This window comes from Salvia splendens, chromosome 5, assembly GCF_004379255.2.
Source record: "Salvia splendens isolate huo1 chromosome 5, SspV2, whole genome shotgun sequence".
NCBI classification, from domain to species: Eukaryota; Viridiplantae; Streptophyta; class Magnoliopsida; order Lamiales; family Lamiaceae; genus Salvia; species Salvia splendens.
The window spans coordinates 130,610-251,762 of record NC_056036.1 but is presented as its reverse complement, the minus strand read 5'-3'; the positions used below and the strand labels follow the sequence as shown (position 1 = coordinate 251,762).

The 121,153-nt window shown below is 38.3% G+C and overlaps 14 protein-coding genes and 1 pseudogene across 18 annotated transcripts; 8 read left to right on the top strand and 7 right to left on the bottom strand.

The window, feature by feature from the left end:
• Window positions 1-3,693: 3,693 nt before the first annotated feature.
• Window positions 3,694-4,775, top strand: LOC121803328 (cyclin-dependent kinase inhibitor 7-like). Its single transcript, XM_042203009.1, has 4 exons — window positions 3,694-3,942; window positions 4,037-4,089; window positions 4,185-4,346; window positions 4,509-4,775. The coding sequence occupies exons 1-4, from the start codon at window positions 3,739-3,741 to the stop codon at window positions 4,576-4,578; spliced, it is 489 nt and encodes a 162-aa protein (XP_042058943.1). The 5' UTR covers window positions 3,694-3,738; the 3' UTR covers window positions 4,579-4,775.
• Window positions 4,776-20,997: 16,222 nt separating this feature from the next.
• On the top strand, window positions 20,998-22,733 carry LOC121803311. Of its 2 annotated transcripts, none has more exons than XM_042202990.1 (4): window positions 20,998-21,488; window positions 21,879-21,914; window positions 21,993-22,183; window positions 22,373-22,733. In XM_042202990.1, the coding sequence occupies exons 1-4, from the start codon at window positions 21,267-21,269 to the stop codon at window positions 22,377-22,379; spliced, it is 456 nt and encodes a 151-aa protein (XP_042058924.1). In that variant the 5' UTR covers window positions 20,998-21,266; the 3' UTR covers window positions 22,380-22,733. The 2 variants fall into 2 exon arrangements, with proteins under 2 accessions (XP_042058924.1, XP_042058925.1); XM_042202991.1 differs by having other exon boundaries at window positions 20,998-21,551.
• Window positions 22,734-23,096: 363 nt separating this feature from the next.
• LOC121802424 (probable carboxylesterase 2) lies at window positions 23,097-24,002 on the bottom strand. The gene has a single exon (XM_042202097.1). It carries the CDS (start codon window positions 24,000-24,002, stop codon window positions 23,097-23,099), a length of 906 nt encoding a protein of 301 aa, XP_042058031.1.
• Window positions 24,003-25,208: 1,206 nt separating this feature from the next.
• Window positions 25,209-28,828, top strand: LOC121802303. Its single transcript, XM_042201941.1, has 6 exons — window positions 25,209-25,566; window positions 26,546-26,781; window positions 26,859-27,117; window positions 27,873-28,052; window positions 28,136-28,291; window positions 28,376-28,828. The coding sequence occupies exons 1-6, from the start codon at window positions 25,537-25,539 to the stop codon at window positions 28,547-28,549; spliced, it is 1,035 nt and encodes a 344-aa protein (XP_042057875.1). The 5' UTR covers window positions 25,209-25,536; the 3' UTR covers window positions 28,550-28,828.
• An 8,938-nt stretch (window positions 28,829-37,766) lies between these two features.
• Window positions 37,767-41,316, top strand: LOC121804793 (polyadenylate-binding protein RBP47-like). Of its 2 annotated transcripts, XM_042204471.1 has the most exons (6): window positions 37,768-38,275; window positions 39,039-39,549; window positions 39,767-39,852; window positions 39,934-40,064; window positions 40,508-40,604; window positions 40,908-41,316. In XM_042204471.1, the coding sequence occupies exons 1-6, from the start codon at window positions 37,946-37,948 to the stop codon at window positions 41,046-41,048; spliced, it is 1,296 nt and encodes a 431-aa protein (XP_042060405.1). In that variant the 5' UTR covers window positions 37,768-37,945; the 3' UTR covers window positions 41,049-41,316. The 2 variants fall into 2 exon arrangements, with proteins under 2 accessions (XP_042060404.1, XP_042060405.1); XM_042204470.1 differs by having other exon boundaries at window positions 37,767-38,275; window positions 40,508-41,045.
• Window positions 41,317-53,834: 12,518 nt separating this feature from the next.
• On the bottom strand, window positions 53,835-55,826 carry LOC121802552 (transcription factor HHO2-like). Its single transcript, XM_042202240.1, has 5 exons — window positions 55,446-55,826; window positions 55,118-55,329; window positions 54,780-55,044; window positions 54,369-54,445; window positions 53,835-54,287 (listed from the first exon to the last, which is right to left on the bottom strand). Exons 1-5 carry the CDS (start codon window positions 55,669-55,671, stop codon window positions 54,132-54,134), a joined length of 936 nt encoding a protein of 311 aa, XP_042058174.1. The 5' UTR covers window positions 55,672-55,826; the 3' UTR covers window positions 53,835-54,131.
• A 1,708-nt stretch (window positions 55,827-57,534) lies between these two features.
• LOC121804644 (serine/threonine-protein kinase SRK2E) lies at window positions 57,535-60,246 on the top strand. The gene is made up of 9 exons (XM_042204274.1): window positions 57,535-58,092; window positions 58,277-58,351; window positions 58,424-58,525; window positions 58,611-58,664; window positions 58,762-58,854; window positions 58,950-59,042; window positions 59,443-59,547; window positions 59,623-59,721; window positions 59,789-60,246. Exons 1-9 carry the CDS (start codon window positions 57,949-57,951, stop codon window positions 60,080-60,082), a joined length of 1,059 nt encoding a protein of 352 aa, XP_042060208.1. The 5' UTR covers window positions 57,535-57,948; the 3' UTR covers window positions 60,083-60,246.
• A 636-nt stretch (window positions 60,247-60,882) lies between these two features.
• Window positions 60,883-65,280, bottom strand: LOC121803110. Its single transcript, XM_042202814.1, has 9 exons — window positions 64,894-65,280; window positions 63,815-64,003; window positions 63,226-63,302; window positions 62,920-63,010; window positions 62,646-62,840; window positions 62,313-62,569; window positions 61,655-61,745; window positions 61,324-61,531; window positions 60,883-61,258 (listed from the first exon to the last, which is right to left on the bottom strand). Exons 1-9 carry the CDS (start codon window positions 65,083-65,085, stop codon window positions 61,044-61,046), a joined length of 1,515 nt encoding a protein of 504 aa, XP_042058748.1. The 5' UTR covers window positions 65,086-65,280; the 3' UTR covers window positions 60,883-61,043.
• A 7,730-nt stretch (window positions 65,281-73,010) lies between these two features.
• Window positions 73,011-75,543, bottom strand: LOC121803128 (pollen-specific leucine-rich repeat extensin-like protein 1). The gene has a single exon (XM_042202830.1). It carries the CDS (start codon window positions 75,428-75,430, stop codon window positions 73,100-73,102), a length of 2,331 nt encoding a protein of 776 aa, XP_042058764.1. The 5' UTR covers window positions 75,431-75,543; the 3' UTR covers window positions 73,011-73,099.
• Window positions 75,544-76,701: 1,158 nt separating this feature from the next.
• Window positions 76,702-79,855, bottom strand: LOC121804951 (putative disease resistance RPP13-like protein 3). 2 transcript variants are annotated; one of them, XM_042204679.1, is made up of 2 exons: window positions 78,807-79,855; window positions 76,702-78,373 (listed from the first exon to the last, which is right to left on the bottom strand). In XM_042204679.1, the coding sequence occupies exon 2, from the start codon at window positions 77,543-77,545 to the stop codon at window positions 76,709-76,711; it is 837 nt and encodes a 278-aa protein (XP_042060613.1). In that variant the 5' UTR covers window positions 77,546-78,373; window positions 78,807-79,855; the 3' UTR covers window positions 76,702-76,708. Both variants share the same exon structure in this region, with proteins under 2 accessions (XP_042060613.1, XP_042060614.1).
• Window positions 79,856-80,157: 302 nt separating this feature from the next.
• Window positions 80,158-83,834, bottom strand: LOC121804949 (zinc finger BED domain-containing protein RICESLEEPER 2-like). Of its 2 annotated transcripts, XM_042204677.1 has the most exons (4): window positions 83,425-83,834; window positions 82,801-83,031; window positions 81,696-82,528; window positions 80,158-81,505 (listed from the first exon to the last, which is right to left on the bottom strand). In XM_042204677.1, exons 1-4 carry the CDS (start codon window positions 83,468-83,470, stop codon window positions 80,588-80,590), a joined length of 2,028 nt encoding a protein of 675 aa, XP_042060611.1. In that variant the 5' UTR covers window positions 83,471-83,834; the 3' UTR covers window positions 80,158-80,587. The 2 variants fall into 2 exon arrangements, with proteins under 2 accessions (XP_042060611.1, XP_042060612.1); XM_042204678.1 differs by lacking the exon at window positions 83,425-83,834 and having other exon boundaries at window positions 81,696-82,547; window positions 82,801-82,995.
• A 17,845-nt stretch (window positions 83,835-101,679) lies between these two features.
• On the top strand, window positions 101,680-102,192 carry LOC121802417 (extensin-like). The gene has a single exon (XM_042202089.1). The coding sequence runs from the start codon at window positions 101,680-101,682 to the stop codon at window positions 102,190-102,192; it is 513 nt and encodes a 170-aa protein (XP_042058023.1).
• A 1,332-nt stretch (window positions 102,193-103,524) lies between these two features.
• LOC121802407 lies at window positions 103,525-105,322 on the top strand (annotated as a pseudogene).
• Window positions 105,323-106,928: 1,606 nt separating this feature from the next.
• LOC121802301 (cytochrome P450 736A117-like) lies at window positions 106,929-109,284 on the bottom strand. Its single transcript, XM_042201938.1, has 3 exons — window positions 108,931-109,284; window positions 108,296-108,847; window positions 106,929-107,685 (listed from the first exon to the last, which is right to left on the bottom strand). Exons 1-3 carry the CDS (start codon window positions 109,249-109,251, stop codon window positions 107,083-107,085), a joined length of 1,476 nt encoding a protein of 491 aa, XP_042057872.1. The 5' UTR covers window positions 109,252-109,284; the 3' UTR covers window positions 106,929-107,082.
• Window positions 109,285-110,433: 1,149 nt separating this feature from the next.
• On the top strand, window positions 110,434-112,492 carry LOC121802302 (cytochrome P450 71A8-like). Its single transcript, XM_042201939.1, has 2 exons — window positions 110,434-111,176; window positions 111,804-112,492. The coding sequence occupies exon 2, from the start codon at window positions 111,812-111,814 to the stop codon at window positions 112,367-112,369; it is 558 nt and encodes a 185-aa protein (XP_042057873.1). The 5' UTR covers window positions 110,434-111,176; window positions 111,804-111,811; the 3' UTR covers window positions 112,370-112,492.
• The last annotated feature ends 8,661 nt before the right edge of the window (window positions 112,493-121,153 follow it).

Below are 121,153 nucleotides of genomic sequence, written 5' to 3'. Positions count from 1 at the left end.
GTGGAGTATGTGAAAGATTACCACTAATAAAGGAAATTTTGCCTTTTCCACTCAGAGTTGGCGCCAGAGCCCCCACAATGGGCCTCAAAACGGACAACAGGAAGGCGAAGCAGCAAGCTTTGACAACGTCGAGCCGGGCACGGGCCACGGAAGACCTCAGTTTACAAAATTACTATGCAATATATGGATTATTACTTAGGATAAAACCAGGCAGACAATCTACTACGAGTCTATGTCTTCTAAATAAATGCTTTTCTTTAGTTGATTTGGCATGTCTGTCTATTTGTGGAGGTGTGCAAAGTGGAAATCAGTAAATTAAATAATTGTAGCATAACTTATTAATTATTACTATTAAGAAACATGTATCTACAATATATGTATGGTGACTCTTTTTTTATAATGCCTTTTATGTTATAATCAGTTTGAATAAAATTTCAACGTAACATTATTAAATTATATAGGTTAGATTGTTAATTAGGAATAGTTATTATTCTTAACTCTTATTTGTCAATTAGGAGTAGTTATTAATTCTTAATTTTATTTGAAATGTGGTTCTCATTTATCACATCTATAGACATCTAATATCATGTTTAATTATAGTTAATAATTAAACAACATAAATATTAATTAAAATGGAGTATCTCACATTTCTATTTTTTGTCATAAAAAGATACGTCAAAAGTCATTATTATTTTAAAAGTATTTGGCGACAATTTATTTGTTAAAATGCCAATAACTTTCGTATTTAATCTATAAATATATAAAAGGGGAGTTTTGGAGAAATTTATAAGAATGCCATTTACTTTAAAAAATATATTAAATAAAAAATGTATAATTAAAAGGAAAGTGAGTGGGAGGTTTTATAATGTATAATTAACGGCTAATGCTGGCATGAATCAAAATTATTGAGATTTAAGATCTGATTAGAAAATAGAAATAGAAGAAAACAAGTAGAAAAAAAGAAGGAAAAAAAAGAAATTGAGCCGCCCAGTTTCAACCCACTACACCACTCGCTTCTGTCAGTTTTGAAAGCTGATATCTTTTGCTACTATTTTTTTTATTTTATATTTGGCGAATTTCCATTAACATTTCTCAGTTACAGATGAGTTATCAGAAACTGTGCTCTAATACATGAATACACACATACTCAACGGCTATATTTAATGGTCTTCGTTTGTCGTGGCTTGTCCGATTAGACTATCTGCGCCCTTTTCGTTTTTCTTCTTGATTTGCAGAGACAAGCGATTGAGTGGGAGAACGGGGAAAGGATGAACTACAATTGCAACTGAGTGTTCGCCTTTAATTTCGGTTGAATTTGTGTAGATTTAGAGGCTTTGCATTCCTTTTTTGTTGATCTTATTTTTGTGGGGATGTGATTCTAAATTTTGTAGTTAAGTCAAGGATTATGTGCATAATATTTTAGCCTATAAATATGAGGAAACCTGGATATCCACACATACTTACTTACCTTATAAAACTCAAGCATACCATTTTTGGTCTTACCATAGGAGGAAAGCTTGATGTCATGGAACCATTCCACACTATGCCCAATGATTTCAAGGCTTTCTCAATTTCTTTGGTTGACTAATTTTATTCTTTTTAATTATTTTTCATTCCTTTTCATTTTATTAATTATATATGATTTAATGTTTAAACATTATATTATGTGATTTATTTATTATGCTTCAATGTTGATTTGTATAGATTTTTGATTCTCATATAACTAATATTCTTACTCATATTGTTCATTATTAATATTGATTCTAATTTTGATTAATTAATTTAAAATTAATATTTTAAAAATATATTAATCCGTGCATAGCACGTGATACTAGTTATAGTAATAATTGAGTGTTTTTCGAGACACAAAAATATTCGACCAAATTTCATGCCTAATCCCCTCTACATTTCATTAGTGCTCAACTACCCTGATTTTTGCATAATGAATTAATTGAAACCATATAGGAGTACTCCATAAAACAAGCATAAATTAATTGTAACTCAATAAATCAGCATATACAAATCCAAATAATTAATTTCAAAATAAATCAGACCAAAGTCATGACATTACTACCTATTTATGGCACCAGCCTTAAATTAATTTGTTGAGATATGATCTTTTTAATATTCATTAATACAGATCTACAAAACTATATGATAATGGCGACACACCACCTAATACTTTTGGTGAAAAGTTATTTAATTCTTATCTTGTGTGGTACTGAATTAAATGAACATTCCAATAATTTTCAACTGTGAAAGCAAATTAATACACCTACATGCAGTATACATAATAGTATATAGTAAATCTTGATTACCTATAAATTCTCAGTTTCTTGAATATTGCGTTAATTTGAAATTCATCTACTATCACTGCCCCTCAACTGTGGTCATGGTAGATGCCCTATTTATTGCATGTACTATTATTTTCTCCAATTATGTCTTACAATAGATGGTGAAATATTATTTCACTCACACCCACTACCATTTATTTTTATCGACTATCAATTTTTTTCGTATGTATTTGGAAACAAATTCTCCATCATGATAAGTTAAGCTCGTCATGTGAAAAAATATATCTTGATACTGATGTTATGTTTTTTTAATACTCCTATCTTTTTTTGGATAAATAAACCAATGTATGATAGGTGACATATATACTCTATTATTTTGTATAGATTTTGAGCTTGAATTCTTAATGTAAGGATATGGATAGACTAAGACCAATGCTAACCCTATTAACACAGTTAGGGGTGAGCAAAAAAACCGGAAACCGAATATCCGAACCGAACCAAACTGAAATTTTGAAATTCGGTTCGGTTTTTTCGGTTTTTCGGTTCGGTTCGGTTTTAAAAATAAAAAAATTTCGGTTTTTCGGTTCGGTTCGGGCGAAGAAAAACAGAAAAACCGAATTATATATATATTCTATTAATTTAATATATTATATTATATATAATATATATATTCTTTTAATATATCAAGAAAAGTGCAACAACAATATCGAAGAGCTACCTGAGAATTATAATCAAAATTTTTGGATACGTGATTTATAAGTATCAGGTACCCCAATCAGATAATCTAATTTTCTCGGGATGAAATTCGTATGTGCATATTTTGGGATTTTAGAGATTGGATACCTAAAATTTTGAGGTTGAATCAAATCGGAAATAGTAGTACAAAATTTGTTATGGAAACTATTTCATGCAAATATCATTCCATGTGTCGCTCACTTACTGGTTTTGTTAATCTTCTCACTTAACGGCATCATCATGTCCCGGACCACATGTTACGGTAACTGCTTCGGTTAATCTCCACCGTCCGATCAAATCACACATTTATTCATTTTCCGTTTTTGCCCCTACTAGAAATTGAGCTTTGTTATGCCTTTGCTTAGGGACAAAAAGGTGATTCGCTCACCCCAGGCGCCCCCATAACCCGGCCCGACATCGTTATGGAGGGGTTCAAACACGGTACCTCAGCGGCCCATTAGGTGGGAGGAACTTACACTGGTAACCAGCACACAAGGAGCCACCACAGTGGTGAAACTCCCACACTGCGGCTGCCAGCATTCGATCCTGTCTGCGGACAATCTACCACCCAGGAACCAACTGAGTTAAGCCCGTGCGGGCTTTGTTATGCCTTTGCAGATATGTATGTTGTTACTCACATTTCACAAACATATATATGCGCACACATTATATTCAGCGGAATATAATGTATGTATAGAGGTGGAGTGAGATGGAGGAATTCTTGAAGAGATGCGAGAGCGTGAGAGTCAAGTGTAGAGTAGCGAAGGAGGAAGACATGCTGTTGAGCTTCAGCAAGAAGAGGAAGCTCGATAATGACAGCTGCGAATCGGTGTCGCCATCCTGTTGCTCTAACTCTAAGCATGAGGACTCAAGCGACGTCGTAGAGATGAGTCCGAGATCAGCAGATCTGGAGGTGAGAATTCCAAATTCAAATGGAGCTACTTTGTAGAATTGTGTTCTTCGTTTACGGAAATATTTTTCTGATTCTGAATTTAAATCCTCTCTAGAATGCTGATTCGCACTCCGCTGAAATTTCCACTTCCACCGGTCGTGTTTTAAGGTGAATGGTCGATGTAATTGCAGCTGCCTGTTGAGTCTTCGTTCATGTTTCATGAATTTTAATAGTATCTTCGATTTCTTGTTGTACGATTTCAGTAGAGAGGCGACTCCAACTAGCGAGCTATACGGAGACTCGGAGCATATTTTGTTGCAGCTACCGTCGCCCAACAAAGAATCATCGATGCCTTCGGCGGAGGAGCTGGACGGGTTCTTCTTCGCAGCGGCAGAAAAGTATAAGCAGAAACGATTCGCTGAAAAGTGCGTAATTCATACTCCCTCATATGCATACAATCATTACATGATTTGCGGTGTGCGTACGATAAGCGAAATGCACACAGTCTGCTCATTTTAGCGTGGGCCAACTGATTATTCCCGGAAAGCAGAAATGATTTGATTGAATTGGGTTTGTATTATTTTCAGGTACAACTATGATATTGTAAAGGACGTTCCATTGGAAGGCAGGTATCATTGGGTTCGTTTACTTCCTTGAATGAAATCACCACCAAAACCAGAAACAATGCATCTTATTCATTTTTTTTAAATTTTTGTTGGTGTGTTAGATTCTTGATTTGATTGGCATTCACCATTTTCTAACATCGCTATCGATTTGGCTGGATATGTATAGCAATTTCCCAGATTCATGTAAAGAAGCTAGAGTTCTTTTAATGCAAAATCAAGCTTTTCATTTTTCCAAGTGTTGAAATTTGGGAGGATTTATTTTGTCAGAGTTTGATGATATTGATGTGTATCAAATATCTTGCATTTGAGATTGAAAAGGAAGTTTCTGTTTGTGTATATTTGGGATGGTTTGTTGTGTTGGTGTGAAGTTTATTTGTATTGTCAGAATTCCAATGTGGATGAGCCACCCACATGTGTGTGTCTTGGTAGTGGAGCTATACCTATACATACAGGTTGTTGGTGTATGTATATCCAAGTGGGCCATGTGAAATGGTTTTGGAGTTTGATTGAAAGGGTTTGTCTTTTAGCATTTGGAGTGTGGGATAATGATGAATGGTAAAAATGAAATTGTATATTTCGAGATAGATCTGGTCCCCAAACCGAGTTCGTTAAAATCACTACACAAAGAATAATGAGGGCAAATATGAATGATACTACTGCAGCAATCAGAATAGATAATCAATGTATTGTGAGTTGTATTCCCAAACCTAAATAATGCCCAATTTATACTTATTTGATTATGTGGATACTTTGTATTGCACGCAAGTTTGATATCTTAGTATGAATAAACGAATAACGACATCCAGCTATAACTTGTCTACCCAACTTTCAATTTTCTACCAAATGCAAAAAATCCAATAACTATCAAAGTCAACATATTTTTGAGCAGCTGAATAAACGAAGTGAACGGATACAAAATGATGAATCCGCGAATTTCTGATGGTGAAGAATGCAGGAAAATGCAGATCACGACACAGAGAATTTACGTGGTTCGATTTACTGAGGTAAATCTACGTCCACGGGAAGAAAAGAGGGCAGAGTTGTATTGCTTGATCTGTTTTCTACAGCTTACAATACAGACTTGCTATTTTGTATTTTATCTCTAGAGATCGAGAGAATGTATTTAGAACTTAACCCTATCTATCTGATCTAGGTTCTATTTATACATTGAACCTAGATCGTGGCATGCAGTCATTTACTAGGTAGTGGATGTCGTGGAGATCGTGGCGATCTTGCATGGGTCCACTATCCTGCATGAGTTAATGACTGCTTGACACCACTAAATAGATCGTGGGTGGTGGAGGTGGAAATCCTGTATGAGTCCACTATCTCCTAGTTCGGTCGAATACTGAGACCGAACTGCTGAATTATGGCCGAGCAGCTTTTGCCGATCTGAGAGTAGAGCTTGATGCCGACCTGAGAGCAGAGTTTGATTGGTTGGCTTTTACCGAGCTGTAGGCTGGGGCCGAACTCTTTGGTTGTGCCGAACTGAACTCTTTAGTCATGCCGGACTGATACTCTTTAGTCATGCCGAACTGATACTCTTTCTTGGGCTTTAGGCAGATGGGCTTTACTGCTGTTGGGCTTGTTTAGTACGTACTCCATCACTACCCCCCCCGGAAAGCGAAGTGAATTACTTCGGCATTCTGGATAAAGGTACGGGGTAAGTTGATGTTTGTCCTCGGTCTTATGAAGTGAACTCTTCTTTGACCGGACTCGTCTTTGGTCTGATGAAATAAACATCTTTGACCGGACTCGTCCTTGGTCTGATGAAATAAACATCTTTGACCGGACTCGTCTTTGGGTTGATGAAATAAACATCTTTGGCCGGACTCGTCTTTGGTCTGATGAAATAAACATCTTTGACCGGACTCGTCTTTGGGTTGATGAAATAAACATCTTTGGCCGGACTCGTCTTTGGTCTGATGAAATAAACATCTTTGGCCGGACTCGTCTTTGGTCTGATGAAATAAACATCTTTGACCGGACTAAGCTTGTGTCCTAATTTGGCGAGTTTTATCGCTCGGATCGGACTTTCCGTTGTCCTAATTTGGGGATCGGACTTTCCCTTGTCCTAATTCGGCGAGTTTTATCGCGTGGATCGGACTTTCCCTTGTCCTAATTCAGGCAAGTTTTATCGTGAGAATCGGACTTTCGTTGCAGTTCGTTTCAGACGAAGTGCTTGATTCTTAAGCTGAATTGCGGTCTTGTATCCTCTTTAGAAGCTTGGACTTCACAATCGTTGGCTTATTGCAGTTCGTTTTAGACGAACTGCTTGTTTAAGCTGAATTGTGGCCTTGTATCTTCTTTAGAAGCTTTGACTCACAATCGTTGGCTTGTTGCAGCTCGTTTCAGACGAACTGCTTGTTTAAGCTGAATTGTGGTCTTGTATCTTCTGTAGAAGCTTTGACTCACAATCGTTGGCTTGTTGCAGCTCGTTTCAGACGAACTGCTTGTTTAAGCTGAATTGTGGTCTTGTATCTTCTGTAGAAGCTTTGACTCACAATCGTTGGCTTGTTGCAGCTCGTTTCAGACGAACTGCTTGTTTAAGCTGAATTGTGGTCTTGTATCTTCTGTAGAAGCTTTGACTCACAATCGTTAGCTTATATATGTTCTAAGAAGGGGATCAGCCTTCGAAGAACAAGATACCTCAGTAACATTTGTAAGAGACGACACGCACAAAGACAAAACACATATAGACAAATAAAAAGCACATAGAGACAAACAAAGACCAAGCAAACCAAATAAAGCACATTGACCGAACAGAACTCAAGACTGACTAACCGGACTGTCTCTTACAAATGGAACTTTTTGAGGTTGGAAATGTGCCATGTTCGGGGTACCTGTTCTCCTGACATGTGAGCCAATTTGTAAGACCCTTTGCCGAGGACTTCTGACACCCGATATGGACCTTCCCATGTGGGTTCGAGCTTGCCCAGCTTTTCTGCTCGGCTTACTTCGTTGTTTCTCAAGACGAGATCTCCACTTGAAATTGCAGCTTCTTCACCCTTTGGTTATAATACCGGGCTACTTGCTCCTTGTACTTGGCTGCTTTTATGCATGCCAATTCTCTTCTTTCTTCGGCAAGATCTAGCTCGGCTCTCAGTCCGTCGTCATTCATTTCTGCTGAGAAATTTAGAGTTCGGGGACTGGGTACGCCGATCTCCACCGGAATTACGGCTTCATTGCCGTACACCAGACTGTACGGAGTTTCACCGTTGGAGGTTGTGGGTGTAGTTCGGTAGGACCATAGGACTTGAGGGAGATTTTCTACCCATTGTCCTTTGGCTTGTTCTAACCGAGCTTTTAACCCTTTCACCAGGATACGATTTGTTACCTCCGTTTGTCCGTTTGCTTGTGGATGAGAGACCGAAGTGAACCGCTGTTGAATATTCAGCTCTTGGCACCAATTCTTGAACGTCTTGTCGGTGAACTGAGTCCCGTTATCCGAGATGAGGATGTGGGGTATGCCAAATCGGCACACTATGTTCTTCCAGACGAAATCCAATGCCTTCGAGCTCGTTATCGTAGCTAATGGTTCAGCTTCCACCCACTTCGTAAAGTAGTCCACGGCAACGATTAGGAATTTCATTTGCCGAGGAGCTTGAGGAAGTGGTCCCACTATGTCTATGCCCCATTGTATGAAAGGCCAAGGGCTCTGCATAGTGGATAGATCGGTCTGCGGCATCCTTGGGATATTTGCATGGATTTGGCACTTCGGGCAGGTCTTGACGAGCTGCACTGCTTCTTGTACCAAGGTTGGCCAATAATATCCCCATCTTAGAACTTTTTTAGCTAAAGCTCTAGCTCCGATGTGGCTGCCGCACGATCCTTCATGAACTTCTCTGAGGATGTAGTCCGTCTCTTCTGGTCCTACGCACCGCAATAACGGCTGGAGGTAAGACTTTCTAAAGAGGACTCCTTCATGAAGTTCGTACCGAAGTGCTCGGCACGTGATCTTCCGAGCTTCTCTCTTATCCTCGGGCAATTGTCCTTGATCCAGATACTGCAAGATCGGCGTCATCCAGTTCGGCGAGCTGGATACTGAATGTACCTCGGCTTCATCAATGCTTCGATGCATTAATTCTTCCGCCTTTGAGCTCGGATCTGAAGCCAACTTACTTAAGGTATCTGCTCGGCTATTTTCCGCTCTGGGAATGCGGATTATCCGAAAATAGGAGAAACTTCGGCTGATGCTTTGCGCTTTGTCCAAATACTTCTTCATTCTCTCGTCACGAGCTTCACTTGTACCCAACATGTGATTTACTATGACTTGTGAATCACAATGGACTTTGAGAGATTTGACGAGCAGACTTTGCGCTAACTGGAGTCCGGCCAAGAGGGCTTCGTACTCGGCTTCATTATTAGTAGTGGGGAATAGGAACCGAAGTGAGTAGGTTACCTCGTGTCCGTCGGGAGCGACGAGTAAAATACCAGCTCCACTTCCCATCTTGTTTGAAGCTCCATCTACGAATCCGCTCCAGCAGTCTGGCGGCTCTACTTCGGATTCCAAAGGCTGTGCTAGTTCGGCATTGGTAGAATTTTTCTGTTCGGCAATGACAGGGATTGCTTGATCGAACTTGGCCTCTGCAAGAAAATCTGCCAAGGCTTGTCCCTTGATGGCTTTCCGAGGTAGGTACTCGATTGAGTGTTCTCCCAGCTCTATGGCCCATTTGGCGATTCTGCTTGATGCTTCTGGCTTGGTCAAAACTTGCCGAAGAGGCAGATCGGTTAAGACGCATACCTTGTGAGCATAGAAGTATGGCCGCAGTCTCCTTGCTGCATTTACTAACGCCAGAGCAATTTTTTCCAGAGGTTGATACCTTGTTTCTGGACCTCTTAATGCTCGGCCTGTAAAGTAGATGGGAAACTGCTTTAGGCCTTCTTCTCGTACAAGCACCGCGCTGATGGTTTGATCTGATGCCGCTAAGTATAAGAAAATTACTTCGGCATCTGTTGGAGCAGAGAGAATTGGAAACTCGGTTAAATAACCTTTGAGCTCGTCAAAAGCCTTTTTCTGCTCTATGACTTCAGAGACGTTTTAGTCTTCTCGGCAGGGAGAGCGTCAATAGTTAGGATTACTCCATCATATTGCGGCTCGTTATCGTCTTCGGGATCCCGTTGCCTTTTCGGATCCTGAGGAGCGCAGTTCGCACCTCCCTGCTTTTTGTTCCTTTTCGGCTGCTTGCTTTGGTATTTTTTTAACGTCCCTGCTTTCACAAGGGCATCAATACCTGCAGCCAAATGTCGGCACTCCTCGGTATCGTGACCGTAGTCTTGATGGAAGGAGCAATATTGATCCTGAGGTCGGCGCGCGGCCGATTTCGTCATCCGGCTTGGCTTTTCGAACATATCGGAATGCAGTTCGAAAATTTCCGCTCTTGACTTGTTCAATGGTACGAACTGAGCGGGCGGCTTCTCAGGATTGAGACGTGGTCCCAATCTGCCTTGTACCGGTGCCCTTTGAATTCTTTCAAAAGGAGTTCGGCGAGGAAACCTCTGATCGCTATGATCGGGCTTCTTTTCGTCTCCTCTAGATGAGCTGTCTAAAGACCGTTTTCGACGGTCTGCCTCATCGGCACGGGAGAACTGGTCCGCAATGTCCCACATCTCTTGAGCTGTTTGCGGACTGCATTCCACGAGCTTTCTGTAGAGAGCTCCGGGCTGGATTCCATTTTGGAATGCCGAAATGACAAGTAGATCGTTGAGATCATCTACTTGTAGGCATTCCTTGTGGAATCTCGTCATGAAGTCGCTGATCTTTTCGTCGCAACCTTGACGTATAGAAAGCAGCTGAGCCGAAGTACTTCGGGCTTCCGCTTTCTGAAAGAACCTCCTGTGGAAAGCATCCATTAGATCTCGGTAGGATCTAATGCTGCCTTGAGGAAGGCTGTCGAACCACCTTCTGGCGTTCCCGATGAGCAGCTCGGGGAACAGCTTGCACATATGGACCTCATTGAGACCCTGGTTCGCCATATTATACTGATAGCGTCCCAAGAAGTCATGAGGATCCACTAGCCCGTCATAAGTCATTGACGGTGTCCGGTAGTTCCGCGGCAAAGGAGTTCGGGTGATATCGTCCGAGAACGGAGTCTTTAATGCTCCGTACATGGCGAACCCGACATCTCTTCGGTACGGAGGAGATGGAGTTCTCCTGTGGTTCCGGTACCGAGGAGGAACAGGAACATGTCGGGGCCGAGGATTCTTTCTCCTGGAAGACACGTCACTACTGCGGTAGTGACTTTCATGTCTGGATGAGGAGGGAGAATCCGCCGTTGTCTTCTCCGGCTGTTGGCTCTTCTGCAGGAAGGTTAAGAACTCCTCCTGCTTCTCGGCCAAGAACAGCTTGACAGCTTCATTTAAATCGGGCTGCTGGGAAGACTCGGTGCGATGACTCCTGGAGTGGCTTGTTCCTTCTTCGTGAGAACCGGAGGTAGATGTCTCCCGAGGCCGTTTTTCAGACCTGCGAGCTGGACTAGCTTCCTCACGGTTATCACGAACGGTATTACGGGTGGTGTGTGATCTGGTATGCATTTTTGGGGTGGAAAAGGGTCAAAAATTCGCTTTATCACAAATTTTGTTCTTCGTTTCCCACAGACGGCGCCAGTGATGGATCCGCGAATTTTTGATGGTGAAGAATGCAGGAAAATGCAGATCACGACACAGAGATTTTACGTGGTTCGATTTACTGAGGTAAATCTACGTCCACGGGAAGAAAAGAGGGCAGAGTTGTGTTGCTTGATCTGTTTTCTACAGCTTACAAGACAGACTTGCTATTTTGTCTTTGATCTCTAGAGATCGAGAGAATGTATTTAGAACTTAACCCTATCTATCTGATCTAGGTTCTATTTATACATTGAACCTAGATCGTGGCATGCAGCCATTTACTAGGTAGTGGATGTCGTGGAGATCGTGGCGATCTTGCATGGGTCCACTATCCTGCATGAGTTAATGACTGCTTGACACCACTAAATAGATCGTGGGTGGTGGAGGTGGAAATCCTGTATGAGTCCACTATCTCCTAGTTCGGTCGAATACTGAGACCGAACTGCTGAATTATGGCCGAGCAGCTTTTGCCGATCTGAGAGTAGAGCTTGATGCCGACCTGAGAGCAGAGTTTGATTGGTTGGCTTTTACCGAGCTGTAGGCTGGGGCCGAACTCTTTGGTTGTGCCGAACTGAACTCTTTAGTCATGCCGGACTGATACTCTTTAGTCATGCCGAACTGATACTCTTTCTTGGGCTTTAGGCAGATGGGCTTTACTGCTGTTGGGCTTGTTTAGTACGTACTCCATCACTACCCCCCCCGGAAAGCGAAGTGAATTACTTCGGCATTCTGGATAAAGGTACGGGGTAAGTTGATGTTTGTCCTCGGTCTTATGAAGTGAACTCTTCTTTGACCGGACTCGTCTTTGGTCTGATGAAATAAACATCTTTGACCGGACTCGTCCTTGGTCTGATGAAATAAACATCTTTGACCGGACTCGTCTTTGGGTTGATGAAATAAACATCTTTGGCCGGACTCGTCTTTGGTCTGATGAAATAAACATCTTTGACCGGACTCGTCTTTGGGTTGATGAAATAAACATCTTTGGCCGGACTCGTCTTTGGTCTGATGAAATAAACATCTTTGGCCGGACTCGTCTTTGGTCTGATGAAATAAACATCTTTGGCCGGACTCGTCTTTGGTCTGATGAAATAAACATCTTTGGCCGGACTCGTCTTTGGTCTGATGAAATAAACATCTTTGACCGGACTAAGCTTGTGTCCTAATTTGGCGAGTTTTATCGCTCGGATCGGACTTTCCGTTGTCCTAATTTGGGGATCGGACTTTCCCTTGTCCTAATTCGGCGAGTTTTATCGCGTGGATCGGACTTTCCCTTGTCCTAATTCAGGCAAGTTTTATCGCGAGAATCGGACTTTCGTTGCAGTTCGTTTCAGACGAAGTGCTTGATTCTTAAGCTGAATTGCGGTCTTGTATCCTCTTTAGAAGCTTGGACTTCACAATCGTTGGCTTATTGCAGTTCGTTTTAGACGAACTGCTTGTTTAAGCTGAATTGTGGCCTTGTATCTTCTTTAGAAGCTTTGACTTCACAATCGTTGGCTTATTGCAGCTCGTTTCAGACGAACTGCTTGTTTAAGCTGAATTGTGGTCTTGTATCTTCTGTAGAAGCTTTGACTCACAATCGTTGGCTTGTTGCAGCTCGTTTCAGACGAACTGCTTGTTTAAGCTGAATTGTGGTCTTGTATCTTCTGTAGAAGCTTTGACTCACAATCGTTGGCTTGTTGCAGCTCGTTTCAGACGAACTGCTTGTTTAAGCTGAATTGTGGTCTTGTATCTTCTGTAGAAGCTTTGACTCACAATCGTTAGCTTATATATGTTCTAAGAAGGGGATCAGCCTTCGAAGAACAAGATACCTCAGTAACATTTGTAAGAGACGACACGCACAAAGACAAAACACATATAGACAAATAAAAAGCACATAGAGACAAACAAAGACCAAGCAAACCAAATAAAGCACATTGACCGAACAGAACTCAAGACTGACTGACCGGACTGTCTCTTACAAATGGAACTTTTTGAGGTTGGAAATGTGCCATGTTCGGGGTACCTGTTCTCCTGACATGTGAGCCAATTTGTAAGACCCTTTGCCGAGGACTTCTGACACCCGATATGGACCTTCCCATGTGGGTTCGAGCTTGCCCAGCTTTTCTGCTCGGCTTACTTCGTTGTTTCTCAAGACGAGATCTCCACTTGAAATTGCAGCTTCTTCACCCTTTGGTTATAATACCGGGCTACTTGCTCCTTGTACTTGGCTGCTTTTATGCATGCCAATTCTCTTCTTTCTTCGGCAAGATCTAGCTCGGCTCTCAGTCCGTCGTCATTCATTTCTGCTGAGAAATTTAGAGTTCGGGGACTGGGTACGCCGATCTCCACCGGAATTACGGCTTCATTGCCGTACACCAGACTGTACGGAGTTTCACCGTTGGAGGTTGTGGGTGTAGTTCGGTAGGACCATAGGACTTGAGGGAGATTTTCTACCCATTGTCCTTTGGCTTGTTCTAACCGAGCTTTTAACCCTTTCACCAGGATACGATTTGTTACCTCCGTTTGTCCGTTTGCTTGTGGATGAGAGACCGAAGTGAACCGCTGTTGAATATTCAGCTCTTGGCACCAATTCTTGAACGTCTTGTCGGTGAACTGAGTCCCGTTATCCGAGATGAGGATGTGGGGTATGCCAAATCGGCACACTATGTTCTTCCAGACGAAATCCAATGCCTTCGAGCTCGTTATCGTAGCTAATGGTTCAGCTTCCACCCACTTCGTAAAGTAGTCCACGGCAACGATTAGGAATTTCATTTGCCGAGGAGCTTGAGGAAGTGGTCCCACTATGTCTATGCCCCATTGTATGAAAGGCCAAGGGCTCTGCATAGTGGATAGATCGGTCTGCGGCATCCTTGGGATATTTGCATGGATTTGGCACTTCGGGCAGGTCTTGACGAGCTGCACTGCTTCTTGTACCAAGGTTGGCCAATAATATCCCCATCTTAGAACTTTTTTAGCTAAAGCTCTAGCTCCGATGTGGCTGCCGCACGATCCTTCATGAACTTCTCTGAGGATGTAGTCCGTCTCTTCTGGTCCTACGCACCGCAATAACGGCTGGAGGTAAGACTTTCTAAAGAGGACTCCTTCATGAAGTTCGTACCGAAGTGCTCGGCACGTGATCTTCCGAGCTTCTCTCTTATCCTCGGGCAATTGTCCTTGATCCAGATACTGCAAGATCGGCGTCATCCAGTTCGGCGAGCTGGATACTGAATGTACCTCGGCTTCATCAATGCTTCGATGCATTAATTCTTCCGCCTTTGAGCTCGGATCTGAAGCCAACTTACTTAAGGTATCTGCTCGGCTATTTTCCGCTCTGGGAATGCGGATTATCCGAAAATAGGAGAAACTTCGGCTGATGCTTTGCGCTTTGTCCAAATACTTCTTCATTCTCTCGTCACGAGCTTCACTTGTACCCAACATGTGATTTACTATGACTTGTGAATCACAATGGACTTTGAGAGATTGGACGAGCAGACTTTGCGCTAACTGGAGTCCGGCCAAGAGGGCTTCGTACTCGGCTTCATTATTAGTAGTGGGGAATAGGAACCGAAGTGAGTAGGTTACCTCGTGTCCGTCGGGAGCGACGAGTAAAATACCAGCTCCACTTCCCATCTTGTTTGAAGCTCCATCTACGAATCCGCTCCAGCAGTCTGGCGGCTCTACTTCGGATTCCAAAGGCTGTGCTAGTTCGGCATTGGTAGAATTTTTCTGTTCGGCAATGACAGGGATTGCTTGATCGAACTTGGCCTCTGCAAGAAAATCTGCCAAGGCTTGTCCCTTGATGGCTTTCCGAGGTAGGTACTCGATTGAGTGTTCTCCCAGCTCTATGGCCCATTTGGCGATTCTGCTTGATGCTTCTGGCTTGGTCAAAACTTGCCGAAGAGGCAGATCGGTTAAGACGCATACCTTGTGAGCATAGAAGTATGGCCGCAGTCTCCTTGCTGCATTTACTAACGCCAGAGCAATTTTTTCCAGAGGTTGATACCTTGTTTCTGGACCTCTTAATGCTCGGCCTGTAAAGTAGATGGGAAACTGCTTTAGGCCTTCTTCTCGTACAAGCACCGCGCTGATGGTTTGATCTGATGCCGCTAAGTATAAGAAAATTACTTCGGCATCTGTTGGAGCAGAGAGAATTGGAAACTCGGTTAAATAACCTTTGAGCTCGTCAAAAGCCTTTTTCTGCTCTATGACTTCAGAGACGTTTTAGTCTTCTCGGCAGGGAGAGCGTCAATAGTTAGGATTACTCCATCATATTGCGGCTCGTTATCGTCTTCGGGATCCCGTTGCCTTTTCGGATCCTGAGGAGCGCAGTTCGCACCTCCCTGCTTTTTGTTCCTTTTCGGCTGCTTGCTTTGGTATTTTTTTAACGTCCCTGCTTTCACAAGGGCATCAATACCTGCAGCCAAATGTCGGCACTCCTCGGTATCGTGACCGTAGTCTTGATGGAAGGAGCAATATTGATCCTGAGGTCGGCGCGCGGCCGATTTCGTCATCCGGCTTGGCTTTTCGAACATATCGGAATGCAGTTCGAAAATTTCCGCTCTTGACTTGTTCAATGGTACGAACTGAGCGGGCGGCTTCTCAGGATTGAGACGTGGTCCCAATCTGCCTTGTACCGGTGCCCTTTGAATTCTTTCAAAAGGAGTTCGGCGAGGAAACCTCTGATCGCTATGATCGGGCTTCTTTTCGTCTCCTCTAGATGAGCTGTCTAAAGACCGTTTTCGACGGTCTGCCTCATCGGCACGGGAGAACTGGTCCGCAATGTCCCACATCTCTTGAGCTGTTTGCGGACTGCATTCCACGAGCTTTCTGTAGAGAGCTCCGGGCTGGATTCCATTTTGGAATGCCGAAATGACAAGTAGATCGTTGAGATCATCTACTTGTAGGCATTCCTTGTGGAATCTCGTCATGAAGTCGCTGATCTTTTCGTCGCAACCTTGACGTATAGAAAGCAGCTGAGCCGAAGTACTTCGGGCTTCCGCTTTCTGAAAGAACCTCCTGTGGAAAGCATCCATTAGATCTCGGTAGGATCTAATGCTGCCTTGAGGAAGGCTGTCGAACCACCTTCTGGCGTTCCCGATGAGCAGCTCGGGGAACAGCTTGCACATATGGACCTCATTGAGACCCTGGTTCGCCATATTATACTGATAGCGTCCCAAGAAGTCATGAGGATCCACTAGCCCGTCATAAGTCATTGACGGTGTCCGGTAGTTCCGCGGCAAAGGAGTTCGGGTGATATCGTCCGAGAACGGAGTCTTTAATGCTCCGTACATGGCGAACCCGACATCTCTTCGGTACGGAGGAGATGGAGTTCTCCTGTGGTTCCGGTACCGAGGAGGAACAGGAACATGTCGGGGCCGAGGATTCTTTCTCCTGGAAGACACGTCACTACTGCGGTAGTGACTTTCATGTCTGGATGAGGAGGGAGAATCCGCCGTTGTCTTCTCCGGCTGTTGGCTCTTCTGCAGGAAGGTTAAGAACTCCTCCTGCTTCTCGGCCAAGAACAGCTTGACAGCTTCATTTAAATCGGGCTGCTGGGAAGACTCGGTGCGATGACTCCTGGAGTGGCTTGTTCCTTCTTCGTGAGAACCGGAGGTAGATGTCTCCCGAGGCCGTTTTTCAGACCTGCGAGCTGGACTAGCTTCCTCACGGTTATCACGAACGGTATTACGGGTGGTATGTGATCTGGTATGCATTTTTTTGGGGTGGAAAAAGGGTCAAAAATTCGCTTTATCACAAATTTTGTTCTTCGTTTCCCACAGACGGCGCCAGTGATGAATCCGCGAATTTCTGATGGTGAAGAATGCAGGAAAATGCAGATCACGACACAGAGAATTTACGTGGTTCGATTTACTGAGGTAAATCTACGTCCACGGGAAGAAAAGAGGGCAGAGTTGTATTGCTTGATCTGTTTTCTACAGCTTACAATACATACTTGCTATTTTGTATTTTATCTCTAGAGATCGAGAGAATGTATTTAGAACTTAACCCTATCTATCTGATCTAGGTTCTATTTATACATTGAACCTAGATCGTGGCATGCAGCCATTTACTAGGTAGTGGATGTCGTGGAGATCGTGGCGATCTTGCATGGGTCCACTATCCTGCATGAGTTAATGACTGCTTGACACCACTAAATAGATCGTGGGTGGTGGAGGTGGAAATCCTGTATGAGTCCACTATCTCCTAGTTCGGTCGAATACTGAGACCGAACTGCTGAATTATGGCCGAGCAGCTTTTGCCGATCTGAGAGTAGAGCTTGATGCCGACCTGAGAGCAGAGTTTGATTGGTTGGCTTTTACCGAGCTGTAGGCTGGGGCCGAACTCTTTGGTTGTGCCGAACTGAACTCTTTAGTCATGCCGGACTGATACTCTTTAGTCATGCCGAACTGATACTCTTTCTTGGGCTTTAGGCAGATGGGCTTTACTGCTGTTGGGCTTGTTTAGTACGTACTCCATCATTGGCTCTTCTGCAGGAAGGTTAAGAACTCCTCCTGCTTCTCGGCCAAGAACAGCTTGACAGCTTCATTTAAATCGGGCTGCTGGGAAGACTCGGTGCGATGACTCCTGGAGTGGCTTGTTCCTTCTTCGTGAGAACCGGAGGTAGATGTCTCCCGAGGCCGTTTTTCAGACCTGCGAGCTGGACTAGCTTCCTCACGGTTATCACGAACGGTATTACGGGTGGTATGTGATCTGGTATGCATTTTTTTGGGGTGGAAAAAGGGTCAAAAATTCGCTTTATCACAAATTTTGTTCTTCGTTTCCCACAGACGGCGCCAGTGATGAATCCGCGAATTTCTGATGGTGAAGAATGCAGGAAAATGCAGATCACGACACAGAGAATTTACGTGGTTCGATTTACTGAGGTAAATCTACGTCCACGGGAAGAAAAGAGGGCAGAGTTGTATTGCTTGATCTGTTTTCTACAGCTTACAATACATACTTGCTATTTTGTATTTTATCTCTAGAGATCGAGAGAATGTATTTAGAACTTAACCCTATCTATCTGATCTAGGTTCTATTTATACATTGAACCTAGATCGTGGCATGCAGCCATTTACTAGGTAGTGGATGTCGTGGAGATCGTGGCGATCTTGCATGGGTCCACTATCCTGCATGAGTTAATGACTGCTTGACACCACTAAATAGATCGTGGGTGGTGGAGGTGGAAATCCTGTATGAGTCCACTATCTCCTAGTTCGGTCGAATACTGAGACCGAACTGCTGAATTATGGCCGAGCAGCTTTTGCCGATCTGAGAGTAGAGCTTGATGCCGACCTGAGAGCAGAGTTTGATTGGTTGGCTTTTACCGAGCTGTAGGCTGGGGCCGAACTCTTTGGTTGTGCCGAACTGAACTCTTTAGTCATGCCGGACTGATACTCTTTAGTCATGCCGAACTGATACTCTTTCTTGGGCTTTAGGCAGATGGGCTTTACTGCTGTTGGGCTTGTTTAGTACGTACTCCATCACAAAACTTTATTGATTCGAATTTACAACATTAAAAAATAATGACACGAATCTAATACAACTAATTAAAAATCTAAATAACGCTCTAAAAATTGAAATCAACATCTCTTATTATGAAACTACACATTACAAAGGGTAACTATGGTAAAATGATTCTCATATGCATCCACTTAATTAAAATAATTATATGTTGATGGACAATTTTTATTTTCGATTATCCTAAATGACTCGATTCCCTATATAACCACGAGAATGATTGTCATGTTAATTTTTTTTCAATTGTGAGGTGAATTTACAAAACTATTGAAGTAGCTAGGAGCTTCTGCTTCCATTTCCTCCCCTTGTAAGAAATATACACTATAAAAAAAAATTCAAATTTAGGAACCATTTCAGAAATCATCAAAAAGCATAATTGTGGGCTCTTCCTCAGCTTTTCTTATGAAGGTACATCAAAACATGAGGGCTTGCAATTAAAGAAAAAGTTGCACATACTCTCTCTCTCTCTCTCTCTCTCTCTCTCTTTTTCTCTCTGGAGTTGTAATTAAAGAAATAGTTGCACATGTTTGAAAACTATCTCCCCTTATTCTCTCTGTGTAGCTCTGGCTGCATTATTTCCCTTGTTTCTATATTATTTTCAATGTGATCTTACTACTGTATTATACTACCACATACAACCTATATGCTATAATGTAACATACTTTTAAGTAATAAAATAAAGACAGAGATTTTAGCAGAGATATATATGAATTAGAACTACTACTATAAGAAAGCAATTTAGATTATTTGTTTATCAGTTTATGCATTGAGCAAATATACATTTTTCATATTATCAAAAACATCTTATTTTCAAAGAACATATGCCGTTTTAGTCTACAACAATATGATATCAACTGAACTTTTGTATTTTTACTAAAAGTCGTCTTTTGTACTGTACATTTGATTACTCATTTGTCATGTATTTTAGCATAAAATTCAAAGTCATAAGTGATCCTACTTATAATTTTGGATAAGAGAATAGTTTTCATAGTACAACACAGAAAATAGAAAACATTTCACCTCTCAATTAGTTTTGTGAGTATTTTATTTAATTAATCGACTAAATAATTGAATAAAATCATGGATTGGTCAGATTTTCTTGGGTTGTATTCCATGAGTATTCATTTCCAATAAGGATCCTGACTAGTTTTTCTCCTCAAAATTTATTTCATTGTATAGATCAAAATTCAAGTGAAAATATCACTCATGATTATGATAAGATTCTTTTCAGTTTCTTTTTTTTTCTGGAAAAGGAAAAAGAGGAAGCATAAGAAAAAAGTGCCTAGATAACTAGACAACAAGTGTAGACGTGTGCCGGGAAGGAATGGTCGGCACGTGCTTTGGATCTGATGCATTTCAATTTTATTCTTATTGAATTAAATTACAATAAGAATGAATGTTCAAAAAGAAGGTTGGTTGTGTTTCTTGATTTCAACTAAACACACACATTTTTTTTATTTGATCACTGATTATGATGATGCATGGGCGTATGCAAAATCACTTTCTTCTAATTCTAGATTCTTGATTTTGTGGCATCCACTATCAAAAATTATTAAGGGAACCGATTAATTCGCATTGTACTGATAGTAGTAGGAGTGATATTCTGGTTTTTCAATATAAAAAGTGGGATTGGGTAATTGGACCACAATAGTTTTTTGTCCTTTATACTAGTACAATCTACGAGCTGCTACCTTCTTTTATACACTACCATTGACTTTTCCTTGCTTTTTTCAATTTTTTATTTTGATAAGCATGATTCAGTTACAATACTAAGGAGTACTTTCAGTTGCAAATTAGAATTAAAAGTCACTCATTTACAATAAAAAGTACTACTAATATGTCTTCTTATAGATTCGACTCCTAAATACTTAACATATTAATTGTATTATTATGATCAATAATTAAACAAATTATGAATTGTAAATAAATAAAACATAATGTTCTAAAATACACATGAAAAATTGCTTATTTATATCTCCTCGTAAATGAAAAATAAGAGTAGAATTCATTCATACCTATCATTTGATTGCAATAAATCCCAACCATGAACTGTTGATTATTGCAAGAAAATAAAGGTTTTTATTGTTAGGATAATATATGGTTCTTAAAAATAAAAAATACTATGTTAATTATCATCGATTTTTAGGTAAGGTTGAAAACTTGTAGCTTGATCAATTTACAGCCTAATTAGGTTGCAATTTGATAAAACTAACTCGAAATCGAAAAGACTAGACAACCCCATATTTTAATGCCCTAGTTCAATGATTTATTAGTGATATGAGCTAGCCAAAGCCCGAACATTAAAAGGTAAGGTTTGAAACTTGTAACTCAGATAAATTTACAGCTTAATTAGCTCGGGTACAACTGCGAAAGAAGTTGCTAGTTTCTGACTAATGCTTGAATGGCTGATTGGCTTGAGCATTCGAGTGTACAGTAGAATGACTGATTGGTGATTATAGAATTCTAAAGCCTTCTGACTAGTGCTTTTGAATTTTATAACCAGATTGATTCTAGTACCAAATTTATGTGGTATATCCTCATGAGATTTTAAGCAAACATAATTTTGAACCAGGCAATGAAATTGCTGATATAGGAGTAGATAGTTTCTCCATGTTTGTTTTATTTGATATGTGCCCGGTATTAGCCTTTGATACTGTCTGCTATATTTCTACAGGTTCATCCCAGAGAGAGCTACATCACTGGCGTTTTCTGTCCTTGGCGAGCTTGTTAAGCTTTGCATATTACCTATCATCTATCTATGTTCTTCTTCACACAGCTTCAGTTTTGGCAGTTTTAAAGAAAAAAAAAGCATGCCCTTATTCTTACTGCCGAGTGTGTATCTCAAATCTGTATTAGCATGATTAGATGAAAAGAATTTGGATTGTGACTGTGGAAGTATGGCCGTGCTTATACATTTCATAATTAGTGTTCTGTTTAGTAGTAGGTACATTTGGGTATTATTCCCTCTCGTACTTTTGTTGCTCATTTGATGATTATTCTCTGTTTTTTACACATAGGAACTTAGGTGTGGAATATGTCCTGTTGTTCTTGCATCCTTCTCCGGTGGTTCAAAAGCTTGCTTTTATAAAATTTAAATCACATGAAACACTAGTTAGACTTAGCATCAGTATTACTTTATGCTTAGAATTCCTATAATCTATGATGTTTAGGAATGCTGTGCATTTTCTTGATATAACAGATTCTCTCTTCTTTATGGTGCAGTTTATAGAAGGATGTTCTGATATGGAGCTCAGCCTGGTAGTTTTTTAATTAATTTAATTGTTACTGGTTGATAAAAAACATTATACTAGTGATTGTCTTTGTTGTTATGTTTAGGAGGATAGTAGAATTCTTGCAAACTGCATCTCGGGTCAGATCTATGATTCTGATCCTATTGAATTTACTAAGGACCTCGGTGCTCGATTTGCTTTGCGCCGCTCCATTCTCAGAATGCCTGGATTGTCAAAACTAGTATCGTTAGTTGCAAAAGGTGTTACTTCAAGTTTGGATGCTTTATTTATTACTAGGTAAGCTTTGGTACCCAACGTGCAGAGTATTGGAAATCCCTGCATTCATCAGTTGTAGGTTTCAAATTGCAGCTCTCCCAATGAAGTGATCTTCTATTTTGTTTGTCTTCTTTTTAATGTCTTACAAATGTTTATTGACCCTTTAGTTCTTACTCTTTTATTCATGCAATTTTATCATTTTATTTTCAGAAAATGATGATGTGGCTCCATGTTCAACTGTGTGCGACTTTGCTCAGAATCTACAGGATTTAGGGGCTGATGTTAAACTTGTGAACTGCGATACCTCTGTCTGTACAGTACAGGCTAGTCTTAATCTTCCCTAAGGTTTAAACTTTCAATTCCCTTCCACGCCTCTTATGCCGTTAGAAAATTGAAAATGTTAAGCTGCTAATTGGTTTTAGCTGTGCTCATATAAATTTGAGATGAATTAAGGATAAAACAGAAGACAAAATATATTTGCCTTCTCTTAATTATGTGAATGTAGTAAATCAACAAATTAGTGTCAGCTATTTCTTTCTGGGAACAATAGTGGATCTTTTGTTAACATTGACCTCTGGCATTTTACTTGCTGAATGCTCTGGAAAACGAACCATTGGTTGAGAATGCAATTTGTTGGTGTTCAATGATCCTTGGCTATAAGTATATACACTTTCTCAAAACTTAACAATACTTAATTTGTTGAATGGAACAGACATTTCTGGGTAATTGAGTGTGAGTTTTTATTAGTACTAATTCCTCATGTTGAATCCAATATGTAGTTTGAATGGTCCCCAAATAAGACTGTTAGATTATAGAACAAAATTATTACAAACTCAACCCCATGAAAATAGAGTAAGAATAAAGAGTTCAAAATGGAAGCGATGAAATCAACCCAAATCAAAGCAATCATACATCCCTCTAATATGATATGAAATTAGGCGGCAACGAAGAAAGCAAGTAATCGGTCGGTTATGGCGGCAGCTTTATCAGTGTTCGGATTATAAAAATGAAAGCAATGCCCTTCTCCTTCCGTCTCCATAATCTCTACCTCTCCGCTCCACTTGCTCTTCTTCAACCCTTGGTAGTAAGCCCTTCCCCTATCCCTCAGCGGATCCTTCTCCGCAACGAAGAACATCACGCGCCGCCCCGCCATCTCCCCGATCCGCGGATCGATCGCAGGATTGAGTCGGGGATCGTCGTCGCGGGCGCTGCTCGCAGGGCACAGGACTTTATACACCTTGTCCACCTCGTTGTTACCGAAGAAAGGGTGAACTAAGAAAACCCCCAAAACCTCCAATCCGCGGAATCGCCTCACTCCGGCGCGAATCGCCACGTCGTTCGCGATCGTCGCCCCCGCGCTCTCCCCGCCGACGAACACGCGGCGGAAGTCGGCGAGGTCGTTCAGCCAAGGATCGGCGCCGGATCCGTCGGCGTGAGAAGCGATCCACTGGAACGCGGTCCAGGAGTCGTCGAATGGGATGGGGAGGGGGTTTTCGGGAGCCAATCGGTAGTCGACGGAGACCGCGATCAAATTGCCCTTCTCGACTAGTTTGGATATGAAATTGTGGAAGGGGGGACTGCTGGGGGAGCCGATGCAGAAGGCGCCGCCGTGTATGTACACGACGAGAGGGAGCTTCTGCGGCGGGGATTGGTGGCGCGGCGCGAAGATGCGGACGGAGACGCCGGTGTCGGTGAGGACGTCTTTGGAGCGGACGGAGGCGTCAGGGTGGTCAGAGGGAGGGATGTCCAGCAGCGGAGAGAGCCTCTCGATTGTGCCGTCGGTGAATAGGCGGAAGAAGGGCGACATGTCGGCGGCAATTTCTTTAGTAGCTGAGGCCATTGGAAATGCTGGAAAAGTACAATGAAAGAGGGTGGAATAGTTTTGGATTTTTATATAGTAGTACTAGTAGTAGTAGTATATTCTGTTAAATGTAAGTAGATAGAATTGCATTAATGAATTCAAATTATATAAAAAATTACTATCGTTCAAGCTCTACAAATTAAATCATAAACTTTTTTTTGATTCGCAATTATAAGCCGAGACTTTGCAATTGCAATTGCAATTCACCATAACGTGAAAGACGAATCATCAAAAGTTTTTTGGTACTATGACCTAAAATGAAATACTATTATACTGTGTACTACTAATAGTGTGTGTATGTGTGCCTCATGCTAAAATATACGTCTACATAATGAAATACTCCATGTTAGTACCCCACGGACAGAACCAATAAATAATCTCAAGAGGCCTCAAATATATATAGAGAAAATTTTGAAGAATTTAGGAAGGAACATTTATTGAATAAATAGTGTAAATCAACAAATAATATAGATATGTACTATATGTATGTAGAAAAATTTGAGGAAGGTGTATGCCCCATCGGTCAATACATTGGCTCCGTTCCAAGGTAGTTGATGCATTTCTTTTTAACACGAGATTTATAAAATTAATTTATTAAAGGATAAGGTGAAGAGAGGAAAGTAAGAGAGACGAAGAAAGAATAAAATAAAAGCGAAGATAAAGTTTTTGCCAAAATAAAAAATAATTCATCTATCTTGTGAAAACTTAAGAGAAATAATATAACTCAACTTTCTTGGACCAATGGCAAGATGAATATAAAAGAACGATTATGATGGTGAAATTATTTGATTTTCATTAACAGTCGGGAACATACAAGAAGGAAAAAAATTTACAATCACTTTTAATTTATTAAAATCGGATTACATAATGCATAAAAGAAATCGAATATAGATTAGGTATATGCATTTTTACAATATTTTTAAAATCATGATTTGTTAATATTAAAGAATCAATTAAAGCTCGTGTGTATCAATTGGTATCATAGGCAAACTCGATTGAACTTATGAACAGGATTTTTGAGCTATAAATAAACAACAATTTAATTGACTTCCAAATTCCAATGCTAGTAGTAGTATGAACGATTGGTAATGATTAAATTCTAACATAAAATGAATAACAAAATCAAAGTGAGCAGCACGACGTCGTTTCAGTCAGTTAGTTCAGGAAGTCTGTAGTCGATATCATTTCCCACAAAGGGAAATACGCTTGAGAGAGAAAAGAGAAATAGTCTAGAGAGAGAGAGACTGTGTGTCTGGGGAGGCGCAAATCTGATTGAAAACAATTCCTTAATCTAGGAGATTAACATAGAAAGAAGGGCGAGACAACGGTCTCTCATTATTTTGATGTTCTCCGCAGAAAAAGATCATGTTTTTTGTGTTTATTCCGTCTGTAAATAGATATCTATACACGTATTGTTGCATGCAAAAAAATTTCAGTTGAGAAACGATGGATATAGTGAAGAGGAGAAGAGTAAAGGAGACGTGAATCGAGCTTTACCTTTTGGGAATTAGCAATGGCGGACGATCTCTGTTTCCGGTCCAAGGCACGCCTTTTTTCTTTTCATACTCCTAATTTTATTTCTTATTGTTAGCTCGGTTTTAATTAACGATTTGCTCCTTGATTTGTGCCCTAATAATGTGTAGTTTTGGTTATACAGATCAGTGTTGATTCTTGATTTGGTGTGTCAGGACTATGAGAGTTCAGTGAATTTCTACCGTAGTTGTAAATGGAAGCTCGTGTTTGTGATTTTATTACATTAATTATTCTGTATAATGGGCAATTTTAAGACTTTGTTTAAATTAGTGGACTTTATCCTGTTTACGCTGATATATTTGAATATCATTTCATAAAGAAGGAATATACCCTTTCGGTTATGATTTTGTTGCTCAATGACTTCTTCATTGGAGCTTAATCCAAGATTATATGTCATTTACTGGGATTTAGAAAATTTTGTTAGTAAGGTAAATGTGCAGATAATGATTTCTGGTAGTAGTAATGAATTTATGCCAATTTATTAGGAAAATAATGCATTTTTGGTTCACCGCACAAATCCTTACTCTCACTAAGATTTTGTTGCTCAGTGGCATCTTCGGTGGAGCTTAATCCAAGATTATGTGTCATTTACTGGGTTTTAGAGAGAATTGTCAGTAAGGAGTATATGAATTTGCAGTCTTGTATGTACAGATTATGATTTATGGTGATGTGAATTCATGTCATTTTATTAAGAAAAGAATGCCCTTTTGGTTCACTGTTCAAATCCTTACTCTTACTAATGTTGTTGCTCGATGGCATATTTGTTGGAGCTTAATCCAAGATTATCGTTCAGTTACTGTGATTTAGAGAGTTTTGTTAGTAAGTACTAGTCTTGTATGTACAGATAATTCTTTCTTGCAATTAGAATTTTTGCCATTTTATTAAGAAAAGAATGCCCTTTTGAGAGATTTGTGAATAAATGTTTAGGTTTGTAAGTCTTGGAAAAACTGTTCTTTTTCTTATTGCTGTGATGTTTTCTTGAGTTTCAGGATAGCTTGACTGTGAAACATCCTAAGAAAAATCCTCTGGCATTGAGGATGCTGGTTTTGATGTTCGTGCTGGTGTGTGGAGTTTACATATGTGCAGTCTGTCTTAAGCAAATTGGCGGGCACGCGACTGTGGGGTTGTTGAGCTTTTCGGTGGCTGAGAGGCCTTGTGATGTAACGGATATCGATCCCTCTGAGAAGCCCTATGTACATTTCCCCAAACCAGAGACTTTTAGCAGGTTAGACTTTGTATAGAGCTGATAAACGGGTTTGGGTTGCTGCTGGATTTGCTGATTATTGTTTGGTTACTAATTAGGGAAGAATGTGCTTGCAATCCAGTACGTTACTTTGCAATATTGTCCACGCAGAGGTCTGGGAGTGGATGGTTTGAGACGCTGCTGAACAGTCATATGAACATTAGCTCCAATGGGGAGATTTTCTCAGTTAAAGTTCGAAGAAGTAACATGTCCACAATCGTGGAAACATTGGATAAGATTTATAATCTAGATTGGTTTACAAGTGCATCAAAAAATGAGTGTACAGCTGCAGTTGGATTGAAATGGATGCTTAACCAGGTGAGAGCTCGATCTTCGGAAACCATTCACATTTGTGCTTTCAGTAATCTGTATGTGAAATAAAATGGCTGCAATACCTTTCTTTGCTTCTTTGTATCTTGAAACCTGTTTGTTTACCTACCCACCACCTTGCTGCAGAGAAGAACTTTTTCGTTTATTTATCACGGGTTTCTTGTGTTATTTGGAGGGATGCCATGTGCGTCTTCTCTTTTAACTAGAAACTTAAAGTTTCTATAGAAGATGTTGATGACTAGCTGACCTAGAAAAATAACCATGGGAACCTGTCTAAATAGTGCAGCTCTTGTCTATAACTATTTTACAACTGAACAAGCATTGTCTGAGCATGATTTGTGAACGATATCTGTTTTTGATGTAGTAATTGTTATTCCAAGCTTATACCAGTTTGTAGTTTGGCAAGCGATGATCGCAATTGTGAAAGTTTCCCGTTAAATGCAAAATCAAAACGAGCTGCTTTTCAAAAGCAAATCACGAGAAGACCACCTGCATCTATACTAGTGATAAATTTTCCTCGTTTCCCTGCAATAAATCTCTCTCTCTCTCTCTCTCATATGTAGATATGATTCTGTAGAATAACAGGAACTACATTTGTTTTGTGTTTTTGTTATAAACAAAATGTAGCTTTCTCCTGCCTTTAGAAATTAGTTATTAGCAGACACTAACACTATCTTTAGATTGTTTTTGACAAACTGCAATATCTTCTATTCTAGATGATATTCTTATACATCTTTTTGCAGGGACTAATGCAACATCATGAAGAAATAGTGGAATACTTCAACTCTAAAGGAGTTTCAGCAATTTTTCTTTTTAGACAGAATCTGCTGCGTCGTATGATTTCCATCCTAGCAAATTCTTTCGACCAGAACGCCAAGCTACTGAATGGCACTCACAAGTCTCATGTTCACTCAACCCATGAGGTCCTTTCCTCACACCCCCCCCCCCCCCCCCCTCTTTCTCTCTCTCCATAATGCAGGTCCTAAAATGTGTATAACCAGTGCAGGCCGAGATACTTGCCAGTTACAAGCCAGTTGTTAACACAAGTTTGCTTATACCGAACCTGAGGCAAGTGGAAGATCTCGTTAATAAATCAATGGAGTATTTTAAAAGCACCCGCCATATCATCCTCTACTACGAGGATATAATAAACAATCAAACAGTAAGAGACATTTTTAACAAAATCTATATAGCTTTTGCTTTTGGTTTTGCATCTTTAAGCTCAAGTTATCTCCTTTTGCTGCAGAAATTAGTCGACGTTCAGAACTTTCTGAGGGTTCCTCTCCAGGAGCTGAGTAGCCGACAGGTGAAGATACACAAAGGATCGTTGTCTTCGCAGGTCGAAAACTGGGGAGAGATCGAGAAGACACTCAAGGGTACGCATTATCAAAGTTATTTACATGAAGATTACAAGTTGTAGGAATATGCACCATGTGCTTCTGCTGTATATATAGATTATTTTGATTTATTCATTGATTCTTACCAAAGCATAAGCTAACAGGTATTTGCCCCTGTTGGAATTTTGATAGCATAGTTTTACAGGACACCTTATCAATATTTGTGTTTGTTTTATTTTTTAGTTGTTTTTTTGGTAAGCAAGGTAGACTAATATTTTCTGTATTTTTAGCTCTTTGGATTGAGATTTTGTATTTTTAACCACATTTTATAATTTTTTAGCTATATAGAGTATTATGTAAAAGCTTGAGAGTATTAACCAATCTATTATAATGGATGGACACTTTTATATACTAAAAGACAGTATTAATATTTATAAAAAAAAGAAAGTAAATAGCCAATAATATCATAAACATTAACAAGTTAACCGAGTGAATAAGCACGCTCTATATTTTCTTAAAATATTTAATACTTGAACGCAATTGTAATATTTTATTCGAAAAACCATTCTTTAGTGTTCTACTTTTAATGATTATGATTATGATTATTATCAAAGATGGTAATCGAGAGAGGTATAGATAAGTTGGTAAGGCATATTGAGAGTAGGAAGTAGAAAGAAATATATCTCGTATATTTTTCTCATTGATATGAAAAGATCATCTCCCTAATATTTATAGGGAGATTTGAGTCCCTTTGAGTACAACACTAAATGTGTATTGGAACTAAACTACACTAGGGACTCTACACTCGAATGAATATGGGCGGCCATTTATTATTCCTTTTTCCAACAATTCATTTTTCCAACACTCCCCCTCAAGTTGAGCAACGGTATCTCCGATACTCAACTTGCCCAGAAATTCTTTGAAGATTTTAGGACTCAATGCCTTGGTTAGCATGTCTGCAAGTTGTTCCTCAGATCGGACGAATGGAAATTCAATGATGCCGCTTTCAATTTTTTCCTTGATGAAGTGACGATCAACTTCGACGTGTTTCGTTCTGTCATGTTGTACTGGGTTCTCTGAAATGCTGATTGCCGCTTTATTGTCACAGAAAAGTTGACTTTTCCGTGAAGGAGGGAAGCCGATTTCTGTTAATAACCTCCTAAGCCAAAGTATCTCCATCAGGCCACTTCTGATCCCTCGAAATTCTGCTTCTGCACTTGATAATGCCACTACTTTTTGCTTCTTGCTTCTCCAAGTGACTAGGTTTCCCCCAACAAAGGTAAAATATCCTCCAGTGGATTTTCTATCGACTGGATTGCTTGCCCAATCTGCATCGGTGTATCCATCAATTTCCAAGTCTTCCTTTTTTTTCAAGAATACCCCATAACCGATTGTCCCCTTTAAATATCTCACAATTCTCATGACAGCATCCATATGGTCTTCCTGAGGTTGATGCATGAATTGACTGACAACTCCAACTGCATATGTGATGTCGGGTCTAGTATGAGAAAGATAGATAAGTTTACCTACTAACCGTTGATATCTTTCATGGTCTGTAGGCTTAGCTTTATCTACAATCTTCAATCCATGGTTGGATACCATTGGCGTTTCAGCAGGTTTGCAGTCCAGTAGGCCCGTTTCTGCTAACATGTCAAGAACATACTTCTTCTGTCTTAGGAATATTCCGTGCTTGGATCTCAACACTTCAATTCCTAGGAAGTACTTTAAAGCTCCCAAGTCCTTCATTTCAAACTCCCTGAAAAGATTCTCCTTTAGATTTTGGATTTCCTCGGCATCATCTCCTGTTATGATCATGTCGTCAACATAGATTATTAGACACGTCATTTTGTCGTTTCTCTTCTTTAAGAATAGTGTGTGATCTGAATGGCTTTGTTTGAAGCCATGTTTGAACATTGCCTGGCAAAATCTTCCGAACCACACTCTGGGGGATTGCTTCAACCCATAAAGAGTCTTCCTCAGTCTGCACACCTGTCCCTTTCCAAATTCTTCACAAAAACCCGGGGGGACCTCCATGTAGACTTCTTTGTCTTTCTCAAGTTCTCCATGAAGAAATGCATTTGTAACATCAAACTGGTATAATGGTCATTCCTTACATGCAGCTACAGATAGAAGTGCTCTTACTGTATTCAGTTTGGCCACAGGGGAGAAAGTTTCTTCATAGTCTACTCCATACACTTGAGTATATCCCTTAGCAACCAATCTTGCCTTGTATCTCTAGATTGAACCATCTGCACGTCTTTTTATGGTGAAGATCCACCGACATCCTACTGGTTTCTTTCCCGGAGGTAGAGTACATTTTTCCCACGTTTCATTTTTTATCAAGGCATCAATCTCCTTCTTCATGGCTTCCCTCCAGTGTTTGTGTTTCATTGCCTGATCGAAGGACTGCGGAATTTCTTCTTCTTCATAAAGTGCAGCTTCAAATGCCCTAGCCATTTCGGTAAGGTGTCCTTGTGTGAGATTGGCAACACTGTATCTAGATTTCCGCCCTTTCCAGTCTGGCGAGTATCTTCGAGGAGGGATGCCCCTTGTACTTCGTTGGGGCAATCTGCCGTGCCCTGTCTCTTGTTCTGTCGGTGGCTCATTTGTATCACTTCTGTTTTCCCTGTCACTGTCAGTGGTTTCAAGTAGGGTACCAATATTCGGATCAGAAGATGTTACCTCAGGATTCAAGGACTGGTCAGATAGCTTGGCAGTGTCCTGAAGCGGCATGTTATGTTCCTGTGGATTTGATTGCCCGGTGGTACTGCTAACTTCCTCTGTTGGACTGGTTTCAATGACAAGATTTTGGTTTGGTAGGGTAGTTTGGTTGTTTTCCCCCTGAACATCCTCCCCCTGAATGGTTTCTCCCCACAGAGGCAGCCAATTTAGTGCGTCACTGCTTGGATTTTCCGTCTCACTCTCCCCCTGATCACTAGATTGGCTATAGAAGTACTCACTCTCAACAAAGTCACAGTTTATAGTTACGTACATGCGATCTGTTGACGGGTCATAACATCTATAACCTTTTTGATTTTTCCCATAACCCAAGAAGACACATTTTACTGCACATGGTGAGAATTTATCACAGTCATGTTTGGGTATGTGAGCAAAAACGGAGCAACCAAAAATTTTAGGTTCGAGTGTGAGAGATGAAGGTGTCGAGTGGTGGGAAGAGAAGACTTCTAGGGGGGTTTTGAAGTTTAGGATTCCCGTGGGAAGACGATTGAGGAGGTATATGGCTGTTGCGATAGCTTCTGGCCAAAAGGATTTGGGAACGTTGGACTCGATTAGGAGCGCACGGGTGATCTCAAGGATGTACCGGTTTTTTCGCTCGGCTAACCCATTTTGTTCTGGTGTATATGCACACGATGTTTGGTGGACAAGGCCGTTTTCTGTGAAGAAGGTTTTCATTCTAGAGTTCACATATTCCCTCCCATTATCGGATCTAAGGATTTGAATTTTGGAATTGTATTGAGTTTGAACAAGACTATAGAACTCAGTAAATTTTTCAAAAACTTCTGATTTTGTTTTCAAAAAATAAATCCAAGTCATCCGAGAAAAATCATCAATAAACAACAGAAAATATCGAAAACCTTGTCCCCCAGTAACCGGGGCTGGACCCCACACATCAGAGTGAACCAAAGCAAATGGGGATTTTTCCCTAGTATTGTTCAATTTGAAGGAATGTCTATGACTTTTTGCCAAAGCACATGTTTCACAATTCAAAACATGCGAAGAAGAAACTAACTCGAAAAAGAGTAGATGGAGATATCCTACAGATGGGTGCCCTAACCTGCGATGCAAGAGCCAAATTTGTCTGTCTTTTAGTCCGTGAGTTAGCATTGCAGTACTCCGTTGGGCTATCTCATCCACGTAGTACAGTCCATGTCGCTCAGTGCCACGCCCAACTATCATCCTCGTCTTGATATCCTGTAACATGCAAAAACGAGGCTGCATCAGTAATTTGCAGTTAAGGTCTTTTGTGACATGACTCACGGACAAAAGCTTGTGGGACAAAGAAGGAACATAAAGACAATTTGAGAGGCGAAGGGTTGGTGAGATAGTGATAGTTCCTGCTCCCTCTACTTGTGCTAACTCTCCACTGGCTGTTTGGACAAAATTTTTTGTGGATTGAGAAATATTGAGGAAGTCCATTGCATCAAAGGACATGGTATCGGTTGCCCCACAGTCAAAAATCCAGTGGTAGTCTTTAGGCCCTATGTGGGAGGATGACGAGTACGCAAGAGGTTGGAAAGAATTTTTACACGGAATTTTCGAATTTTCGAAAGATGGAGGCATTTTTTCTGAATTTTTGACCACTTGGGGGCTTTTATGATATTTTTGGGACATCTGGGGTATTTTTTGATATTTTTGGATAGCTGGGGTGTTATTTTGAGAGTGTATTGGAGTTTGGGGACCATTTAGCAAAGTGAGAGGTGAGTGGGGTATTTTTTTTAAAGGTGCTTGGACTTGGGGGGGCATTTTGCAATTTTGGAATTGAGGGTTAAAATTCCTCCATCTTTCCCACTTCACGGCAGCAGCTTCAGATAGACATGCCCACCGGTTCCGGAACCGGAACCGGAACCGGCGCAATATTCCCGAACCGGAACCGGCGCAATTCGGTTCGCGGTCCGGTTCAGGTTCAAGATATTTCGAACCGGAACCGTCACCGAACCGGCGGTTCGGGACGGTTCGGAACCGGCGGTTAACCGTGGAACCGCCGGTTCTGGCGCTTAAATCGAGGCAGGGGGATGGGGGCCGGTGGTGATCTTCAAAAACGGTCGAAACCGCCGGTTAACCGGAAAAACCGGCGGTTAACCGCCGGTTTAGTGGCTTTCGAGGCGGCGCGGAGCACGAGGCGACAATGGAGCAGCTTTTGCAGACGGTTCGTTGACCGAACCGGCGGTTTTATTTCGGAAACCGGCGGTTTTGGCCCGGAAACCGGCGGTTCCGCCGGTTCCGGCGGTTTTCCGCCAAAACCGCCGGTTTTGTGAAAATTCAAATATTTTTTTTTTTTAAATTTCATATTCGAATTCTTCCATTTTCCCCCTCATTTTTTTCTATAAATACCCCCCTCTATCCTCATTTACATTCACCCCACTCTTGTGTTAATAAGAGTTTCTCTCTTCAATCTCTCAATTCTCTCTCTTTGTCTCCAATTTCTCATTTGTGCTATTGTGCTTCCATTTAATTACGCAATTGCTACTCTTATTACGCATTGTTATACACTTATACAGTTATACTTGTTCCCGTAGTTCTACACTTATACAGTTATACTTGTAAATTATATTACATTGTTGTATGTTGTTGTATTGTATACTTATGTATTGTAAATTGTAATGTATCGTTGTCCGTTACAACTCAAAATCAATAAAATTTATTTCATTTTCTCCTTATTCGTCTTATTTGTGCTTGAATTATGCATTGTCTTGTTCCGATTTGTTGTATAAAGCCAAATTTCAAATTTAAAAAAAAATAATAATAATAATTGAACCGGCGAAACCGCCGGTTCAAAAACCGGAACCGCCAAAACCGCCGGAAAACCGGCGGTTCCGAACCGGAACCGGAACCGCCCGGTTTTCGAACCGGAACCGGAACCGTGAAATAGCCTCACGGTCCGGTTCCGGTTCCGCTTCCGCTAAAACCGGAACCGGCGGTTCCGAACCGGAACCGCCGGTTTTCGAACCGTGGGCATCTCTAGCTTCAGAAGGGGAAGGAGATCTGCTTCTAAACTGGCCTCCGGCTCTGACGGGGTAGGAGATTGGGCCGCCAGCCTTCCTCCCCTCGGCTCCCTCGTCGGTGGTGGTTAATCGGTTCTCGCCGCTCGCCCACATGATCGGTCCTCCCTTCTTCCGCTCGCCCACATGATCGGTCCTCCCTTCTTCCGCCGCTCGCCGCTCCCTTCTTCCGCCGCCGACGCTGATGTTCGTGGTGAGTGGAGCAGCCGCCGCTGAGATCGACTCTGCTTCAGCCACCGCCGCTGCCGCTGCGTACGTCTTCTTCGGAGTAGGGAAACGAAAGTTTGCTGTTGTTGCAGAGAGTGGCTGTGACGGAAGATGATTAGTCTCTGTGCCGAAGTTCTTCGGTGGGTAAGAATTTTGGTTTTCATTTGTGCTAGCTTTATACAAATCAATCAAATTTGAGATTGTCTCGATCAATAGCTTGAGAGTGTATATTTGGTTGACCTCCATTTGAGGTTTTGTTTTTTTGATTTCCTGCTCTGATACCATATCAAAGATGGTAATCGAGAGAGGTATAGATAAGTTGGTAAGGCATATTGAGAGTAGGAAGTAGAAAGAAATATATCTCGTATATTTTTCTCATTGATATGAAAAGATCATCTCCCTAATATTTATAGGGAGATTTGAGTCCCTTTGAGTACAACACTAAATGTGTATTGGAACTAAACTACACTAGGGACTCTACACTCTAATGAATATGGGGAGTGGATCCCCTGCTGTGGTGGAAACACAGCAGGGGATGCTGTACTGCAAAACGTCGACGTTTTCTCCCAGCTTTTGCAAACTCTATCCAAATATTACTGCACCGTCTGCTTCACTAATTAAAGCACTAATTAAAATAGCAGTCAACTCAATGCACCAATAAAATATTAGTAATGAATATTCTAGCGACTTTTCGTAATCAATAATGTTATTTGAAGTACTCATTTCATGGGTTATTTATTTTACTTAACATTTCATAATTTTATAAAGTTGCATAAACATACCATGCTCATTTAAATTTTACGTATTTAACTATTAATTTTATGATTAATTAATGTAATATCAAGAATTTATTAAGTAGTATTAAAATTATATTTACATCATTTCGATTTCAATTGAGAGTTATCGGTTCTACTTATACTTTATTTCAACTAAAAATATCAAATTTGGAAAATCAATTTTTATACTTAAATTTATTAATCTCAATTAGTATAATAGTATATTAATATTACACTAAAAAATCATTTAAAAAAATAATTGAAACTCTCTTAGTTTTATTCTGTAAGGTATTTTTAGTGTAATAATAAAGGATAATTTTAATTTAAATCATAATTTTGTGTTGACTTCTTGTCGATCTTTTAAATTGACGTATATAAAATTATAAAATATCCTAAATAAAACTAACATAACAAAATCAAATACAATAAGACAACAATCTGACGTTGTGTTTTAACTAATTAGTGTCATTGTATTTACAGTATTAATCAAAATATGTTGATATAAAAATGACAGTTTTATTGGCAAATATTTATTTTGTTATAGTATTAGTTTCAATTTTAACCATCATAGGCCAATTGAGTAAATTGAAAATAAATTAGAATTAAAATCAATAACTATATATTGCAACTAATTAGCTATAATTGTGATTTTAAATAATAACGTATTGATATCACATTAATTTATAATAATATTAGTTAAAATGTTTCTAAATGAAAATTTTAATTGCTAAAAATTACTATTCAACAAAGTATTACTACTATATAAATATAATCAAGAACTATTCAACAAAGTATTAATATATAAATATAATCACTATTCAACAAATTAATAATTAGTTCTATTTCACTAACGGTGGTGTGGGCATTAGAGTAGTACAAATGTATTAACTTAAATCATTGATCAAATCAATTATGGATACTATCGCCACAAGTGTTATATGAAAAAAAGTAACCAAATGGAAGTTTAATTTATAAAGAAAGGACTGCTGTTTTAATTAGTGCAGCCGGCGGTGCAGTAATATTTGGATAGAGTTTGCAAAAGCTGGGAGAAAACGCCGACGTTTTGCAGCACAGCATCTCCTGCTGTGTGTCCACCACAGCAGGGGATCCACTCCCATGAATATGGGCGGCCATTTATTATTCCTTTTTCCAACAATTATGATTATGATTATGATTATGATTATGATTATGGTATGTCATGTAATTTTGTTTCCTATTATTATTCAAAAAACCTCTCTTGCAAATTGATTTGGAAGTGTTTGAATTTGTAGATGTCGGTGGTGAAAAGTGGATGAATGAACTATGTAACCAATCAAAGTCTACACGTTTAAATGAAATGAGTGAAGTATAGTATAAGCAAATCTCAATTAAGTAAGGCCATTATTCCATCTAAGTAACCTCTCCCCATCAACACTATATGTTGGAATATTTGAATGTTCTATTCCATGCACCTAACTCCAATCAAATGATTCAAAGTTCAAGCCATCCAATTTTGTTGACCCAAACTCTCGCCCCCACTCCCATAAAACATTTTGACCAGTGTATATGGTGGCCAATAAGATATCCTCGTTTTGACTAGGACCATGTCCAACCCTACCTTACTATACTTCTCCATTTAACCTTCAGAAAAAGGTCAATTTCATGTTGGAAGAAATAGTAGGACAAGATTCAACATGTTTTCAATGTTCAAATTTGAGGAACAAGAAACTATTTGCATAAAAGTTTTAATATTTTATGTTGGCTTCACACTAAGTTTCTTGAATTTGCTATCATTGTTGAATAGTTTTGCTGAGATTAAACATCATTGTTGAATAATTGAGACGAATAACAGGATATAGTAATAACTAGACCTTGTTGGAAAAAAAAAATGATACTCCTTTGGTCCATGAAAATTTGTCACTTATTTCCTATTTCGTCCGTCCCTAAAAATTTGTCGCATTTCACTTTTACCATTTTTTGTAGTAGACCCCACATTCTAGTAACTCATTCTCACTCACATTTTATTTTAAAACTAATACATAAAACTAGGACTCACATGTCACTAACTTTTTCATCTCACTTTCTATTGCATTTCCTAAAACTTGTGCCGGGTCAAATGGTGCCAAATTTTAAGGGACGGATGAGAGTAGTAAAATTTACGGGATGGTCTTGTTTTGGTAGATTTTTTCCATTAGATTCTAGTATAATACTCCTCTTTTCCCCAAAAAATATACATTTTGGGTTCAACACAAGTTTTAATGTAAAAATAGTAAAGTAAGAGATATATAGAGAAAAAAAGTAATTAAAGTATTGTTAATGAAAAATGAATATCAAGATAAGAGTTTCTAAATTTATAAAGTATATATTCTCGTAGAATTATATAAAAGGAAATATTGCATATTCTCGTTGGAGAAAGGGTTATTTATTCTCTCTGTATCTTCCGGCCATCAATCCAGATCCAGTTGATCTTCGCTGTTATCTCCACACCAAATCCAGCCGTTGGATCAAAACGCAGCCCAATCGACGGCCAGGATTCATCAGCACACCCATCAACGGCTCAGACACGGTATCGTCAAATTCAATGCCACACGTTGAATCCACTCTAGATCCCTCACACACTTCTTCACCTTTATTTCTCTCGCCAGCCGACTTCTCTCTCCCTCTCTCTCTCTCTCTCTCTCTCTCTAATACCTGGTAGCTTCGACCAGGTAACCTAATCTATTAAGAGGATTTGAACTCGAGCTGAGAGGTGATTGATTTTGCTTGTGGAGTCGATATGAACGGCGGGGATTTGAATCAGAATCAGAATCAGAATCAGAACCTGAGCAACCAGCAGCAGCAGTTGCAGCACCAGCAGTGGGTGGCGATGCAGCAGTACCAGCAGCAGTGGATGGCGATGCAGCAGCACATGATGTACAATCAACATTACGCCCCGTACTACCACCCGCAGCAGCAGCAGTATCACCAGCCGGCCGCGGCGCAGGGGCAGAAGCAGAACAATCAGATTCACAACGGAGCTGAAGATAACAAAACGATCTGGATTGGAGATCTCCAGCAGTGGATGGATGAAGCCTATATCCACTCGTGCTTTTCTCAATCTGTAGAGGTAATGGAATGTTAATTTCTTCAAATTGTTGTTCGGGTTTCGGAGATTAACTAATTGCTAGGTTGGTATATCATTTTACAGAGTTGGTATGCTGAAAGAATTATGTGTTTTAGTTGGATTTTTTAGTGATCTGTAAATTTTATCTGTATGTGTAAAGGATGGCGAATTAGAAAAATAAACAATGTTTCTATGTGATTTTTCAGCATTAGGGGTGCTTAAAATTGGATTAGAAGATCAGGGAGGTATTCAAATAATTGATGTTGGAATTAAATGTGCAAACAGTTCATGATTCTAATGAAGATCAAGCCACTCTTAATTAACGTATTTAGTAATTAAAAGAAAATTTAATACTAGATTGAAGGCCTATTTAAGTTAATTGAGAATGCAAGATTCCGGCTTTGGGCATTCAAAATCTTAGCAAAGTAGTATGTATTCTACAGTCTAATAAACGTGAGACTACATCTCAGATATTGGCTATATATTTTTTTTATATGATGTCTGATTGAAATAAATAACTTAGATCATTACGACCATGTCATAGCACCACATAAGATTACAGCACTATAAACATATCAGTATCGGTGAGAGTGTCCTAGCGAAAGGCTTGGATTAATCAACGGTGCTTTCACATGTGTTTTAGAACATTAGTCCATTAGTTATGGAGAACAATAATTAAAATAGACTCTAATTGAAGATATGTAATAATCATTGTATTGGACCCCTTAGACACTAAAATTTTGTTTTCCTGCATCATATTTTGTAGGTTGTCTCAGCCAAGGTAATCCGCAATAAGCAGACAGGGCACTCCGAGAGATATGGATTCATCGAGTTCAATTCTCATGAAGCTGCAGAGAAAGTTCTGCAGAGCTTCAATGGAAGCAACATGCCAAATACAGAGCAACCATTTCGCTTAAACTGGGCAGCCTTTAGCGCTGGTGATAGGCGCCCTAACACTGGTGGTGGTGGTGGTGGTGGGGGTGATATTGGTTCTGATCTTTCAATATTCGTTGGAGATTTGGCTTCTGATGTTACTGATGGAATCTTTACTGACACCTTTGCTAGTAGATATCCATCTGTAAAAGGTGCTAAAGTCGTAGTTGATGCAAATAGTGGGCGTTCAAAAGGTTATGGGTTTGTCAGGTTTGGAGATGAAAACGAGAGGACCCGAGCCATGAATGAGATGAATGGTGTTTATTGTTCTAGCAGACCTATGCGAATTGGTGTTGCAACCCCTAAAAAGACTTCTCAACAACAACAACAATATTCTTCCCAAGGTGTGAATTACACATTTCTGTTAGATTGTCTTTTGTGATCCACTGGCCATTCTGTTAATCCACTGAATAGATTTCTGTAGTTTAGTTCAACTGGTCCTTCGATTTATGTGTATTAATAAAACATCTTTCTTTGTGTGAAAAATATTTCACATATTTTCCATTGGAGTTTGTAGTTTTATCCACGGTGTAACATCTTTATTTCACTTTCTTGATTTAGCTGTCATATTAGCTGGTGGTGGTGGTGCATATGCAAATGGTGTTGTCCCCCAAGGTCATTCTGAGAACGACTCAGCTAACACAACAGTAAGTCTTGGACCCTCTTTTACAAGTCAGTTGTATAATGCTAAGTTACTGAATAATCTATATTGTCCACACTTTCCATAGATATTTGTTGGAGGACTCGACTCTGATGTAACTGATGAAGAACTGAGACAGTCGTTTACTCCATTTGGAGAAGTTGTCTCTGTGAAAATACCAGCAGGAAAGGGATGCGGTTTTGTTCAATATGCAAACAGGTTAACTCTGATGTTTCTTTTGATAGTAGACTGTATGGAATATCTGCCCTTGCTAAAAGAATGGACAAAACATGCCATAAAACTCAATGACAGGTTTTTTCTTCCAATTTCCTTTATTCCCTGAATTTTTGAATATTTTTCTTATTTATCAAAAGATAATGATTACCAGGCCAATTTCACTTTTATCGGAATACATGCATAACCCACAGTATACCTTTAACTGATTATGGAATTCAGCATATAGTTTGTATGCTCATCTTATTTTCATTTAATGTACTGGTGAATGTTATTTACTGGTATATGTGCAAGTGAAGTTATTTGTGTTAGAACATACTATACTATATCAGATATATGTATGGAAGTATAGTTGTGATTGTTGGGTAAGTGTTGCTATATTGGAAGTTGCATAACCATGGAATGACACTTCATACTCTCTTTGACAGGAGCAATGCAGAGGATGCTATTGAAAGACTAAACGGGACGGTTATTGGCAAGCAGACTGTTCGTCTATCATGGGGTCGAAGTACAGGTAACAAGCAGGTAAGTCTTTCATCTTTAGTCTTTCTGTGTGATTGGATTGGTTCTGGTATATTCCTTCGTCAGATTACATTGTTTAGCCTTGACATAAAGTGGAAGCTTGTCATAACAAAGTACAGTAAGTTTGTCGAACCAAATCAGTGTCTGGAAACTATTTCTACCAATACACAACCGTACACTGATAAAAACAAATAATAGAACAGAGATTTGGCTCGAACAAATTCTCGGCTACACTCAATTGCTATTGCGGCATTCTTGAATATGAGATGTAACAAGTCTGAAGCTTTTCTTCATTTCCATTTGCAGTCGAGGATGGATGCCAACGGTCAGTGGAACGGGGCTTATTACGGGAGGCAAGGGTACAACGGCTATGGATATGCTGCAGCAAGCCCATCATACGGGGCTCGTTCAAATGGTCACGGGAATCTCCAGCAGCCGGTCAGCTAAAACCTGCTCGTTTGTGTGTCTACGAGCTCTTATTTATCGAGGGAAAAAATGTATCCAAACCCAGATGTTGTCTGGGGAAAAAGAATTTTGTAGCTGGATTTATATATGGCGTGAGACTTGCTTACAACTCTTCTCTTTCTTTTTCACTTGTTTGAACTCAAGTTTGAGATTTTTACTTCGAAACAGACTTACAATGGCTCTAGTTATTACATGTTCACGATTCATTCTTTGAGGCCTCATAATGCTAAATAGAAAATTGTTGTACTTCCTCCTTGCTGTCCTATATTATTCGCACTTTTTATTTTATATCGTTCATTTGCGACTGATCTTTTAGTGTAATTAAATTAATATTTTAAGTGTAATGAAGAATCATTTAATAATAGAATATTTAATTAAATATATTAATTAAATGCCTCGGTTTGTACTTAAATTATAAATAGTGTAATTGGTTTGGGGCAAGCTGAAATAGAAAGATAAGTAACATAGGATAGATGGGACATTATTTTTTATCATCATTTTCGTCCTTCCATTAAAAGTGGTGTTTCCATTTTGGACGTATTTTTTAATACTTTAGCCATCGTTAATAATTATAATAAAATCATCACTTAAAAACAGCAAATAAAAGAAAATTAAAATAAAATCATTTTTAGTTTTATAGTATATGAATAAATCGGTTGTTGTGGTTGGCCGACATGGCGGTGCATTTTCGACTGGCGAAGGAAGCTGCAGTGTGACATGCCATCGGCCCTGCCCCTCCCCCTCAATACGGCCAAAACATTGGCCGTTGTGGATGCTCAAAGGGAGGCTACATGTGTATGAGATAGTAGAAAGAAGACGTATGCAAACTAGTCTTGGAGTATTTATTAAGTACTACTCCCTCCGTCCCATATAATTTGTCCCATTTCTTTTTCCGCACTCATTTTGTAAAAATAATAATAAATAGTTAAAGTGTAGATAAAATAAAGTAAAAGAGAGAATAATGTAGAGAATTGTCTTAACTACATTATTCTTATTTTACAACTCATAGCACACTTATTTGAACTCACCACAAGTTCAGAAGGCTCTCCATGCTAACATTACTGCCCTACCAATAGTAGACTACTGGTAGTGGACAGAAGAAGTAATCAAATTTAATCCAGACTATTGGTCGATGGGGAGATTTCATCTGAATTTGACAATCTTTGTCCGTTTTATGTGTAGTGATCCGATATTCTACCAGTGATCCAAAAGCTGATGGCGAGCGGCATACGCGTCTGGATCACTATTCTGTTACTCAATAAGAGAGGATGAGGATATATTAACCAAAATAGTTGATACCGTGTATTGGAGATACAGACGGTATAGTTCCAATAACGACCACTAGATACTCGATGCCCAAACTAGGGGCACCGGTCCATGGTACCCATGGGACTTTCAAGGCGACCTAACAAATCACAACTGACTTAATTACACTGCTTTTGTCTCACATTAATTACTTGAGTTGCATTCCTTTTTATGATCGTCCCACTACAGTTGTGTAAATTTAATTTCTTTTACTTTATTCTCTCTAATGTTATCGTATTGTATTCTCTTTTCAATTATCCATTTAATCTCGACAAACATCCTACCGATCAAAGAAACTCAAAACATATTTTTTGGTTTTAGCTAATTTTAGGTTGCATGTGTAGGTGGGAGGATATGTGGTAGGATATGAGAATGTGACGTTTGTGAGCATAAGAGGAGCTGGGCATTTCGTCCCAGGCTATCAACCTCAAAGAGCTCTTGCTTTCTTCTCCAGCTTTCTTCAGGGAAACCTACCTTCTCCTCAGAAGAATTAAATAAAATTTCAAGATATACCAATTAATTAATGTTGTACTACTACCTTTTTAATTACTCCATATAAAGAGACAGTTGTATCATTTTCAAAACAGCATTTCCTTAACGTGTGTTTATGAGGTTAAAACTTAAAATAATTGTTGTGAGAGTAGAAAGAAGGAAGGTAGGTATGTAACTAAATATCCATACCAATTGGATTCTTTTGTATATTAGTAGTGGAGTATAAAAAAGAAGATTATCTTTATTGAATCTGTATGTATATGTAATACGGAGTACCTAGTGTTTCTACATTACACCGCCAGCCGTACATGCTAGGATGTTTACGCTTTAAACATCTGATGTCAAATTAAATGGGATTAATCCCACTGCTTCTTTCACAAATTAAATAGAGTAATTGATCATGATCATGGTCACTCGCCACCAAGCTCTACCCCGAATTCATCAGGGATTGATTATAAACTCAGCCCCGACGCCTCCATGTATTATCTATTGCAGGTTGACATTCGATGAAAGGGGAGGTGGAAGATTGATTATGCATGACTTGAATGGGGGACTGAATCATGCTCCACACACTATTGTCAGGTTTCCAGGGAGCCTGAGCCTGAGCCTGAGCCTGAGCTGTGGAAGAGAGTGGTGCTACACAACGTCAAGTCCACCTATTACTACGCAGGTCTAACTTTTGCGAAAAAAAGACAATGCCTAAACACACTGCATATCCTTCTACTAATACATTTTATTAGATCATTTTACAATTTTTTGTTTTCATTAAATCCTTGTATTAATACATTTTGTTTCATTAGATCATTTTATATTTTTGTATTACATTAGATCCTTGTATTAATACAATTTTATGTTTTCATTAAATCCTTGCATTAATACATTTTTGTTGCATTTTGATTTAAGAGGTTATTTGGTTCATTTTAATTTAATGGACTTCAAAATTCAAATAACATAAAAAAATTAATTAAATTCTGAAGCCAGTTAAAAAAACCAATCTAATTAAAATTAAAAGTAAAAAATCTCTTATAAAAATGCATAATATAAGCACCCATTGAAACAAAAAAAATTGTAAATTGATGTATGAACAAAATGCAACAGTTCAAGAATCTAATGAAATAAAAATTTGTATAAGAACCTAGTATAATACTCTCACCGTCATATAGAAATAAGCTAATTGGAAAGGACACAGGTTTTCATGTCTATTAATCACAAATAAACATAAAAATCGAATAACTCCATTATCAACTAGATAATTTAACTTGGATTTGTCCCATAGATATAGTTTTTCTCTTTATGGAGGAAAATAGCACATAGATGTATTTAAAAACAATGCCACTGTTACTTTGCAAAATAAAAAATAAAAAAAAACACAATAGAAGGACATGGCGGCTTTCAGACATTGTTCATCAACACAGAGACGGCCAATAGGAGAAAGCGAAGGTTGGGATCGATGCCACGGCGGCGAACTCCGTTGGTGGGTGGCGCCGCTGCACATTCATATGGTCAAATTGAATCCATAGAGGAATCTCTCTATACCACCATATCCATAGTTAAAATTGTTTCAAGCAAACATGAATGTCATCCAATAGTTCTGTGGGGTGGATAAAAAGGGGACACAAGAAATAAAATGAAAGTGCGCCACCCACTTTCTAAAATGATTGCTTGTAACAATTCATTCTTTTCCACTTTTGAATTCTTACAATGAATTTTTTTAAAATCTGGTATGCTATATATATATATATATATATATTCTGAAAACGAAAATAAAAAAAGATATAGTAGTAGTAGTAGAACTTTGTAATTAAGAGGGATCAGTGACAGTACAAAAATCATAAAAGCAAGCAACTGTAGCAAAGCAAAATTGTGGTAGACTGAAAAATACTTTGTACTATTTGCAACAATTCCCTATTTATTTTTTTTCGAAATCAAAACCTTAAATCCATACATTTCTCGATCAATGTGTTCAATTCACAAACTAAGTTTTAATTTCCCTAATTTGATTACGAAACTGGTTTTGTTAACAATTTGTCAGACATAATCTTATAGCACCACCATAACATAACATAAATTAGTTCGTTACAACAACCGAATGTCGCATCATAAAAATAAAAAAGGAGGGAGTGAAAAAGACCTTGGATTTGATATGAAGATCTACTCATGTTGTTGTTGTTGTTGAGTTTGAGGATGAGTCTGATTAGCCACCTCCGGTGCGGCGGAGGCGATGGTGACGCGGTGGTCGAGCACAACACGGGGAGGAGGCGGGTCGTGGCCGCCATCAATGCAAGAGGCGCATTTGGTCTCGACCCATTTCTCGAAATCGTAGCGGGCGTGTCCCATTATGCCCCGACCCGAACAGAGCCGCCCGATCATGACCGCGATTGCGCCCAGAATCGTTATCACCACAAGAACTCCAATCAAGGGCCCCACCGCCCCATTGCCCGGTTGCTCAGCGTAAGCTTCCTGCGCCGCCATCTGCATCGGCGGCGCCTGTAATGGGTCTAATACCGGACCGGAACTCGCCATTTTTAGCTAGGGAGGACTGATTTATGACTCACAAAACAACTCAACTAAAAGCTTTTTTTTTATTTTTTTGGGGGAAAAATAAGGATATATGGCATCAAAAAGACTGTAATTTAAATGAACCTAAAAAGAGTGGGAGAGATGTGCTACTACTTTTAAACTCTCTCTCTATTTCTCTCTATTGTTTGCATTGTTTTAAATACTCCATAAAAACCTTGAGAAATCCAACTGTGAAAACAGGTAGGAAAAAAGTGGAGGGAAAGGGATTTTTCTTCCTATCTCTTCTCTGTCATTATTGCTATTTTTTTCTTCTAAATCCAATAGTCTTAATTCTTAAACATGGCACTCATAAGCATATGAGACAATCAAATAGTTTTAAAAAATGATGACTCTTTTTTTTTTTGCATGGAAATTTCAAGAAATTTAAAGAAAATATTTTATGCAGTAAAGGGACTAGAGAATAGAGATGCATATAGCAGCTAGCAGCAGGCTGGTTTCAGTCTCATGTTGTGTATACATCCTTATTATTTATTTTTAACTTTTTTTTTTGGAAATCATTTATATGGGACCACAGTAAAATACTTAATTTGGTTGTGGGCTTTATTTATGGTTGATTTTGGACATTGGTTTCTCTCCAAAACCTTAGGTATTGGTGGGGTTTCCAAAATGGTTCGAAGCTCCTATTCAAAGTGTATGTTAAATGAAAATGTGATAATGCATGTCATATCATTCCGATCTACTATTGTCAGATATTCTTTCTTGATGTTTCATGGTCCACATATATTAGTAGAGTTTTAGACCTTAGGATTTTGGGTTCCAATTATATTTTGTGTCTTGAGTGACAAAGGAGTAAAGTTAGAGTTTGTGTTGTAAGGTTTAGAGCTTTGGGATACAATGAAAGAAGCATCACAACACTACACTAATTCCGAGCACCTTGTGCATGTTAGAGGAGAACAAACACGGGGTGCTTACACACAACCGATTGTACGTATAAGCATTTGGAATCACTTTACTCGTGCATGCAAGCTAGCCACGTACACGCATTCATTGTGGCGCGTGTTGCACATGTTGTGCTCGTGCGTGTGGGATAAAATTGTATCCGTTTTGATATTTTTTAATCGAATTTAGTCTATAAATACCATACTTCCCTTCGCTTCCTTCACCCCAAATTCTAAATCCCGATAATTTTTTCTTCCAAATCCCCCCCATTTTTTTTTTGGCAAATTCCACTATTCCGAATCCAAATCAACTAGCTCATTCCTCGGCCATTTTAGTGACCAAACAGCCAATTCCAATTCAGGTCGTTGTCAAGTTTAAAAGCTTCAGCGGTTTCGTCTATAAATTGGTTGAGAAGAACCATATTCATGCCACTGTCATATTGAAATTCGTATGTAATTTTATTTTTATTAATTATGCAATTTTTTAATTTTTATAAAACTAGTATATTTAATTTATTCGTAAATGAATTTAATTAAAATTATACACCATCTAATAGTAGTAGCTTATTATGTGGCCCTATATATATGTATACTGTATACATATCTATTAGGAATACAAAAAAAAAATTAAATTGTCAATTTTTTGTGCAATTTATTTCCAACTTTTTGACGATATGTAAACGGTGGAAAAGGCATATAATATTGGAGTAATGATCGGCTGAAGGGAAAGTTTTCTTTTGATGGGTTGGATCATATCTGTAATTAATAAAGTTTTTCTATTTTTAAGGTAGAGATAGAATTCACTATATACATTTTATTTCTTTTTTCAAACAAAATACGCTGTTAATAATTAATACTCCAATAGTTGAACATTTTATATTTTGATTCTTTCGTATCAATCATAGCCCAATGTGATAAGCTTGAAAATTTGACTAGTATAAGTTTTTTTATAGAATGAATATTGTAGTATTTTACTAATATAAGTTTTTTTATAGAATGAATATTGTAGTTTAAAACTTAATTAGAAGCTACCGTTGAAAGTTCAAAGTCTTAGACGAAACAATATTTAACTCTTAAGGAGAGTAATTAAATAAATTTGAAAAAATTCAATGGCAAATATAGAAGTGGACTCATATGTATTTATAATTTTCGTATTATTATATTTATTAAATTACAATGCGACATAATTATAATTGCCTTACAGTTATTTAAGTTTATCCGTATTTTGTTTCTTTATGTGAAAAGTGAGTAACAGATAAAACCTTATTAATTAGGAGATATACATGAAATGCACCGGCCACCTAATTCAAGAAGAAGTATTTAAATTTTATGTAAAGTCTAAAGGGGAATCTTTACGAATTTTACCCTTTCATATAGATAACTTTCAAAGAAAGTTAATTTTTTTTGATGTAAAAGATAATTATGCAAAACATGACTAGATTTACTCATTTTTATTTTTAATAATCATTTGAAAAAAAATCAGAAATTTGGCACAATTTTTCTGTAGAATTTCGAAATTTAACACTTATACAAAGACAACGACTCATGATTTTCAGCGGATAGTAGTAAAAAATATGGTAAAAAATCAAATAAATATTTGGAGAGAGACAGCTATTTTCTTGTTAGTTTTTTATCCATTTGTTTTCCTTTTGACTGAATCATACCAACTTCTTCTGCTTGTCTTGTGATTTCCAATAGTATTATTTTTTTGGTAGTAATAAATATAAATAATTGTACATATACATTCGATTTTTTTAACATTTTATATTGAAAATTAATTTATAAATATTAATTTATTTAAAATAAATTTCATACTAATCATTTTGCAATATTAAAAAAAAATTAAAATTTTAACTTAAATATTTACATATTTAAGAAAAAAATGATTTTTTATACTAAATATTGTATAATTAATTCGAATCAAGCTCAAAATCGTGTTACAATTTGACATAAAGTTATGTCATTTCTTCTTGTTGCTACACTATAATAACAAATAACAAAATTAATTTTTAATTAAATTTAATTAAATCTAATAATTAAGGATATTATGTACATCTACAATTTTATGTGCCCCCATTCTTTATTCTTTTTTTAAAAAAACTAATTTGGTAACTGGGCATTGCCAATTATATGTGTCTTTATATAATAGTAATTTTTTTATATTGATTTGATAATAAAATGTGATTGAAGTGAGTTAGTGGAATGTGAGACCCACTTACCATTTATGGTAAAAATAAAGTGTGACTCTTATTATGGGACAGATTAAAATGACAAAGTGTGACTTTTATTGTGGGACGGAGAGAGTAATATTTAATAAAAAATTTTATAATAATAAGAGAAATTAAGAAATATGTATTGAAAAATAATCTTCTATGTAGTCTAGTCCACTCCGGCCCGACCCAGCCCACTTACTAAGTAGGCATATGTTGGGCTTGTTCCAGATTTAAAGAAATAAACATAAGTAATCAATGCTCAACCAACCCACTTCAGTCGTGAGACTAGGCCGAGCTGTTTCCCAAGCTACCCAGCTTGAGGCAGGCCCACAGCTCAGCTCATTTGAGAACTCTTAGTTTAGTTGCTAAAGCTTTTTTTTAGTTGCTAAAGTTTGTTATACTAAGGCCATCCACAATAGCGCCTAGCGCACCGCTTAGCCGAGCGTCGGCGCTAGGCGATCTATTGCAACCGCCCAGCCATTTCCGGAATTAAAAACCGCCTAGCGCTCGGCGGTTCCGTGGCGCTAGGCTGTGCGCTGGGCGATCCGCTCGGCGCTATTGCAACGTCCGGATCGCCTAGCGCGATTTTTTTTTCTTTTTCGAAACACTATATATACGCGTCTTGCACGTCATTTTCATTCGCACCACTTGTTTTAACGAGTACCCTCTCTATCTAAATTTCTGTACAAGATCAACAACGGTAAATGGATCTCAACAACGACGGAGAAGACGACGGCGGAGCAGACGACGACGGAGCAGAGGAGTGAATTATTGTACTTTTTTGTTAATTATTGTAATTTTTTTAAATTATTGTACTTTTTTTGTACTTTTTAAAATTTTAATAGTATTATTAATGTTTCCCGTATATGTCTCGTAAATTAAATTCCTTATATTGTGTGATTGTTAATTATTTCATTTTTGTATAATTGTTATTAGTGATGTAGCTGGGCTATTTATGATGTGGCTAGGCTATGGCTGAGCTATTTATGATGTGGCAGGAGGATTTTTAGTGTTGATGATGTGGCAGGAGGAGTTTGTGGCTAGGCTATGGCTGGACTATTGCTGGGCTATTTCTATTGTGGATGGCCTAACAATGCTCGATTTACTCATAATGTATACCTGGTTATATATAGGGGTGGGAAATTATACCGAAATACCGTAATACCGGACTTACCGTACCGGAAAAATACCGAAAATACCGATTTTTCGGTATACCGCAGTTTCCGGTACGGTATGATACCGTACCGCAGTGTTTCGGTACGGTAACGGTATCAATTTTTCTATGCCGCGGTATACCGCGGTATACCGAATCCACGGTATACCGGAATACCACGGTATACCGAAACTTCGGTATATACCGAATCCACGGTATACCGTGGTATACCGAATATTCGGTATATACCGAAGATTCGGCATACCGTGGTATACCGATAGATTATTAATATATATATATATATATATATATATATATTAAATATGTTGTAATATATATATTACATTTATATATATTATATTAAAAAAATTAATACATCAATTAATACAATAAAATTAAACATTCAAATGATAATTTATTCAAACAAATTCAAAATTAACCTGAATTATTTTTTTATCAACTCATCCTATTAAATATAATAAACACAATAGCACATAACACCGAAAGAAGATTGGAAATGCGATATCGGGAATATGTTTCAACAGAGCACATTTGAAAGAATTTGTATTAACTCACACCATTTAGTATATGATTCTTTGTGTAATGTCATATTCCAAATATACAAAGTAATTAAAAATTTTGTTTTATTCTTCGTCCCACTTCATAAAATGTCAATTAAAAATATGTGCAGCTGAAAATGAATCAAATCGTTTAATTAGTGTTTAATTCATTGTATGCTATCTTATTTTATATACTACTTAAATTGAAGGATGAATAAATATGATACTGATCAGTCATTCTTAATTCTTAAAGAGAAATAAATGTCCAATTTAAATTACTAACTAGTGTCACGCCCGTGCGATGCATGGGTCATTTTAATTTCTTCATATTTATTTCATTTTGCTAAATAAAAGTTGTGAAATGATAAACAAAAGAATATTCGACATCCTCTTACTTTGGATTATACTTTTTCAATCACATTAACCCCACATAGACACAAGAGTGTGTTTAAATGCTACCTTTTCTTAAAAATGTCAATACGATCACATTAAAATTTCAACACATATTTGTGTTGACATTTTAATAAACTGTCTTGACATTTAAATATCAGACTTAAAATTAAAAAACATTTTAAATCTGTGAAAATATGAATTAACCGTTGAGTTATAACTGTAGGAGCAAGTTTACGTTGCAATAATTTAATATTGCACTGGTGAGACACTTTCTAGTCGAGATTCATTTCATTGCAATATAGCGACCCTATACACTAAAAACCCAAACCTTGAAACCTAATTCCTAAACCCTTAACTTTAAAATATACTCATCATAACCAACAAATGAGCCAAATTTTGATATATGTTGAATTTTAGTATTTTCACATTAAAAAAATATTATTTGCTAGTATTTTAAAAATTTATTCAAATCAAAGGAAGACCGTGCCTTATTAATATTTTTGAGAATTTGTATGCATGTTTATAATGATAGATTGAAATTAAAGTCTAGGGGGAAAAATTGAATCTTTATTTCATTACACTTGTAAATCTATTTGGAGATTTTATTTATAAGACCAATTATTACTACTATTGGTCTAAATAGCCAAAAATAATCAATAAGTACCTTCATTTTATCATTAACCACGATTATGGGATAAAATTCTGAATATATGTAATCAAAATAATCCATAAATATATATTAAAAGATACTTAAAGATCAACATCATCGGCAACAACAAATATAATATGATACTTGATAACATGCTAACCAAAATATAAAATTGAATAGAGTGATGGACGAATTACCGATAGCAAAAAATAATGAACAATCGAGAAACCAATTAGTAAATGAACAAATCAAGAAACCAATTATTTTTCGGTATACCATACCGTTATTACGGTATACCGTAATAACGGTATGGTAACGGTATCAAAAAATATCATACTGAATTTCCGGTATACCGGAATTTCGGTATACCGAAAATTCGGTACGGTATCGGTATTGAATTTTGTCATACCGTACTTTCTGGTACGGTATGCGGTATGGCACGATCGGTACGGTATACCGTACCGACCCACCGCTAACTTATATAGGCAAGTTTCGGTGGTGCAGAATAAGGAGTTTGAGTTGCGTGCGAATGCGATAAACGAATAGTGAATCAAGAAACAAAGGTTATGGAAATTTCAAAAAGTGATTGCGTGAAATAGTTCATTTTCATTTTGGAGTATTAAGTATAACATGAGTAGGATCTTTTCCAATCAAACAAATTGTTACGGACGTTCTCCGTAACGTGACCGGATAGCGATCTTCGCGCGAGTTGCTGTGACCAAACCTTCGAGCATGTCGAAGGAAAGCTCACGATTGCCGGTTCTCGGACGTTCTCCGATGAGCAGCAAATAAGAAACGAAAATTATACTTGATACTCAAGACAAGTTTAGGGAAAATATGTAATTCATTTATTTTGATTGATAACAATCTCTCCTATTTATAATACTCTAATACTACTACCCTAACTTAATGAACAAGAAACAAATATCTAAATAAATATGAGAAAGATATGGTAAATAAAGGAAAACTAAATAATTGGAAGATCATAAAAGATATGATCATATCACAAAAACACCCTCACTACAAGTGTCACGTGATTGCATGGAACTAGATTCTCTATTTTACTTAAATAACTCCTCACAAGATAAAATTAGGGACAATTAGAACATTCTAATTACGTGATGGCAAACTAATTTAGTTAATTCAATTCTAGTCTCCACTCAAATATATCCATTTCACCTAACATTTTTTGGGCATTCTATAATGGAGCCACCAATATGAGCTGAGCCAACACATTATATGATTGATTATATCTTATCGTCAAGATTCTTCCTCCTTTATTTTGTTTGTGAAAGAGACTTTCTGTTCAACATTTTTGGATAAATATAACAACATTATATTTTTTTGTAAAGTATGATCAGTGATGTAACTTGTTTGGTACAAGGACGGATCAACTTTGAGGGTTTTTCCTTCTTATCATTATAGTATATTATTTTCTTGTTACTTGTGGCTTTCAAGGGTTCATTTTCTTATCCAAAGATCCATATAGTATTATGAATTATGATATCAATATCACACACATTAAGATTCTTCAATTTCTTATAAAGTCATTTTTTCGTGATAGTTCATTGGATAAAGTTTTGTTTAATGGGTTCATGACACGTTGATGTCGTAACCAACGAAGCAATGTTTACTAATTTTTCCAAACATTATAAATGTATATGTACATGCGTCACATGTTACGGGATTAAGTAGCTGACTAGCCGCTCTGATACTAAACGTTTGTTGGCATTTTAGTCTAACTTTTTAAAATTTCCGATATAAAAATGAAAAGGTCATGTTTAGACTCTAGATTATTACTCCATAATAAATTAATTTAATAGTTGAATTTTTAGACTTTTCATGTACGGTTATACATATCTCTATGCCCATTACTCTCATTTTAATTGATCATCTTATTTGGACATATCATTCAACCAATTATTATCTAAAATACGAATGTAATAGTATACTCCAATTATTGTTTGCATTACATATATTTGGATTCATTTTACGTTATCACTCCATTGCTTTATTATAATTAATATAGGAGTACTATTAATTTCTTTGCTTTCTTATTTATATTATACATCTGTGAATATATTTCGCTTGCAAAACATCTCTTTACGAAGATGCCTATGAAAAATTCATTTTATCTCAAAATAGCTTTTTATTTCCTTTCACTCTACTTTTATTCTAGTCCTACCTTTCTGTTGATTGAAGTTGAATAAATCAAGATTCCCCTCTTTGTCTACTTGTGATTTGTAAACTATATTAATCAATTTACTCAAAGAGTATTTTAAATCTTGGATTCCCAAAAAATCTCCTTTAGTTGCAAGACCAGGTGGATTAAACATTGAGTCAAAGAAAAAAAAGTCATATATTACAGCAATATTTTTTAAAAAAACAGAGACGATATTTATAAATTCCAAACCCCAAACATGGGCTAATCCCCACTGACTGATTAGTTTAACGAAGCAGATTAATAAACAAGAATCACAAATCACATCTATATGTATAGTAGTACAAGTAATTACTGTTTAATTTAAATAACATAAAATGGTGGTGCCTTTTCAAACGGTTGATTGAAAATTTGAAATTGAACTGGATTGTCCTCGTTACATTCTTGAGATATAATGAAAGAACAAATAATTAAAAATTCTCTATTCAGAAAAAGCCGATGGGGTAACCTAATGCTGTAAAAATTTGATACAACTCTGCCTCATGATATTCGATTCGTATTTTGTGTATTTTAGTTTATTTTTTATGATCAAAGCCCTCCCATGTACTATATCTCAGTATCTGCAAAACTCATGGACATTTATACACTATTGCACCCATATGAATAAGAGTAGTCTGCTGATCATTCACCATCTTCATCGTCCAGGGTGTCACTTTCCGGGCACCTCGATAAATGAAGAGGGCCTTCAGGGGAGCCGTTGCTATGCTCGCCAAATTGTTCTTGGGACGCCCACAAGGGGGACTTGTTGGCGATTTTTCTCATGTGCAGCCGATACTTCTGAAAGGGAAGAATGCAACATCAAGAAGCAGTGGCATCAATGTTGTCTTGCAATGATATGAGAATAAGAGAGAAAAAAACCTGTAAATGACTCTTCACTTCGTCATTGGTTAGGCCATCTACTTGCATATGTTCTCTGATCTGCTTGGGAGTAGCAGCTGTAAAGCATAGAGCGAAATCAAATTATGAGGCACAATTACAAGGAGGCTATTCAAAGGAAGATCATTTGCAAGATCAATGATTTTGTATAGAGATAATAACACTATCTCAAATTCAATACTGCGGAGTATTTCAAATTGATAGTAGCAATAACCAAATCAAAGAAACCATGTAGTACAAATTAGTTTAGCAACTTTGTCCTGCTAAATGCAGAGCCACATACATTGATTGCACCAAAACTCACAAAAGCACTTTTTCTCATCAATCATCATAAACCCAATCAAGCTTTAACAAACACATTTCAATGGAGTGGTAAGTTTGCAAGTTTCAGACCTTGCGGGCCTCCAAGATGCTGCAGGGCATTGACAAACTGTCTATGCAGATCAGGCGACCAGCATCTCCTTTGCTTCCTAGCAGTCTCCTTGAAGCTTGGTTGAAGATTTGAGTTGGCAGGAGGTGAGCTTGATCTGCCAATAGGATTGATTGAATTCTTGATTCCAGGCGTACAAAGAGAGAGCCTGGGAACAGGAGGCAACTCATCCATGTCCTTCATTACTTTTTTCTTCTTCTTCTTCTTCTCACTCTCAGATAAAGCATCCTGAATTAACATTGACAATAATATATCAAATTAGCACTATCTTGTTCTCTACTACTACTACTACTACTATTACCTTTGTTTTGTAATCAGCAGCATTTTGATCATCGGAGTTCCATAACTGCACACAACTCATCCAGCTCTTTTTATCTCTGCTGCTAATTTCCTTATCTTTCCTATCCTTAGCTTTATCATTATCATCAGTTTTAATAGGAATGAACTCTTCCAATACCGGCTCAGATTTTAAATTCTTACACAGTGATAGCTCCTCCTGAACTATCATAATTGCTGCAAATGCAATCGAACAAATCATCAAAACCTAAATCTTCAATTCAAAATCAAGAAAAACAATAGTATCATGAAAATAAACATAAAACCAGAGAAAAGGGATCAACGGATCGCACCGTCGGTGATGATAAGCATGCAAAGAGGTAGCTCGCATTTGAAGGCGTCGATCTTCTTCATCTCGTCTAGCAGCTGATTAACAAAACCATCTAGCTGCAAAATCTTATCCGATATGCAGCGATTCTGCGAAACGTCGGCCAGAAACCTGCCGATTGGTTTCGGAAGCCACGATTTGGTTGAAAATCGGGATTCCAGACCGAGCTCCGGATGGATTAGCGATACCATTTCCCCACCAGATCTTACAGATTTCTCCTTTTTCCAGTGGATTTAGTAAATAGTAGTAGTATTTCCTAATCAGTGTGACTGAAGGAGAAGTAATTTGAGAGAGTATAGAAATGAAGGGTTGAAAGATGAAGATTCTGTTAAACAACGCCGAGTTTTGACAAATATCAGGATGTGTGTAGATATAGAATTTATACGTATTCAAAAAGTCGTTTTCTAGTCCTCACATATGTACTATATTCTTTGCATTTCTTTAATTTCTATGGTGAAGAATTTTCTAAGAATCTTGGAATATAAATACAAAATAATAGGCGATTCCATTTAGGGCTGACAATTTTTTATACGACACGATAACACGACACAGATCTGCATGAAATTAACACGACACGAACACGCACGTTTAGGATTTAGGTCCTTATAGGATCGACCCAATAAGAACCCGAAGATAACAGGTTGGGTCGGGTCGGGTCGTGTTTGGGTTGGGTTTGAGTTATACGTTAAGAAAAAAAATTAATTATTTTTTATTAATTAAAAAATTATTGAACTTTAATTTTAGTTATTTTTGTTGATTAAAATATCATACTTTAATATTAATTAATTAAAAATACTATACTTTAATTTTAATTAATTAATTAAAAAAATACTATACTTTAATTTTATTAATTAAAAAATAATAATTAATTTTTTATAAATTTTAAGAAAATATTATGCTTTTATTTTATTAAAAAATAATTTTTTTAATTATTTAATTTTATTATTTAGATTTAATATTACTATACTTTAATTTTATTATTTTGATTAAGAAAATAATTGTTTTAATTTGGTAGTTTTTTATTTTATCGTGTAATATCATGTTTAAATCGTATAATAACATCATGTTTTAGTTGTGATTGTGTCGTGTCAAGCTAACTTACTATCATTAACATAGAGTTGACTTTTTTTTGGGTACACGATAACACGCACGAACCCGTTGGGTTGGAACACGATAAGAACCCGATGATTTCAGGTTGAGTTGGGTTGGTTTGGGACACGATTGAGTTGGGTCGATAATGGGTTGACACGATAACGACTCAACCTACACGATTTGTCAGCCATAATTCCACTATAGTTAATTATAGATGCTATGGTGCAATTAATAATCCACAATTCATAATAAGAATATTAATTACTCCATCTTATCAGAAAATGTAGATTTTTTTGGCTTACCTTTCCACGTCCTAACATTTACAATTGACATATGATCTCTCAATATTTAAATAACTAGATATTAGCGTGATATTTTTGATTGGATACATAATGCATGTTATTCTATACTATACTTGCATAGGGTGGTCAATTTTTAGTACTAACTGTTTGTTTCACTAATATACTATAGTAGTAATATATTTATATTTAAATTAGGATTCACACAGTATTATCCCTATTTCTCCTAATCCATCTCAAATCATAGTGCATTACCTTCTTCGAACCAAGTTTATCCTCATCTCCACACGCGATGAAGAATCTGAGCAACTATAGAGTTTGGAGGCCCTTATAATTTGTATAGATATAACATAGTATTTAAATTTAAAAGAGTTCTCGACTACTTAGAGCAAGTTATAGTAAAAAGAGTTTTTACACATTCATAAATTCAATATCCATTCAAATTTATACTATTCCCTATTAACTGGGTTTCCATAGTGTAGGCCCGCCCATTATATGCTTGTGAAACGGACTATATCCATGCAGTAAATTATCATAAATAAATTCATTTATGTTTAATGAAAGTGAAACTAGCCCAACCAAGAGTGATCGACTGCGGCCCAACCAGCTCATCACACATGTCATAAAAAATGCAAACGCCTTGGAAAAAAGGGCAGATTAAGAAGAGAAGTCATTTTTGCAGAAACTAAAAAGCAGTTTCACTTCACGAGATCCGTCTCTCTCTACAGACACATTGATTCACGCATATCTGGGTGTGGGTCTGGGTCTGGGTCTGGGTCTGTCTCTCAACTGATTCCACTTTATTGTAACGCCAATAAAGCGACGCACTACGATCATGGAAATCCGATACAAAAAAGGAGGTTATGGTCAAATTATTGGTCGTGAGGTGTGAGCTTGTTCACGAGGGCATGCTGCACACCTATCTCTATCTTTACTCACCTCAACTCGTCCTTCCGTGATTCACCTCTCGCCACGTCGCTTCTTCTCCCCCCCCTTTTTTTCTTTCCGTTTTGGGGCTTATTTTACTGGGGTTAATGGGAGCTGCATGATTGCGGCGATCGTGCTTAATTTGGGGATATGGACATGCCGATCATGCACGATAGCGACAGGTATGAGCTGGTTAGGGATATCGGGTCGGGTAATTTCGGAGTCGCCCGGCTCATGAGGGATCGCCAGACGGGAGAGCTTGTTGCTGTTAAGTACATCGAGAGGGGGGAGAAGGTAACTTTTTTTTTTTAATTTTTTTAATAATTAAATGCTTGTGGAATGAGAGGAAGAGGATGATTTTATTTAGCTTTTATTTGATCAATTTTTTTTTATCAAGATTGAGTTTTTGTATCACAGTAGATGATGTTTCTTTTTTTTTATCACAAATTGTTGTCTAACTCTTTTGTTCATGCTGTAGATTGATGAAAATGTGCAGAGAGAAATCATCAACCATAGGTCTCTCAGACACCCAAATATCGTCAGATTCAAAGAGGTACTGGTATCTATTTCTTGATCCTTGCTTCATCATGATAATACTATCTCTCTGCATAAATTTGTATTTTAGGTTATACTGACGCCGACACATTTAGCCATTGTGATGGAGTATGCATCTGGAGGAGAACTTTTCGAACGTATATGCAACGCAGGGCGATTCAGTGAGGACGAGGTACCTTAGCTTCTTATATACGACATCACATTTTTGTATTTGTTGGGAAACTCTAAGTTGTAATCAATCTCTTTTTGGTATTTAGGCAAGGTTTTTCTTCCAGCAACTAATATCAGGGGTCAGCTACTGTCATGCTATGGTATTTGTGATCAATCTGTCTTTTCTGTGTTTTCCCCTTCCTAAACTACACCCCATATTTCTCAACTGTTTTACTTATTATGTACTCGTGTATGAAGCAAATTTGCCACCGTGATTTAAAGTTGGAGAATACGTTGCTCGATGGAAGCCCGGCTCCTCGGCTCAAAATTTGTGATTTTGGCTACTCAAAGGTATCCACTTGTGCTTCTTTGATCACTTTTCTATAACTTATGCCCCGTTTCTTTAAGTTGTTATCGAATGTTGGGACATTGCTTGCTTGTTTTAGTCGTCTGTGCTTCATTCACAACCAAAGTCGACAGTCGGTACCCCTGCATATATTGCCCCTGAAGTGTTGCTCAAAAAGGAATATGACGGAAAGGTGAGTAGTTTAGTTTATGCAAACTGAAGCTTAAAACTTTCCTTTTCCCATTATTCCATAGCTATAGCCTATAAACAAGTGTTATGTTCCCCAGAAACAGCCAAAGGGTAGCAAAAGAGGAAAGTCTCTTATTTGTCTAAACATACTTTCAAGATAGAGTTGACTAAGTGAAATAAAGAAATCAGTTAGGTAGTAAGTAGTTCCACTAAGATCTGGAGATTGGTCTAGAAGAACTTAGAAAGATTCCCAAAGAGGAAATAAACTACATTATGCCATGACCGGTTGCTCTAAGAGGAAGGTAGTTGAGCACAGAGAGAAGTCAATACATTACAAACTAATGTTATATTGTGCAAAGTAAGATAACTAATCACTAATGTGATATTTTATGTGTTGTTTATAGATTGCAGACGTCTGGTCTTGTGGAGTAACTCTATATGTAATGTTGGTTGGTGCATATCCATTCGAGGACCCTGAGGAACCCAAGAACTTTAGAAAGACTATACAGGTACCTAGTGATAGTGCATCCTAACTCCCTTTGTGTCTTGTCCTTTCCTCATCGGGGCATTGGCGTGTTTGGCAGAGAATCTTGAATGTCCAGTACACCATCCCAGACTACGTTCATATATCCCCAGAATGTCGTCATCTGATCTCAAGGATCTTCGTGGCAGACCCTGCAAAGGTCGGTAGTCAATCATCTTCACAATCTTGAATATCATCCTTTTCATAATGTAAGTTTGCTTCGACAGAGGATTTCAATCCCAGAGATCAAGAACCACGAGTGGTTTCTAAAGAACCTGCCTTCGGATTTGATGGACAACAACATGGAAAACAATCAGTTTGAAGAACCAGAACAACCTATGCAGAGTGATAGTGAGATTATGCAGATAATAACTGAGGCTACCATCCCACCTGCTGGAACCAACAATCTTAACCAGTATCTCACGGGAAGCCTCGACATTGATGATGACATGGACGAGGATCTTGAAAGCGATCCTGATCTTGACATCGATAGCAGTGGAGAAATAGTGTATGCTATGTGATTGGATGTTTCTGTTAGAACATGGATGCTTTGTTTCCAGCTCATCATTGCATTTAGGTCTGCAAGCAAAGAAAGTTTGTTATATTCTCTACATATGGCATTTTGTAGTTTGATGATGATTTCCAAATCAACTACCACTACTTTGTTTGCCGTGTTTCAACCTTACCACTGTCTTAAGTGCTGGAGTTAAGTATTTTTATAGAATTAATACTTAGTTGTGGATGAATTTGAAAATCATTTCATACAGAAGCACAAATTAATAAAATTAATTTTGAAGAATTTACAGCAGGCACTTGATATACATTTGTTCATATATGTATGACAAAGAAAAAGTAATACTAAATCCATCTCAATATGAAGAGTTCTGACACTGGGCCTTATTGGGCCAACACTTTCAGTCATTTTGTCAATGAAAAACCCAATTACTCCATAAAACAAGGAAAAATGCAATGGGGTACTAATTAAGAAACTCCAAATAAGTACATTAATACATTATTATTAATTTGTTACAAAGTACAAATCATAAAAGTTCATTCGACAAAGTTATGTTATTTGCAACTATCATCAAATGATAAGCATGACAGGCAAATATTCCAAAATAATGTCCCATTTAGTATAACATTCATTGTCTTCCAGCATCCTGCAATTTGCAAATACATAACAGTTTGCACCCTTGCCAGTTGCCATATAACACTAACTATTTTTGTGATGCTCAAATTTTTTTTGTCTTTTGCTCCCATGATTTGCATTAGTTATATTTATGTTTAGCACTACTTGGGTGGCGATTTTGCAATAAAAATGGACTAGAAACGTCATTGAGTGCCATTCTCCCCTTTAATAAAACAGATAGCCTCCCGACAGCAGTAAGAACATACATGCAAAACCCAAGTAATAATGGAGCAGCGCAGGGCAAATCGAACTAAAGATTCAGAGACTATTTACAAATACAAGCTCTGCAACTTTCAAGCAGCAGCAGGCATTGAAGTAGAGATAACCAAGTAGCTCAGATACTGAAGTCCTTCCTGCATTTTACTCAGACCTGTGCTGTGATCAGTTCGGAGATTTTCTGTGATCAAAATCGCCTTTTCCTCAATCGACTTCTGAGGAAGACCTTGCGACTCAGCAGAAGAAGAATTTCTCATGGCTGCTGAATACGATTCTGCTATGTCTGATATGCCTGAGCAGAACAGTATAAATAAATAGACCGTTTTATGAAATAATACTAGTAAGTTAATATTTTACCAGTAATGAAACCATTATAGACTGCTTCCATATTTTCTGTCACTGATTGTGCCTTTGATCTGATAATCTTAGCTCTTTCGACAAAATCCTCAGGCCAATCAATCTTCACCTCAATCTCTTGATCCTCCAGTTTGTTTGCTTCGGATATGATGGACTTCCCAAGCATCAGAAGTTGAGTTACCGCAAAACAGCAAATTTCAGAAAGCCTCTGTAAAGACGAGCACAAGGGCTTAATGAAGTATCAAAAAATACAAAATGAACTTTTTAACCATTCAGTGGACTACACCCTAGAGCAGCTAAATCAGTGATAAAAAAAAACTCATATGCGTACATGAACACCCTCTGAGTGAATAGTATCGAGCCTTCCAGAAGTTCTATGAACGATATCGTTTGGAGCCAGTCCAGCCAAAGCACTTGCAAAACTGCAAAATATTAGAATGTCATGTTTCATGTTCAAGTCCAAGAATTAATAAAATCGTAGTAACAAAATAGCCACATACATAGATATTTAATAAATTAAATTGGTATTAAATGTATTGATACATGTCCATCTATATTTTTCATATAGATCACCAAGAACTAGACAGCCAAACCTAACTCTCCTCAACTACCTACACCTAAATGCGACTGCATATCTTGACTCTTTACTACACTTCTCCCCCAACACATTCTTGCCCTAATTAGCAAGGCAGTCCATATATTCACTGCAACATCAAGAATTTCTTAGCGTGTTGAAATTCATGATGGAGACAAATAATTAGGAGTCCTTTTAACTCTAATGATTACTGAAATGAATAAGGAAAAGAAACAAGTTCATTTTTGACACTGTATGAGGGGGGTATCATATCATCACAATAATAGAAACAAACATATTGGCAGACGGCCTCAACCCTAAGTTCTATGCCATAATATGGCATGTTTTAAACCTAAAAGAGAAAATAAGATGATACTCCTACTAAATGTAATAGATAATGTTAAAAGGATTTTACCCTGCAGCCAATTCAGCAGCCTTGCGAACACTGGAATCATGCAATTTTTTCAATTCATTCATGCTGTCTTCATTTCCAGCCTCTTTTTTCTTTCCTTTTTCTGAATATGTAACACTGCCATCAAGTTCAGAACCTAAATCAAATATGCTTTGGACTTCTTTCAACTTCCCATCATAAACAGATTTTTCTTCCAAAGATAGTTTAGCCTTTCTTCGGTTGTATAACAATGCGTAGTGGTTGGATAGTGCCTCCAATTCCTACAGGAAAGATTATACACGCATTAATTTGAGCTAAATTTGTTACAGATGGATATTTAAGAGCTAGAGGATATACCTCCAACTGTTCTGGACCTCCATAAATATAGAAGCACCTATCAAATGAAATTTCTTCAAACAATTGATCTTCATCGTCATTACCATCAGATTTCTTGTCAACTAGGATCCCAGTTTCTGAAATTAAAAGATCCATGGTATCTTTTCCTACTTGCTCTAGCACATGCATGCCCTTAGCTGTAAAAGCTTTTCCAGTCTGCATTAACATAGTAAGCAAAAGTGATAAAACAGACAAAACTCTGGAGTTTTAGAAGGTAACAAGATGCTAGACAAACCTCTAATAAAGATGGTGCAACTGGACCAATAGAGCCAGGTAGCTTGCTATGTTGAACTGAATCAGCTATATTTGTAGCTGAGTTCTCAATCCTAGGAGATATGAAAAATGACCAAGGGGTCAGCGACTAGTAGTACTCCATAATTTCATTGTGCTGTATCAAGCAAATAATAAAGCATGTAGATAAAAGAACCTCAAATGAACCAAAGACTAGCACTGATTCAAAAGCATTCCACATATAAAATGGGCAACCATGTCAAAAGAATTTCACACTGTCGTGATGTGCTTGTAAGCTAGAGTTGCTCACCCTTTCCATGCAGTTCCAAGAGCTTTCCAAGCTCCCGAGGCAAAGGTTTCCACAGATGTATCAATAGCCTTCAAACCCTGCATTTACAGAACACAATTAATTGTATACTCCCTCAGTCCTTAAAAAATAGACAACTTTGTAAATGGCACGTGTTATAATGTACAATTGGTAAAGTAAGAAAGAGATGGAAAAAGTAAGAGAGAGAGAGAGAAGGTAGTGGAAGGAGTGTTAGTGGATTGTGGGGTCCACATTATAAATGATGTGTAAGATTAATATTTATAGAAGACTTTCCATATTTGGACTTTGTCTAATTTTGGGGGACGACCAAAATGGTAAAACTAATTTATTTTTTTGGGGAACGGAGGGAGTATGAAATATCAGAGCTAGCTTTTGCAAACAGTAAATGGATGCATTCTAGCAATACTTAAGAGAAAGTCATATAGGATCTTGAATCCTTGATTTGATGGTCATGTCATGTTAAAACTTAAGAGAAAGGAAATGAAGGTTACAAGGCAAGAAACAGAAAAAGGTCAAATAAAATTTATATATCGATATGTATATGTATACATATATATTTCACATGACCCACTTGGCTAAAGAAGGAGTCTTCACTGGCTTTCTCTAGTTTATCCAGAGCTTCTTTCCGCTGCTTATCACGTTCATCATCAGTTTCCTCTTCCGCTGCTGACGCTTCTGTATTATCCTCCTTGGAAGATTCTGAATTTTCATCCACTGCATCTGAAATGCTCTGAGCTGCTGTCCTGGCAGCTTCAACTGCCTACATTTACAATGGCATTCAACCAAACAAAAGCCAATGAGAAGTCGTATCAAGTATCAACTGTCTGGAGAGTCAGAGTCAATAATGCAACTTAAAAGAGGGTATGCATTGTGTGTCAGAATTACTGCTATACAAGTAAAAATGGAAGGAAAAAGTAGTTTTATATAAAAAATACTTTTCTTGACCATAACCCTCATAGCTTAGCGGTATACTAGTATTCCTCAGTTTTATAGTAGAAGTTTGTGATCAAGGTCCGACCCAATTTCTTCAACTGCCTCCCCAACTCAAATGAAAATGCTTCCTATTAATGTCTCAGAGAGCTCACAGTCCTGCATTCTAAAAGAACATTTTACACTCTACATTTACTTCCCAAGTGGATTGGATTCTCCTTCAAACTGCAAGATTCTATCCTTGAAGCCATTCCAACGCAACGATCATCTCCTATATTATTCTTTAGTCTTTACCCTTGGGCTAGTCCAGTCCAATTTACGGCATATCCATATTTTCACAAATTAAAACCTTAAAGAAGAAGCAATCCAATCATAAATATATACTAGTACTAATGTACAAGCTCAGCAAACGTAATTAAAATGAGCATGTGACTGATAAAATTTCGAGCCAATTGAACATATTATCTAATGAACACCCACAGATAACTTCTCATCTCGAACAAATTTCCCAAACGACGGAGAAACAAATAGTAAACCTAAATACTTTCACCGATTCAAGCAAATCAATCTCACACAAACTACACTTTCAACCAAATCATAACCATTATCCACATTTCACATATAAGCAAGAAAAACACATACCTAACCAAAACGAATGCAGTATAACTTAAAAGAGAAAATTGAAAGAAAGTATTGGTTTCCGATCGCAAAAACACAGACATTGCGTGATATCTCTTCAGCCGCTTCAGTAGCAGCTTTCTGAAGATCCGAGAGATACGAAAGAGAAAATCCCCATCCACCCCATCCGCCGGAGGTATCTCTCACTGGAGATACCTTGTGTGCCTCGGCTGCGGTACATTCTTCCGGTTCGAGTTTCACTTCGGATTCAGATTTCTTCGAATCGTCAGCCATGAAGACTAAATCAATATCAATAATACTAACTATTGATTTGATTTATTCAATCACTACTCTTTCGGATGAAAATGAGATTGGACTCCAACCAATTTTGGGGAATTGCTTGTTCTGTGTTTAGGTTTTGAATTGAAAATGCTGTTCCTTCTTCAGCTATGAGGAAATCAACTTCAACGTGGTCTTGAAGGCAACGAAAATACAAACTGCTCCAATTGTTCAACATCCGATACGCCGTCGTTTTCACCAACGAGAAATGCTTGTTACAAAATAATTCCATTTTTCACTATACAAAAATAGAATTCCATTTTTTGTCCCTAATAGAAAAACGGAATTTCAATTTTTTGCGTAGAAAAAGGTTCGATTTTTTTTAAATGTGTGACATAAAGAAAGACTTAGTCTACAGAATTAGCTAAACAAGTGTTTAAATATATGACTTATGAACCATAAGAACCATAAGATATTAAGATATGAAAGAATTTATATCAGGAAAAAAAGTATTGCATCAACCCAGGATTTATTAATTAATTTGTCAAAAAATGCAATGTTACAATTTAAATTTATTGTGATATGAGGTTACAGTATATACTAATAAGAGTCATATTTCACTTTTATAATAAGTAGTAAGAGCATCCATAATGGGGCGGACGATAGTGCACCCCGATGCACTTTTATCATAAATAGTAAGAGCTTCCACAATGGGGCGGGCGATAGCGCGCCTGATGTCCGCCACTGTGGGTGTGCAGACGACGGACGATGCGTCGTCAGCGCCCTAAGCTTAGTCCGCGGACGAAGCGCGGACGATAGGGCATCGTCCGTGCCATCGTCCGCCCACTGTGGGCGACGCGGACGATGCAACGCGTTTTAGTTTTTTTTTTTTAAATTCGAAATTTTTGTTTATATAAATACCTCATCCTCAAATTTCATTTGTAACTTTTCGATTCACTTTTCAACTCTCAAATTACGCTATAAAATGGATTTCAGTGGATATTCAAGTCCTGGTAGCCCGATATTTGGAGATGGTGCACAGTGGCCGAGTACACAACCTGGCGAATATCGGTCGTTCGATGACAATATTCGCGAACAACCAAAAGCAGCTCGTGTACTTGGAGTGCATCGCCAAGCGCTACAATGAGGCGAAGCCGCCGAGCGCGTACAAGCGCCAAAGGGAGCAGCTCCACAAGCACTGGGATCAGGTGAAGAAGCAAGTCAACATGTTCGCGGCGGAGTACGAGAAGTGCTAGAGGGACTTCAAGCATTTCAGCATCTGGGCGTTCTTGAGGGACAAGCAGAAGTTCAAAGGCGAGATTCTGCACACCGGTGCGACAAAGAGGACGAAGACCACCGACACTGGTGGTTACACGACCAGTGAAATCGGAACTCGTCCGGTGGACCTCAACCGGACATGCACGGAGGAAGAGAGTTCCCGGCACACCGATATCCTCCCGGCGGTGTCAAGGCTGCGAAGAACAAGGGAAAGGCGAAGGCGACATCCTCCTCGGCCGTCGCCCCCATCGCCGATCCTGACCCCGACCCCGACCCCGGCAACAATTGCCTACTCGGATTGGGCAACGGCCTCGATGGCGCAGACGTTGTTGGATAGGCACAACGCCCTTATGAAGTGTACGGATCCGACCTGAGCCGAATACCTCCATGGGTTTATCGATGAGTTGCGCCGGAAGTTGGGGCTTTTGTAGAATAGTCAATTTTTTTATTTATAACCATTGTAACTTTTTTTAATTAATGTATTATTTGTTGTTTCTATTTAATCGTTGTGTTTTTAATTAGCTTGCATTTATATATTTGAAAACATTTAAATTAATTAACAAAACAATAGTAAAACCTATAGGGCGCTCCTTAGGGTGCCCCACTACAGGTAGAAGAGCAGGAGAATAAAATGCTGACGTGGCGGGGCATAGGACGGGCTTTAGGGCGCCCCACTGTGGATGCCCTAAGTAGGCTCCATATTCCACTAACTTATTCCATTCATATTTTGTTATAAAACTAATATATAGAAGTAAACGCATATTCCACTAACTTATTCAACTCACTTTTCTTTACATTTCTTAAAATCGGTGTCATAACTAAATAGGACTCCTATTCCGGGATGAGGGGTAGTTTTATGGGATTCCCCGCTATAGAGAAATCACATCAGTGGTGCTCTGTACTCACGTACCAATTTTTTTTAAAATTTAATATTTTAATATTATATTTTTAAATACTCCACCTGTCTGTCATTAGGAGTCTCATTGTTTTAAAAAATGGTAAGAAAAAATAGATGAAAAAAGTTAGTGAAATATAAGTCGTACTTTTTATATTTATATATACCTATATATATGTGTATATATATGGACTGTGATCAATACCAAACCAGTCTTAAACCTTAAACGCCGAACAACATCATTATAAGACAACCCGGAGTTCATTATAATGAACTAATAACAAACTTATAATGAACTTCAGATCATTATATTATGCTAGATGATGTCATTGTTTTTAAATATTTGAATTCCCTATAATGAACTACAAATAAAATTGTAATGAACTCCGCGTTGTTTTATAATGATGTGTTTGATGTTTAGCGTTTAAAATTAGTTTGGTATATAAAACAACCATATATATTAGTTTGAGAAAATCACGTTTATAGAGGAGTTTGCCTTTAAAATAACGTAAATGTACCCATTTTGTTATCTCTTCCATATATGGGAAAAACGCCACCCACATTGGCGTGTTTATAAGTGAAGACGTCACCCGCATTGGCGTTTTACAATTTAGATCCGTATGTCTCTGTATTTTATCGAAATACAGTATTTGCTAAAACACGCCAAGCTAGTTGGCGTGTTTGGGATAAAAACGCCGTCTCCACTGGCGTGTTTCAATATAGAGAGCACCGACGTTAAACGTGTGGTTTAAGTTAAACACGCCTTACGTAATGGCGTGTTTCATTAGACACGCCTATAGAAGTGGTGTGTTTCAATATAGAGAGCACCGACGTTAAACGCGTGGTTCAAGTTAAACACGCCTTCCCTAATGGCGTTTTTCATTAGACACGCCAATTAAATTGGCGTGTTTCAGTAGAAACGCCAACGGTATTGGTGTGTTAAGTCAGAAACTGTATATCAGTATTCCTCCCCCAAACGCGAAACATACAGCAAACATATCAACTTGTCGTCGCCCTTTTCATCTTCTCCTCCTCAAATCGCGATTCTCCCAACCTCTCATCCCCGAAATCGGTGATTTGGCTCTCCCTCCATCAATCGGTGCTATTCTTCCCCGTATTTGAAAATTTTTCCGGTTAGTATGCTTATTTTTTACAATATTAGAGTAGTTGAATATCGTTGTTATTTAGGTCTATTTAGGTTGTAAATTGATGTTGCATTGTTTGGGTTTAAGTGAATTTATGTATTGTTGAGATAGTTGAGATATTGGTGTTTAGTTAGAGTATAAATTTGATTATAAACCTAAACCCTAGTATTGTTATAGCTTAAAAATTGGGCAAATTTATTTGGTTTATGTGGGTTTTGGTTTATTTGGGTTTTATTTGACTTATAAACTTAAACCCTAGTGACAAATTATTGAAATTGTGTTAGGGTGATGTATATTGTTTAGTTTGAATTGTTAATGTTGTATAGGTGAATTGTGTTATGATTTTGTACAATGTTGTGTAGGTGAATTTGGCTCTTTGTGCATTATTTGATATTTATGTTCCATTTTGTGATATTGGATTAAATTGTATATAATTATTGAAATTGTTTAGGTTTGTTTATTGTTTAATTTGAATTGTGAATGGTGTGTAGGTAAATTATGGCATCATCTTCAACTTCTCGCCGTCGGCTCTTATGTGGTCATGCGGATCCTTCTGTATTGTATCTTCAGAGACAACACATCTCTAATAATATATGGGCAGGAGTTCCATCAGAAGACGTCCGATGCCGAAGATATGAAGGAATCATTTGGGATGTTCCCATACATCCCCATGTTTTGGCAGTAGTGGACCAGATGGGGTTCGGCGGTATATTGAGGTGTGGTCAACCAAAGGACATTGACCACCATCTTATCACCGCTTTGATTGAACGCTGGAGGCCAGAGACTCACACGTTTCATTTTCCAGTCGGTGAAGCGACTGTGACATTGGAAGACGTGGAGGTCTTATGGGGCCTCAAAGTTGACGGAGAAGCTGTGACGGGTTACATCCCCACGAAGGATGTGGGATATTGGAAGCAACTGTGTCTGGATTATCTAGGATTTGTACCAGACGCATCTGAGTTGAAAGAAATGGTTTGGAAGCAGACAAGCTTATCAAATCAATTGAGGATTGAGCTGAGTGATGATCACGACCACTACATATATGTTCAGCGTGCTCGTATTTGTTGCATGCTATTACTTGGTGGTCTGATGATCCCCAACGTCTCCGCAAATAAAATTCCGTTCTTCTACGTGAAATTTTCATGGATGTAGAACGGTGTTCTAACTATAGCTGGGGTGGTGCGACGCTTGCTTGCTTGTACCACAATTTATGTGAAGCTGCCGTTGGTAGGAGGACCGATGTTGGGGGAGCTTTAACTTTGTTACAGCTGTGGGCTTGGGAGAGAATCCCAAATATTAGACCGAGGATGCTAAATCCCGAGCATAGGGACTACACACCATGTGCATTCGCGTAAGTTGTTCACTAATTCATTTTCTAAGCATAATTTCATCAATTTCCGTGTTATTCGCTCATAATTTAAATTTTTTAGATGGAATGGGCCGGCGTCATATATCAAAGCACCCGGGCATTGCATTGAGAACTTCCGAGATCAGTTCTCCAGAATGCACGGCAACCAAGTAATTTATATAACTTAAATTGTTTTTTATTTGTTGTTTTTGATTGAATTTATTTTGATTAAATTTGTTTCACATGTAGTTTATTTGGAGGCCTTATGTCCAGCGGACCTTGCCTGAATGTTGTGTTAACGGTCGTCCTATATGGACGTCGATAATAACTCTTATTTGTTGGAATATGGTTGAGCCACACTTGCCACAACGAGTGTTGCGACAATTTGGGATTGTCCAACCGTATGTCCCACTCGTTAACCAGTTCCACGGTTCTGATTTTACGAAACAGGATCGTCGTGAAAAAGCTGGCCGGAATTGGGTTGATTACCACGCCCATCATATACAAGAGTGGGACAATAGGCACAACTTGGTGTGGACTGATCTGGAGTACACTATGAAGCCTATTGCAACCGATGAATATATGAATTGGTTTTGCCAAATAATTGTGGTGTATTTAACCAAACCTGGCGTGCATGCTGAAGAGGGTTTCCATGAAACGGCATTTTCTCATAACTTCACGGTAAATTGAAAAAACTATTAATTATTTAAATTCATATGGTGATATGTAATTAACTTTGAAAATTGTAGGCGGAGACGCTTCACAACATACGCCACTTTCTAAGTGGCCAAGATATGACAGAACATCCAGCTTTGGTAACCATTTCAAGGATGGTTGAAGATGGGCTGCAGATATCTGGGGAGGCTGAGCTGATGGACTACCGTCCTTCCCAGCGCTCTGCGCTGGACATGGACATGCCCGTGAGACAAAAGGGAAAACGACGAACCAAGAAGAAAACTGCCTGCGGAGAGTCGTCATCTCAGTTCGTAAATGACTCCGATGACAATTTTATGGATCCACCTCCACCTAGATCTGCAGTTCGAGGCCGTCATTCTGTCAGCCACACCGGTGGTACAGGAGAAGATATTGGCCTCAGTGATGTCCACGCTTCTCCACCGCGGTCGTCTGTGCGGGATGATTTTTTTGGGATGGACCTAGAGAACGTTGTTGTTCAAGATACTCCTCCCTCTAGACTCCCTACTTACAGAACGTTGTGGGAACTGTGGAACTACTCTTCCTTGTACTGCTCTTCCTCCAACTGTTGTTTCTCCAACCACTGTTTCTTCAACTGCTGTTTCTCCAACTGGAATGGATGGTCTTGAAGCAACAAATTGTTCATCATCCGACGGATCACCATCTGAGTCTGTACTATCCGGGTCGACATCTTCAAAATTATAAGGTGATTGTGGATCAAGAAAGTCGGCTTTATCAGGACCTATTATGTCCTCAACCACATCAAAATTGTCATTGTCCCCTATATGCACGCCTCCAAAATCAAAATCTTGTGTTGCAGTGAAACATGGTTCTTGGCCTCTCGTAGACGTACCAACATCAAAATCTTGTGTTTCAGCGAAACATGGTTATTGGCCTCTCGTTGACGTACCAACATCATAACTTATGAGATGATGACTATTTTGTTGAGTAATTGCCGAATACTCGACATATAATTCAATTTGACCTCCTGTAGCCATACTCTCACTAAACATTAGTGGCATGCATACTTCTTCTAGTAACATACCTATAAACGTGACTGAAGATCCATAGAATATATTACGTTTCCATACTATTTGAACTTTGTTTTCAAATATGCTTATCCTCATCCTTTCACAAATTGTTTCCACAAGCTTATCGTACGAAATACTTTCATCCAACATAATGAATCCTTTTGCAAAAGGAGGATCATATGAAATAACTGGTCCGAGAATTATCTTTCCACCCCAATATAAATTGACACACCACGTCATACTATCTGCAATAATGTAAAACACAAATAAATATGTTTTATTTTCACATTCATCATTATGTAGAGTGAGCCAAAAATTGGTCAAACAATTTATATTAAGTACACTGCAATATATACTATCATAACAATCTATCAAATATTGGTAAAAAATTAGATATACTACAACATATAATACCATAACAATCCATCAAATAATTATATAAATTTCACTACAATATATACTATCATAACAATCCATCAAATATTGGTAGACTAATGTTTGGAAGAATGAGTCAAAAATTAGACATACTAACCGAATAGGAAGACTAATGTTTGGAAGAATGAGCCAAAATCGAAATCTTCACGCTCAAATCGACCACCGGGTCGACCCAAGCAAAGGTTTCCTTAAGGAGTTTTCGCCTTGGGGAGGGTTTTTCACATTTGGGGGAGGGAAAGTTCCCACTGATATCTGGTTCCAGCCAAACACGCCGACGGGGTAGGCGTGTTTGTAGTGAATATGCCAACTCCAAAGGAGTCTTTAGGTATTAACACGCCAACGTATGTGGCGTTTTTAAGCTAAAAACACGCAGACGGCTGTGGCGTTTTTTATGTAACTCGCCAACCCCGTCGGCGTGTTTCAACGTACATATACTTACATGAAATACGACGACATACAGATCTAAATTGTAAAACGCCAATGAGGGTGGCGTCTTCACTTATAAACACGCCAATGTGGGTGGCGTTTTTCCCATATATGGAAGAGATAACAAAATGGATACATTTACGTTATTTTAAAGGCAAACTCCCCTATAAACGCGATTTTCTCTATTAATTTTAAATAAAATGTGAGTGAGATGAGTTATTGGAACGCGGAACCTTGTTAAAATAGTAAACGTGAACTTGGACTCCTATTCGCAGATGGACTAAAATAAAAATACGGATTATTTGTCACGGACAAAGTAAAATATTAGGATGGGAGTGCACAACACCCCTGCTATATTTTTTCTACACAGGAGATCCGGGCCCACTTTTATGTTGGTGTAGAACTTTTAATTCTGATTTTAATTTGATGTACATTATACGTATACTATAATGTTGTTTAAAAGTATTTATGATAATATTCAATATATGTGATATGAGGTACGAAATGTAAGGCGGCCGACGAGGTAAAAAAATGTCTCAAAATGGAAGGTTATTTTTTTTGGTGTTGAGGTAAAAAAATGTCTCAAAATGGAAGGTTATTTTTTTTGGTGTTGTGTGTATGCAAGAGAATGTACTAGTTGAAAACCCCAAAAATGATAGTAGTAATAAAGAAAAAAAAGAAAGAGAAGGTGAAGCTTAAGGAAGTGAGTTCGCGTTGTACATTAGTAGACAACAGGTCATGAATTAGGTGAGATTTGATGACATTACAAAGCTTTTTTTTAGTAGCCCTGGATTGCTGGTGGCGGAGGAGATTGGTATTTGGCGCCCAAGTTCATCGGCAGTTCGATTGGAGTGAATGTAGGCGGTGCTGGTGGTGGAGAGTGGACGGGTGGTGGTGGAGAGTGGACTGGCGGTGGCGGAGAGTGGACTGGCGGGGGTGGAGGAGCGGAGTGCACTGGTGGAGGTGGGGAGAAGACAGGCGGAGGTGGGGAGTGGACTGGTGGTGGCGGAGAGTGCACTGGTGGGGGCGGGGAATGGACTGGTGGTGGCGGAGAGTGGACCGGCGGAGGTGGGGAATGGACTGGAGGTGGAGAGTGGACTGGCGGGGGCGGGGAATGGACAGGTGGTGGTGGGAAGTGGACCGGTGGGGGCGGAGAATGGACTGGTGGTGGTGGTGGGGAGTGGAGGGGTGGAGGCGGAGAGAGCATTGGCGGTGGCTGGGAGTGGACGATTGATGGAGGAGACGATTGTGCTGTTGGTGGCTGGGAGTGGACGCCCGATGGAGGAGACGAGTGTACTGTTGGTGGCTGGGAGTGGACGCCCGATGGTTGGGAAGGAGACGGATGTGATTGATCAAACCATGGACTCGACTCGGGTTTCAAAGGCACCGGACTCACTGGTTCTTGCGAAGGAGAGGGACCCTTCTGATGTGACTCGGACGGAGGCGAAAGTGTCTCAGATTGTGAAGGAGAAGGAGCCGTCTCGGGTTGTGGCGAAGTGGGAGTTTTCTGCTTCAGCTTGGAAGGCGTCTCAGGTTGTTGCGTAGAGGGAGTCTTCAACTCCGGCTTGGACGGCGGAGTCTCAGGTTGTGACTGAGAGGGAGTCTTCTGCCCCGGCTTGAATGTCTCAGGTTGAGACTGAGAGGGAGTCTTCTGCCCCGGCATGGATGGCTCAGGTTGAGACTGAGAGGGAATCTTCTGCCCCGACTTGGATGGCTCAGGTTGAGATTGAAAGGGGGTCTTCTGCCCCGGCTGGGATGGCTCAGGTTGAGACTGAGAGGGAGTCTTCTGCCCCGGCTTGGATGGCTCAGGTTGTGGCATGGGTGGTGGAGTCTTCTGCCCCGACTTGGATGGTGGAGAGAGAGTCTTTTGGTTCGGCTTGGACGGCGGAGAGAGCGTCTCAGGTTGTGGCGGGGTGGAAGTAGTCCTCTTCGGCTTGGAGGGTAGTGGACGTGTTTCCAGTTGTGAGGGTGATTCAACCTTCCCCTTGGGAGACTCTCCGTGCTCCGGCTCACGACACCCTTGAGCTTTACAATCCACTGTGTTGCTCAACACCATTCGACATTGATTCTCAGGCCTCTGCGCTAACTCCCCAGGAATGCAGTTGTTAGCACCCTCGAACATCACCTCCGGGATGGCGACGTGGTCGCAGCTTGCATGCTTGGCGTCGAAGTAATTGTATGCGTACGTTAAGTTCTTCAAGTTAGGCAAGCTGCACACGCTCTCCGGCACGTTGCTCCTGAACTGGTTCATGGCTATGTTGACAACCTCCAACCTTTGCATGTATTCCATCCCCACCGGCAAGTCCCCGACGAACCTGTTCCTGCTCACGTCGAAAATCACTGTCGAGTTCAGTAGGGTGACCTCCTCCGGCATGCATCCTGATAGTTTATTATCCGACACGATCAGTTCGTCCAGACTGCCGGCCATCTCCCCAATGCTGCGTGGAAGGCACCCTATGAGGTTGTTACTAGACAACACTACTACGGAAGCAGGGGAGTTCCCTAGATTCTCAGGAATGGTGGACCTGAATCGGTTGTTGTTCATGAAGATGGCATCGAGCTCCTTATCAAACAATTTTTCCGGAAGCTCCCCTTCGAAGTCATTGAACCTTAGATCAAGGTACTTGAGCTGCGGCAGCTCAAGGACAACCTTAGGGAATGGTCCCACGAAGCGGTTGTTGCTCAGATCCAGCTCATATAAAAGCTTGAGCTTCATGATGCTCTCGGGAACGATCCCGCAGAATCTGTTGGAGTTCAAGTGGAGGAGACTGAGGTCGGTAAGGTTGCCGATCTCATTGGGGAGGTGACCGGCAATGTCCCCATGGTTGAGGTCGACTCCCGCCACCACGGTGAGCGAGGGGTCGTCAAGAGCCTGGGCGCAAACGACGCCATTGTAGGAGCAGACGTTGGGGCCAACCCAGTTGGTGGTGAAGTTCATTGGATCGGAGTAGATGGCTTGCTTCCATGACTCGAAGGCATGGTGCGCTTGCTTCAGCCTATTGTTTGGTGCGCTTGCGGATGCATGAGAGCACGATAAGGAGAAGAAGAGGAAGAAGATGCACACGATGAGATAACAACCGTAAGCATTCGTTCTCCAAGGGTTCTCCATTCCTACCCTTAGGACAAGCCTAAGGCCGTTTATTGTGTATTGTGAATAAGAAAACCAGAAATCACCGTGTTTTTTGCATCCTCATAAACTAGTTTATGGAACCACCATTTTCCTCTCACCACCACAACATTTGAGAGGTCTTTCACAATTCCATGGATTTATTTTCAATCACGTATTTTACGCCACATGTATTTACTATTTTTAAACCTTGCCTCACAAATATCATAAAGATGATAATCAAACACCGTTACTAGTAATTTAGCTAACACAGAAGAAACTGCAATCACAAGGTCAATTTGTCTCGTGCTCGGGTGGATGGGAGTACCAAGCAGCATAGTCAAGGATCAAGAAGAAAACCAATTGAAGAACTTACTTCAAGATCACCCGGTCGGGTGTTTTGCCTCTTGAAAATCACCCGGTCGGGTGTTTTGGGCGGTAAGTTACAATTGCTTTTATTTCCGCCCCGACCTAGGTTTTCGACGCCAGGAGACACACGACACACCAGAGACGTCCAGGAGCAGTTCTTGAAGGTTTTGAGAGCTCATTTGAGAGACAAGGAGTCCCAATCCTCAACAAGGTTGAAGACGAAGACGAATTGCCATTCAATCCATCCCCAGGGAGTATTTTCATTAGTTTTCCTTGTTCGACTCAATGTCTATGGATTATTCTTGTGTTTTTTAGTCGAATATGATTAGCTAAATCTTTTGTAGAGTTTTGGTGAAGACTACAATGAACACTTGTGATTAATTCGATAGCTTTTGATTACCTATGCTCTTGAGATTATTTTGTTTCATTCTCATGCCCTTTTCAATTCAATTGCTTAGCTACCAATTGAATATGTTGACCTAGATTTGTGTAATCGAGAGATATCGGTTTAAGATTGATAAAAGAATGAACAACGTCTAGATAATTTGCATTCGAGAGAAGAAATTCTAGAGCGAGGGCTTGGATCTTTTGTTTAAAGGAGTTAATTGTGAAGTATTAGAAGGAGACTTCAATATTAATAGTTAATCAACGGGTTGAATGCACTCGAGAGGGGGCTTAGCCTAGACTAGCGATTTTCCTAATAATCCTAGAGACTTCAACGGGTAATCAAAGTTGTTGAGTTGTTTACATTGTGGGTATTGTAGTCGGATCCAAAGCTCTACCTCGTTCACTTATTTGAAACTTTATCTTTTTGTCTCTTATTTTACTTTGTTTTTGTTTAATAGTTACATACCAAAACCAAACCATTGCTTTGTCTAGATAGTAGTTAACATCGGTACGTGGTACTTGAGTTTATACAATTTGTCTCTGTGGGATACGATACTCTTGCTTGCTTTGTGCTACACTAGCCCCGTACACTTGTGGGAATTTTCTTGTGTTAAAATAAGTTGAGTCAGGTGTCAATCTATTCAACGTATGAAGGTTCTGCCCTGCTTCGCTGTCGGATTTAGTACTTTCTAGGACAATAGCTGATCTTGTCTTGAGATACCTCAGTCGCACCATCCTCCACAAATTTGCTTTCATTGAAATGGAACGAAACTTGGTCTCGACTACGAGAGATTGTAGGTTCCATAGCTGGGAGATTGACCCTGGAAGAGTTTTGAGAGTTACTATATATAAGGTGAGGTACCTGAGATGGACTAGCTTGACAACTTTTCCAGGAAAACTTTCCAATTTGATGCACTTGGACTCCAAATTCCGGAGCCTTTTGAAGCCGTCTGGTGTAACTGCTAGATGCTCCGACTCCAGCTCGACAGGCCTCTCATAGAAACACAAAATCGACCGAACATGGGGACCTGATGGGTTTGTAGACAGGAACTTAGACAGATCCGAACGGAAACAAAGGCGATGAGATTTTTGTAGCTGAGAACCAGAAGGTTCGAGTTCCCTGGTCTCCGATGATCGTCTAACCTCCTCACACAAATTCTCCTCCTTAATTTTGGATATGCAGAATGCACGTATCATATCATGAACACGGCATGTTTTAAGTTTATCCATATGATTAGTTTTCTCGACTTTGAGCAAGTTCCTACTGATGAGATCGTTCATATTCTCCTCTGCACTTTCCTCGATGCTTCTTCCTTTTCTAGGAAGTACAAGTCCTTCAGAAATCCATAGCCCACACAACATCTTAGCTGGAATCTCGTAATCTTCTGGAAATACAACCAAGAAAACAAAGCACTCTCTCAAGTCATCGGGCAATCTGTGGTAGCTCAACTCCACAACTTATGTTATGCGTGTCGCCCTATTTTGTAAGGCTTCGCTCACACTTTGTGACATCGTCTGCCACTCATCCACAGCTGTTGATCGAGATTTCAGAAGCTGGTCCTTAAGAATACCTCCGATCACAACTATCGTCAGTGGCACTCCATCACACTTCATGGCTATATGTTCCCCAAAGCCCTTCAAATCTTCCTCAAATACCTCATACTGGAGGAGCTCCCAACTTTCATCACGAGATAAGAACTTGAGATTGTGGGGAGGTCTATAAACTTTAGATTGTTCTCCAACGACTTTCTCTCGGGTGGTGATGAGGACTTTACCCTCCCCATTGCCTAATGGCAGCACTGCCTGGATCTTTTCCCACGCATCAACACTCCATACATCATCTAGGACTAACAAGAATTTTTCATTTTCCAAGCACGCACGAACTGTTTGGGCCCATTCGTCATCATTGAGACTCGATGTGTCTTGACTGGGAGTGAATTTCTTGAGGATTTGGAGAAAAACGTCCTTGCTGTTGAACACTTGAGACATGTAAACCCAAATGCGAATGGGAAAATGAAAACAGATGGACTCGTTCTGATAAACCTTCCATGCCAATGTAGTTTTCCCCTGACCAGGTATGCCCACGATGGACATAACGTCAAGCTTGTCTTTTGTTTGCTTGAGATGGCCAATTATTTTAGCTTCCTCGTCATCAAAACCAACGACTCTGTTTAGTCTGATTGGTGTATCCTGTATGAATGTTACAAAGATGTAATTATCAGAGCCACCACCAATTTAGATAAAGAAATCCAACAAGTATGTACATACTATGATTGTCATTTGCATACATAAGAAAATATCAACATAAAAGAAGTTGCATATCAATATATATGGGCGTAGAAAAGCATTAAGGCAGAAAAATTACAGCTTGATGTATAAAAAATACTGTAACTTTATTTGAAAATCAGTAACGACCATTCATCAATCAAGGTTTATGCACTAAACTAATTTTGAATTAGCAAAATAAGAATGATTATAGGTGAGAAGTGATAAGTCATTATTATTTTTATCCCTCTACTCAAATAAATGAATGAAACTTTATTGTGTGTGTAATATCATTGCTTCTCCTTTCATGGCAAAACGTAGATGTTGAGTATTATTGAAAATAAAAAGAAATAGTTACCCTTTTTTGACGACTCAGGTTCATCCCCGTCCTTGGCTCCATCGGCAATAGTCTTCAGGTTAGTAAACTTCTCAGCATCCTTATGTAATGGCGCCAATTTATGTTGTATAACAGCCATGACCTCCTTGGCTAGGCTGGCACTTTTAATACCCATACGCGGTCGAAGGGGTTTCTTGGCCTTGAGTTCGATAGCTTTGGTTAAACAAGTGTCGATGGTATCCTCCACCTCGTACCCCACATCTCTAATCCGTCTCTCCAGTGCTTTCAACAACTCATCCTTCTTCTTCTTCTTCTTCTTCAGCTGATCGAACTCGCTCTCCGCTCCGGCGATCAGATCTGCGTACCCGACCACAACCTCCTTCAGCTGCTCCAGCAGGAATGTCACTGCCGCCTCCGCCATTGGAGAGACACACAGAGAGTTCTTGCCTTTTGCTTTTGGAAGAAAAAGAGATAACTACTCCACACCACACACCAACAAAGTCAATAACCCCACATTTTTTTATTGATGATTCTTTTGTTACCACTAGATTTGCAACAAGTAAACCATCTTTAACATAAATCTTCCGTGCAAATTCAATACCGACCATACAAGTGAAGTCCATGCATTAACCTGTTAATAACTTTGGCTTCATCTTGAAAACTTTCAATGTTTTTTCCCCTAAATCCGATTGTTTCCATGAAGGTTTGATCCTATTAAGAGTAGGAAGGTTCATCGTAGAAGCACAGAAGTGAGCGAGAGTGCTTTGGATTTGGATCTTTGGCGCATTTAGTGAGAAACTTTGTGGAATTGAAGTCGAAACTAGTTCATGTTGATAACAACATTAAAAAGTTCTCTGCCTTTTCTTATAAGCTCTTACTGTCATCCTTCCATTCTACTATGTATGATCTCTCTAGTGTTTATTGACAAATTTACTCATATTATATAACGTTTGATATTTAATTGATGCTCCTAATTAATTTGAAGAATTTTGAAATATAAACTTAAATTCAAACACAAATAAATATTACAAGTATCAAAGTATTAAAAATATATCGAATAAGAATGATGTTTGATAAATTTTGAGTTGTTGGGCAACGGTTATCGGTTGACCAACCACTAATGGATGGATTTATCGCCCCTAAGGAAAGAGGAGCAGCGTGCATGAGAATAAGATAGATCATTGGAAAGGGAAATTACTTAGTAGTATATTCTTATGCATGTATTCCACCTTTAAGAGGTGCTTATTTATAATGCTCTACTATCTAATCTATAAGGAAGGTCCTAACAAAGCAAGTCTTGCTAATTAAGAGGGCGGTTAGCTTAGTTTTTTTAGTGTGCTTACAAGTTCCAACCGTTTATAAGATATTTCAGTAGCTTATAATGCACATGTAATCATATAAGACTACCACCATAATGTATATGAACTATAGTTTCAGGAACATCTTTTAATGGCTGCCAACTGATGAACCTACTCAACATCGCATCCCCTCTCATATATTCCATTCTTTAATTCCACAAGCCTATAAATTCTCCTGAACAGTAGCAGGAGGAATTCCAGTAGAGTGAACAATCTCAGTCTGATATAATTGTCTAAGCTCATATATCAAAGCAGTAACACCTGACTCAAAGAGCCTTCAGATAAGCAATATTATGAATCGCATAAATTATCAATCACCAAACTAACCATGGTCAGGCAGCTGTAGCTGCTGCCGTGACTATAGGTGATGAGCGGATTCAACGATGATCCTTGTATCAACCCCGACCTGTACATACTCAATAATCAATGGTACACAAGTCTGATTCATAACACTTGCTTCTTGTCAAATCTCCTACTGCTACTCTCTGTTGCTGAAGCAACTTGCAGCTCCACTATCCTTTCGCAGTCAATCTCAGTAGATTTATGCTTCAGCTTAATCCCGTTTTGCATCCATGAATTCACACAGAGCAAAGCTTGTGTATCATGTTGTGGTATGGAGGACCTCTGTCTATCAATTTCATTACCCTTGGCACAGAATATGTGCTCAGGTAACGACACAGTTGATTGCACAGCAAGAAAATCACGAGCCATCAAAGACAACCTTGGATACCTAGAGCTGTTCACCTTCCACCAGTCGAGAACATCTGTTTGCATCGGAACCGGGGGCTCAGACAAGTACTGTGTAAGCTCATCTGTAGTGGAACTCATGGTGGCCCTCCTTTTCTTACGAGCAATCTCCTCTGCAAAAGATGCATTCCCTCTGTCCTCTGGATCCTGAGTAGTGTATGAGTTGCCGACAGATGAAAAATAGGGGGCGGAGTAATTTCTGATGAAATGATTTCTAGCCTCCTCCATGTAGCTTTTTAAGTTGAGATACTCGGGAATGAGCTCAACCTTTATCCGGGGATCAAGAACCGCAGTCATGTATATGAACGCATTGCAGACCTGGTTGCTATAGTATTGCGCTTTGGCATACATATCTTCAGCAGCTTTCTTGAGCCATTCAGGGGTTTGCCTCGAGTCTTTGCAGGCTAATATTGTCTCAGAGATATGATCCATGAAAAAGAGAGCCATACCTACTGTGAGCAATTTACTCATGCACATATCGTTTATGGTCTTATAAAAGGGTTCAAAATATTTGTGCATGATATTAACAACATTTTTCTCTGCAGTATTGAGCAGCAACCTTCTACCCAATTGTTCTTCGTGCTTCCTGACTACAGTTTCCATCGATTTACCAGCCTGCAAAGAAAGTATATTTCTTGAATGTGATTGTTTAAGCAAAAAAGTGTCCTTTTTAACCACTCTACATTCTTTTTAAAAGCTATGCATAAATAAAGTGTATCAAACTACCATGAGCATACTGTCAACTTAAACCGAAGTTATGTGCGAGGTTTCATTTATCTCTGGTAATACAAGGGATGGGGTTTACCTTCCGCGCTATATCAAGCATCTGATAGTTTCCACTCCACCGAGATGAGGCATCAAGTGGGAACTGCCAGTTTCCTTCATGGTATGCTGTAGTAAATTGAACAAAATCCTCAGACATTTCTGGTGATGAATTCAGTTCCATAACAAACTCCCTGATCTTAATAATCACATGTTCTGTGCTTCTTAGCCCATCAGTTACAATTGAATTAAGAGTAAAAGCAGCACAAGGAACACAAAATAAGTTAGACAGTTTCTGACTGTCCATGTCGCCTTTCAGGGTACATGAGAGAATCTTAGTCTCAAGATTGTACAACCTTAGAACTTTCAACAAAACATAATAGATGTCAGAACTCTCACAAGGGCTTGGAATGTGACAAACATCAAGAAGAACATTTTGGAAGGACCAGCTTTCATCAATCCACTGACACGAAATACTCATGTAGTTAATTTGCTGATATGAAGTCCAGGAATCAAGAGTTATAGAAACTTTGGAAGAAACCTGCTCCAGAGTTAGTCTTACAGTCTCCTGCATGCTTCTGAAAACTTCGTGCAGCACTTTGTGGAATTTCTCCACATTCCAAAGCTCAAAAGACGGATTCAGAAACTTAAATGTGTTTGCCAGCCACCTTTCTGCCAAAGTAGAAGAAGGAAGGGATGCTACAAGGAGCCACTTAACAAGCAACCAGTTCAAGTGGTCAACCTCCACGGCAGGAGATTTAGTTGGCAATTGAGATTTCTTAGCAATGGTGACAGGCTGTGGAGCAGGGCTGGTGGAGCACTCCCCCATCTTATCGTATCCTGGATGTCGATTGCTGAGATGCCTCCCCAAATTGCCTTCAACACATGAGAAAATCTTGAAAATCTTTAGTAACAATAATTGGGAATGCATACAAGTCAAATCTTCAACAAGAAATGTTAATGTTTCATCAGCAATTAAAGCTTTCAGGTAATAACAAGAATATACTGAGGCCGTGACAAAGAATTTCTAGCAATTGGAGTTGCAGCCTCAAAATAAGTCCGAACATAACATTACATAATTACTGGCCATTTGCATCTGTCCAAATGGCAACAGAATAATGAAGTGAGAAAATCAGTTGAGAAATAACCTGTTGCAGTGGCAATAGAATAGCTTTGGCCGCAGAATTTGCACCTTCGACTCTTCCCATCCATCACTGTTTCAAAATATTTAAGATATACCGAGGTCATGGTCTTTTTCCTGGGCTTTGTATTATGAACGGCACTCCCCTTCTCGATAGGACCTAACCCAATATCAGCTGGATCAATTTGGGGGATGACTGCTGCACTCATCGCCCCCAGAGACTTCGGATCCATATCCACTACAAAATAAAAAAGGAATCTTCATTGAAGTGTATAAAGCAACTTTCACCAATTTAAAACAAGAAGCACTGCTACATTTCCACTTCATTGCACTAAGATCCGTCTTCAAAGGCTCATTCCCCTTCTAATAATGCATTCAAGTGATCTCAGTTTGAACAATTTCTTGTTCTTCTTCTTATATACTGCACTTAAATATGCATAAAGTCTAATTCGTCTAGATTCCTAAAAGTGAAATTGCACTATAAAGCATGTTCTTCAATCCGAAATCAAATTCCCGAGCTCAAAAGAACCAAGGGAGCAAGCTTCGAAGACTTCACAACACAGATTCAAATAAGCAATTCACACAACAGAAAATCAACTAAACAAACAAAAAATAGAGGGAGAGCATCAACCTTTCAGCGACTGATTACTGTATGAATTGTTAAAACCCCAATCCATCACATTTCGAGCTGCAGCGGATTCTTAATCTGTTTGAAACTCAAAACCAATTAGAAGCTAATACAGAAAAGAAGCGACCGAATTCAAACTGAGGCATCCAATTTCATGCTGAGAGACAGATTGAGAATCCGAGGTCGCGTATATGGAGTTCTAGGCGTTGGTGATCAATCGATCTGTCGATCAGAGAGGAGGAAAAATGGAGGGAAGAGATTGAAGTTTAATTGAAAGAGTTGGAGCTGAGATTGTAGAGCGAGCCGCATCTGAGCCGCCGAGAGGAATAAACTGAGAGGAAACGAAGAGAGAGAGGGTACGAGATGAGAGAGAGAGCTGTTCACGTCTCTCATATAAGCAGAGCCAGCCGTCAGTCACGCCAACACCTAGAATTCTTTATTTACACATAAATAAACACTACTAGTAGTATTATTTCTTTTAGTAATAATATAATCCACGAAATTCATTATATTTACAAAAGAGACATTTATTTCATTTTTAATGTGAGAATTTTTTTGAGTGAGGAAATAGTGGTAGATTAGTATATTTTATATTTATATTTATATTTTACAAAAATTACCGATATTATTATGACGTTGACTCATTAATATTTTTGGTACATTATTGTGTTTTATAGTTTGTTTATTTTTTTTTATGTTGAATGAATTTTAAATTTAAAGGCCGAGGATTCGAACTGAGATCTCTGGTCATAGGCATTAACCTCTTTACCGTTCGATCAACTCACACATGAGCTTGTTTAGTTATAACTCGCTTACATCGTCACACACTCATGCAACTTGTTCAATTAAAATCATGCATCGTTAAATTGTACTCCCTCCGTCCCTCGTTAAGTGAGACATTTCTTTTCAGCATGAAATTTAAGAAAATGAGATTTTGTTAATTAAGTGGAAGTGAATAAAGTAAGAAAGAGAATAAACTAGAAAAGAATAAGTAAGAGAGAGAATACCAAGAAAAGAAATGACTCAATTATCTTGGGACATCCCAAGATATACAGATGAAGAATATATATAGTAAACAGTAAAATTGAAAATTGTCAAAGTGAATATTTTCGTCTTTATGTATCCTAAATTCTCAACTTTCAATATCAATATATGTGAATTATCCATAATGTCAGTGACGGAACCAAGACTCAAAATGAGCCGGTGCTGAAATTTAACGACAAATACAGTAGGATGCACGATGCTCCTAAAATCTCCGGTAGAAGCTTGCCTACTCTAGTGGTCCGTAATTGTGTATCTAGGATTTTCGATTTGCGAATTCAAAGAAAATATTAGTATACACATGTATATTAATATTTTCATATATTATAGTGTATCGTGATATCCTAAGAGATCGCAAATTCAGTTGTTAAAATATTAATTTGACCTAAATATGATACTCTAACCATTCGCGATTACTTGTCCTACTTTGACTCATTTCAAATATTAAAAATATAAATTTAAAATGATAAATAATATTAGTAGACAGTGAATCGTTTTATATATTAATTTTATAATAAAATATGAGACTAATAATCCTGGATTAAAAAATGAATAAATAAATTGATTAATACAATATATTATAATACTAATAAAATATTAGGATTTTTAATAGTAGTAATTGATTTTTAATAGTACTACTTCGAATCACATAAATCAATAAAGGGGTTTGATCTCTATTCCCTAGGCATAAGGAATCAGAAGGCATTCTCTCCTCCTCACCTCTTTTTTCTCTCTTCTGCATCTTCTTCTCCATGCGCCTCTGTAAATAAAATTCAAACCTATAGGTGAATCTGGAAGGACAACAACGGCCAAGCCCCCGCTGGAGCGGTGGCTTGGCCTATACTATCTCCGTCCCTGCATAATATAATACTCCCTCCTTCCCACTCTAAGTGAACCATTTTCCTTTTTGGTTTGTTCAACTCTAAATGACACATTTTTAGAAATAGAAACAACACTTTTCTACTTTTCCCCTCTCTCTTACTTTATTCTTTCCACTTAATTCACAATAAAATTATGTGCCGGAATAATAATGCTCAACTTAGAATGGGATGAAGGGAGTATAAGATGTTACTCAGTACATATGCATGTAACATTTTCATAACTGAATATGATGCAATTACATACACAATAATTTAAATGAAACCATTGTTCAGAAACACTTTATACAAACGGTTGGTTAAATATATCACAGTTTCAAAGCAGTCTGTCTACATCGCATGAAAATCAAATTAAACAAAAAGATGGAGGACGAGAAGGTACAAGGCCAAGAATCACTCAACCTGGACATGTTGGATCTATATACACTTAGACATAATGCCGGTTGATTTCATCCTCGACCTTCGTTACATGAGTACCACATCTTGAGTGCATCCCATCAATATGCTTATCACGATCGCATTAATCAGGTGCACATCCATAACAACATGGCATTGCTTCACCCTACAAGGAATAATGAGGTCATGGTTGAAAAACTACATAGAAGTTATAGCAATATATACGATGCAAGAATGCATAGCATCCCGAGCAAAGGATACAACCTACACTCCATATGTCACAAGGATAGCTCCAAGCCTCCATCCAAGACCTACAAGGAAGCAGAATAACAGAACTCGTGCACTCAAGCAATGCAAAATATAACAAGGAAATCCAAATACATGCATTAGACTGCTCAATCCATTACCTAGGATAACCTCAGGAGCTCGATAATGCCGAGTATAAACAATGTACGGCTAGCTGGTCGTGCTACCAAAACCAACTACCTTGATAGCACTTGACTTTGTTACTCTCTTGTAATATGAACTATCCTTGGTAACCTTGGCAGACCCTAATTAGAAACAAAAACGCCATGAAACAAATATCATTAAAAAATTACTCCCTCCGTCCCCGGGAAATAGTCCCATTTTGACATTTTGGGATGACCTCAAAAAATAGTCTCATTTCTAAAAATAAAAAGTTTCATTCTCATACTTTACTCGCTTTTTCTTTTGTCTCTCATACTTTACCTACTTTTCTTTATTATCTTTCTTTGTAACACCCGTACCTTAAGTTAGAAATTTATCTTATGTAATGAAATAATGGATAAAATTATTTCAAAATGTTATGCCTCTCGATAGGTGTGATATGAAAAGAATATGGTTTATGTGTTTAATGTGGAAAAAGAATGTGTTTATGTTATTTTAAGTATGAACGATGGAGACTCGTTTAAGGTCTCGTTGAAAGATCGATGATGAAATTGCTATTCATTAGCAAGACGAATGTATTAAATGGAAGGAAATATATGGGCAACGACGCGCGTAAGCGAGGAACGGATGAATGGATATTATATTTGGAACAACACCAAATATAAATTTTGTACGATTTCTCGTACTTTAATTGGTATTTATGGGGAACGAGATAGCAAAATCTAATATAATGAAGACCCGTGAATTTTTAATGAACGAAGGAAAAATACAAAATTATAATGTATGAATTTATTTTGGACTTTTCAAAATAAATTCGAAGTCCAATTAAAAAAATAAATTAATCTTGGAGTCTAAATACTCTTTAAATCCACCAAGTAGTGGTTTCACTAATTTGGGCTCGTATTCTATTTCTTTAGCCCAATTGGAATTTAATTGTGGAAGCCCAAGTATTTTTTTTTATTTTTAGTGGACCAAGCCCAAGTCTTTTTCCTTTTCTTTTCCTTTTCCTTTCTTTTCTTCTTCCTTCTTGCTTCATGGCCGACGGTTTTCATTTTTCCCCATGATCGATCGGTTTTCCCTACTTCCCCATCAATATCCACCCTCTAAGCCACCCTCTCACTTTCTCTTTGCAAAGAAAAAAAGGGAGAAGAAGAAGAGAGAAGGAAAAGTGGCGAGAGAGAGAAGCCGAGAGAGGAAGCAAGAGGAGGAAATTTCACATCTTTGTTCATTCACCATCAAGTCCAACCTTTTCTTTTAGGAGGTATAATCCATCTCCATCTCAATGCATGAGTTATTATTAGCTTTGTATGCATATAGCTTGACCTTCTTCCATAATCAACTAAGTAGAAACCGACGTAGAAATAATCGAACGATCGCCGCGCATAATCGAATCTAGGAAAGAACGAAACTTTATAACCATAACGTGTGTTGCGGGACGTTTCGGAGTGGTTTCGGAGGAGGAGAGGCCACCGCCGGCGACGGGCAGCGGCGGACAGCCGCTCGACGTCTCCCCGACGGCTGGCATCTCCATTTGCGACGGTAGACAACCACGGCTGGTGACGCGACGGCGAGGCAGCAGCCCCAGCCGCACGGCAGCGGCGACGTGGAGTGTCCTCCGCGGCAGCAGCTTCCGCCGGCGAGCAGCGAAGGCAGCGGCTTCCTCGGCGGCTCCAGCTGTGGCGGCAGGCGGCTCCAGCCGCGACGGTGGCGAGCCGGAGGGAGAACGACGGCGACGACAGTGGTGGTGGTCGGCTGTGTGTGTTTGCCGAGAGAAAGAGAGGGCGACGGTGAGAGAGAAAGAAGAGAGAGAGAGAGTGTGTTGGAGAAGATGATGAAAGTTGGGCCATGCTTTTTGGGCCATGTGTTTTTTTAAAATTTGGGCCTTGATTTAAATCTTTTAGTAGGGCCTTATAATTAAATTGGAAGACTAATTTAATCGTGGACTCTTCTTTTAAGCGATGGGCTTCCTAATTAATTATCTTGAGGAATAAAGTGGCTAAGAAATTAATTCGCTTGGGCCGTTAATTAAAATTTAATCGGGAGAATTTATTTAATTAATTTTCCGTAAGTTCTTTTTATCGAGTGAATATTTTACCGAGGTTCGAGATAATTCTTTTTAAGGGTAAATAATTACGGAAAATTTAAGTAAGCGCTTAAATAATTTTTAGAAATTATTTTCGACGTTATGGAAAATGCGAGGAGCCAACGAAGGATAGAACGAGCGTAAGCGGCCGACCGGCGTCGCACGCGACGCCTTGGCGGCCGCCGAATAACCGAAAGTGCGCGGAAATCGAGAAAAAGAATTTTAAAAGAATTTAATTAGAGTGCATGCATTCTAATTATCGTTGTTATCGGGAATTGATATGATTTTATGTGTTTTCCGAAAAGGTGGTTCGCACGCACGCTAAAAGTCGGAACGAGGAATTTTTACGGAAATCTTAAGCTTTTGAGGTGGGCTTTATTCTTAAATGTTTATTCTTGAATTGATATGTTTATGGTGTTATAAGGATGTTTCTATAAAGTATGTCATGCCGTGTTTATGCTTTGAAACTGCCTATCTGATTGTCTACTAGAATAATACTCTACTAGACTTTGATGGTTAACGAATTCGGGTCTAACTAGGGCTACGCCCTACTTAGACTAGTGCACTGATGGGGATCGTGAGCCGTCCCCTAGGTCGGCCGGTCCAGTGATCGAGATTGTGGCCACAGTCTCGTTTCACATGATGGTTCAGATATGGTATATGATGGAGGATGATGTTGGTCCGCGCGGACACTTTTTATGGAATTGAATATTTTTGTGCTTCCCGGTTCTTTTTAAGTAAAACCCGGGATTCACACGATGATGGCTTGGCATATCTTAACGATGAATTTTTTCGGGCGTGAGTTCACTGGGTGCACCAAGTACTCAGCCCCTGCATATGTTTTCCCTATGTGCAGGTTGGGCGGGGTCGGGAGGCGGAGAAATTTGAGTGATGATTCAAGAACTGTTCCGGTTACTAATATGTCTTCATACATAGTAGTAGCTAAACTCTCAAAACTGCTTCCGCTACTCAATGTTTTCAGAATTTCTGTTTTTTTTTCTTTGAACTGTTGAACTCTGTATTTTCGTTATTGCCGAACTCTGCTATCGTTTACTTTGAGACTTGGGTTTTTGTTGAAACGTTGACCGGTTTAAATGAAACTTCATCCTTGTTTGTTAAGTCGTATTGCCTTGAATTGTATGTTTTCCCCCTTCTTCCCCGCTTCTTAAATCCCCCACGAGTCACGATTTTCCGTGCTTTCTATCCCTAGGAAGTGCGGTCGTGACATTCTTACTTTACCTATTTTTTCTCTCATCTTTCTTACTTTATCTATTTTTTATTGAAACCCGTGACATCAATAAATGGGACTATTTTGTGGACGCATGGAGTAAAAAATATGCAAATAGTTCACAACAATTTTATCAACATCCAAAAGTATAATGAATGAAAGATCATACAAGCTACCTTGGAATCATGAATCTTTATGTAATCAGGTGGGACTAGAAGTTGCATTAAAATCTCATGGCACTTTCTTTTATTCTAGTTTTGAAATAGTTAATGTGAAGCTCACACTCTACTAACACTATCATTTATCTCTCTTTTATTTTATTTTAATTTTGAAATAGTTAATGTTAAGCTCACTCTCTAATAACACTATCATTTATCTCTCTATTTTACTTTACTAATTATACATACTTGTGTCGAATCAAATATTTATAGTACTCCTCCGTCGAATTACATGTGATACATTTCTTTTGGGCACAGATTTTTAGTTAGTGGTGTTTAGTAGTTAAATGAAGAGAGAATAAAGTAGAGCGGGAAAAAATAGAGAAAACAAACAAGAGAGATGATAAAGTAAGAGAGAAATAAAATATTATTTTTTTTGTCATTAAAAGAAATGTGTCACTTATAATAGGACGAATGAATTAGTATTTTTCAATGATAGAGTGAGTATGTAATGCACGTAGATGCATCTAATATGCCCTAACATAAACCAATTTCATCGAAATCGGGGGTCATACGCGTGGCTAGGCCTGCTTATTCAGCCGATTCCGGTTCTAACCGGACCGGTTGACCGGTTAACCAGTTTTAAATTTTCATAAATCCTAGAATCGGAACTGGGACCGATGTGTAATTTTAATCCGAATTTATTTATAATTTTAAATAGTTCAATACTAAAAAAATAATAATCCAACATCTAGAATATAACAAATAATACCTAAAAATTCAAATAAATACAAAAAAAATACAAACCAACAATACAATAATATTCATATATGGATAAGAGTGATGCCAAGTGTAGTAGGTCGGATTAGTTTATGTTAGCAATTTTTTAATAAAAAATAGGAGTTCTAAACTTTAGCCATTTTAAAAAAATAAGTTTCAAAATTTAATTCCATTTTCCCTTTTTTTGGCTAAACAAATATTCAATGGAATTTCTAATACTAATTGATCTTGTTGTGACTTTTTGGATTATAACGGAACAGTTAATAAATTATTCACAAACATGTTAAAAGCGTATGTTAAATGAATTGTTACATAAATTTGTTATAAAGTTAAATTTCTATCACATGAAATGATATTTTATTTGTAAAAGTTTTTTTGGAAATTAAAAACAAACTTATGATGTAGTTAGTTCATCAAAAATGAATTGAGGAAATAATTGTAGATTCAAAGTATTACGGTTTAAACATTTTAAATACTTTAGAAATAGAGCTCGCAAATCTGACATTGTTTAAATCTAAAAATCACTCAATGTTTCAAATTATTTTACTTTAATTCAAAATTAATTCAATTAAATTAGATTTATTAGTATATTAAATTATTAAAAAAAATTGAATTATAATCTTGTTCCCGGTTAGGAACCGGTGGTTTCCCATTCCGAACCGGAACCGGTTTTATTTAAAAAGTTGGAACCGGTACTGGAAAATCCTGTTCCGGTTTCAGTTCCGATTAACCGAGAACCGGAGAACCGTTTAAGCACCCCTATGCGTGGCGCTCTCGTGGCTAATGCTATAATTATAAATATGAGCTAAAATTGATCTTATGTGGGCTTTGTTGAATAAAATGAATTCTATTTAGGGCCCAACAATAATTTTATTGGTGAAAATGGGTTGCCATGCGCTTTGACGAATCTACCCTTGCTAATGTTTATATACTCCCTTTGATGTGTTAGCATAAAATTATTACTCTCTTTGTCTCTTAAATTTTGTCATATTTTTACTAGGTACGGGTTTTAAGAGCACCCGCAACGCGGGCCGCCGGCGTTCCGCGTTTCGTGCCGGCAGAACGAAACTGGCGCGCAACGCGTTGCGGGGGTGCGTTCCGTCACCATGTTGTGCCCATGCCGTCGCGGGTGCCGTCGTCGCGAGACGCAGCACGGCCTGTGCCGCCACGCGATTCGGCGACGTGGCTCGCCCCTGCGTCGTGCGTGACGCCCACTCGCCGGCCCGCGAGTGGGCGTCGTCACGTGCTGACGCAATAAATCTTATTTAAAAAAAATCGATTTTATAAAAAAAAATAAACGGTAATATGACCGTTTAATTTTTACCGTTTTTTCTTTCTTTTTTTTAATTTTTTATATTTTTTTACTCTATAAATACTCCTAATTCATCCTCATTTCATACACAACTACACATCTATTCTTCCTAAATCACCTTCATTTCCTCTCCAATTTTCATCTAACATCTCATCAAAAAATGTTCGGCGACGGCAACTCCGGCGGTGGCGGCTCCGGCGGGTGGGATCTCAACACGTTTACCAATTGGGGGACCATGTACAACACACTTGGTGGTTCCAGTACGTCGACGCCGGGTGGGTACCAACCACCCACTTTCGACGTGGATGCATACGCTCGACCTTCCGCCCCGCGGTATTCGCAGGGATTATCCCAGATTCGGGAGGATTTCCCCGTTGAACCCAGTCTGGGAAGAGGCCGAGGCGGGCGAGGAGGAGGAGGAGGAGGAGGAGGAGGAGGAGGCCGAGGAGGCCGAGGCGGTGGAAGCTCCAGGGCGGAGTCGGAGGCGGGCGAGGAGGAGGAGGAAGAAGAGGAGGATCTAGGCAGGCATCCGTACAGCAACAACGAGACGATGGCGGTGTACAACGCCTGGATCACCATCTCGTATGATCTCATCGTCGGGAATCAACAAGCCCACAAACGCTTCTGGGAAAAGGTCACCGAGGTCTACCACCAGATTAAGCCGAAAGGCTCCCGGAAGCGCACATATACAATGCTTCGCTCTCACTTTGGCCGAGTCGACAAACAGGTCAAAAAAATTCTGCGGCATCTACTCGACCGAAGCGGCGCACTACCAAAGCGGAGCTTCGGGAGCCGACATTCTGAGGGCGGCTTTACGCGTCTACAACTAGGACACCAGCAAACAATTCAGATTTATTGATGTTTGGCAGGCTGTCAAGGACGAGGAACGGTGGGCCGGCGGTGTCCGCTCCAGCTCGGGCTCAACCTCGAAGCGCACGAAGCACACGACGAGTGGCTAATACTCGTCTGGTGACACCGGTGAGGGCAGCGGCGGACAAGAGGGTGCACCTTCGGAGTTTACAGGTACGGCCGGCGATGACGGGGATCCAGCCGTGGGCGCCGTCGGCCGCAATGGACGAAGGCGACGAAGGCGGCTAGAGCGAGGAAGAGCCGAGACGAATCAACCCAGGCGGGCTCGGGGGGAGGCTCGAACACCCTTATGGCGGTGTACATGACCGCCACAATGGCGGACACTTCCCGCTTCTCGCCCTCCCAGTACGCGGCCTGGTGGAACGGAATTGTGCATATGGCAGCACAACTTGGCCTTCCGACTCCCCCTCCACCTCGACCGCCTTCGGGGGATGATGCGCCGTCGGAGTATTTTTTTATTTTCTTTAAATTTGTATTTTAAATTATGCAACGTTTAACTTTTTAGGATTTTAATTGTGTGTTTTTTATTTTTTTAGAATTTTAAGTTGTAATTTTTTTTATGTTGTGTGTTTTTTAATGAAGTGTGTTTGTTTTAATTGAATTGAGTTGGAAATAAAAATAAAAAAGAAATTAAATGAATAGTAATTTAAGGAACGGTTAAGAAACGGATAAGGAATGGAGGGTTGCAGGTTTCGTTCCTTAGTTAAGGAATGTAGTTAAAAAGTACAGTGGGGCCCGCAAATAGTAGTTTAAGGAACGGTGAGGAAACAACGTAGTGGATGCCCTAAGAAATGTAATGGAAAGCGAGTTAAATAAGTTAATGGAATGCGAGATCCACTACCAAATATGATACTGTAAAAAGTAAAATGCAACAAATTTTGTGGAACGGACGAAAATAGAAATATGTGACAAATTTTCATGGAATATAAGGTATAGAAATTTGCAAAATCAACATTTTAAGGACAAAGATTAGTGACCCCATTTTGAAATATTTTAGCAATAGAGTGAACTACACTAATAGTCCCTAATCTTGTCAAAAAATGCATCAATGGTCCCTAAATTTTTTTTATATCATTTTTGGTACGAAAAGACTAAAGTAACCTAGGCACCACTAGTGTGAATATTTAAAGTTTTGGAGCATTTTAGATCTTTCTACTTTCCTTTAATTTTTTTCATTTTTTCTTCCATCACCATTTTCTTTTATAAACTCAATTATACTTTCATTTAAATAATATTTGATGCTTTGTGATTTAAAAAATTTAAATAAGAAACCATATGTATTAATTATTTATGCTTTATTTATTTTTAAAATTAAATATTATTTTTTATACAGATTAATCTATATGTTTGCGAAGAAAATATTATATTTAATAATAACATTTTTAAATATAAATATTAAAGTGAATTATAGAAAATTCTTTATGGGATTTATTTTTACTTAAAAATTTTACTAAATTTTTTAAAATTTGAGAAGAAAAAATATTATAGTGAACTATAGTAATTTTTTATTAAAAAAATGTTACTTAAATATTTAAATGTTACTATACTTAAGTGAAAAATAAATCTTTTAATTGCGTTAATTAAAATATAGTATAGTGAAGAATATTTTTTAAATATACTAATTAAAATTTAAGTGAATTATATCTAACATAAATTAAAGCGAACTCTTGCAAGTAACATTTTTTTACTAAAAATATTAAAGTGAAATATATTATTTTTTTCATTATAAATCTTAATCTATACATTATTCAAGTAATTATTTAAAAAAATTAAGTGAATTAATTCAAAAGAAAATATTTTTGTTGTAAAAGGTGCTTTTATGTATGTCCAAAATAATTGCATGATTGAAGAGGTACCAAAATTGTAATTTCCAGATACCGAAAATGCCCTCCATGGCATTTAAGAGATTTTTCAAATGCAGATGGGTCTAAAAGACCGATAGGTACCAAAAATGTAATTTTTAGGGACCAAATAGGTTATAAAATTATTTTAGGAACCATTGGTGCATTTTTCGACAAGATCATGGACTATTAGTGTAGTTCACTCTTAGCAATAAACTTTTATTATTTGTGCATCACTTATGTTTTCGTTATAAAACTTTCAAGCTAAAAGATGACAGTCTAGTATAACAAAAACAAAACATGATACAAATAGCAAATTTAGTGATGAAATCAATATACACCAAAAGGACAGCTAGCAAGAAAATTAAAGCAAATGAGCAACACACGTGAGATCGTTATATGTCAATCCGTATTCCTAGCTAGTTGTCTCACCGCAACTCTAAACTAAACAAGAAGTTCCAATAAAATATTAAAACAATTATTGTTTGTCTGGAGCTGGGAGAAAGGGGTGCCCGGGGAATGATAACGTATGTTGCTGCTGTTATTGAGTATTTGTTGGCAAATCCTGTGCATAAATTTGACTGGAAATTAGGCAAGGGGTGGAAATTAGGCAAGGGGGAAGAGATAGACATGAGTGAGAAACCAGGGATTACAATCCATAGCGAAGTTCCTCTTCTTGCACTTGCCACTAAGGCTGCTTAATGTAGAGCTCTCTCTAAAATCTAAATATATACTGTGCAAGTGTGCTTGTATGCATGTTGATCCTATTTCTATGGGTTTTGTAAGAGTTTTTCTATGAAGACGTAAATGGTGAGGTAAAGTCTTATTATTAGTACATTTATCTTCTTTTAATGAAAAATTATTTTTTAAGGGGAAAGAATATATCTTTTAATGAAAAACTATTTTCCAATGGGAAGGGTATTTGAGAAGGTATTATACATTTCTCATTTTAAAGATATATCTTTCTTTACCTCTCCATAAAATCTTATAACTATCATATTTACCTTATTTTCATGAAAAATCATTCTCCAAGGGAGAATTTGAGAAGGTATTATACATTTATATTTTTAATGCACCTTGTAACTAATTTTTTTATTTTAGAAAATAATTTACTTTTTCTATATACATTTTTCTTTGTAGTTTGTTATTTTTTGGAAGAGTATATTTCCCTTTTTGATAAAGTAAATGGATGATATACCTTTTTCTATATACATTTCCTCCTTAGAGATGCTCTTAGATGTAGTGTTTGAGACCAAGCTTGATATATTGATAAGCTTGTCTATATATTAAATCTGTCCAAGTTACTTGAGACATTTATTTTTTACAGTTGTTTTGGAAAAATGATAATACATACTCCATTTGTCTTCAAAATATAGACAACTTTATAAATGACACGAGTTTTATACAATTGATAAAGTAAGAAAGAAATGGAAAAAAGTAAGAGAGAGAGGAATAGTTAGTGAAATGAGTGTTAGTGGATGGTGGGGTCCACATTATAAATTATGTATAAGATTATTATTTGTTGAAAACTTTCCATGATAATTATCCATTGTGTTAATTCTTTATTGTGATAGATTTTTATCTTCCTACTCTATGATTTAATGTTTAAACATTATAGTATGTGATTTGTTTCAAATTTATTATATTTCAACGTTGATTTGTATAGATTTTTTATTCTCATACAACTAAAATTGTTACTCATATTGTTCAATGTTAATATTGATTCTAATTTTATTTAATTAATTTAAAATTAAATATTAATGTGTTAAAAATATAAGTGTGATACTAGTCTATACATATATAAAAGTTGAGTTTTGGGACATTTTGAATAGCTATTTTATGCAAGGGATGTAAATGTAATTGGGAAAATTATTAAATTTAATATTTTCAGTTATAAGTAACTATTTTTGGATTAAATATTTGAGCCCATTAACACGCTTTTAATACATTTAAATGGTGTTGGCCGAGGGAAATAATTTTGGTTGGGCTATAGACTTTATAAAATTTGCCGTTACATAATTTCTAAATTGGCGTTGTAATTAAAAGTTTTTAGTTATTACATTAACTAAGTAACGGAATCAATAAAATCTGTGTCTAATTACATATATAAAAGAGGAATTTGGGGAGAACTAATGCTCATTAAAACTATTTCAATGCATAAAATGAATAGGGTTTTCATCAAAATTAAGAATTGAATCATGTATTTGTGAGTGATGAAAAATCATTAAATTGCATAATTACGATATATAAACCGTTGCTAATAATAGTAGTAAAATTTTGATATCACACAGTAACGCCTATTACTCCACTCTCCTTATAACCTTTGCTATGTGCTATATAAATAAATCTATTTCCACTGTGTCCAATAACCGTATCTTTTCTTTTATTTTCCTTTCAAAAAATACAAAGGCTTTCGTAAAGAAGCTTCTTGCAGTATCGTGGTCGCAGCACGACTCAAAGTGGTCGAAGAGGGGCCTAGCACTAGCAGTTGCTGGTATATGAGTTATCGGAACTTCAATCTTGCAGGGGAAGAAGTGGTTATGTTATTCCTCTGTCCTCGCAAGACCATGCATGGAGCCAACTAATTCAGCGCTGTAAGAGGATCAAGCATCAGTTGACGGTGACATTCGACATCACTACCCAAGAAGGTGACCTTCTCCGCGGCTACTGTTGACAGTGGCGCCGCTATTAAATCTTTATTTTTTTGATAAATGTTGGATCCAAGTCCCAAATGTTTTGTTGATTACATACATAAAGAATGGAAGGGAAATATTGTAAAGAAGAAGAAAAAGAGGCGTGGCGGTTCTAATCCGATTATATGGATTAATTCTGATTTCAATAGAGGAAGTGAAATTGAAATGGAAGATGCTTGTAGAAGAAGCCTCAGGGTGTCCTCCCATTTACATTTAGCAAAGATCTTTTCCTTTTTTTCTTTCCTTTTCTGTTAGAATAACATTGATAGTTAGGGTCAATGTATTCCCAAATACACTAATAATCAACAACACTTTTCTAGGTAAATTGACTTTTCAAAAATAAATAAAATGAAAATATACAACGAGCATATAAACTCATTATAGTTTTAGTGATGATAGTTTAATCATGAAACCAATTGTATAAATAAGTTATCAAAAACGACTTATGAGCAATTACTCTTTTATTCAATTGGTTATTGTGATGGGTTTTATATCATGTAATTTAATATTGAAACATTATATTTTGGAGTTGTTTCATGTTTATTATGTTTTAATATTAATTAGTTTTACCATAACTAAAACACTCAAACATTAGGGGAAAAAATAGAAAATGCCAATTTTACATTTAATGTTTAATCATGAATTTTAAAATTTTATGCACAATCATAAAATTCTATCAAACGTTGTTATGCATAGATAGATGTAACCGTTATTTACTCATAAATATATAACTTAACTTATGTCGTATAATTAATTGGACCCAATATTAATAACATTTTTGTAGGTTTTGATATTTACAAATTCCGATATTAGGGAAGTTAAAAAGTTTTTATTTTATTCGTATTCTAAATGGGAAAAGTGAAAAGTTTAGGAAGACTTTCGTAATTTTTTTTTACTATAAATACATGACATTTGTTATGTTATAATCCACTCGTTCCTACATTTTTTTCATTACATTCTTCGTTGAAATTTTTGATGAAATTTACTCACTTGGTATTCTTCCCCTTATTCATCTATATTATTATAACATGAAGTCAGTTTTCTATTTTATGATTCCTTTTTGTGGTTTATGTGTTAATAATGTTTGTTTTGTATCCTCAATTCACTTTCAGTTGTTTTGTGATTAGTTGTTTTGTGATTGTGAATTGTTTTTATTTTGGATATTAAACTTTTGCCTTTGTTTTTCTAATTTATCAGATGGTGAAGATGGACTTTAGGTAGGACAATCGGCATTGTCCGTGTGTTTATTGGGAGTTATAGCTTCGGCTACTTCGTTGTTGTGTCGTGGGTCGGAATGGGTTGGTAATAATGAGGATGATGAATATTGAGGATGAAAAAATAAATATTGAGGATGATGAATATCGACTGTAAAGTGATTCTTGGTGCAAATTTATTATTTTATATATTGATTTATTATTATTTTTGTTTATTTATGTTCCTATTATTGCACACAATTACAAATGTTATAGATCTAAAACCTTCAAAATAGAATAAGTGATTAACAAAGTAAAATTGAACTGGGACAGAGGGAGAATTTTATTGATATTTGACTCATTTGTTGGTCATGATGAGTATATTTTAAAGTTAAGGGTTTATGATTTAGGTTTCAAGGTTTGAGTTTTTATTGTATAGGGTCACTATATTGCAATGAAATGAAGCTCGACTAGGAAGTGTCTCACCAGTACAATCTTAAATTATAGCTTTTGATAAACAATACCTTAAATCTCATTAGGAGAAGTGGTAATTATACAATTCTTTACTAATAGATCATAACGTGAAAGGTCAAATAATTTGTAACTCATTTATTATTAATTTAATTTATAACAAATAATTTAAAATTATTTGCATTCTAAATTTAATAATTTAGTTATTTAATTACACTCTAAAATTAATATTTTAAAATTATTTTAGTCTGTGCATAGCACGGGTGTAATACTAGTTTCTATAAAGTTCAACAATTTTTTAAATTTTGACGAAGACAAAGATGGAGGATGGAGTAATAAATACAAAAATAAAGGTCCATTTTCAAAACAATAAATGTTGGTCGTACTCGTCCCCAACGAATAATTTTTAATTACTAGTGCTGACGAATTTCCACATGCCCAAAGCAAGACTTATACTATATGAAATCGAATATTAACGCTATCAAAAATAATTCCTAAAATATGAAAATCAATATAAAAATATTAGATAAGTCAACTGTCATAGCATGTCAGCAATTGTTTATTCGAGAGAGATAGAAATAGAGTAATAGACCATATTTCCTTTTTCGTCTGTCCCATATAAATAGTCCATGTCCATTTATGATAACTTTTTCCCCTTCTCTTTTTACTTTCTTATTTATGAGTTTCATCATCCACTACACAATTTCAACTACTTTTTCTCATTCTCTCTTACTTTATCAATTATACATTAAAACTCGTGCCAACCCTAAAAAGCCTATTTCTATGGGACGATGAAGTATATTTTCTGACTGTACTACTTGTACTGTTCAATCCGTTATAAAAAAAATATAGATAAATTTATAAATTAAATTTTAATGTACAATTAATAAAATAAAAAAGAGATAAAAAAAATATGAGAGAGAAAAAAAGTAATGAAAATAGTGTTAGTATATTGTGAGATCTACATTATTAGTGATGTGTAATTAATTAAAAAAAATTATATTTAGACTTAGTTTAATTTTTGGGAAATAACTTAAAATAGTAAAACTAGACTACTTTTTTGGACAACAAGAGTATTATATTATTGATAGAGCTCTATCTACAATTATGTTCCCAAATTTATTAAAGTCTTTAATTATACTGTCATATCACACGAGATGGATTTGATATACTCCATCTGTCTCAGCTAAGTTGAGTTATATTCCTTTTTTACGGTTCCTATAAAATCGAGTCATTTTTTTTGCAAAAAATAAAATATCTAATTTACTCCATTACTTACTTTACTCTTTTTTATTTCTCTTACTTATTTTCCCCTATTCTATTTTAATTTATTATTATTTAATTCATTTAACACAAATTTTTAATTATCATATCCAAAAGAAGTGATCACCTAACTTAATTGGGATTAGTAATTTTTACCTTTCTCTATTGGCCAACAATAGAGCTATAATGTGAGGCCTATAGGGTGGGAGCACGGGGGGATATAAATTGTTCGTATCTTATACTGTCATAGCTACAGTAGAAATCTAATTAAACAAATTTATTTATTCGCAATTTCATTGACAGTTAATTGTGGATATGGATGTCAATTTAGCCCGTAACCCGTGGGCTGACCCGAATAGCCCGCCAAATTTATAGGGTTAGGGCTGAAAATTTCCAGCCCGATAAAATTACAGCCCGATTAGCCCGCACCCGATTAACCCGCAACCCGTTAGGGCCAGACCCGAAAACCCGATGGGCTGGCCCGGAAACCCGATAAAATTTATATTGTTCTATTTGTTTGACTCTAATTTGACACTTCATTGATTATTTTATAATACAGATTACTGAAAAAATTACTTTCCATTTTATATATTAAATATATAAATTATATATTAAGTTTTTATTAATATAATAATAGATAAATGAATTAGAAACTTCAAATTCACTAAAAAAATATATTTAAATTTCTAAACATGCTTTAAAATTTCTTGATGTTTATGTTTTATGTGGCATAAATCTCAAATATTAGTATTTGATCATGTTAATATTTGAGTTTACGCATATATCTCAAATTTATCATAATTAAATATTTTACATTTTATAAATATAACTAATTTTCACCATTATTTATTGGATTGATCGCATGTTAATTTTATCGGTAGCAACCCGATTAACCCGATGGGCTAGCCCGAAACCCGAGCTTTTAGGGTTAGGGCTGAACTTTTATAACCCGAAAAAATAACAACCCGATTAGCCCGCACCCGATTGACCCGTAACCCGAATAGGGTTGGCCCGAAACCCGGTGGGCTGGCCCGATTGACATCCCTAATTGTGGATCCTTTAAAACAAATTTTCCATCACACTATTGTTTATTAAATCAGATGATACAGAACGCATCCCCCTGACGTTTCAACCAAAAACTATTAAGTGGGTACAGTCCTATTCCTATCTCGATTATGCAAATTCAAACATTGCATTGTGATAGGATTGAAATCTTATATTTAACATTATAAGCAAACGCAATATCACTTGCTAGTTTTGAAAAATTGAATTGATAGCCACCTTTACAATATAAAACCCTGATTGTCAACTATGGACTTATACTATGATACACGAGCATATCTTCAATAATATCCTCATATCTTTATTAATTAGTTAGTTATTGATTTATCATATCTTTCCATATTTATTAGGATTATTTTCTTGTTCCTTAAGTTAGGGTATCCACTCTCTTCTCTTTTTCATCGTGCACAAACGCACAAACCCAATTTCGACGCCGGATTGATCGACGGGCAAAAGCTCCCGCGACATTCGACGCGGAATCTATCGTTGAGGAACTTCTTCCTTAATAATTGGTACTTTCATCTTCGTACTCATGGCTAGTCATACCAACGAAGAAATCTATATATCTTGCCTACCAGATAATGGCTTCCTGCAACAGAATAAACAAGAAGTTGGACGTGATGGACGAACAACAACACTTGTTCACCTACACGGTTTCATATGCGCCGCTGAAATATTCGGCGCCAGCCTACGTCACGCCGGGGCAAACAACGGTTGAGCACTACTTCCACAATCAGCCGACGCCGTCAAAAGACTACCACCAGCAGCTTCCTCCTCCGAAAACCTACCAGCCGCCGCCGTCGACGTCTCCAACCTCCTACCAGCAACTGTCTCTAACATCAGCCGCTACCGCCACCAGCCTACTCCACCAAAACCACCAGCCGCAACCATCAAACGCCCACCAGCCGCCACCGCCTCCAAACACCCACCAGCCACCGTGTCAAACTATAGCTGCACCCACGGCACAGTGTCACAACTACCCCCAACCGCCACTACCCTACCTCCAGCAACGTCCCCAATCCTACTGGCAGCCACCGGTAACAGCAGCCGCCGCTGCAAGCCTACCCCACCAAAACTACCAGCCCGATGGATAGCAGCCCTGCACCAGCAAGCCCCCACTCGGTTGGCCACCGCCACCCCCGTAACACTCTCTGTCTGGCTGGTCTCCGCTGAGTCACGGCCGCTCAGCAGCACCGCTGCCCGCTGCGGATGTCGCGATCTCAAAGGGGAAGATAGATTCTTCTCTTTCGGGGTTGGTTTTATTTGGGAAGATTGATAGGAAACAAGGGAATTTTAATTCTGTGTATGGACCTCGAATGAAGGTGCACGAAGGAGAGGGGTCTGATTCATCGATTTTAGATGCACAGATGGAATACTCATGTGATTATGCCAAAAATTTTGACTGCTCGAGTTCTTCTTTAGATTCATATGGTGGTGCTGAGGCATCTGTCAGCTCCTTTTGTGATTTGCAAATGAGGCTTTCCGAAATTTCAGCTACCAGCGTAGGAAAAACCTCGGAATATATGTTGCAAGAAGAAATTAAGGATGCATATGCTTCTACTTGTACAATAATCTCAAAGATTCAGCCAACACCTCCGCCGCTGCCTATTTTCTTGCCGATTATCGAAGTGATTTCAAGGTTTGGCTTCAAGGAAATGTGCATGATAGGTTGGATATTTTGAAGCTAAGGAAGATGATGAACTCTTCTTTAATAAAAGAGGACACCGATGGTTTCTATGAGGATTTGCGTATCAGTAATGTTGCAGGTATGAATTATCGTTTAGCATTGCTCGATGCTGATGCACGGTTGATCCCTCCTTGGATGGACTCGCATTGTTTGAGCATTCGTGGTCGCGTTGACAAGATCCCCATTTTAGCGTTGAATTATCACGAGCCCGCCTTGGTAATTTTTGATGGAGATAATGAAGGAAGACGCTCAACTGTTCGGCGTGCATTTGATCCCAGAGGATATAGATCTCGTCAAGCTTATGTTATCAGCGACTCTATTCTTTGTTTCTTCGTGTTCCCACCTTGAGGACACGGTGGATTTTAACTGTGGGGGAGTTGATACGATCATATCTTCAATAATATCCCCATATCTTTATTAATTATTTAGTTATTGATTTACCATATCTTTTCATATTTATTAGGATTATTTTCTTGTTCCTTAAGTTAGGGTATCCACTATTATAAATAGTGGACATTGTTATTTATTTTGATCATTCAAGAAATATCAATTATCCTTCTATTTTATTCTCACAATATCTTCTCTTTTTCATCGTGCACAAACGCACAAACCCTAATTTCGACGCCGGATTGATCGACGGGCAAAAGCTCCCGCGACGTTCGACGCGGAATCTATCGTTGAGGAACTTCTTCCTTAACATACTCCTATTTATAAAATGCAAATCCCCATTAACAAAAAAATGGAAGAATTGGAATTGGAATTGGAATTGGAAATGAATTTGTTTACAGTAGTACTCATCACATGTATCATCCTAGTATGGTTCATTTGGAAGCGGGGTGGAAGGAAGAAGCTGCCGCCGTCGCCTAGGGAGGTTCCAGTGCTGGGGAACCTCCACCAGCTGAGGCTCCTGCCCCACCGCGACTTCCTGGTACTGTCGAAGAAACACGGCCCGCTCATGTTGCTCCACTTTGGAAGGGTTCCAGTCCTCGTCGTCTCCTCTGAGGATGCTGCTAGGGCGATCATGAAAAACCACGACCTCTCTTTTGCGGACAGGCCTAGGTACAAGGCTCACAAGAAGATCCTGTACAACGGCAAGGACGTCGTGTTCACGCCCTACGGCGAGTACTGGCGCCAGGCCAAGGGCCACTTCATCCTGAAGCTGCTGAGTAACAAAAGGGTTCAATCCTTCCGCCCCATCCGTGAGGAGGAAACCGCCCTCTTCGTACACAAGATTCGAGAATCTTCTGGACGACCGGTTAATCTCAGCCATATGTTTTTCAACTTCACCTACGACGGGGTGTGTCGGTCGGCTCTCGGCCATACAGCCAGTCTGACAAGGGGAAGGAGTCCCTCGTGCTTATGATGGAGATGACTGAGGCCTTGGGGGCGATCAGTATTGGAGAATTCATCCCGTGGCTCCGCTGGATCGATCGTATCAACGGATTTGATAAAAAGGTGGACAGGATTGCCGCTGGTTTGGATGGAGTGCTGGAGACTGTCATTCGAGAGAGGTTGGGGAATCAGGTTGAGTCTTTGGAGGACAAAACTGAAGTTGATTTTGTTGATATCTTGCTTCAGATTTACACCCATGATGTCTCAACCAATAGGGATAGCATTAAAGCTATAATTTTGGTAAGTATCATTCATTTATTCACAGCTCATTTGATTGCTAGGTTTAATTATCAGATAAGATAATGTTTCATATACCAAGCTAACCACTATATATCTACATATTTGAATGTATACTGGGTTTTGATTTTGAATATTACAATGAATTAATAGCAAAAACTTGTATTCAATGATACCATAAATATTGATCAAACGCATTGATAGCTATGACATTTTATATATTTATTTGATAGTACTCTTTAATTTGCTATGTTAGTAGTAATAATTTATAAGGAATTGATGGCAAAAATTTCACTTATTATTTGCAGGATGTGTTTGGTGCGGGGACCGACACCTCAGCTGTGGTACTGGAATGGACATTGACGGAACTCCTACGGCATCCAAAGGCCATGCGAAAACTGCAAGAAGAGGTGAGAGGAATCATCGGACATAAAAAAGACATAACAGATGATGACATTGACAAAATGCACTACTTGAAAGCCGTGATCAAAGAAAGTCTCCGTTTGCACCCGCCGTTTCCCCTTCTCCTTCCAATGGTAGCCACCCGAGACGTGAAGGTCAAGGGGTACGGCGTGGCAGCTGGGACAGTGGTGATGGTTAGCTTTTGGGCAATAGGGAGGGACCCTGAGCTGTGGGACGAACCAGATAAGTTTATGCCAGAGAGATTCTTGAATTCGTCTATAGATTTTAAGGGTGTTGATTTTGAGTTGATACCTTTTGGTGGCGGGAGAAGAGGCTGCCCGGGGATTGCGTATTCCATGGCAGTTATCGAGTTGTTGGTGGCGAATCTTGTGGCAAAATTTGACTGGAAATTGGCTGATGGAAAGGATTTGAACATGAATGAGGGACCTGGGATTACTGCACATAGGGTTGTTCCTCTTCATGCAGTTGCTACTGTGGTTGCATAGTATTTTCATGTGTGTTTGTGTTTATGGTTTGCTGGGTGAAAAATGTTTTAATCTCGTGAAATATTGTTACTTTAGGAGTTACATGCGATCATAATTGCAATGCATAACCTATATGATCCCATGTATAGAGCATTACTCGATGAATTAAATAAAGATTTGATTATGTCCTTGAATTAACAATATATGAACCGATCGATTTTAATATTTAGATTTTGTATATATATAGAGATATAAACATTTTTTTATTATAAGAATGTACTAGTACTATTACTATTACTGTACATGCACAGTCCCAAATTATACATTCTAACATAATAATTGCATGTTTCGTGTATTAAAAAAAATACTCCATTAGTATTAGACAACCCATTGGCCATTACACATAAGTTTGCACCTCCCAACCACTATTAATGTGCATTATTATATTCAATCATTTTGTTTGTGTGTTAACAAAATGTCTCGATCATGTTGGTTACGAATTAGTACAATTTAAAAATAAAAGGATATAACTGTGTTATTAATATACATAATACAACCCCTTATCCTAAAATAAATTATCACACCAACTATTCTTCTAGAAAGCCTTAACCACTTTGATGTTCTGATACAAAAGTATGCATATCTTTTGGTTACACCAATTTATTCGCCCCCCATCAGACACTTTAGTAATCTTTACTTACAAACGTAACTAGTATATCACTTAAAAACAAATGGGATACAAATAGTTAAACATAACTATAGACAAGTACTATATACATAGATAGATCTAAAAAACTACATATATAAACCACGTACACTGTTAGAAAATATAATGCGGAAAATAAAATATTATTGCAGAAAGTAAAAGACGGAGAGAACTTTAAAGACTACATTGTGAATGACTTGAATTCTATTCTCTCCATGGTTACACAACTATATATAGACTCTAATTCTAGCTAAATATGAAAAATATATTCTAATTATACTAATATCATTTTTATTTGATTTTCCATAATCTTCATTGATTTCCTTCTTTATTCTTGTCATATCTTCATCCATTGCCTTCTTGTTCTCCAATTAAATGATTTCCTTATTCCAACACTCCCCCTCAAGTTGAGTATCGAGTTTTTCGACACTTAACTTGCACGATCTTTAGTTTGATAAATAGTTTATACTCGTATTTAAGAGTTCTTCAATTTCCATTGACAATTTATGCTCGTATCATAGAGCTTCTTCAATTCATCATTGATAATTTAGACTCATTTCATGGAGTTCTTCAATTTTTTATTGACGGTTTTAACTCGTGTCAAGGAGCTCTTTAATTTTCTGTTGACAGTTTTAACTCGTGTCAAGGAGCTCTTCAATTTTTTATTGCCAGTTTTAACTCGTGTCAAGGAGCTTGTCTAAACAGTTTTTACTCATATTTAGGAGCTATCTTAGATAGTTTTTGCTCGTATCTAGGAGCCATCTTAGATAGTTTTAACTCATATCAAGGTGTCATCTTAGATAGTTTTTGCTTGTATCTAGGAGCCAAATCATTTTTTTCTGACTGACAGTTTTTACTCGTGTCGAGGAGTTTTTTTCCTCACTCGTGTCGAGGAGTTTCTAACAAATGGGATACAAATAGTTAAACATAACTATAGACAAGTACTATATACATAGATAGATCTAAAAAACTACATATATAAACCACGTACACAAACTTAATATGCACTCACATGAAGTATATAATCTATAAAACTGAAACTTATTGATAGAGCTAGGCCTTCCGAATTATACTACTATTCACTAATCGGAGAGGCAAGTGCAAGAAGTGGAACAACTCTATGTGCTGCCATCCCAGGTATCTCATTCATGTCCAAATCTTCCCCATTAGGTAATTTCCAATCAAACTTGTGCACCAAATTTGCTATCACAATCTCTATAGCAACAATAGAGAATGTGATCCCGGGGCACCCCCTTCGCCCTGCCCCAAAGGGGATAAGCTCGAAATCCTGGCCTCTCAAGTCAATCGAAGAATTCAAGAATCTTTCAGGAATAAACTTGTCTGGTTCGTCCCAGGAGGCGGGATCCCGCCCAATGGCCCACCCATTGATCATCACCATTGTTCCGGCTGCAACGTCGTAGCCTTTGACTCGCACGTCTTCCCTCGCGATTCGAGGCCCGAGTAATGGGAAGGGTGGGTGGCAACGCATGGCTTCCTTGATCACAGCCTTGAGATAATACATTTTCTCTATATCACCATCTCGTATCTCTTGGTTCTGCTTTGTGATTCCTCGTACCTCGAATTGCAGCTTCTCCATCACTCTTGGGTTTTGTAAGAGTTCCGACATCACCCATTCCAGAGCTGTGGATATTGTATCAGTTCCACCTACAAATACATCCTATGCAACATTGATTGCGGATCCAAAAATTGATCAGACGATAATTATAATGCTTGAATTAGTATTTGGTTAAAAACAGCCCTACACAAACTTAAAAATGTATAGAACGACAAACAATAAAATATAAATAAGAAAAACCCTATTTTATTCAAGAAGCAAAACTATCTGGATAAAAAAATATTTTGGTTATATAACCCCCAATCATTCAAAATCGATGCATGAAAATGATAGAAATTTTAAAATGTGTGCATCTAAGAAAAAGGTAGTACTACAAAATTATAGTGAAATTAATGTTTTACTAGACGAAACAAAAAAATTAAATGGAAACTTGTTATAAGACATGAAAAGATGGTCATTTTCGTTTCTGTTTTGTGTCCTCAAAGGCATACGCAAAAAGACAAGCACACGTACTAGAAGTTTTTATAAGTAAATGGAGTAGTAGTATATTATAAGTACTGCGCAGTCGTGCATGATTTGTGTATTTGATGTTCCTTTCGTAGAGATGAGGAAAACAATAAAGTAGTTAGTAGTAGTATTAAATGGAGTAGTATAGCAACCAAATCCTAATCAAGGCATACGCAAAAAGAGAAGAAGTGAGAGATTAAATTACCAAAAGCAATGGTTTGATGCTATCACGTTGAATGGAGGCATCCTCGTGGCAAATTTGGATTAAAATGTCGACAAAATCAGGTGAATGCTGGTCGTTTGGATCGAGATGTTCTTGAATCAAACACTCCAAAACATCGTCCATCTGTTTGGCTGTGTTATCCAGTCTGTTGTAAAAACCATTAAGACAGCCAATCCAATCAAGCCACGGCATAAAATCACCAATATTAATAACCCCTAGAAACTCCATCAAATCCGTCATCACACGGAGAAACTTGTTCCCATTTTCAGACTCACTGTACTTTTTCCCAAAGGCCGCTCTAGCAATCCCATCATTCGTAAAAGTAGCAAACATGGCGCTTAAATCCACAGCTCCTGAAGCTTGTCGAACCTTGTTCACAAGAAGGGCCGTTTCTTCCTCTCTGATCCATCGGAAGGATTGAACCCTTTTATTGCTGAGCAGCTGAAGGACGAAGATGCTCTTTATCTTTCTCCAGTACTCACCATAGGGTGCGGACCCCACGTCTTTGCAGTTGTACAGCAGCTTCTTCGAGGCCTTTAATTAAATGATCAACTAGCTAGAATTAGTTATAGTAGTACTACCTAAAAGAAAATAATCTAATCCAATGGAGTACCTACCTTGAAAGTGGGTCGGCTTGCGAAGGCGATATCATGGGTTTTCATGACTTCCCGGGCTGCGTCGGCCGAGGAGACGACGAGGACGGGGACGGATCCCAAGTGGAGGAGCATGACGGGGCCGTGTTTTTGGGCGAGGGAGTGGAGAGAGCGGTGGGGGAGTGAGCTGAGTTGGTGGAGGTTGCCGATTATCGGCAGCTTTGGGGGTGATGGGGGTGGGTTTCTTTTGGTGGAGGATTTGTGGAAGATGAGGTTAAGAGACAAAATTGAGATGAGAGAGAAAACAAGTGTGACAAGAATGGGATTATATTGCAAGTCCTCCATTTCTGAACTTGTGTTAAGCTCTGTATGTGTAGGGATTTTATAGCTTCTTCTTTTTTTTACTATACATACTACTCCTACGTTTTATGAATATTCAAATTAATAATCTTAAGGACATGAAAATGGTGACGGAAATTATTTACATGTAAAATAATACCTCCGCCGTCCCTAAAACATATGAATATTTGGTTCACCACAAATTTTAATGTATAATTTGTAAACTAAGAAATAAATAGAAAGAAAAAATAATTAAAATATTATTAGTGGAAAATGAATTTCACTCATTGATTGAAGAAAAAATTATTTGGAGTATATCATACGATCGATCACGGTCACGTAAGAGGATGGGAAATGTCGATTTTATAAGAGATAAATGCATATGGACGGCCTAATAAATTGTAAGTAAGTACTCCACTAGATAGATAGATATGAAAGCTACCTCTTTGGCGTGATCAGTCATCTATCTTGTCCTTAATCCTTATAGTCAGTCTATTTATTACTAAAAAAATCATTTCTTTTAATAGCAAATAAGACTAAGAGTTTTTATTCGTCAAAGAGATATATATTGACTAATAAGACATGTTATAAAATCAAATGAGAATTAAAAAAAAAGATCATGATTCATAAATGACAGACTTTGCTGAAATGCAAGACATACTTTTTTGCAAAACTAAAGAATTATACATATTTTGAGCAATTATCTTTTATTTTTAAATGAAACTTTGCTTAAATTTAAATAAAATCAATACTCCAAATTTCTTATTTTTAAAAATAAAAAGTACTCCCTATTATTGTTTGTAAACAAAAGTATTTGAGTTGTGTATAAAATTTACTAAATTTAATTTATATCGAAAAAGAATCTACTTAATTTTGGGCTACTTATTTGCATTTGTAATGACTTCTTTACGGGCCTATTGTTCGGACGGCCCACATATTATTTGAAGTTCAATTTTTTGACCTTTTTCTATGTGGATTTAAATCAATTGGTCCATATCAATCTCTAGATAAATTGAATGACGGAGTAGGCAAAGACGATATAAAAGAAGATATTCTTTTGAAGTAAGTAGTGGAGTATGATTTTATATTATTAGCCAGCTCATGACTATGTATGGTTTGGTAGTAGAAAGTTTTATATAATCAGGCATTTAAGCAGAAGCAATTAATTAAGCAAACACATGTTGCAGTTGTAAAAATGGATGAGTTAAAGTTGAAGGCATTCATGATCCTCTCATCTCTTGTTTCTCTATTAATCTTGTTAATTAACCGAATTTTCCTGAAATCCTCAAACAAAAGGAAACTGCAAAGCTACCGATAATCGGAAACCTACATCAGCTGAGCTCCCTCCCTCACCACGATCTGCACTCCCTGGCCCGAAAACACGGCCCGCGACATCATGAAAACTCACGACCACAACTTCTCCAACCAGCTGGAGTTCAAGGCGCTGAAGAAGCTCCTCTACATCAGCTCAGCCCACTACGGAGAATACTGGAGGCCGATGAAGAGCATCTTTGCCCTACAGATGCTGAGCAGCAAAAGGGTTCAGTCCTTCGGCTCCATAAGGGAAGAAGAAACGGGCCTTCTCGTGAAGATGATTGGGGAATTTGAGTGAGATGATTGCGCAGATGAATGGTGATGCGGCTTTCGGGAGGAAATACAGTGAGACCGAAAATGGAAAAAAGTTTCTGCGTTTGATGAAGGATTTCATGGAGCTTATAGGGTTTATTAATATTGGTGATTTTATTCCTTTGGTCGTGTTAATGGTTTTGATAGGAGGCTTGATACCACTGCCAAACAGATGGATGAGGTTTTGGAGAGTGTGATTCAACAACGCCAACGAAGATTTTGTCGATGTTTTGCTCCAAATCTACAACAATCAGACTCATGATTCCTCCTCCATTGATCGCGACACCATCAAAGCCTTGCTTTTGGTAATTTTTCTTTCTTGTCTCCTCGATAAGCTGTTGTTGACTTGACTTGTTTTCTAGAGGCCAGATATTATTGGTATTAATTACCCTGATCATCACTTGTCTTATTTTGTCAATAAACTCCTAGTTTGTATGTTATTACTTGTCTTATTTTATTACTATAAAACTAGTATATAAGGATAGAATTCACATTGATTTCATTATCTTATTTACGCGTATTACTTCATCTAAGCTGCCAAAAAGTATGAGGTATGTTGATAGACGGATGAAGTATAAGTATATTAGATCTTGGGGCCCATTACGTTCTCCATTAGTTGTTGGAATTAGGATTAAGTCGTCATCTGTTTGCGAATAATTCTTTAGTGCATATTTTGGTTGCTTCATGTACATATGTTTTTTCTCATTTTAGATTTTTCCACGTTAAATATGTAAGTGTTGATTTGTCTAATAGATATTGTTTTTTTTTAATGTCCGAGCCATTTATAACAGGATGGATGAGTTCAAAATAACTCCGTTTATTCAACAAAATGAGTGATAGATTAATTTGGATTGTTTTTATTTAACGCACTATTGACTTGGATATACATGATGTATTTATTGGTGGAACTGATGCAATCTCCACATCTTTAGAATGGGTGATGTCCGAACTCTTACGACATCCAAGGGGGATGGAGAAGTTGCAACTCGAGGTACGAGGCATTGTTAAGCAGAAACAACATATAACACAAGAAGATCTAGAAAAAATGGGGTACATGAAGGTTGTGATCAAGGAAACCATGCGTCTCCATCCACCAATCCCAATGCTTGCACCTAGAGTTGCAAACAAGGATGTGCAGATCAAAGGCTACGACGTTTCAGCTGGAACCCTAGTGATGATCAATGCGTGGGCCATGGGGAGGGACCTAGCCTTGTGGGATGAACCAGAGAAGTCTACTCCTGAAAGATTCTTGAATTCTTCAGTAGATTTCAAAGGGCAAGATTTCGAGTTGATCCCGTTTGGGGCGGGAAGAAGGGGATGCCCTGGGGTCACATATGCTACTGTTACAATGGAGCTTGTGTTAGCGAATCTAGTGCAAAAATTCGAGTGGAAATTGCCTAATGGGATTGAGCCAAAACACTTGGACATGACTGAGAGCCCTGGGATCACTATCCATAGAGCTCTTCCTCTTCTTGCACTTGCCTCTCACGCTCAATAATTGGACAACTTCTAAATGTTTACAAACGTATGGTTTTGTCATATGCAGTGTTTGTAAATTGTAATAATGTATATAGAATATGCCTTTGAGAGATCTTCGCACCTTTATATATATTTTTTTTCATTCTTGATTCATTTAATTGACACGTTATTCTTGATTCATTTAATTAGATACTACTGTCTTGTGTGTGGATGGGGTTCTTCCAACAAAGCTATCTGATACGAGTACCGTATCAGTGTTAAAGAAGGAAGAAATCAATTAGTCAAGAAATCAGCAATTCCCTAAATTAGGGATTGTGGCTATATTATGTGTAGAGTGATTTATTCACATTTATTCCTTACCATGTAAACAATGTACAAACCCTATTTAAAGGGAACGTATGACAGTAATGAAAAATATCAAGCATTACTCTAAAATCCTTCTTTCTAAGCCATTTAACATGCCAACAGAGCATGCGATTCTGAGAACTCCGAATCAGAATCGTCATCGCTCGTAAACCCTTTCTCGAACCCCTTAGCCAAACACAATCATGTCAGATAACAAAAAAGAAATCACCGGCGGCCTTAACACATCCGAAGCGGATGAGTTTGCACGCCTCTTTTCAAACTTTATGCGCATTTATGCGCAGTAGTTTTGCGCATAATCAACCATCAAACAATCAAATCACCGAAACCAAGCCAGAAAAAACCTCATACAAAACAGATTCTCAACCCTTGACGATAGGGTTCAAGCTCAACGGAGATAATTATCCGTTATGGTCCATCGTTATGAACAATGCAATCAGCAGATGGGGGATGATTTCTCACTTCACCGGAGTCCCATCCCCACCGCCAAAGACAGATCCATCGTTTTCACAGTGGCAGGAAGCCGACCACTGTGTGTTTACATGGCTGGTCCTGAACATCGAAACCAAGCTGGTTAGTCAGGTGGCTCAACAGCCCACCGCAAAGCACATATGGGATAGCTTAGCGGTAACTTATGCGAGCGGCGGAGATACGTTACAGGTGTACGATCTCCACCGTAGGGCGAGCACATTGAAGCAGGGGAGCAGCACGCTAGAGGAGGTATGGATAGATCTCAACGAAATCTGGACAGCCATAGATCAGAAGAGGAAGGAGGACTTACATCAGATATCAGAAGCGGAGCAGCACACTAACATTGTTTTGTTGTGTTTCCTCATTGTATATCTGGTGCACTTGGCATTCAGTAGAATTGATCTGTACATTACTAATGCAGCCAAATTTCTATCTGTTACAAGATATCAGGACCGGAGAGATTATTGGGCATGGCATTGAAAACGACGGGTTGTACTATGTGGATGAGATAGCTCAAAAAGGGGCTGCCATGCTAACTCCCGGGACTGCCGATAGGGAAGCTTGACTTTGGCACCGACATTTAGGCCATCCATCTCCGGGTTATTTACAAATGTTATTTCCTAATATTATTCCAAAATCTAGCATGTATTGTGAGACTTGTGTTTTCGCTAAAAGCCATCGAAATTCTTATCATTTGAGTGATTCTCGTACTGAAACCTTATTTGCCTTAGTACATTCTGATGTGTGGGGGCCCGCACCAGTAACTGGGGGCCAAGGTCTTAAATACTTTCTCATTTTCATTGATGGTTGTTCTCGTATGACTCGGGTCTATTTTATGAAACATAAGTCTGAAGTTTTTGACCACTTTGTCCATTTTTATAGCCTTGTCCAACCCAATTCCAGAAACCGATCGAATCCTTCGTTCAGACAATGGGGGTGAATTTGTCAATTCCAAAATGAAACAGTTTGTACTAGAAAAAAGAATGATACATCAAACAACTTGTGCCCATACTCCAGAACAAAACGAAGTAGCAGAACGAAAAAACAGAATCTTACTAGAAATGACTCGTGCCATCCTCATTGAATCAAAAGTACCAAAAACATTCTGGCTCGAAGCCCTCGCCACTTCCACTTACCTTCTAAACTCTTTACCCACTCATATACTAAAATTCCAAACACCACTTGATGCCCTAACCTTACATGCCAATATCCCACAACATCTATTCCTAGAACCCAGTGTCTTTGGTTGCTCTATTTTTTGTTCATGTACCCAAACATGAAAGAACAAAATTATCTCCTTATTCTATTAAATGTGTTTTTATCGGCTATGGGGTGAACCAGAAGGGGTATCGGTGCTTTGATCCTAAAATTAATTGCATGTACACCACGATGAATTGTGATTTCCTCGAGTCTGAATATTTCTATGCCCACCTTAGCGGTCAAGGGGGAGTGAGAGTGATATTAGGAGTAATGTTAGTGACCCACTAAGCTGGGTGTCAATGCCAAGTGCACCAGAAGCGGACCTACCAGAGAAAGCAGTACGTAGTTCCGTTGAGCAAGTCTCTGATATAGTGCAAACCTACGCAGACAGTGACATTTCTCTTGTTACTTCTCCGCTTCTGATATCTGATGTAAGTCCTCCTTCCCATATGAATATGACTATAGGACCTAATGCTGAAGGTGAAAGTCAATGTACAGTTCAATTCTCGAGTCACATGACTAATTGATAGTAACTTGTGAGAAAGCGAGGGAACATGCAAACAATTCGACAGTTTTAATATGGGAGAAATTTTCACAGTCCCCGCCCCCTTGACAACTGTAAATTCCCCACTAGCAGTTTGGATATGTGACAAGTGAGGTTTGTGCGGTTTGGTTATATCTGACTCATCATACGTCATGGTATCAGTTTTCCACAATAAAAAATCCACCTATTATTTTTTTTCGACTCTGGAGATACACTACAAGTTGTTCCATAATTTCTTAGGACTTGGAAACGATTATTACTTTCAACTGGGGAAATTTTCAAATTTTCTAAAGTTTCTGGGGTCCTCCTGTAATTTTTAAAAGGCTATGGGACAGAATTTTTAATACTTTCAGTATGGGGTAAGTAATGGAAATAAGGGAGATTTGGAGGATTGGGTATAAAAGGGACAAATCCTAACCCCAATCCCATTTTACCTCCCGCCGCTGCTGCTTCATTCAACTCGCCTGGATCTGTTCTGACTGCGACGGCGAATTGCGCTACTCTAGCGGCCTTGGGTGGTTCACCAACCAGCTATTCGTTGCCCCGAGCGTAAGCGGCCAACTCACGGTTGCCCTCGGTGGTGACGACAGACGATGCTCCTCCTTCTGTTCCGACGGCTGCCGCGGCGTGGCCTTAGCTCCACGGTGGCCGGTTAGCACTGGTTTGTGCTTAGACTCCCACCAGTCCGGATACCCCACCAATTCAAAGCATTGCTCTCTTGTGTGCTTCCATTTTCCACAGTTCGTGCACACCAATTTGGACCGATCTTCCTCCGTTCTCCGTTCGTCGGAGAATCGCTGGTTCCACCATCTGTTGTCGCCGCCGCGCGGAGCATTGGAGTGGTTCGGCCTCCCCTTGTCTCTCGCCGTGAATAGCCCTGCTCCGATCCCATCTCCTGAGGTTTTTCTGTCTGTAGCGCGGAGGATTCCCGATCGAACATCCTCTCACTTCACTATGCTGTATGCTTGCTCAGTTGAGGGAAGTTGCTCCATCTTTAACACCTCTTTCTTTACATGTTCATACCCCTCATCCAGTGCAGTTAGGAATTGATAGAGTCTGTTTTGTTGTGTTTCCTCATTGTATATCTGGATATCTTCAGGATACTTCATTCGGCTGCATTAGCAATGTTAGTGACCCACTAAGCTGGGTGTCAATGCCAAGTGCACCAGAAGCGGACCTACCAGAGAAAGCAGTACACAGTTCCGCTGAGCAAATCTCTGATATAGTGCAAACCGACGCAGACAGTGACATATCTCCTGTTACTTCTCCGCTTCTGATATCTGATGTTAGTCCTCATTCCCTTGTGAATATGACTATAAAACCTAATGCTGAAGGTGAAAGTCAGGAAACATGTAATGAACAGTCAGGCGATACACCTACAGTCGAGGTGGAAGGAATCGATTCAGACATCGGAGGCTATATATTACCCCTCGAACAAACTGGGGAGTGCCACCCAAAAAGTATACTCCGGAAAGAATCAACCGGAAAGCACGATACTCTATTGCAAATTTGGTGAAATGACATCTGTCAGAAATGGCACAAGCTTTTGAGGAAGCACTCTATGATGAGGAGGAAATTCCATAATCGGCAGATGAAGCCATGAAACACAAGCATTGGAGGGAAGCTATGAAAGAGGAGATTGATGCCTTACTCCGAAATCAAACTTGGGAGAAGTGTATGCTACCTCAAGGGAATAAACCAGTTGGGTGCAGATGAGTATTCACAATCAAAAGGAGACCTGATGGATCGATTGAGCGATATAAAGCCCGACTAGTGGCAAAAGGATATACCTAGACATATGGGGTAGACTATTAAGAGACATTATCCCCAGTAGCAAAGATGGATAATGTTCGAGTACTTCTGTCAATTGCAGCCAACCAAGACTGGCCACTATATCAATTCGACGTCACAAATACCTTCCTTCACGGAGAACTGAAAAAGGAGATTTACATGGAGGCACCTGATGCACTTTTTATTAGCATTAAATAAACCTGCAAGTATACATAGTATATATAATATAGCTAAAGGTCAGTACCGGATATCGAACACAGGGAAAACAATCACAGATTGGCTACCTCCTACTAAGCTTCTTTCACTATTTGGAAAACCGAAAGATTTTGAGAATTTTGAAAACAAAGAACAATTTGAAAGCAGTAAACAACTAGATGCAAATAAATCACGGAGATAAAAGTATAGAAATAAGGGAATTCCAGGTATGTGCGTTCACAGTTATGGCTATACAAGTTCCAACTACAATACCCTAGCACAGTTCTTACTTTGATAGGACGAGTCACCTAGTTTATGCTCATGCGATACAAACGTTGATTACTAACATTAGGGTTGTCAATCCTAAATATGTAACTCCAAAAAGCTCATAAGACCCTTGAAAAGTCCTCTCTCTCAATTAACAGTGTCGTTTTAAAGGAAGCTAATTGTAGTGTCTACTAAGTGGATCTAACTCGCCAACCTCCTCTCACGATTATGTAGAAAGTTATATTCAATCATCTAAGATTGTGTCACTCAATCATGAAGCATCATTATTTACTTAGAGAAGAAACAAAGTAAAAACAAAACGGATATTAAATAGAAAATGAATTGTATAACCAAAGTCGTTACTAACACATCCTTAGAATCCTATGAATTTAGTTACACATGATGTAATAATCTAAAGACATAGGTTGAAGGGAAAACAATTGGAACATAAAACTAAAGCAAATAAAACTCAAATGTTGAATCCTTGTAGCTTTGATGCTCTTGAATCCTTCTTCAACTCCTTGCACAATGAAGCACTCTAACTTTTAATCTCTAGAAAATATGTTGCAAAAAGAGGATACTAATAATGAAGCTTGAGAGGGTATTTATAGGGGAAAAATCGCCCCTCTCAAATAAGTAAAAGAGTTGCAAAATATGGTAAATCTTGAAGAGAAAATTAGGGCAAATCTGCTCGCCGCTCTTTTGTGGCGGACCGCCGCACCTTGGCCGGCGGTCGCCGCGCATTAATCCGAAGCTTCTGACTCTTTGGTGGCGGTCGTCGGGCGTGTCTTCATTCCATGCTTAGATTTCCCGAAACTGGCCGCTACAGAAGTGGCGGCCGCTGAGCGCCGGCGGTCGCCGGCAGTGTTGCGGCGGTCGCTAGACGCTACCTGAAACTCCAGATTTCCTGCTTCACGTTTTGACTCTCTTTTTATGCTCAAATATGCACATTTCTCACAAAACATGTCAAAATATCAAAATAGATAAAAAAATATGCAAATAATGGACATGTAATGCAACTTTGACATTAAAAACGGACCAAATAATAGCCTTAAAACCATGCAAAATCCAAGCGTATCAACTCCCCCAAACTTACATTTATGTTTGTACTCGAACAAAACAATAAAGACACAAGAATAGAAAAGATAGACTAAGCATAAATTAACGCACAAGGACTAGACGTCGTAATTGCCTCAAAGAATGGAAAAGATAGACTAAGCATAAATTAACGCAATCAAATCAAGCAAGGCTTATTAGTGCACTTTCATTACTAACTCGTGGAGCACCTTGAATTCATGCACTCACATGTGGCAAACTTCCAAAGATAGGAAGTGATTTATCTCTCACTCTCAAAGTGTATAAGGTAATGTGTATAAACACTCAAATCATGCATCATGCAAAGTTTACCATATGCTTGCTCAAAGTCTAATCCCTCCTCTACTAGATGTGATTAAGCATCAAAAGTCCGAAATGTCTTTATTTTGGTTGTAATGTAGGCTCTTTGTTAGGTGAGGAATATTTGGCTAAAAAGTGACTAAACCCAAACATAGCAAAAGTGATCAATTTCTACCACATCAAACTTAGCACTCAACCAACAATTCAAATCTCAGTAAATTCTAGACATTGTCTGTATTTCTTTTCACTTCCCAATCCTTTGATTTTCTTTCACAACCTTTCTTTCTTTTTTTCTTTTTTTCCTTTTCTTTTCTTTCTTAAAAGCACCATTTCTAGATCAAGCACACATTTTGAATTTTTCTATTTCACAACTTGTACTTTTCTACATTTAAGCACACTACTTCTTATAACTTTCTTCCTTATCTGTCCAATTCCTTTACAAAAGATAATAAAAACTATACTAACCCAATGAATTGTCCCCATTTATTTGGTTTCCAAAGAATAGGCTTAAAGGCTCAAAATTGGCTCTAAAGGGAAAAATTTGAGAGGGTCGAAAATTTAGGAATTAAAGTAGCTAAGAAAATATGGCCTAACATTCTCCTAAATCAACTTAAACACTATGTAAACTTAGACAGACTAGGAACAAGTTCTAGAAACATATACATTAATGCAGATAAATCACATAAGAAATTAATTAGGCTCAAATCTCACAAGGTATAAGCATGATTCAAGGCGAACAAGCAATTCACTAATTATGCACATTTTTACCAAACCATCATATCAAAACGCCAAGCTATACATGATCAAATATGAAAAGAACTTCATATCATTGGCAACTCGGTCTAATGTGTCCCTAAGCATGTGTGTTTCTAAGTTCTTTACGTTATGTTCATGACATGGATTCACCTTCGGGATTTTTTAAAACAAAAAAAAAACTTAAACTAAAACCCTAAAATCAAAAACCTAAACACACAGTCCACCACTTCATCCCCCCAAACTTATTTACAACAAAGTGTGAAATAAGTTTGTAGAGTCGGTAGGGACGTGAGTAAACTACTAAAACATACCTTGAAATTTTCGCGTAGTGGCTGGACGGGACAAAAATTTGAAAAATTGCGGCTGGAATGCGGTGAATGGCTAGCGGGCCGCTGGACATCTTCAGCGGTAACTGGGATGAAGTCATAACTGTTCCAGTGTGTGGCCAGTTACAGAAGTGGCAACCGCTGAGCGCCGGCGGTCGCCGGTAGTGTTGCGACGGTCGTCGGACGCTACCTGAAACTCTAGATTTCCTACTTCACGTTTTGACTCCTTTTTTATGCTCAAATATGCACATTTCTCACAAAACATGTCAAAATATCAAAATAGATAAAATATGCAAATAATAGAAATGTAATGCAGCTTTGACATTAAAAACGGACCAAATAATGGCCTTAAAACCACGCAAAATCTGAGCGTATCAGCACCGCCTGGTTTTTCAGGCGAGTTCAAGATATGAGAAGGATGTAGATTGAAGAAGACCTTGTATGGTCTAAAACAGTCTCCAAGAGTCTGGTTTTGAAGGTTTTCTGATGCAATGAAGAGCTATGGATACCAACAGAGTAACTAAGATCATACCTTGTTCTTAAAGAAGCGTGGATGAAAGATTACCTGTCTTATAGTGTATGTTGACGACATGATTATTACAGGCAATGATGTAGAGGAAATCAAGAGCTTGAAGGAGAATCTCTTCAAGGAATTCGAAATGAAAGACTTGAGCGATCTTAAGTATTTTCTGCGAATTGAAGTTCTTCGATCACCACGAGGGATATTTTTGAGGCACAAAAAATACATCTTAGACATTTTGGCAGAGACGGGTCTACTTGAGTGCAAACCAGCTGATACACCGATCATGGTAAACCATGGATTGAAAATACAAGAAGGAGCTGAGCTAGCAGACCGTGGATGATATCAACGTCTAGTTGGAAAATTCATCTATCTTTCCCACACGAAACCTGATATTGCCTATGTTGTAGGACTTGTAAGTCAATTCATGCTCCAACCTAGGACTGAGCATTTGGAAGCTGCGCTGCGAATAGTCAGATATCTGAAGGGGACAATTGGACATGGAGTAGTGTTCAAGAAAAATGGAAACTTAGAGGTACATGGATATACTGAAGCTGACTGGGCAGGCAATCCAGTGGATAGAAGGTCCACTTCAGGCTACTTCACATTTGTTGGAGGAAATCTGGTAACATGGAAGAGCAAGAAACAGAAAGTGGTTGCACTATCTAGTGCGGAAGCAGAGTTCAGAGGAATCAAAAGTGGTTTGACCGAGATTTTATGGTTGAGGAAACTACTGACGGAGATCAATTTCCCTCCAGGAAGATGTCAACTATATTGTGATAACAAAGCTGCGATAAGTATTTTAGAAAATTCAGTTCAGCACGACAGAACAAAGCATGTGGAGGTAGATAGACACTTTATCAAGGAGAATATTGAAACTGGCATTGTTGAGTTGCCGTTTGTACGCTCGGAAGATCAGTTGGATGATATATTGACAAAGACAGTTAGTTCAAGAAGCTTCGAAGGAGTTCTAGG

Coding starts and splice junctions, on each gene's coding strand:
- LOC121802417 (XM_042202089.1), top strand. CDS start 101,680: ATGGCTTCCTGCAACAGAATAAACAAGAAGTTGGACGTGATGGACGAA.
- LOC121802303 (XM_042201941.1), top strand. CDS start 25,537: ATGGCGGACGATCTCTGTTTCCGGTCCAAG. Junction 28,053..28,135: donor ATGTTCACTCAACCCATGAG/GTCCTTTCCTCA, acceptor TAACCAGTGCAG/GCCGAGATACTTGCCAGTTA. Junction 28,292..28,375: donor ATATAATAAACAATCAAACA/GTAAGAGACATT, acceptor CTTTTGCTGCAG/AAATTAGTCGACGTTCAGAA.
- LOC121803328 (XM_042203009.1), top strand. CDS start 3,739: ATGGAGGAATTCTTGAAGAGATGCGAGAGCGTGAGAGTCAAGTGTAGA. Junction 3,943..4,036: donor CGAGATCAGCAGATCTGGAG/GTGAGAATTCCA, acceptor AATCCTCTCTAG/AATGCTGATTCGCACTCCGC. Junction 4,347..4,508: donor CAGAAACGATTCGCTGAAAA/GTGCGTAATTCA, acceptor TATTATTTTCAG/GTACAACTATGATATTGTAA.
- LOC121804793 (XM_042204470.1), top strand. CDS start 37,946: ATGAACGGCGGGGATTTGAATCAGAATCAGAATCAGAATCAGAACCTG. Junction 39,853..39,933: donor ACGACTCAGCTAACACAACA/GTAAGTCTTGGA, acceptor CACTTTCCATAG/ATATTTGTTGGAGGACTCGA. Junction 40,065..40,507: donor TTTGTTCAATATGCAAACAG/GTTAACTCTGAT, acceptor TCTCTTTGACAG/GAGCAATGCAGAGGATGCTA.
- LOC121802552 (XM_042202240.1), bottom strand. CDS start 55,671: ATGGTATCGCTAATCCATCCGGAGCTCGGTCTGGAATCCCGATTTTCA. Junction 55,330..55,445: donor CATGCTTATCATCACCGACG/GTGCGATCCGTT, acceptor TTGCATTTGCAG/CAATTATGATAGTTCAGGAG. Junction 54,288..54,368: donor AAGTGAAGAGTCATTTACAG/GTTTTTTTCTCT, acceptor CTTCCCTTTCAG/AAGTATCGGCTGCACATGAG.
- LOC121804951 (XM_042204679.1), bottom strand. CDS start 77,545: ATGTTGTGTGGGCTATGGATTTCTGAAGGACTTGTACTTCCTAGAAAA.
- LOC121802301 (XM_042201938.1), bottom strand. CDS start 109,251: ATGGAGGACTTGCAATATAATCCCATTCTTGTCACACTTGTTTTCTCT. Junction 108,848..108,930: donor CAAGCCGACCCACTTTCAAG/GTAGGTACTCCA, acceptor ATTTAATTAAAG/GCCTCGAAGAAGCTGCTGTA. Junction 107,686..108,295: donor GCATCAAACCATTGCTTTTG/GTAATTTAATCT, acceptor AATGTTGCATAG/GATGTATTTGTAGGTGGAAC.
- LOC121804949 (XM_042204677.1), bottom strand. CDS start 83,470: ATGGATTGGGGTTTTAACAATTCATACAGTAATCAGTCGCTGAAAG. Junction 83,032..83,424: donor CAGTAATCAGTCGCTGAAAG/GTTGATGCTCTC, acceptor TTTATTTTGTAG/TGGATATGGATCCGAAGTCT. Junction 81,506..81,695: donor TGCTTGATATAGCGCGGAAG/GTAAACCCCATC, acceptor CTTTCTTTGCAG/GCTGGTAAATCGATGGAAAC.
- LOC121803128 (XM_042202830.1), bottom strand. CDS start 75,430: ATGGAGAACCCTTGGAGAACGAATGCTTACGGTTGTTATCTCATCGTG.
- LOC121804644 (XM_042204274.1), top strand. CDS start 57,949: ATGGACATGCCGATCATGCACGATAGCGACAGGTATGAGCTGGTTAGG. Junction 59,043..59,442: donor AAAAGGAATATGACGGAAAG/GTGAGTAGTTTA, acceptor TGTTGTTTATAG/ATTGCAGACGTCTGGTCTTG. Junction 59,722..59,788: donor TCGTGGCAGACCCTGCAAAG/GTCGGTAGTCAA, acceptor TTGCTTCGACAG/AGGATTTCAATCCCAGAGAT.
- LOC121803311 (XM_042202990.1), top strand. CDS start 21,267: ATGTTTGTTTTATTTGATATGTGCCCGGTATTAGCCTTTGATACTGTC. Junction 21,489..21,878: donor GCCCTTATTCTTACTGCCGA/GTGTGTATCTCA, acceptor TTTATGGTGCAG/TTTATAGAAGGATGTTCTGA. Junction 21,915..21,992: donor CTGATATGGAGCTCAGCCTG/GTAGTTTTTTAA, acceptor TGTTATGTTTAG/GAGGATAGTAGAATTCTTGC.
- LOC121802424 (XM_042202097.1), bottom strand. CDS start 24,002: ATGGCCTCAGCTACTAAAGAAATTGCCGCCGACATGTCGCCCTTCTTC.
- LOC121803110 (XM_042202814.1), bottom strand. CDS start 65,085: ATGGCTGACGATTCGAAGAAATCTGAATCCGAAGTGAAACTCGAACCG. Junction 61,532..61,654: donor TTCACTCAGAGGGTGTTCAT/GTACGCATATGA, acceptor TCGTCTTTACAG/AGGCTTTCTGAAATTTGCTG. Junction 61,259..61,323: donor CTATAATGGTTTCATTACTG/GTAAAATATTAA, acceptor TGTTCTGCTCAG/GCATATCAGACATAGCAGAA.
- LOC121802302 (XM_042201939.1), top strand. CDS start 111,812: ATGTCCGAACTCTTACGACATCCAAGGGGGATGGAGAAGTTGCAACTC.